Source organism: Xenopus tropicalis, chromosome 6 (assembly GCF_000004195.4).
Source record: "Xenopus tropicalis strain Nigerian chromosome 6, UCB_Xtro_10.0, whole genome shotgun sequence".
NCBI classification, from domain to species: domain Eukaryota; kingdom Metazoa; phylum Chordata; class Amphibia; order Anura; family Pipidae; genus Xenopus; species Xenopus tropicalis.
Window position 1 is genome coordinate 91,921,188 of NC_030682.2, and position 144,179 is coordinate 92,065,366.

The 144,179-nt window shown below is 41.5% G+C and overlaps 1 protein-coding gene across 6 annotated transcripts; it reads right to left on the reverse strand.

Annotated features, from left to right (window-relative positions):
* Positions 1 to 15,611: 15,611 nt before the first annotated feature.
* On the reverse strand, positions 15,612 to 66,449 carry rnf182 (ring finger protein 182). 6 transcript variants are annotated; one of them, XM_012964178.3, is made up of 3 exons: positions 35,596 to 35,693; positions 34,561 to 34,663; positions 15,612 to 22,174 (listed from the first exon to the last, which is right to left on the reverse strand). In XM_012964178.3, exon 3 carries the CDS (start codon positions 21,993 to 21,995, stop codon positions 21,255 to 21,257), a length of 741 nt encoding a protein of 246 aa, XP_012819632.1. In that variant the 5' UTR covers positions 21,996 to 22,174; positions 34,561 to 34,663; positions 35,596 to 35,693; the 3' UTR covers positions 15,612 to 21,254.
* Between the last annotated feature and the right edge of the window lie 77,730 nt (positions 66,450 to 144,179).

Here is a 144,179-nt window from a genome sequence, read left to right on the forward strand (position 1 = left end):
CAGAAAGGACCTGGATTTGTTCCATCCTTCTTTTGGGATTCATAGCTTTAGCCATTTGCATACGACAAATTAAACTTCTAAAAAGCCATTACAGGGGCTCCAAACCATACTGTGACTTTAAATGTTCAAGGATAGCTCCTAGAATCGTATACACAAGACATGGGGCTTGGCTTTGAAAAGTACTTGCACCTTCATTCAATCTTAGCTATATTAAGTGCATCTCATGTCTCTCCAGCAATGAATGTGACAAAATTTACTGGCTAAAACTTGATATCAGCATTTCTGCCAGGGTCTGACTGTGGTTCTGGGATACCATGGAATATCCTGTTGCGCCCAAGTTTCATTGGACCCTACTACCTTTCCCTAACATTCTTTATATCAGAGCTGTCCCCACAATAATTCACTAGTATGCATTGTTCATCATCACCCACTCGGCTTGCTCAGCTAATCAACATGAGAGACCACTCACAGTTAGCCATCCACTTCAGCTGTTTAATTCCTTGGGCCACTAATTTGTTTTTCAGCACAAAAGTGTATGTTACACAGCTGTAATGTGGATATCTACTGGGACATTTATAGATTAGAGTGTTTTTTAAGTAAACACTTAAAGAGCAGATTAATCAAAATGTGAAAGTAGAGCTCACTATAGAAAAATTAATTCATTCGTATAGAAGCAAAGTTATAAAATGGTGCTTCTAAAAATCCCATATAATTTAACAGAAATTGTAAAGCAATATATATATATATATATATATATAAAAGTCCACACAACAGCACCACACTCCAAAAGTTGCTACAATGTAGCTGCCCCTGAGCACGGAATACCATATAGATACCAAATCAAACACAACCAGCACCAAGGGTCTTGTGGTTCAAACAAAAATTAGTGTATTATAATTGCATGTACAACCTTTTCTTTTTTTCAGTGACTACTTTGGTTTTTTCATATACAGGGCCTGGTTCAGCCTTGCACTCTTGTCTTTGACCAGAAGATGGCAATAAATATTCATTGTTATCTGACTGATTTTGCTAGTGTGTTATCTGCCATTGACTCCTACATAATCCCAACAAGGTTTTATTGCACATTTTTACATTTGGAATTGTTGTGGTTTTGTCACATAATAAATTGTTACCAAACCCTTTTACAAGAAAATAGGGTTTTTTCTGTCTAAAAACCTGAACCGGAAAAATCAAGCATTAGTAAATTCTCCCCTTATAGTTCACCATTTGATAAATACTCTCCTAAAAAACTCCTAGGAATGAATAGAACGTGGGTGAGTTTTTATGTATTAAGCTCTAAACTCACGTTTTGATAAATCTGCCCCTAAGGGAGAAGACTCACGGAGAAGCTACTTATCATGGTGTGTTTTAGCAGACGCAATTCTCGGTATTGTCTATGGCAGGGTATTTTCTGGCATTTAGTAGCCGTGACATGTAGCTGCTACTAAGTAGCTCTGTGTGTGTCTTCACCCTACGTGTCTCTTATCCAGAAATCCTTTACCTAGAATGCTTTCACTTTGACTCCATTGTACAAAAATATTTTTTAAATTGGTTTTATTTTTCTGTAATGATGGAACCTTGTGCTTTATGGTAACTTAGCTGTAACAGACATATTGGTGTTTTTTTAATGTTTAAATGTTTTTTTAATTAGATTTAAGGTATGGTGATTAGAATTATTGAAAAATAGCTTTCTCTGGAAAGTATTTCAGATAATATATCTCATGCCTGTAATTTACTACAAGTATAGGAAGTATTTTCCCCAACCTCTTCTCATTTTTCAGCAGGATTTGGATTTGTCTGAATGGCCGAACCAAATGTGAATCCTTAAAATCAAGTGACTTTTTGTCACATAAACACATAAGTTGTTCTCTTTAGACCATCCTTGTCCTAATTTGCATATGCAAATTATGGTTCACATTCGGTTTGGTATTCGGCCAAATCCGAAAATAGTGGATTCGGTGCATCCCTAATTTAAACACATATTTTTGACTGAGATTAATTTTTCATCTGTAAGACAATACTTTGAAGTTGATGTTAAAGGACAACTACACCCCACCCCCAGGTATAAAAGGCCCTTTAACTGGCCAAGATCTGCCCCCCCTCTCTCCTAACATAGTCTATAACTTTAAAAACTGACCCTATAGAAAAACCCAACCTGAAAGGGCAGCACAGCAGTGTACCTGGTTGCCAGATTCCATTCAATAGAAAATGCTTTGGGTCTCATCGCCAACACGGGACCCTCTTTGAGCATGTGAAGTTGAAGCTGATTTCCGGCTAGCCCCAACTGCACATACTCAAGCAGGGTTCTTATCGGTGGTGAGACCCAAAGCAATTTCTATTGAATGGAAGATGGCACCCAGGTACGCTGCTGTGCTGCTCTTTTAGGTTTGGTTTTTCTATAGGGCCGTTTTTTAAAGTTATAGACTATGCGAGAAGGGGCAAGGGGGGGGGTGTTAAAGGACAATTAAGGGGGCTTTTATACCTGGGGGGGTGTAGTTCTCCTTTAAAGGTATAGGTCACTTTTAAATGAATTTTTAACATGCATTTGATCAATATTTATTTTTTGTGGTTGTTTTAGATTTCTATGCAGCTGCTCTCCATTTTAGAATTTCAGCTGATGTCTGTTTGCTAGAGCCAATTTAACCTTGTAACCAGCCAATGGTTTGAATAAAAGATTGTAGGATGAATAGGAAAGGGTCTTAATAGGAAGCTTAGTAATAACAAAAAACAATATCAATAATATCAGAACCAAAAAATTTTGGATAATCAAAATCTATTTAAAAAGTTGTACCCTTGCTCTGCCTTGTGCATTTGCCTCCAACCCTTATTCCTACCTGCCTGTGCCATTTATTTGCCAGCATTATTTTTTCTTTCCACGGTACTAATCTCAGTCCATGCCAATCTCTCTACAACCCAAGGTATCTTTGTTATACTATTTTTTTTCTCCCGGCTGTCACCCTTTGACTTTTTGCCACCACTTTTGCTTTCATGGAAGCTCATGATGTTATGTGCCAGGATTGCTGGCTTACAGGATGTCTCAGTGGCTACCCAGTATGTATGATGTTTACTCCCCCTCCAATTAAGAAACAAATGATTGTTTGAAATGATTATTTTTGGAAAATAAGGATGAAGCTTTCCAATAAACCCCACTATTCCAGCTGTCACTTTGCTCCCACGGCAACGGACCTGACTTGCATTACCAACAGGGCACACTACTTCACCGAGTTTAAGAAAAACAAAATCTGCTGCTGTGTGAGTGAAGTAACAGCCAGAATGACAGCATACCTTTAGAAAAAGGGCATGCAGGGTCAGGGGAGACTGGGATCAGCTTGTGAAGGGTGATGGGACACTGGATCTTTTGCCATGCAGGCCGAAGGGAACTTAGCTGATTTGTGTGTGACACATGGGACAAGCTCTAGAAACTGGAACTGTTCCATAGGGCAGCTATATACTTTATATACTAAACTTACGGTGCATGTCCCAAGGTTCAGCAAGCGTATACACACACCCCCAAGGTGCCCCTGCGTCAGGCCCCATGCCCATCCTAGGGACCTCTGCTGGCCACCTAACTCCCACCCCTGAGCGCACATACAAAATGTATAGCTATGAGCGCTCAGGGGAGTGCTATTAACGGCCCCAGGGAGTGTCCAGCAGGGGCTGGGGCTCACTGTGTCTTTTCCTGGTGCCCCGCCGGCCCAATCCAACCCTGAGTCTATAACATTAACAATCCATGCGTTCAAAGTTGTCTGCCATCTTTAATCCTTTGATTATCTTTTGATTCGGTCATCTTGTGAGTCTCAGTAACACTGTACATGCTCAGTCTGCTCTGGGCTGCTACTTTATGAGTCAAAACAGTACCAGAAAAATGAGGCTGCATCTGTCACAAATGCTGATGCTACAGGACTAATTGTCTGCGTCAAGTCTGATGCAGATAGCACTGGTTTCTATGGTACCATGTAATGTGAATCTGAATTAATTACTAATCAACCTTGTATTGTGAATTATATATTGTATTTAAATTTTTGTTGTGAGTCAGCCTCTAAGCTCAGGTAACTGGCCGCAGCCCAAAGCATGTACTGGGAAGCAGCAGAAAGAAGATGGGAAGATACCAAAGACATTTTTAAAACCACATATACATTTATCTCTTCTGGAATACCTATTCATTTAGCATGTCATAATATGGTACATGACTATAAGGGGGCGGGGTTAAAAAGTAGCCAAGGGGGATATAAATAATTCATTAATTAATTTAGATATTTATTTAGTTTATGTGGTCAGTAAATATCTTTGTAACAGTATGGGCTTGTACTGATGAGCATTTGGTTTTGTGCTCCTCTGCAGTGGCATTCTTCTGCATTCAATAAAAACCCTTGTTTTTAGCACTGCAGTACCAATGACTTTTTTAGTTGCCTCTACCTATAACTGTTTTTCTCAAATTAAAATTCTGAACAATTCTAAACAAGTTTTCTACCTGTATATACATTAGTTAAATATTTTCAGTGGTTTTACTTATTTAAAAGTGTAATTGCCATTAAAAGCATTATCTATCTGTTTTTTTCTGCACTGCTGGATTTGACACATAATACATAATATCAGGACTCATCTCAGGATCGGACTGGGGGGTGAAGGGCCCACCGGGGCTCCTGTCCCAGGGGCCCTGCAGGTGCCCCCAGCCAGGTGCGTCCCCTAACCCCCCTCGCAGGGCCCCCCACCCGACGTCCTCCTCCGAGCGCGTACATTTGACGCGTTGGAGGAGGAGCGGTCGGGAGGGGAAGCACCGGCAAGGGTCGGGTCTGAGTCCCTGGGTCAGGACCCTGAGTCATCTGATCAACAGACCTGGAGAAGAAATTACATCTGAAATAAGGATTAATTTTATATCTTAGTTGGGATCAAGTACATGGTCCTGTTTTATTATTACAGAGAAAAGGAAAATCATTTTAAAATTTTTTTAATTATTTGTTAAAATCTTGTCCTGTAATTCAGAGCTTCTATCTAACAGGTTTCCGCATAATGGATTTCATACCTGTACTGCCTTCAATAGCAATTACATGAAAATCTTTTTTATTGATATACAGGTATGGGACCTGTTATCCAGAATGCTTGGGACCAGGGTTTTTCCGGATGAGGGGAAATTACGGGAAGGCCATCTCCATAGATTCCATTATAAGAAAATAATATAAAAACGATATACTTTATTCTCTGTAATAATAAAATCGTACAGGTATAGGCCCCGTAATCCAGAATGCTCGGAACCAAGGGCATTCCGGATAAGGGATTTATTTTTTTTATTTATTTCATGTTTACATTTCATTTTTTTTAGAAATCCAAATTACAGAAAGATCCCTTATACAGAAAACCCCCCAGGTCCTAAACATTCTGGATGATAGTGTCTGTCACCTCCCCCTTAATTAGCTGCTCTAGAGAAACATGAGAGGATAGGTAATGTAACTTTATGCACAGTGACAGGTGGATCCATCACTGTAAACCAAATAGGATTGTTTTGCCTCCAGTAAGGATTAATTATTTCTTAGTTGGTATCAAGTACAAGACACACAGAGAAAAAGAAAATCATTTTTAAAAATGTGAATAATTTGATTACAATAGAGTTGTGGGAGATGTTTTGTAATGCTCGTAATTTGGAACTTCTTGGATAATGGGTTTCTGTAACAGATTCCATACCATCAAAACTGGACCCGCACCCACTCACCCAACCTGAAATCTACCCGACCTGGCATCTCCCCTCTATTTATAGACCCATGCCCATCCCGCTGGGGGCAATCGCCTATAAAGCCAGAAGCCGGCAGTGTAAGGTCGTGGGCAGAAGAGCTTAATCCAAACTGACCACTATTATATCTGGTGTACCATTTGAAAACAACTGAACTTTAAACAAGTGTCTGCAGGACAAACCACCCCTTTAAACCTTCCTATCTTTTTCACACTAGTAAATCAGCCAAAATCATTTTCAAGCAGAAGTGTAGTAGTGTAATAAATGTTAATGAGCCATTTAGATACAGGGTGATTGATCCTGCTTTGTCTTGTGGGGCATGGGCTCTAATCCTGAATCTAGAATTCCTTCCATGAAGCAAATCGATGTTGCTCTTGTTTGACAGAAAGTTAACAGAAATATACTTATACAGTATTTACTGAACAATAGTATTAGTGCAGGAAGTATAGGTTCATTAGAAATCCAAACACACCTGAATATGCAACAGATCAATCAATCTGAGTGCATTCTCCTGGTATAAAAGTTCCTTTAACTGATACATGATTTCCCTCTTTTAAAAGTTGCAAAAGTTTGAAAATGTACCTGCCACTGGTTTGATATTTCCCATTTCATATTGTGCTTGAAGTAATGTACGGGAGCAGCTTCATGTGCATTTTACAGAGCTTCTATAACTGCGCTTTGGTAGGCACTTTCCCCCCCATTTATTTTTTAGCGTTGACATATTCATTGCCATATAGAGATTATACAGGCACATCAATCAATGCCTCAGTGGAGCCTATGTATCTGAGAGTTTAAACAGTATTACTTAGTATTCATGGTTATAGTCAACAGTTAATTCTGTACTACATTTGCACTTCAGGTAAGGTCTCCATTTATTTAACCAGGCAGTGCAAGTGTAGTTGTTATAGCTCCTTGATGCATTCTTGTTATAAATTACATGTAATTGTTATTGCTATGGCAATAGAACCTTTGCTTTCATCCTGTGAAAAGCCCACATATAGGCATATAATAGATGGGTACCTGTTCTCTAAGGTTACTTTTTGATTGTAATTGCCATGTTCTCTAGGTCAAATGAAACCAGACATTTTTCATAATGGATAGTTAGAGAGATATCTATTCATATTAAGCCAATAAACCCTTTAAACCTATTATCTCTCCACTGCTTTGTATTAGTTTAATTGCACTAATTTTAATTAGATTAGCTGGTTGTTTATTTGAAAAGAAAAAAGTTTTTACAGAATTACAAATTTAGTGCTCACTTTCAGAAGTACTGCTATGTTTTATGCCATTTTTTTCTCACTGTGACTAACTGGCTTACAAACTCTAATTAAACTATTTTAAATGTATGCTTTAACTACAATTAACATCTTGATTTTTTTATAATCCCAGCTCTTATATTACTGTTACTATTAATGACTTGCTGGTTTGTATGAGCAAGAGGACACATAGTGGTCCTTGGAACGTAGAAGATCAACCAGTTTGTGAGTAAATCAGAGGGAGAGGGAGGGTGAGTAAGGTAAGGCAGGAAGGGATTGGCAGTGATAAGTCCAATGTACATAGCTAAGCAAATTGTCTGGCCTTTGGCAACTAGTTTTACAGTTCTCTGATACAATTGCTCAACACCAAGCATAGCTTCAGTAGGTTGAGAGAGCCTGGAAATAATGGCTCCTGGTGTGTAGATTGATAAGAAACCAGATCATCACTTATTAAAATGAATTAATGCAGCAATGATTCAATTTATCCTTTCAACACATACTGTATATATGTATTCCTGGGGGGACCATGTGTTCAAGTAATAGAGTGTTCTGGTAAGTATAGTTAGGCACCAGCAGATAATTCATGTCAAATACATTGATATATTCTCTTTCTGCAACAGTTAAATTCTCTATTCACCTGTCAGCATTTCCCATAGACCTATTTGACAATGACAGGCAGACCACCTCAGTGGTCTGTTTGTCACCACGACCATGGGATAGGGCATTTTAACTGCTGCCTCTTTTGTGCCTGAGCACAGTGAAGGTAAATTCGCTTATTTAAACCAGACACACAGAACATGCTTAAAATAAATACACACACAAGCTAAGCAGAGACATGTGAATTTTGAATAAAATATATTTAATAAAATTATGTAATTAATGTCTTGAAAAATATTGACAAAATAGAACCCCTTTAAACAAAAAAACCTTTGTATAATGTCTTATTTTGGTTCATCTTTTGTATATTTTCTACATGTTTTTTGCTTTACTGCTTGGAGAATTTAGAGAATTCTCTAAAGGCCAATTAAAGTTTATAGTTTGAGCAATTGCACATTATATTTGACTTGGTCTTTAGTGTCAACATCTGCCATAATGTTCATGAAACATTAGTATTCATACTAATGTATACTATAGTGGGACTATAGGAGTGTGATCAATTCATTCTCCGCATTTAAGATATTTAACATTCTGTCCTATATGCCATATATGACAAAGTAGAAGGGAGAACCTTTTAATTGTGTAATTCATTATTTTATCCAGTCAATAAACAAATTGATTAGTTAATTATTTGACTTTTTCACAGGGACAAGATGCATTGCGTCTAACTAGACTAGGGTCTCATCGTGGCAAAAAATGAAAGTATGGCATTTTCCTTTCTGTGATTTTTTTTAATGTTTTGTTATGACACAGAAGGAGTAAGCACTCTGAAAGTACCGCTGTTATGTATTCCCAAAGCATAAACTTTCTCTGCACTGATCAATCCCATGACATTAATTATAGATTTTTTGTTTCTATTTTGTCTCACCACAACATTATGTATATGAGATGGCCACATTTGCTAAAGGATTGTGATGCAGCTGACCTTGCAAAATGCCACAATTAAACTGGCCCATTGATAATGACATTTATTGAAAATATTTTGCCTCACAGCCAAATAACATTATTTTAGATTTCATCTCTAGTGGTTTCAAGGTTAATATGCTCTGTTATGCAATGACAGTATGGAAGCTGTTTTAACAAAATGATAGACATATGGATAACATAACACAACCTTCACAGTTTTCATGTTATATTAGAATTTTAAATCAATACTGAGTTTTTTCTTCAGCAAACTGTAACAGGCCGAAGCAGCATTCATATTCTGCTCTTTACATGCCAATTCCCTTGCCACCCTAAGGGTTTGTTGGCTTAATACACAACCTCAGAATAGGAACATAGTCTATAAGGAATGTATTGTATTTAAGGAAGGAAACATGGCAAGAAATTTGGAGCTTTATAACTGTCAATTAACCTTTTTGTGGTTGCAGAATCACAATAAAAACACCTATATGCATATTTTCCAATATACTGCAGATTGATAAACTAGTGATGTGCAGATCAGAAAAAACTCAAACTGCACCCAACCGTACCCATATGTTGCCATTGTAGTACCTGCACTCAACACATACCCTGTGTCTTCCCACTCCATAAAATACTTCTGTCTGCACCTCTGGTTCCAAGACAGGGAATCGCCAGGAGCAGAGAAAAAAATGTACTTTCCCAGTCTGACCCAGACTAAACCCTCAATGGTCACCCAAATTTCAACCTGAACCCATCTGACCCACAGATAAACCTGTGGGTTTTGGGTTAACCCACATATAACTAGGATTAGACCCATGTGAAATAGATTGCATGTGGTATTAAGGAGATAACAAAGCTATGTTAGAAAAGGAAGGGAGAGGGAGAAGGCATGGCACTTCTATTTTGGGCAATAAATAAAAACATTAAAAAAACCCCAAAAGCTAGAGCCCAGATTTGGTTCAGAATTGTTTGCCAAGAACACATGGATGTTGCACAGACTCTTATACTCTCTCTTTATCTATGTGCTAAAAAAAAGGAAAATAAACCTGGGGGGGGGGTTGCTCCATTTAAAACTAAAGTTTTAGTTTTTGTCAAGTATAACAAAATATATGGCTTCTAGATAATGACTCCTGCTTGCTGTTTGTAACAGAATTTTAACAATAGATGGAATTCCATGGAATTTGATAAGAAAGGATAAGGATTTAAGTCAGAAAAAAAACTCACCACCACCAAGATTGTGGTATATGAGATGGCCACATTTGTTAAAGGATTGTTTAAAAACAAAAATTAGGGCTGAAAAGTTTGTAAAAGATATGCAAAGCAGAGCAAGAATAATTATATATTAATCTATGCAAATTTCAACTACTCAAATACAATGGGAAATTGAAAATGAATGTAGTGACTCTTTAATAAACTGGAGGCCTGCTGTCCATTCCCCTGTGAGATGCATCATAGTGGAGTCCTGTTGTAATCTTTGTGAAATCTTATTTAATTTCTATGAAGTAAAAGGAGCACTAAGGAGGTTAATTGCTGTTAGTCCATCGCCTTTCTCTTCTTACTTCTTTGCACCACGGCAAAGTGATGTGTATCAGAAAATTACCAGGCTGCACTTGAACTCTAGGCATCTAATTTCCAACCACATTTGTTTGCTCACAGAAACCCCTAATTGCTCTTGTCATTTTCCCATCGTTTATTCTCTGGACTGCATAATGATCTAGCACTTTGCACCTGAGCCTTTTTAGAACCCTCTCTGTACATGACAGTTTACTGCCCTTGCATGGGAATAGAAGGATACATTGCAGAGAATCTGGATAATAATGGGCAGTTAGTTGGCATAGTGGATAGAGTCCATCTATTTGTATGTGTATTCCATATCACATAGCAGCTTACTTTTAAAGGATAACTAAAGCTTAACTAAAGAAGTAGGACAGAAATGTTAAACATTATGGGGGGGTCACAAAAGTGTTGATATTGAGGAAATATAAAAGTGGAGATAAATTTGTAGAATTTTCTGCCTTATTCACAAACCTCTATCTTCACTTTTGTGAATTGTCTTTTAAACAGTTTTCAGATTTTGTCCCACAAAATTGTCTACACAATACGTGTTCTCAAAACATTATTATTGCCTTATTTATTAAGATAAAACTAGTATAATGCAAATGTGAGAAAAAAACTTATATAATATATAAGATTGTATAAATTAGACTTTTTGTTTAAACTGTGTTTTACTTGATTATAATAGTGTTAATAAGGCTTTTTGTGCCTATTGTTCTAGGTTCAGTGATTACTCTACATTGTTCAATGATTACTCAACAAATCCAGTTGCTCTAGATTTATTTATACTAGATTTACAATGACCTGGAATTAAAATCTTCATAGTCCTATGGTTCTAGGGTTACACAGAAACTTGTACCCTGACAATAGGCTGCTAATCCCAATTAATATACAGTACTAATGATCTCCCAAAGGAGCCCAATACAAGAGGTGTGAAATGAAGATTGGGGGGAAACAAAGCAAAACAAAATACCTTAGAATTGAATTGAATTACATCAATCTTTACTCCATTTTGAAAATGTCAGGAAAAATGTTGTTTAAAATGTCGTTTAAATGGTGTTTAAAAGACAAATTTGCTAAAGTATCTGTAAACTGTCTTTCTTTCACCAAAAACTAAAACGTGGCGGATAGGTCAGAATTTAGGCAGATTTCTATTTGTGACTATGGAGAAAGTGTTTTATATCAGCCTACCACTTCTTTTTTACAAAAAAGGGGCTAGCTCCACTTTTGCGAATCCCCCCATGTGTTGGGCTTCTGTACCAGCCCAAGGCAACCACAGCCCTGTAGCAATGAAGATCTGTGCCTCCAAAGATGCCCCAGTAGCTCCCCATCTTCTTTCTGCTGATTCTCTGCACATGCTCTGTGCTGCTGTCAGTTAATGAGCTTAGGGACTTGGAGACCCTGGAGTTCCACCTGTATAAAAGCACCCAGTCTTCAGTCTTGGCCTCTGTGATTTATAATATCCTTATATTTTACAATAGGGGGATACATTATTTGCTATATATAAAGTACAACTGTCACAACAGAAGGCTGATTAGTAAATAATTCAGGTTATTAGTTTGTGGCAGCTATAAAACCAAAGCAGCTAGCATCAGAATTTATAATAAACAGCCATGTAGCAAAGCTGATATGACACATAAACCTCATTTCTGCTTGATAATTTGTGATGACCCCTAGGGCTAAACTCCAAAGGTGATTTTGATCAGATTTTGTGGGTCAGATTTAATCTGATCTAGTCATGTAACACCACGCAATGCTATTTAATGCCACATAACAGCATGCAACAGCACAAGATTTTGTAGGAGCTTACAAAATCTGATCTCCATAGGCTTTAATGTAATGTCAGATCAGATGAAGTCAGATGGAGCGTATTTTTCCTGCATCTCCATCCGACAATCAGTGTATTTCAATAAGAAAAATTTTATAACATTGGATAAAAAAACAGAGCATGCAGCATGTTGTACGGCCATTCTTTCATGTAGTTTACACATCAGATTTTTGTATCAGTTTCATAAAATTTTAACCCGTGCTGCTACATCCAATTTGTAGGATGTGTTCTGTTGATCTGACACTGTCCAACAAAATCTCTTGCTGAGTTTAGCCCCTTAGCTTCGCTTCTCAACAGCTGCTCTGAGCACACTGAGCATGTGAATGTCACTGATACTTAGCGCCACCTCAGGGGTCCTGACAGAGGGCTATTGCACTCTCTATACTAGAAGAGCCAAATTTCCAATTTAAAGATTCGAATTTGGCTCTTTCAGATACCAGGAGTGGCTTTTGACCACCCCTGGTAACTTGCCAGGTGCTGCTGCCATGAGGCGAGTTGAGAGGAGTTAGGAACGCTGACACTCCTAACAAAATCACAATGTCTTTTTTTAGTATCCACTTTCCTACTGTGTTCCCTAAATAACTCCCTCTCTTCTATATGTATACAGAAATGAGACCAATACTGACAGTTTTTTGTATGCCTCCCATTGAATTCTCAGAAGTTACCGGAACGATGTCTAGATTAATTGGCCAACAGCATTGCTTTTCAAACTCTAAGGCCAGCAGAATGTTTGCATATGGACTGCTGTTGGCAACTGTACCTGTGTAATTTAGCATGTTTGCTAATCAACCCCTCTGTGTTTTACACATAAAATGTAGGTAATGTAGCAATACTACCTCAGTACATTTTTCTTGGGTCCCCTTACCCAGACTGTAAATGCAGAGTTGCTCAGAGCATTTGGCAGACGCCATGTTTGTCTGACATCTGACATTCATCAGCAAGCAGGATCATGCGCACTGGTAGCTAATGCATCAGCAGGCCCAGTGAAGTGGGATAACACTTGGTGGAGAATGGTTTAGTTTCCCTTTGATGCCATGATTCCAGCCAAATAGTACCTCATTTAAGAAGGCAATACATGCACTTATTTGTTTTATAAATATTTGTTTTTTAAATAAGTTTGATTTTAACCTTACAGCCTGGCCATCTATTAACATATGAGTACCATGGAGTGGCATTTTAACAGTTGGTCTGTCAGGACAGAATATTCTGCTATGTATGTGACAATAACTGATAATGAAGTAGGGGTGGTAAAAAGGATTTTCAAATTAGCCATAGTATTTGATGGCAGTTTTATTTATAACACCAATCTTGACCTTTGTAGTGGCAACTGTAAAATAGACAAGTATAATATCTGTCCATATATATGGTCTTGATGTCAGATAGAAGGCTGCTATCCACAAAAAATAAAGTGCTTTTCTCTGATCATGGGATCCTTCTTGCTGTCTAAAGCTCTGCTTTTTTACTATCAGCACTAAAATAAATGTTTCTGTGCTTCACTATGAATACACTTTTATAACCATTCAGATTTACTGGGCATCTGTTATTTACTGGCAAAGTGTCAGCCCAGGATTTGATTTACAGTATCTTTATTTAATAGAAAATATTGATTACTTTTCCAGACCAGGGAAAATACATTGTTGTGTAAGGTTACACCTTTAATTGAGTCAAGTTAAGGATACAAAAATTCTGGATAAATATTTCAAGTCATTTTTTTTGCCTATCTTCCCTCTATGTATACGTGAAGAAGATGCTGTTGCAATGTCAAAACCTTGGACCCCTAACTATAAAATAGACTACTACATTATTATTAGATAACTAGCTTAAAGGGGATATAAACACAAAAATAAAATTGGGGTTGAAAATTAAAAGCATTTAGTGGTTTTATTGTTATTTCTAAATGTAATTGTAGTTTAGTTTTATTTTCTGACCCTGCTGCCTTGCCTCACTTTTAAAAGACTGTAGCAGTATTCAGTTTTTCTCTAACCTAAACTGCATTACCTACAAAAACTTGCAAGCTTCTTCATAGGTCTGTTAATCTGGCTTTTGCTACCTTGTTTCAATAGTCCAGTAGGGCATACAATACCCTGTTTTCCCGAAAATAGGACATCCTCCGAAAGTAAGGCACCCCCCGATTTTTCACCCCCCTCGGAAAATAAGGCACCCCCCGAAAATAAGACACCCACCTAGGGTGATGGAATAAATGTGTCCTGTATCTTCTTCATGGAAAAATAAGACATCCCCTGAAAATAAGACCTAGTGCATATTTTGGAGCTTAAAAAAATATAAGACAGTGTCTTATTTTCGGGGAAACACGGTAGCAACCATTTGTAATGAATGTATATTGTATTTCTTTATAATGGGTTTACAACCCTTTAAATAACAGTTACATTTGCTTCTGTAAACCATACACTCTGGTCCATTTGTCCAACACATTAAGGGATAGAGATTCTCCCACAGAGGCTCTATATCTGGAAGGGCCACTCTGTGATTCTAAAGATTATGGCTACTTGGAGTGCCATTGCATAGAAAAAAGTTCAGCGATACAGTTTGATGCCATAGAAAGGAACTGCCAGCTGACTTACCCTGCTGATCCCAGTTGTGACATCTTGGTATGTCTGATGTGATTTGTTACTCATTAACTAAAACAATTAGTTAATCTTTCAAGGAGGCAGTCAGGCTCATTAATAGACAGTGAGGCAGGGTGAAAAGTGTAAAAAACTGTTTCCATATTTTTCACACTTTATAACCTGGCCTGCCTTGCACATCTGTGGGTGCAGGTGGACTTGAAGTCAGGGATCACTGGTGGGTGCAGGTTGTAATAGAGCCCTGTCCTTCCCACCTGCCCCATTTCAGGAACCCATGTACAAGTCTGCATTGTGCCTGCCAAAACTGTACTCAGTACCTTGCACTGAATGTGTCCCAGATTCAAGTGCTTGTTAAATGAGCACTAAGGGGCTAGATTTTTTACCCCATTATGTTCTTGCACTTAAGTCTGGGGCTTAAGTGCTGTTAATGCACTGGCACCTGATCAGGATTAATAGGAAGTTATTATCAATCCTGAATCTCACACTCCTTAAGGTGGCCATACACGAGCAGATCCGCTCGCTTGGCGATGTCGCCAAGCGAGCGGATCTTCCCCCGATATCCCCACCTACGGGTGGGCGATATCGGGGACCATTTAGGTAAAAAAAATAATAATCCGATCGTTTGGCCCTGGGGGCCAGCGATCGGATTATGTGGGCGGGGGCAAATGGGCAGGTCGGATCGGGGACCGCATTCAACGCAGCCCGAATGCGGTCCCCGATCCGACCAGATTTTCTAAAGCCTGGCCGATCCGGAATCTGGCCAATTTTCAGCCAGGATATCGGCGGCCGAGCCGATCTGCTCTCCCCATTACAAGGGACCGCATTTTTATTCGCGCCAGCTATAGTCGGCCCGTGTATGGCCACCTTTAGGGACCAAGTGGCTGCATTTATAGCATACAGTCTAATTACAGTCCCATGAAGAAGCCAGTACTATATACAGCACTTATATACTTTGTTTTGCAGTATAATAGTCACAGAAATAATCAAGAGAAATAGACAAGAGAATAAGAATTAAAAAAAAGAACTTTATAAAAATCAGAACATTTCTGCAGCAACAACAACAAATAACCACTACATTTATGAAGACAAAACTAAGAAGAAAATACTTGAAAAAGATTTTTCTTTAATCTCTTTTTACTCTAAAACATATACAGCAGTTAATGTTTCATTGTACTTTACTTCCAAACATTTTGCTTGGAATAAACTATGGTTTTCCTGATTTGTATACATGACATGTCTCAAGTGTTATGTCTTTTCCACTTCCAAAAAATATTACGTTTTGGGGAATATTTCCCCATACATTAAGAACTGAGTATTTACTCATATCATAAACAGAATTTAAAGGTTGACAGATTTAAGCTGCTGATTCGGGCCCTTTCAGACTGATTTGGCATCTTAATTGCCCCTGTATGGGGTAAAATTGTCTGTATGTCGGACAGGTTTGATTTTCCATTGAATCGAGGACCGCATCAGCTTGTTAATGTGGTCCTTGCCCCCATGACCTGTTTCCCCATAGTGATTAGATCAACCCGATATCCCCAACCTTAGTTGGCCATATTGGAGAAAAATATGCTTGTTTGGCAAACTCTCATAGACACAGGATGACATCAAGGCTTCCTATTGTTTCCAGTTAACATAGTGTACAGAATTACCACCCTATAAGCACCAGACATGCCTGCCTGCAACATATTTCTGGATTGTCACATTTTTAACATTTCAGGTTCTTGCTAGATTCTGCTAGAATCAGTCAGTCAAAGGTATTTATTACTGCAATGATGAATGCCTTAAAAATCAGATTGATTTATTATCTAACAATTATTTGTTTTTTTTCAGGGGATTCAATCAATATCATTATTTATCAATAAGGATCAAGTCCACTGGAATAAAATGAACTTTGTCTGTAGCCTACTATGTGCTTCTGAGTTAATGATTACCCAGAAGGTTTGGACAATGTTAAATATTGATTTTAATCATACCACTCACATCATCCTATTTATTTGATCAAAGTGATAGGATAACATAATTGATTTACTCTTATTTGATTTATAATAAATCTGCACCAATTATATTTATACATTTTTTATTTAGGATTTATTTTTATGCTATTTCTGTTCCGAATTTCCAAATCTAGGTCTCAAATAACATGGGGTTTTTGGTATAAGTGATTCTTTAGCATAACTTTCACCTGTTAAATATTTAAACATACAGAAAACCCATGAGAGTTGTTAGACGCTAACACAGATTTATGTTGACTCAGTTAACATCAAGTACAAGATGCATATTATTACAGAGAAAAAGCGAATTAGTCTAATATCAAGGATTACAAATGTTTTGTTTTAATGGGGCAGTGGGAGAAATGATAACATTTTATTTTGGAGCTTTGTGGATAATAGATGATATTAGGTGTATTTGCACCACTGCCTTTATCCATAGTAATCAGTAACATATTTATGACTGGCTTACTACATAAAAAAATGAAAGCAAAGCATTGCAATAAAATCAAAGATCTGATTGATTGTTATGGGTATCTATACCAGTGCAATGTAGCACCTATATTTTCCTATATGCAGAAGTACTGTGGGTTAATCTTTAATAACTGATTGGGATTACTGAGAAGAAGTTTGTAACAAGTTTGTCAGAAGTGTACCCATTTGTCATTGCCCCGCACGGCATCAGTATCGATGCTTCTATCTTTTATGCTCTTTATAAGCAAAAATGAACCAGATTCAGTCTCCAAAAACATTTTATAATATCCCCATGGACTTCAGTCTGGACCTTAAAGTGCTTTAATTAAAAAAAAAATATTGCCTGTTTACTACTTTAGAATATAGAGAAAGGGATGAGATTGTCTTTTTTCCTGTGTGCTCTGTACACATATAAGACAGAAAGTTGGAAAGAATACATTTGTTTTTTCTCTGTACACACCACACAATATATTTGTATATGAAGTATTAGGATATACAATATTCTGCTTCACAGAGTAGACATAAAATATTCTCACTGCCTGTAGCATAAACATTGACTTATGTTGGTTTACACTATTTTAAGCTACATATACTCACATAGATTACATCTAAAAGTATTTTGCAATATATTTCAAACAGCCTATCCATAAAATATCCTTTTTAAAATACTATGAGAGCAACTTTTAAGACATTTTAGGTTTTCATTTTTTAAAACTGTTCAACACCTCAAAGGATTCTGTCATGATTTTTATAGTGTAGTTTAATTACACTGTGTACATTGCAATAATTCATTCAAATAAATGTATTTTTTTAGTTGTAATATTGTTGCAGCCATCTCAGTGCATTGCGCCCGAGTCTGAGCTTTCAGAATGAGCCAGAACTTCACAATGGAGCTGCTTTCAGATAAGCTATTGTTTCTCCTGCTCATCTTTTACTTTTGAGTGCTATTCTCATATCTACCACTGGGTTAGACATGGGAACATTTTTAGCAATGCAGGTGTCAGGTAATTTAGTTTATTGATAAAATACATTAACAAAGTAACAAATTAACACATAACAATACGCATTGGGCAGAACACAAGATTAAAACTTAGGAACAATAAAACAAAACAAATGAAACCAAAGAGTCTGCTCATTCCCTTCTATACTATCACTGGGTTTTATATTCCCCTTTCTCTAAATCATTTACGGGAATACACACAGTTCCATTACAGAGACTTTGCTGCCTTTACACTACACACACAGGAGTAAAAACATTAATCCTTTACCCACTGTATTTCCTCCTGTACTTCCCCCTGTAACCCCTGTAGTTACTTCTGCTCCCTCTGTACTTCATCCTGAGCAGTGGACACTTCCTGCTGTAAATCCCCAGACTGAAAAAGCTTCTGTCCCACTGTGGGACAAGCCTTGAGTATATTATGCCAGACTGTAGGGTATTTGGGGTGTGAGTGACCCAAGGCCATGCTCAGGTTACACTCTTTACTCACGTTGCCCTGGGCCTCGCACAGCGAACAGGTTTTAACCATACAGTCACTGGCCAAATGTTCCCTTGCTCAACACCTGCAGCACTAGTGGGGCTGCCGTAGGTAAAAACAGGAGCCTCTCTCATCCCCTATGCAGAAGGAATTTGGAAGATATTATTGTGCACCTGCAGCCACATCTATGCCTGCCACCCCTCCACCCAAAAATCTTCCTTGGAAGGAATGGGCTTGTGTTTAAAAATGACAGTGACCAGCTTAGTGTCCGGCCTGGAGATAGGAACTGCTCAGGACCCCTCACAGTCAGTCTCTCCCTTCTGATCATACAGAGCCCAGAACCTCTCCAGCCCCTGGGTCAGTTTGAAGCTGACATCATATTCAGACTGGGTGATAAAAGTAAAGACATCATGTGTGGTAAAGCCCAGGGATTGTTTAATGATGTTTCGATTTACAAATCTCCTACCTTGAACCTTGGCCCTTCCCACCTGATCCTGACCACATTCTTCAGTTTGAATACTGGGCCATCATGTGCCCCACTGTCTTGCCTCTCAATCACAAAGAACCTTTTCCTTTCCCAGAAGCTTTGGCCTCTTTGCTTTTCCTTCTGTGCATTCTCCCCAAGCACCACATGCTCACCCACCACCCCACTTTCACTCTGTGCCAGCCCATCCCCTACAACATTCCCATCAGCCACCAAAGGGCATTTTTCTTCCATCCTTTCCCCTCCACCAACTGGAACATTTGCATCATCATGGGAGACATTTTGGCTCAAGTTAATGATCTGCTCCATGGTCTCCTTGATCTCCAGCCCAATGTCCTCCAGCTTTTTGTTTAAGGCTGATGGTCCATGAAGCAAGTTAGTCGCCCATGATAGATCTCTGCTACCAAACCAAACCAATGCATAGGCCTTTCCATTGGCAACTCCTATTGTTTCTGGTGGCAAGACATTTTGGCATGGTTAGTCGCCTGCTGTAGCAGAGATCTATTGCGGGCAACTAACTCACTCCATTGGCCATCATCCTAAAGCTGCAGCCTTTCTGGTGCCCTGGGGCTTTTGAACCCCACTTGAAACAGTCACACTCTTTATCTCCTGCTTCAGTGTTGTTTTCCTGCTTTGCAGCAACTCCATACTCCTTAGTACAGAAATGTTATCAGTCACCAGCACCAGGGGCACCACTGTTTATACAGCACCCAGCAGGGCCCTCCCCCATGAGTGATGTAGAAGGCAAACCATTCCCTTTAAGAACCATGACATTAGCAGCAGTGGATGGTAAACCAAAAGCAAAAAGTAAAGCATTGCCTTTAAGGCCCATAACAGCAGCATTGGAAGGATTAGCAGTGGAAGGAAAAACATTGCCATTAAGCACCATCACAGCATTTGCAGCAGAGCCAATAGGAGAGATATTACTTTGCCCCATATTCAATACACAGGGTAAGTCATTGTCCCTGGACACCAGCACGTCAGCAGTGACATTGTCAGTCACATTCTCTGTGGGAAAAAAACACCCTTGTAGAATGCACATACACAGACATACCTGCTTTGACCACACTCTGGCGCTCCTCCTGCCACTGTCTGTGTTCCTCCAGCACTTCCTCTGCAGTATCAGCAGCCAGCAAGTCACAGTCCCAGGGAGAGGCAGAAGCCTGTCAGTAATTAGCAATACCGAATTACTATGTAACTACTAAGGAAGCACAATTTAAGTATAGAGACTGCAACCATTTAGGATGTATGAACCAGCTTTTGCAGGCAAGGCAGGGATATTATCAGTGCAATCTCTGACAAAATATACTGACTTAAAGCAGTGGGAGCCTCAAATATTTGTATCTGATAACGGTGGTCAGATTATAGTAATCAACTCATATCAGCAGCAGTTACCTACTTCCTTGTTGTTAGCCACAGTAACAAGGTGGCATTCTGAAAGTCTGCATAAACCATGGATGAAACTTTCCCTTGTGCCAGGTGGAGAATCACAATGTTTTTTCAGGATGCATTCCTCCCTTTGGGTTATGTGCTTTGTGTATAATGCTGTTCCTCTGTGAGCGTGCCAGTCATATGTGAATGCACATCATGCCCAGCAGTTGCTAGTTTCAATTTAAATGCTGTTATTGGTTGATGTTATATATAGTTGGGAGCGTTACATAGCATTCATAAATATTTGGGTTGATTTTCTCTTCCTATTTGTGCAGCATTTTTAACCTTAATAAAAAAAGATAAAAGTAGGCAGAAACCAGATAAAAACACATACAGCTATTGAGAGACTTAAAACAGTTTTTCATTATAGTGCTTTTCAGTACAATACCTGTAAACGATCACATTTTCTTTGCTAGCATTGCATTATCACATGATATCTTTTGAATTGGGCTGTAGGGCTGTAGCATAGAAGCATTCTAATGGTGACACTAATAGCTAATTACGTTGAACATCACAGCCAATGAGAAGCAAGCAATATAAGTATGTTGCTTGGCATTACACACTTCAGTAGTAATTAAAACAGCTTGTGTGCCACTGCCCAAAGCCTGAGTTACAGCCTATAAATACAATTACACCATGTAATAATTCTCATTATTTAATATTTCAGTAAATATCAGTAACAGATCCCCCACATGACTAAAACTGGGGTGGTAATGATTTTTTTACCAACATTATTAACTATAAGGCAACAGACAGGAGTCATAGTGAACACTGCAAAGAAACTTATTAACACAAATCTAATTCAGTTAAAAATACAGGTAAAATATCTTGACTATTAAAGATACAAAATTTTTCCTAGAATGGACATTTGATGGCGATACGGTTAAAGGACTAAGACGTCGACATACAGTCTAAAAATTCATGACACACACACTGACAAAAGCCATATACCATGAGAATAACAAGGCTAGATGGAACAAGGCTGACAAAGACAACCCCAAGGGTGACTTTTTTTGACACCAGCAAATAGATCCCTAAGGGTAGGGAGCTGAAGTAAAGTAACCCTAACAACCAAACAAACACACGCACTGAGGTTTGGCAGATCAGTGAAGTGCAGTTCCACACTGTCCAGTTCTGAGGTATTGAAACTGGGTCGTAACTTGAAGGCCTGTAAAACTCTACCACAGGAGTAGCATTCAAAGCAGGAGAGCTTTCCCTCTGGACCTCCATGATGGTAATGACAAGGCAGTTGGCAGAGGTGTGGGAGGGGGTGACAAGAGTTGACAGACGTTTTGGGGTCAGAAGCAGCTCTGTTGGGTTGTCTCCAACACATTTCCCCCTTCCACCACATGCCAAGTTCAGTAATATATTATTGTCATCTGGAAGGCTGCTGACTTCGTCCTCAGGCAAACGGGTCTCAAATCTGCAGAACGGGCACACAATAACACATTGTGGGGATTCTCCACAGTCCACCAGTTTGTAAAGGCATTTGGCACATACTCTGTGGCAACAGCCAAGTACCTTTGGTTTCCTCTGTCTCAGATTGTAACGGTTGTAGCAGATCTTACATTCAAGCTCATCAGGGTTCAGATTGGGAGACTCTGAATTATCTTCAGTTAGCTGACCTGTCATTATGTCTTTAGTTGAACAGTAGGAATGTTAGTGCAGAAAAACATAAAGCAGCACTCATGTACAGATCATCTAAGTCTCCAGCCTGGAAACGGGCTCATCCACCCTCACACTACGGCAGGGGAACTGTTGTTGATATGTTGCTGGGATATTCATTACTTCTCTGCATCTCCCACTGGGTTCTGAAACAGAGGATTTTACATGGTTAGATGCTTTGACAATGCAATAGCTGTGAATCCAAAAAAGGAAACTGCAACTGGATGGTGTTACTGGATGCTTCCAACTAGTAAAGCCCTAACATGATGACATTTGCATTTGCTCCATAGAAAGATTTGTCACATGCTTTAGCTAACACCTCTTCTTCTGTTTAACTACTTTAAAGAAATTCATGAAAAGAAAACCTATATTTCAGTTAAGTGGGCTAGAATTAGAACACATGTCTATCTTAATCACTGACATTTTTCTAAAGCTGCTGAGAAATATATCAATAAACAGTAAGTAACTGCATATTGAGCTAATATTAAAGGGAGAAAATTAGATTAATGTTTAAAACCTACATTTTAGAAAAAACAGAAAGAGCAAAAAAAGTGATTGTAAGACTTTTGAATTGCTGGTGAATGCAGTGAGATTCTGCAGGCACTTACAATAGTCTTGTAGAATAGTAAGGTGGACTTCCCATATAAAAAGCATGGCCATAGTCTTATTGGACCACTTTGAGAACAGGCAGTTATGGGACCAGGTTAAAGGAGAAGAAAAGGTACAATCACTGGGGGAGGCCCAACATTTTAGCACCCCGAGTGATTTCACCTTTCCTTTTGCTTTAAGGTCCCATGAAACTGTAAGGTGTAATCAAAGTCACATTTTTTATTGTACTGTAAGGCAAAAACATGTAATTGGTCTATTTATTAATGCACAAAAGAAAAACACACATGTAGACCAATGAACAACTTGAAACCCTTAGTGGGTAAAGCTCTATTCAAAAAATAATTTGGGCAGGTAGACTACAAGGCACCCCAATTTGTGTGTTAATACAGTCACTTGCTTAAAGAACCATATATAAATTGAGGTATGGGGACATTTTTTTATAGATTAGAAAAATAGAGCATCAGAACACCTTTGTGACAGAGTTTGTAGCAAATAAGTAGAATATTCCAAACTTTAGGACTTCCCTAACAAGCAGGCATTTTCAGTTGGTCCTACACAACACAACATTGCAACTTTGGAACTGCATTTTTTGGATTGAGGAAGGCTACCTTATCAAATATGATGCTTTTTAGAATATTTATTTCTCTTCTTATTATATGGATTTTTGTTTACAAGGGTTACTATTGCTCACCCCTGTTGCACTGAGCAACAGATATAGGCTTGACATTTGTACAGTGATTTTTGCTGATATGCTAATCATATAACCCTTCTGTTAATGAGACTAGGACACCGACACAAAAGGTGGCCACACACGTGGTGATTTGCGATGGTCGCACGAAAGATCGTTCAATCCGCCAATAACATTCAGGGCTGAAACGGCAGATAAGGAGGCAGAAACAATAGGATTTTTACCTCCTTCTACCAATTCAGCCCTGAAGGCAGATCTTTTAACTCCTCAATTGATGTGTAAAGCTGGCCATACACGCACCGATAATATTGTATTATCGGTGCGTGCATGGTTATTATATGATATATTATTATTATATATATTATCGGTGCATGTATGGCCAGCTTTACACATCAACTGAGGAGAATACAATGAGTTACCAACATGGTATCTTATTGTTACTGTTTATCTATATGTCTAACTGTGTTACTGTGTAATGGAGTACTTGATGACCTATGTAATGCACCACAGGGGAACTAGTGAGTTGTTTAATGTTGAGTCAGGCATGAAATATCTTTAAAGTATGCTGTTTGGTCACTGGGGATTATGTAATATGCTGGAGCAGTATCAGAGAAAGTTGCTCATTGCAGTATTGGGGAACTAGGGGCATAGGAGGTGTGACATATTTGTCAAGTTCAAACTTTTAGTGGCCCTGAGGCAAACAAAACACCAGACAATCCTTAGCCAACTGAACTACAAGGGTAAAAACTTAATTCTACCTGATGAGTGGCACTCATATATGAGACTTAAATCATTAGCTGTCAGTAAAACATACTTTATGGACACAGGAAAAAGTGGAGAGTTATTGTCAATCATTGCAGCATACATTATTTTGGGTACAAACCTAAGCTGCTGGAGTAATGCAGTTGGGGGCACAAAATTATTGTAATTAACATTTGAGAAAGTTGTTAAAGTGGACCTGTCACCCAGACATAAAAAGCTGTATAATAAAAGTCCTTTTCAAATTAAACATGAAATGCAATTGTCTATGCTGTGAAGATACAAGATGCGCAGCACTTGAAACTACGGATACTGGAAGCCTGTGCTAGCATTTCTCCTGCGGTGTTGCTATCAGTGTGTGAAGAGTGGGAGAAGAGGGTTGCATTGACAATCCAACACAATGGGCAGCACATTGAACACATTTTATAAGTGGTCAGAAACTTGTAAATAACTCATGAAAGAATAAAGTTACATTAAAAACAAGCACACCATTGTTTTTCTTGTGAAATTCTCAATAAGTTTGATGTGTCACATGACCCTCTTCCTATTGAAAAAACAAAAGTTGGATCCAAAATGGCCGACTTCAAAATGGCCACCATGGTCACCACCCATCTTGAAAAGTTTCCCCCCTCACATATACTAATGTGCCACAAACAGGAAGTTAATATCACCAACCATTCCCATTTTATTAAGGTGTATCCATATAAATGGCCCACCCTGTAGGTTAAAGAACTAGCAACTGAAGTTACAGATGGTCAAAACAAACATAAAATTAATAACTTCTTATGTACACAGTGAAAGGCCAATTGACTGGGCACCCTATGCAACCCAGCTTGGTGTCTTACTCCCCCCGTGCATATAAGCACGCGTACATGCATGTTGACAACAGCTGGGTATTAGTGGCCAGTGGGTGGTTAGGTGCATAAGGACCCGGATCTAGGGGTAGGTGACCTTTGAGCCTTAGACAAGGCCCTCTTCTGCTTACCCTTAGTTCTTGTTTCTACAGCCTAAGTTTTAGCAAGAACTTCTCTATAGCAACAATACAATTATTATGGCTGAAGAAATAGTCATCAGACCACAACTGAAAAAAAGTTTACTCCTTAACTTCTAAAGGAAAATTGCCCTTTACTCCTCAACTTAAAAAAAAGGGAGGGAGAACACACTTCTTCCTAAAAACAACCAATATCATCTTTCAGTTATAAAAAAAAAAGAAAGTTTCTTGCAAAATGTTTATAATGCATGAAACACCAGCTCTCTGCCAATTCTAAGGCAGAAACATGCTCAGTACCAAGAACAAGACCTCTTTGCAAGCCAGTGTACTTTGAAAAAGTCCCAGTGCACATAAATAAACTAAAACTCTACATCACAGCGTTCCTTTAAATGCATACAACCGTTCAGGTGAGAATGTAGAAAATGCATGCAAGATTTGCAGGTAGAGTTCAGAGAGAATCCCCCATAAAATCTTTCAAAGTGTTTCAAGTTTGGGAGAAAATCAGTTCAAACATTTTACAGTTACAAAACAAAATTACAAGCCAGCGGTGATAAGCCTTGCTCCGCCCCCACAAAAGTTTTAGGAAGATTTACTCAAAATCAGTCCTAAACTAGAAGAAACAAAATCAGAAAATCTATCTTTCAAAATCTAAACCCTTAGTTCAATTATGAAGGCTATGGAATCGGAGAATACATACATCTCAAGGCATAAAATATATTTAGTTGCACATCCTGGAACTACCATAAATACCCCAGTCTATACAATTTGCTGATAAATCTGTTACAGAACTATTTCCAAAACTTTTTTTTGTAGGATCTTCTATATAAAAAAATCCCCATAAACTGAATCTGATTCCCTTCCAATCCAAGACACTCCATGCTCCTTGCCTTAAGACAATATAATATATTACATAATACATCAGAAGGCTTGGTACCTGCACTCTACCCATTGTCTAGTTCAAATTTCATAGAAAAAAATGATGTTCCCTCCCTCCAGCATACTTAATTGTTGGCAGATTATTGTTAGACCTCTAATGGGCCATTTTAACAATGCAGGGCAACCTGAAGATCTGGCCATCAGTAAATGCCTTGTTGAACAGACAGTGTTCCTGTCAGCCTAAAGAATCTTAAAGCTTGATCCACTGGGGTATAAACCTCCATATTCAGAAGACAAGAAACTGAAGAGTTTAATTTGAATGGAGAGATTACTATTCCATCATTCTACCCCAGACCAAAAAATTACAAGGAAGTAAAGCTACTGCTCTGGGTTTCTTCATAATAAACATTGATTGCTTATTTTGCCCTTGATACTCCTCGAAGTATAGAACGGTTTATAACAATGTACATTTTTATAAGCCTTTAATCCTATTGAGTTTTAAATAAATTATGTCCAAAATGCTTCCCACAAAATAGGAGACTGAACCTAAAATGGCTGGAAACTTATTTCTGTTGAGAACACACTAAACCACGTTTATGAATAAAATGCTGATAAATACTCAGGATACATATGAAAGTGTATAAAGTGTTGATTAACATTGCAGCATGTGTGTATTTTGTGTTTGCTTCAAAGGAAAAATGTATAAATCACAAGTCCTTTCAAAAAAGAAGGAAAATTACAATCACTGGGGGGTTCCAAAATATAAGGCACCCCCAGTGATTGTAGTCGCTTACCTTACAACCCAGGTTAGTGCTCCTCTTAGGAGAAAACTGCACCAGCCTGGGTATCTGTAAGTTAGTGTCTCCTCTTCCTTCTTCTGTCTTTGTGCCACTTGCACATGCGCAGTAGAGTTACATAGTTACATAGGGTTGAAAAAAGACCACATCCAATCAAGTTCAACCCTTCCAAGTAAACCCAGCACACAAAACCTATACTTACCAATCTATACACTCACATACATAAACTATATATACAAACATTAATACTAACTGTAGATATTAGTATCACAATAGCCATAGATTTTATGCTTGTTCAAGAACTCATCCAGGCCCCTCTTAAAGGCATTTAATGAATCTGCCATTACCACATCTCTAGGAAGGGCATTCCACAACCTCACTGCCTTCACTGCGAAAAACCACCTACGCTGCTTCAAATGGAAGCTCCGTTCCTCTAAAGGGGGAGGCCTCTGGTGCACTGATTGTTTTTATGGGAAAAAAGAACATCCCCTATCTGCCTATAATCCCCTCTAATGTACTTGTACAGAGTAATCAAGTCCCCTCGCAAGCGCCTCTTTTCCAGAGAAAACAACCCCAACCTCGACAGTCTAACCTCATAGTTTAAATCTTCCATCCCCTTAACCAGTTTAGTTGCACATCTCTGCACTCTCTTCAGCTCATTAATATCCTTCTTAAGGACTGGAGCCCAAAACTGCACTGCATACTCAAGGTGAGGCAAAATTATGTTTTCATCCCTTGAGTCAATGCCCTTTTTTATACAAGACAGCACTTGTTTTATTTGTTTTAGTAGCCACCGAATGACATTGCCAGGAATCAAACTTATTATCTACAAAAAACCCCAGATCCTTCTCCATCAAGGATACCCCCAACAAACTACCATTTAGTAGATAGCTTTCTATCTATATTATTTCTACCAAAGTGCATAACTTTGCACTAGTCGAAATTGAACCTCTTTTTCCAGTTTGCTGCCCAGTTTTCACATTTTGTCAAATCGCTCTGCAAAGTGGCAGCATCCTGCATGGAACTTATAGTTTTGCATAATTTAGTGTCGTCAGCAAAAATAAAAACAGTACTCTCTATGCCCACCTCCAGGTCATTAATAAACAAGTTAAAAAGCAAAGGACCAAGGACTGATCCCTGCGGTACTCCACTAAAGGTCCCCATACACGGGCAGATCTGCTCGCTTAGCGACCTACGGGTGGGCAGGCCATCGGGAGTGCCCATACACGGGCCGATTAGCTGCCGAATCGGTCAAAGGGGCCGATATCGGCAGCTACTATCGGCCCATGTATGGGGACCTTAACAGCACTGGTCCAATTAAAAAATGTTCCATTTACCACCACTTTTTGTAATCTATCCTTCAGCCAGTTCTCTATCCAAGTACAAATATTATGTTCTAGGTCAATATTCCTCAATTTTATCACTACCTTTCTGTGAGGTACTGTATCAAACGCTTTTGCAAAGTCCAAGTAGATGACATCAACTTCCAGCATCGAGGTTCCTACTCACCTCCTCATAAAAGGCAACTAAATTAGTCTGGCAAGATCTGTTACGCATAAAACCATGCTGGCACAAACTTATAGTATTGTGAAAAGAGTGTGAAGAGTGTAAAGCTGAACTTTAAAAAATTGACTCTTTCACTCTATTGATAAACAAGAGAAGGAAGAGGAAAACACTCGCTCACAGGTACCCCGGGCTGGTGCAGTTTTCTTCTAACAGGAGCAACAGCCCAGGGTAAAAAGTAGTGATAAATGTCATGGCGGGTGTCTAACATTTGGGCACCCCCAGTGATTTTACCTTTCCTTCTCCTTTAAAAGAAACCTGCATCTTTAACCCAAATTGGCTTTTCAGGGAAAAATGCCAAGAAATGTTTTATTTTCATTACTGTAGGAAATAAGAGATCATTTCATTAAAAGTTGTGTTTCTGTAAAGCAAGAATAGAGCTAAGAGCCCGAGAGCAACAATTACACTGTCTTCTAATAATCAAAATGAATAAACACATTTTCTCATCAATCTGAACCTTTACCACTGCTGAGTCACATAATTGCCTTGGTGCTGAGAAAATTAAATATCTGTGTCTGCTCCAGCTGGAAGAATTATCAAGGACAATTAGCATCACATTTAATTAGCAAAGTGGAAGTTTTTCAACAATGCAACACATGACTAAAATGATCTTAATGGGATGCCAGAAAATAACCAACAAAATCACTAGGAAATGTTAATTCCTCCTTAGTTATTAGGTGGATTGTAAAGTTGTACTTGACTCCTTTGAACATCTAAGCATTTAGTTATTTTAATTTAGTTATTTTTTCATCCTGATATTGTAGGTAAAGTATCTTTTATGCAAAATACCTGGATCTTTTTGTTGAGAGGGGTGATTCTGTCATTTTTCCATAACTTGAAGCACCTTGCTTTAAGGCAACTAAAAAAATCTACAAATTAGCAAATGTCATAAGTGTCCTGGCATAGTTAACATCAAGTACAAAGTCTTGTTATTACAGAGAAAAAGCAAATCAGTAAAATTTAGGAATTGTATGTTTAAACAGGACTGTGTGAGAAATGGAATTCTTGTAATAACTTATTCCATACTTTATAGAAACAAAATAGTTATTGGTGCAGTAAAAAGTGGTGCCATGGAGAAGTTACCTTGAGGTTGTTAGAGCTCACTTATGAAGGTACTGCAATGTTCAAAGTGCAATTTATGGATGCAATGTCCACAATGCATCTTTTTCCCCAGAATTCCATTGTAATTGTGGAGGAGTGTTAAGTTGTGTATGACTTTCATGCACCAACACTAATGCTAAGTAGCACCTAGTTTCAGAAATCACAGAACATTCTATATTCCTGTATTTGTGTTGGAATGGCATCACTTCCAGCTCAGGACATTTGCATACAATTCATTTAGTGCAAGTCATTTGTGGTGGCTATTGACATAACCAGCTAAGTAAAGCTTGGAATTACCACCAGGTATAGGCCGGTGGTAGTTCCAGTTGCGTGCATGTGTGTGTAATTTATTAGAGCTGGCTGGACAAGCCCTTTGGTGCTCCCTAAAAATAGCCTTACATTTCTAGGAGTATGTACAGGGGCAAGTACCTTTTAAGAATGGGGCAATGAGAATTAAATATTGTGCTTAAATTTGTAAATTGTGTATGTAGAAACAAACTGACACTAAGGGGCACATTTACTAACCCACGAACGGGCCGAATGCGTCCGATTGCGTTTTTTTTGTAATGATCGGTATTTTGCGATTTTTTCGGAAAATTATCGCAACTTTTTCATTACCAATACAATTTGTGCGAAAAAACGCGAGTTTTTCGTAGCCATTCCGAAAGTTGCGCGAAATCTTGCGAATTTTCGTAGCGTTAAAACTTGCGCGAAAAGTCGGGATTTTTTCGTAGTGTTAAAACTTGCGCGAAACATCGCGCCTTTTAAGTTTTAACGCTACGGAAAAGGCGCGACTTTTCGCGAAAGTTTTACCGCTTCGAAAAAATCACAAGATTTTGCGCAACTTTCGGAATGGCTACGAAAAACTCGCGTTTTTTCGCGCAAATCGTATTGGTAACGAAAAAGTCGCGATAATTTCCGAAAAGTCGTAAAGTCGCCGAAAAAAAACGCAAAAAATACGAAAAAGTCGCAAAATGTTCGTTTTCCAATCGGAATTTTTCCAATTCGGTTGGAATTCGTGTCTTAGTAAATCAGCCCCTAAGTAAAGCCTACTAAAAAATCAATAAAGGATTAGGATTAATTATATCTTAGTTGGGATAAATTACAAGGTGCTGTTTTATTATTACATGGAAAAAGGAAATCAGTTTTAAAATTCTGAATTACAGGTATGGGACCCATTATCCAGAATGCTTGGGACCTGGGGTCTTCTGGATAAGGGGTCTTTCCGTAATTCAGATCTCCTACCTTAAGTCAGCTAATAACATTTTTTAAACAGTAATTAAACCCAATAGGATTGTTTTGGCTCCAATAAAGATTAGTAAAATCTTAGTTGGAATCAAGTACAAGGTACTGTTTTATTATTACAGAGAAAAAGGAAGTCATTTTTAAAAATGTGAATTATTTGATTAAAATAGAGTCTATGGGAGTTGGCCTTTCCGTAATTTGGAACTTTCTGGATAATGGGTTTCCAGATAAGGGGTCCAATACCTGTATTTGATTAAAATGAAGTGTATGGGAGACAGGCTTTCCGTAATTCGGAGCTTTCTGGATAATGGGTTTCTGTATAAGAGATCCCATACCTGTACTTATATTCATAGAGTGAGCAGAGGGAAAGGGGGGTAGGTAATACAGTATGGGAGAGGTGGTGGGATAGATATTATACACTTAGTTTTGTGAGGATTACATAAGCAACAGAGGGCACAATGTTTAGGGACAGAGGTATCATATGTTGAAATGATAATTCAAATAGGTGATGAGTATTTATGTTGAAAATTGTAAATTGCCCCTTGTTCTGTTCAGTGCTTGCCCCTTGATTTTTTTTCCCTATCCAATGACTAGACACCTGAGTTCATAGAATAAATAGGCTATGGCATATAGTAGGGGGATTGTGGAATGCATCCTGAAGGTGATTTTAAACATCTGAGTGTTGATAAAAATGATATATTTAACTGTGTTCATTGTTTACGCAAATTTATAAATGGAGAAAAAATACAGTATACCTAGTATCATTCTAGGATCAGTGAAGAATCACTCCATGACCCTGTGCCAGACTACTACCTTTTGGGGCAATATCTTACCAGATGGCCACTAAGTAAAAATGTAAGTATACTTATATTTCACCTTCCTCTAGAGTGCCTGACTTGGGGGAATAGACAGAACTGAATCAGAGGACCAGTGCCTGAAGCCTCAAAATCTACCAAAGCTACTGGTGAAAGTAATGGGAATATGTTTACTACAGGTATAGGACCTGCTATCCAAAATGCCTGGGACCTGGGGTTTTCCAGATAAAGGGTCTTTTGGTAATTTGGATCACTATACTTAAAAAAAAATGTAAACATTAAATAAACCCAAATGGAATGTCTTAATGGGGATTAATTGTATCTTATTTGGAATCAAGTACAAGGTACTGTTTTATTATTACATTTTACTTAATTTAATGTTCTTAAATCATATACAAAGTAAGAATTTAAAACTAAACAGCATTTTTGAAATCCTTTAAAGGTAAAGAAAATGTAATCAACTTAGATGGAATTGCTGACAGCTCAATGTAAAACCCAAAGGTGTGCATAACATGAGGAAAAAAGATTTCCAGAGGTCAGTCATAAATGAACAAAACAGTACAGATGAGCACGTATTGGCAATCTGAGTGCTTTAGGCATAATGGAACATTTTAGCAGCCATGCACCTGCACTTTAATGCATGTTTTATACTCAGAGCCTCTTCACAGAAAGCCAGGATACACAATCTTTTACGCTTCAGTAATATCTTTCACTGCTTCTTAATTGTATTCCCCCATAAAATGAATTCAGTCACGTAGGTCAATGTATTGTTTATTTCTGTTGTTATAGAAATAATCAATCAACAACAAATACCTACAAATATGTTATGTATGGTTACAGATGCATAATGCCAGTTGAAATGTTGATGCAGGTTAAGTAACCATTTAAATACCAAATGCAAGTTAAGTGAGACATATAATTAGAAAGCTACCATTGTACCATGTAATAATACACTATATGACCAGGTCATGTGGACACCTGTCTGGCCAACATCCAATTCCAAAACCAAGGGTATTAGTATTAATAGGTCCTCCCTTTGCTGTTTAGGTTTGTCCCCATAATCTTCTGAAAAGGCTTTTCGTTAGATGTTGGAAAATGGGATCTGATCCTATGCATTAGAGGTCATAACAGGTTGACTATTAAGATTTTCATTCATCCAGGTCATGATATACAGTGGGGCTCATTTACACTGGGCAAATTTGCACCTGGCCAGTAACCCAAAGCAACCAGTCAATGATAAGATTGTTTTCAGCCAACTGCAAGTAGAACAATGAAATCAAACATCTGATTGGTTGCCATGGGTAACTGCCCAGGTGCAGATATGCCCAGTGGATATAAACGAGCCCCAGTATGTAGTAGAATTATATCTAAAGCATTTGGACTTTCTAAGTTTTCCTGAAAATTTTTCATCACTTATCCAGGGCTTTTTCCGTTAAACTGAGTGGTAGGGAATTCCCTGACATTTAATCCCTTAATGGTAATACAGTCACAGGCATCCAATCACAATGGTTCCACTGAAAGTGTGATACAGTCACAGTTGTACTATGATTCTCATTAAGACAGGTGTTAATCTATCTGGATTGTGCTTTCAGACATCTGTGAGTTTTAGCCAACACCTAATTGAATAAGTCAATGGAACTGTTGTGATTGGACGTCTGTGACTTTACTACCTTTAAAGGTTTAAATGCCTGGGAATTTTCTACCACTCAAGTGAACTAAAGAAGCTGCTGGGATGAGTGGTGAAATATTTTCAAGAAATCTTAGAAAATCCAGTTGTTTTAGACTATGGGCAGATTATCAAACATGTCAGATTAGCGCTCACCACAAAAAACTCAACCACTTTCAATTTATTCCTATGGGATTTTTAGAAGCTTATTTATCAAATCACCATTGATAAATACAATTCTAAAAACCTCCTAGAAAGAAATGAAAGTGGGTGTATTTTTCTATGATAAACTGTAACAAAGGGGGTCTTACCGGCTCGGCGGGGACGCCCGCCGCGCCATCCTCCCTCTGTGCCGGCTTTCCCTAAGTGCGCGCGTGCGCTCTTCCGCATGATAAGGCGCATGCGCGCTGACGTCAGCGCGCAATGGCGCGAAATTCAAAATATTTAAAGGGATTTTTGCGATTTTTCTGTGCCCGTGATAGAATTTGATTCTGGTGCCTTTCTGAGCTTCGTGCATTGTCCCTGTTGGTAATTTTCCTGTTTTTGACCCGGCCTGTTCCTGACTATTCTGAAATCCGTAACCTGACCTCGGCTTGTACTTTTGACTCCGATTTTGCCTAAACCCTGCTGCTTGATTATCTGGTTGACCCTTGCCTGTCTGACGATCCCTGGTTTCTGCCTGCCTCGACCCAGCCTGCCTGACGACGAACTTGTTTAACCCTATTGTACCGTGATCTTCGGCCTAACTGACTTTATATACAGTCGTGCCCCTTTGCTTGCCAGAACTCCTGCCTTGTTCCTCTCGTTAAGTCCAGGTGGCATCTGAGTAGCTGAGGGCTCTTCCCGAAGCCAAAGGCGGTCACAATACTGGTGAAGCCGAGCCGAGACAAGGGAACTTGGCATCTGTTCTGGTTTAGGGTGCCGACCATGACATAAACTCTAATATCACATTTTGATCCCTCTGCCCCTTAAAGGGGTTGTTCACCTTTGAGTTAACATTAAGTATTATTTGTGTTTTTTTTTCATTATTTTACTATTTGTTCAGCGTCTCTCCAGTTTGGAATTTCAGCTGGTTGCTATGGTCCAAATTACCTTAGCAACCAGGGACTTGATAAAGTAGAGTTGCAATGAGAGAATGGAATATGAATAGGAGAGGGTCTGAATAGAAACATAAGTAATAAAAAGTAACAGTAACAAAAAAATTGTGGCTCCACATAACAATAGTTTTTTTGGCATTTGAAAGCTGGAAAGAGTCTGAAGAAGAAGGTAAATAATAAAAAAAAACGTACAACATAAATAACTAAGCAATTGAAAAGTTGATTAGAATTGGCCATTCTACAACATACTAAAAGTTAACTTTAATTCTACTAGATACTGTGTAAGAGTTTGAGAACTGATGTTAGGTAATTAGGGCTGGCTCACATGAGGTTTCCAGTTCATCCCACAGGTGTTCAGTTGGTTTCAGGTCAGTGAAGTCCTTCTGCATCTCTGCAAGCCTATTCTGTTAAGGATCTCTCTAATCGTGCTGAAACAAGAAGTTACTTTCTCCAGAATGTTGACAAAAGTAGTAGTGTCATTATATGATGCACCTACAGAAAAGCTGCACTCCTCTATCAAAAGAAACACAGGATTTCTTGTCTCCCTTTTTTTAAACATGTTCTTTGGGTATCCAGAGTCTGCGCAGTTCTCTCCCCTTTCCCTTCTCCTGCTCCCCCCTCCCTCAGAATGTGTAATCTGAGCTATAATGGCTAAGCTGCAAGCAGGAAGCTATGAAGACCAAGCTAAAATGGCAGCTGCTATCTTAAACAAACAGAGAAAGCTTTGAGGGCTCTTTACTCAGGTTATCTAAAGCTTTCTGCAGCATAAATATAGAATTCTAGGTGGCACTAATGTGGCAAATCATTTGGCAGTAAAATGCCAAAATGACTTCCCTTCTCCTTTAAGTATTCATTCTAGGGGTATAGTTTTCCTTTAAGGACACAGCAGGATAACAGTAATTGTACCACAATAAAGTCACAAAAGAATAAGTAATGTAAATTTACATAAATGGGGTATATTTGGAACATTTTCTAAAGATTAAAGTACAATTTGTCCCAAATGAAGCCTATATGTTGCCTTCCAGAACAGTCGTTTGGGGCTTTTTATTATTTAAGGTAACCTTTGGTGTAGCTAGGTAGCTTTTGGTGTTCTTAGCATAAGTTGTTTATTTAAAGCAAATAAATATGTTGCTATGCAAGTATGAAAGTGTGAACGTTGAACAATAAAGGAACCTAGAGGACCAAAGATCTGGGAGTGGAACTGGCATGAGGACTTTCTAGCATACATTATGTAGCTCAAAATAACCTTCATCAATGTTACGGACAACAATAAAATGTACATTTAGAAATAAACAAGCAAGAAATTACTGTACAGCTAAGAAAGCAAGGTCTATGCTAACCAACACTATGTTTGACTTACCTGGTTACAAACTGCACCATGTAGTGGTGAAGGCACTTTACAATTGCTGCACAAAGGACACACAAGCATTGCAGTATTGCAGTACAAATAAGTAAACATTAGGAAAGTGCATTTTGAAAGTCTATTTGAGAATATTTTGGAAGCAAACAGAAATGTTACCTTTCATTCCATTTCCACTGAATCATTAAATCAATGAAAACCCTGTAGACCTTTACAAGGCTGACTGCAAATATTTAACCTATCAAGGAGAGCCATGTATTTTAACACTGGGTTTTCACTCTGAACGAAATGTCACATAAATTATGAATCATAGGGTAACTAAACGTTAAATACAGTAGTTAGGATAAGGTGACAAACCAGCAGTTACAATATTTCACATCTGTAGAAATTTTGAGCAGGTATTCTTGCATGAATGATTGTTAAAGGAAACAAGAACAATCTGTATTTCTTTCCTATAAACACTGTTTCAAATCTGAAACAATATACAATTGTCAATATCATTAGAAACCAGTTTCCCTAATGGTATATTTTTGGCTGTTGGAGGAAACACAAATCCAGGTCTTCATTACAACTGGGCACTGGGCCATCATCCAGCCCAATACAGAATCCCCAAAAGATTGCACTTAGTCAACAGTTTATAAAGGTTAAAAACCTACCACTATGTCTAATAAAATATTACGCTCTGGATAAACCCTTTAAAGCCCACTTGAAGGTCAAATATGGTAAGCTCTAGGATAGATCTTGCTGTACAAGATACTCTAGTTTGTGCTTAATAAATCTCAAAAATGTATGTTTTGGGAACCCGAATTCCTGTTTTATGCCTAAAAAAACTGAAAGGTTGGAGGTCGTTCTTATTCCCACAGGCCTTGCCAAGTAAATTCATAAATCTGTCTACATGGCGCAATGCCAATGAAGGAAATCCTGTCACAACTTAGGTTTCCTTTGCTATGTGCCTGCAACATGCTCTGCCTTCAGCCTGTCAATCATCTGCCTTCATATCTGCCCTGACTTCTAACCCCCTCCAGTCTTCGCCTATATATTACAAACACTGCCCTTTCCAGGTCAGCCTGCAAATAAAACCATTAGTGTACAAAGATTTGCTTACAATTAAAAGGCCATCCCAATTAGGTGTATCTTCCTGCACCAGATTACATGTGTCATTCTTTCTCACTCCTCCAATTAAGTCTTCAGGCCTTTAAGGCCTCTGCATGTGATTTTTCACCTGCTAACCTTCCTCTTATCGCTTTCCCTTTAGCCCATTAAGGCCTTTCAATACAGCAGAATATACAACAAAAAAGTCATTCAGTGACAGAATTATTGATCTGTCAGTGACTCTTTTGTATTTTTTGTTCTGTTGCTTTTGCAGTTTCTGACAGAAAGGCAGACAGTAGACACACAATAAAAATGATAGTGACCAGGGCTGTATTTAGACCCGGTGGCGCCCTAGGTGCTGAACGTGATGTCTCCCTCAGCACCTCACCACCTAGCTTTGCTGGCAGATTTGCATAGGTTTCATCTGGCAGCGGTAGGGGGGTGTTTTATTTAAAAAAAACACCCCCCAACCACTGCTAGATGTTTAAAAAAAACGATATATTTGCAACTATATAGGAACCGGAGAGTGCAATAAAGCTGTGCCCAAGGCATAGGCCATCGGGTACCTATATATATACAGTCCTGATAGTGACCTAATTTCCTTCTTCCTCCGGAAAGAAAAATGTTCAGTGTGTTACAGGTCTAGGCATATAGAAACCAACTTTGTTTCCTTTATTAAATTATCCCATAAAACATTTATTCAAATAACAGACCTTACCAAATCCTTTTCTAAAGGTGGTTTTCAGCAAGCACAACTTACCAAGAGGGCAACATTTAAAGAAATTAATCTTCTAGCTACCAAATCAGAAGGAGAATTCTCACAGCTTTGTTTTTGCACTTTAGCTGTGTGATGCTGTTAATAACCCCCTGCCAAACTACACCTGGCAAATTTCACTTTTATCTGTAAAGAAACCCCATGGTTTTGATATATATATTTTTTTATTTTATATTCTGCTCAAGGACTGCTACAATTAATTGCCACCTTGGCATCCCTTTTTATAATTTTAACAGTATTGCAGTCAATGAACTACCTACCTACAGGTATAAGTACTGGATTTGGAACCAAAATGTCACACAACTATATATTTGGATTTAAAGTCTGCTACACCTGAGCATTCTGTTTCATATACTGTGGTATCCAACCATGGGGGACATGAAGCATGCAGCACGTGTGTGGATTCATTGATCATCATCATTTGGCATCCTATTGCATTCAGAATCATCCATTTTTCATTTTCTCCCCTAACTTTTTACATTCTATAGCCTCACTGACATTCCTGCACATCTTAAAAACGGTTACTGATAGAAACACAGAAATATTCCCTCTTCCATCTTGCTTGTTAGTAGCACCAGAAAGTGACCATTAATAAAAACACAAACATAATGCCTTCTGGTAATAGTTGCAGAAATGAAACTTAACTAAAGTCTTACCCCTAGGATATTAGAATAGGCATGGAAGTTTGTGTCATAAAATGCTTTATGCAAGAAAAGGAAAATATTTTAAAGAATCTAGGACTTGGAAGTTTGTTATGTGCTTGTGCTGGTTGGCAATAACATGCCAGAGGGACGAGGGGGCAAGATATTACATAGTCCCAACATAACATAGTCCCACTTCATTATTAATAAAATGGAGCAAAGTTAATTCACTGACAGGTGACAAGTGTATTCATGCAAATTATTTTAAGTAGACAATAAAATGGGTTCAGAGATGAGTTTAGTTTTCCTTTAATAGAGGAAGTGTTGTCAAGTTGGGGCTTAAAAGCCTTTTGTTTACTCATCCCTCTTTTAGTGAAGGGATCTAGTGCTAAAAAGATTATAGTTAAAACAAGTCAAAATATTGTATATATTGTTACAATTATATAGACATTCATGTGTTGGCTCATTTTATTTTAACAATTAGAAAAGTAATCTAATAGATGCTTCACTATGTAATCAATAGATGCTCACTTACTGCCTTGTAAATTATAGTACACAATGCAGTCAATGCACAGACATCAGTCAATGAATGTTGGATTCTGACTAAAAAATTCTTTATGAATCTGTAACCAAAGGAAGGCAGTCAAGGAGAAGATACTTTATTTACTCTGCTAACAGATTTAGAAAAAAGAAAATACTGCTCAGGGTTACACAAAAGACAAATATTGAATGTTAAGTCAGGTTTGTTATTGAAATTCCTCTGCCTTTCAGAATAAAAAAGCATTTTTATATTAGGAAACACAATTCTAAAACACACATATAACATGTTTCAGAACAGAACATCCTGCCCCTTGAGTTAATAATATTGCCATGCTAGTCACACTACAGATCTGATTATTGGCAGCTTTGGCATTTACAATTCAAGTGAAAATGCTGCTGGCAGGAGAGAATAAACTGACTCAAAACAGGAAATATGCTATTCTAGTTGTAGCTATAGCTATTAGGCCGGGGACAGCTGGCTTGTGGCCCTTTTTGATATTAATGGGAGTAGCAGTTTAAAGAGAGAAAATAGTACTTTACATTGGAGGTAGTGATGCTAGCCTGGGTACTGCAATTCTATGCAGAGCTGAAGTAAAATATATAACACACCTCAGTCTATAATACAATATTATTTTTAACAAAAGTACTTGAGACTTAAAGAGAGTTAAAATCCCCAAACAGTTGCTGCTGTGATTGGCCCCATGCTCATTTACAGTGGCCCACATGCTGCACTGTGCCTTGTGCCAGACTGGTGACTCGAGCATGAGCAGTGGGACACCCCACAATCATTTGGCTTTGCCTTTTAGCTTTGTGTTTGCTCTTTCACTCTTCACATACTTCACACTATGAAGGCTTCTCACTACTGCAGTCATGTAGCTGTAATCAATGCTTTCCCTGAACAGAGTAAGATTAACTGATCCAACCATGATTTTCAGCAACCTATTTAACTGATATTATATTTAGCACTCTAATCTAATGTGTAGAATCATAGCAATAATGCAAGACAAGACTGTAGGAATTCACAGAAAGTGAGTTTAACTTAGCATATCTACTGTACACTCCTACACTACTATCCTACATACATATTTAGGCAAATATTTTATATATTATATATTTTATATTTATCAGTTACTGTATTTTTCACAACAGGAAAGGGGTTTTACAGCAAAAGAACCATCACATTTCCAGAATTAAAATTTATGATCAGACCAAACCACGCCCAGATCCATTCTTTAAGGAAAGGAAACAGTAATTGGCTGCAACATAATAAAATTCCTGGCAAAATTCTAATTGTTCTAACGTTAATTTGATTATTATAATACATTATTAGGCCCTAACTAAATATGTTTAAGCAGGTTAATATTATATAATGTGGGCATCTTAAAATTTTCTGATTACCTTCCAAATCCCTTTGGTTTTGCCTCATACTTTTACTGTAGACTTTTCACTGTTTGCACTTTATCCAATTCACATGGATAAGCCATGATTAAGGTAGCTTGTACAGGCAGAACATTTTATCAAAGGCAATGAGCATGAACCAATGTAATGGAGGGAGAGATGATGTACATCACATCTAGCCTGTCCCAATTAACACAAACATCAGTGCTTTAGTTAAAAAAAAACAGATCATTAGAAAATTCAGTATAGTATATATAACCTCATATAAACTCACAATCACTTGGTGTAATACAGTAGCTGAAAGTGAAATATCCTAGCAGAGCTATGTTTCTGGACACTGGCCTAATGTGTCCACCGAACCAAGATGGCCTTCACCATCTATAAACAGACCCAAACAGTGCTTAGGTGGATGAGAATTGTAGTGTAACAGCCCCTCCTAGATACACTGTGCAGCCACAGTAAGTAAGCTGCTCCCTTCTGGTCCATGACGTGGCTGCTTGGAAATAAAGCTCTCTGGGAATCAGTTCCTCTGTGATTTCAGGTGCTTTAACTGGGAAACCTATATAATGTAATACGAGAACCTAAACAATCAAAACTGAAGGGAAGAGAAGCTGTGGCTTCTCCATTTCCTTACTGCCCATAAACAATGTTTACTGTATTGGATCATAGTATGATCTGTTAAACTGACCCCTGACTTGACATGCATGCCCAGACAGTCACACAATATGATCAAAATTGCCAATACCACATCTAGGTATGTATGCTCGTTACTATAAAATGGATGTGTGCCACTACCAGGTCTATTGTCATTCTTGTAATTTGAGCCAAATGGAGATATTTCAAAATGATAATGTTGCAAAGGTTTCTTAGCAAATGACAAAACTAAATTAAAGAAAGTTAAACCTAGAAAATATAAATGTTTTATTAGTATACACATTTATGATCATGAGGGCAATCATGAAACAAACTAAAGCAGACTGGTTACATCATACTAGATCACATGACAGTTTCACATCTCCTTAGAGGCTCACCAGCTCATTAGAAGCAGTTCACAAATAGGCAGGGGGTTCCCGGTGGAGTAAGACAGCAAGAGGAGTAGAAGGTAAAGGGAGAGAGAACATTGCATTTATTTTCTTACCCACTTTATTATTTTCCCAACTTTTTGTTTTATGATTTAGTTTTCTGTTCTTATTAAATATTAATATATCATAATAAATTACACATACACATCTATTTTCTACATTTGTACATTTCTACAAATGTCATTACATTATAATAGCATTAGCTCAGACCCCATTATGCTTCTGGCTAGTAGCATCTATCCAATGCTACACTGGCCCACTTAGATTAGCAGAAGATCAGCACACTCATTTCAGTATTCTTTCTTGCTCTTATTATGAATATCTTGTTCTACCTGAAGAAGGGTGTAGCCCCAAACGTTGTGCAATGCCTAAATAAAAGTGGCTCTATTATTTGAACCTTCCTCTTTTGTGTAGCCCAGTAGGGAAGGTTGTCTAGAATATGTTGGTGGGTCCTTGAATACAACTAGATAATTATAGGGCAATTGATTTCTACATGTCTACTGGAACTTCCTATGTTGTATTCTGGGAATGGCATCTGCTGCCCATGCATTGACTACCATCAGGGTTACAATGATGGAAATAAGAAAAAAAAGAGTGCCAATCTTTTTTTTACCATTAGCTTCAAGAAAACAATTATAAGGTAGGGGTTGTAAAAAACTTGCTGTTCTTACACAAATAGCTATTATGTAATATTCATTTAAACAAACAAACATGCATTCTTTATCAATTTAAAATGGTTATTGATGCATGGGAGGAAAGTGTAGCAGTAACTCCTATCATTAGCCAGGGGACAGTATACAAGTTTAGGGCAACAGTTCATATAAGAATATAACATTTAGAAGAGTATAAGTACAGTGAATGTCAAATCAATGAATCACTTCGCTGTTAGATACAGTTATTGACAAGACTGCTTAAATCAATAGACTTGTACTAATCATACCCTGATGGGATATCATACATGTTACTGCAGGCATACAACCCAATTGTCAAATTTTAGAATAATCAGTTCATTGCAGGTCTTCTGTGGACACTAAAGGGCTTTCACCTGCATAGTTTGCATCACTGGAAGATGTAGCCAATAATAGGAAGAAGCAATGTCCACTAAATTGGACACTTTAAAGATCAACAGGGGGTAAACACTGGGTCCCCCCTGTTAGTGACAACCTTCTAAGTCTGATGAAGCTCTTGACATGTAATAAAGAGAGGAGCACTCCAACGCAGTATGAACTGCTGAGTGATACTTCATTGAGCTCTGGACTTATCTTTCTGTTAAAATGTATGCATTGCCAGCACTAGAGACCTGGGGCATACTAATAATATCACTTTTAATTTAGAAGTTACCATGCTACAATGTGATAATCTGCATTAAGTGGCAGCTAAACGTAAAGAACATGTCAACCCAATAAATTACGTTTTGCCTAATTAAAGAAAGCATAATTCTAAGCAACTTTGTGATATACATTATTTACAAATTTGCAACATTGTTTAAAAAAATCATGAAAAGCATGAATTAAGCAAATGCTGCTTTCAACAGCAATTATATTTCCAAATAACTTTTAAAGCACTAGAAGATTTGAATACATTCATATTGGAAAGTTGTTGATCACTACACAAGCTTTCAAAGCTGTATATGGAGGGTAACCATCAGGCAGAGAACTCTACAGGACCAGTCATTACAGTACCTGAAACACACTGGCTGCTGATATGTAGTAAGTCCAATGAATCTTAGCCATCATTCTTATATGAAGCCTTAAATGGTTGGTTCTATGACCTGTTGTATTGTATTACTTGGCCTGAGAAATGTTGTGTCAAATGAGATGTCACAAGTGTCATTATTTGGTTCCCAATATGGAATGCTTGCAAGTGACTTGCAAGAATTCCTGCTGTTTTGATTGACACAACTCAGTAGAGCAAGGGGTTAAGGATACCTTTACACATTTACTATTAATATTTTATGGGATGCCTAGTTCACAGGTTCCTTGTTAGGAACTGTCAGCAGTCAGTGACATCTTTCATTGATATGGACAGGAACAGATGATCAGGGCAAAGGGCAGCTAAATTCAGATTTTCCAAAGGCTGCAAATTTTATATGGTTTAAATATATATGGCATGCATAAAGGATTTATATTTTTCACACAAAATGCATAGATTTTGGAATTTATTCTGTGTAATGCTTTCACAGTGTGCCAGCTGCACTTCCATTCAATTCACTGTCCAGAAGTAAAATAGTGAAGGGGTGGGGGATTATCACAAGGCGAGCAAGTATCCTGTTGCATGGCAGATTGACCGCTGCAATAATGACAAGCATACACATACATTAAGGCTGTTATCTGCCTGCACAGCTTTGTTACAAGAAAAGGCATAAGCCTTTGTTTCCATCACATATCCTACATGCATCTTTGTGTCTAAGGTGATCATTACTAGCAAATGTTACAGACAGACCCTGCTTTGCTCGCTGTTCAGTCTCAAAAATCTTGGATTTATTGTACCATCTATCCCTACATGGTGGCAGACAAAAAAAAAATTTAATTGCATTTATCTCTAATACCAACAATAATCCACTGCATACCTTTCCTGTATTTATTTAGTGATGTGTTGCTTTATTGGTAGCCAACACCCCAAACAAAACACACACACCAAGACTTATCTGTCTGTCTGTTTACAGATCCATTCAACTCCAAGGCTGCACTCTCTTTAGCAGAGCTGACAATACGTTTTATGCAAGTAAATACAGGGCTGGCAGGGAGTCCTCTGCCAATCATGATGAGCATAAAAACAGGAAATTTATTGTTTTTGTTTTCTTTACCTTGTGCTTTGGATGGACAATTGCACCTTGCTGAGCTGGTCCTCTTCCTCCTCCTTCCCTTGTGTTATCCCCATCAGCAGATCGCTGTATCTGAGAAGTGAAGCTGTGTTACTACTACACAGCAGCAGACTGGGTTGCTCCTTGGAGTCACTATAGCAACAGACCGCCTGAAGTCTCACTCATTCTGCGGCTCTGCCTTGGTACAGAAGCTCGGCCCCCTCCTGGGTTCATTCAAGATTTTCCATTGAGTAGGAAAGAGGGGAGGGTGCGGGAGGAAGCTGAATCCTGGATACAACTCTCATTGGTCTGCAGCTGCTTTGTATTGATGCTGCAATCGTCTCCCTGGCACCAATGTCTGGCTAATAAATACTGCTTGCAGCTTCAATGAGATTGGGGACACTGAAATTGTATTAGAGATATGATGTGATGGATTGATGGAGGGCTTTTTCTGTAACATAAATATTGTATTATCCATGTTTCTTTTTCAGGCATTTTATAAATCATGGTGAATTCTGCCATATAAGACTAAACAGCGTATTGAACAAATTGTGACATGTAAGTGATCAGAACATTGCACCTGTAATGTATACAGTGATTATTATCAGTTGCTGATAAAAGATTTCAGATAATAACAGATATTTAGCCAAAGGGAATGAGCTGTTTGCTATATGATTCCACCTTAGATTCCCTCCTAAAAGACAGGATGTACTGTATTCTTGTAACGAATATAATAGAGCCAGGGTCAAGCCCGTCACATTACCAGCTTGTAGTTTTTTTGTTGAACTACATCTCCCAGAATCCTTATGACACCTGACACCTACCTGGAGTTTATTATCATCTGCACCTCTGCTCTATATGTATTACATATTTATTACCTTCTGATAATACTACAGTTATATATATATATATATATATATATATATATATATATATATAGCAAAAGGACAAGTGGAGAGAGGGAATGTATGACTAGCTGAGGAAATTTCTCAAGCCCCATCTGTCCTATAGCCTGGAATTTCCAGGTTCTGCATTTAATTCATAGGTAATCGTAATTCATCGTATTGGAAGCAGAGACCTGGAAATGGCACAACTCAGTCTTTTTGTGTCATGTTGGCCTCCACCATAACCCTGTACAACATTATTACTGCTAGTTTGGGCTTGGGGTGGGGGTAGATGGGGATAATTGGTACTCTGGAACACTGGTTAATGGGGCAATTGAATGGTTTATTGGAAACAGGGGCTACCATTACGTCAGTACAACATCCCTTTATTTTTTTTCTATACAATATATTAATTTCTTAAACAAATCACAATGTATGCAACATCTTGGTTAATTGCTATGCACCTTGATGTGCTGATTATCATTATATTATTTTGTTTTGTGTACAGCATGGCATGGGATGTATAGATACTTATCATTATTACTGCAATCTTATATAAATGTAAGGACACATAATCCCAATTTGTGGAATATAATTATCAGTTTTACCTGTCATTATACACAATAGTGGGTCATTTTTATTAAGATCAAATTATTAGTGCTGTGGCAAAGCCTGTGCTCCACATTTACTTTCAGAAATAATTCCATGGAAATTCATGGAAATGCCTCTATTGATTAATATGATGGAATAACCTTGCTCAGCATCGGCAATCTGATTGAAATTACAATGTGCCAAGTATGATTTAGCATTAGATAATTATTTCCCACAAATATACACGGTTTTATTGAGTACTGTGTATTGTATTTCTAGTGTTGAGCCAGTGCAAATGTTAGTGCATAGTGTTATAAAATAATCCCCACTGCATAAATCCCACTGAGTGCTGTGTTCATCTAGAATATGCTGTTCAGTTTTGGTCTCCAGTGCTCAAACGGGACATTATTGAATTAGAGAGGGTCCAGAGAAGGGTAACTAAGCTGGTAAAGGGTATGGAAAGTTTTAGTTATAAAGAAAGACTGGCCAAGTTAAGTTTGTTTACACTGGAGAAGAGGCGCTTAAGAGGTAACATGATAACTATGTGTAAATATATAAGGGGATAATATAATAACCTCTCTGTTTTATTTACCAGTAGGTCCTTCCAACGGACACGAGGACACCCATTCTGTTTAGAAGAAGGGAGGTTCCGTTTAAATATTCGGAAAGGATTTTTTACTGTGAGAGCTGTGAAGTTGTGGAATTCCCTCCCCGTATTCCCCCCCCTCCCGTCGTGCTGGCTGATACATTATATAGCTTTAAGAAGGAGTTGGATGGCTTTTTAGCAAGTGAGGGAATACAGGGTTATGGGAGATAGCTCTTAGTACAAGTTGATCCAGGGACTGGTCCGATTGCCATCTTGGAGTCAGGAAGGATTTTTTTCCCCTCTGAGGCAAATTAGAGAGGCTTCAGATGGGGTTTTTTGCCTTCCTCTGGATCAACTAGAAGTTAGGCAGGTTTTATATAGGCATTATGGTTAAACGTGATGGACGTACGTCTTTTTTTAACCTAACTTACTATGTTACTTACTGTGTTACTATGTTACTCTCCCAGCATCCTTTGAGTATCTAAGGTGGCAGAGAGATACCATAACTTGCAAACAAGCCACAATAAGACACATCTGTGTATTGAATTTGTAGTCTGCTTTGTAAATGTAATAACAAAAGGGCTCATTTATAAGGTGTGGGGCAAAGTTTACCCTACCCTGTGCTTAGCGCCCATAGGCACAGGCCTTTGTGGTCCAGAACATAGAACTGCATGTGTTTGGCAGCACAGTATAGCACAAGGGCAAACTAAGGGTTGGTAAGCGCGCATCAGATGCACATATTAGGGACTATCAAGGTGGTGGAGATGTATTTAGTGTCTGCATATGATAGGTAGAAAGTGCAGGGTTGCCTTGCTCCCAACTGCACTGCACTCAGCACTAGTGCAAGATGCAGAGCATAGAATGCAGAAGCTTTTGCCCCAGAAGCAGCAGTAAGTACATGGGCTTTAAGTGGAACGTTTTTTTCACCCCTAAAAGTGGCCAAACGTGTGCTGATAAAAGCTGCAAACTTGTTCTCTACAAACCAAATCAGCAACTTATTGGCCCAAGTAGGGAGCCCGCCAATAGGGGCTCTGGCACACGGGGAGATTAGTCGCCCGCGACAAATCTCCTTGTTCGCGGTCGACTAATCTCCCCAAAATACCATCCCACCGGCGAAAATGTAAATCGCCGGTGGGATGACATACGCGGCGGCCTTAAGAGGAAACTTCCGCAATTTCACTGAATTCGCGCCGCCGCATATGCCATCCCACCAGCGATTTACATTTTCGCCGGTGGGATGGCAATTTGGGAAGATTAGTCGCTCGCGAACAGGGAGATTTGTCGCAGGTGACTAATCTCCCCATGTGCCAGAGCCCTAACCCTGTCTGATCGATATCTGGCATAACTTTTTATTAACATCACTGCTTCATGCTGTAAAATACCTCATAATATAAATCATTCTTAAAGAGCATAAGCATAAACATGTAGCTGAAATTCATGAATAAATTAACTGTACTTAGAAACATAAATTATTCAGAAGATATATTATCACAAATTCAGACTTTAGTATAACAGCACAAACACATCTTATCAGAAAGAATATCAGCTCATAAAAAAGGTTTCATTTATAGCAGGGTTTAGAGTCAAGTGGTTCATTACATTGCGATTCCTTGTATTGGCCAGCTATTCATGAAGAAGCATGTGCATGGTTCTTCAAAGAGTTCAAACAGGTTCATATAATGGGCAGTTTCAGGACTGCAACGCTGTCAGGACCAGGAGATAGCTGGCACTAGGGAACTGAATCTGAGTCACCTTGAATTTGACGGTGAGAGAGGCAAAATAATGTCACTAGGTCATGGTGATTGTAGTCTTTACAGACAGAAACTAGTTCCAAGACAATTTTGTGTGATTATGTGATTTAAGTACCATGCCAAGACTCCAATTTCCACAATGTTTTGTATGACTCTCCTTGTTTTCAGGTCTGAAATTGCTGGTATTGGCTGGGCAATCGCTCCATAAGTGCCAGCATTCTCTCTGTTCCTCTTCTCTCTAAACTGGCTTCATGTTGCAGCAGAATTGCCAGCTATGTAGAAGGTTATATCAGTCTGTAATTATTACTGCTGACTAATAATGTATCCAGTAGTCTATTGTCATAAAATCAGCATGCTATATTTATTATGAGACAAGGAAAGACACTATCCTGTTTCCTCAAGCACTTATTAATTTTGATATCAGGCCCCGTATGTAAACAACTCTTTTCATTACTATTCAAGTGGAGGCAGCATGGCTAATACTAAATTATACTTTTTTTTATTATATACCCATTGACTGATCTTTTAATATGTGTACCATGTGTCACTGCTTTGCTAAATTGCTATCCTGAGCAGTTCTGAGTTTTCAAACGACTCCATACAGCTGCCATGCAGGTTTGGTCATTGGAAAAATAGAACAAGGAGCGGAACACCGGGCAGCACATTTAGTAAAAACATGTATTTATTATCATTCCATTAAAACCTAGCCACGAAAACGCGTTAAGCTGTATGGGTGAGGACGCTTTTTTTCATGTTTTTCCATGGTTTTAATGGAATGATAATAAATACATGTTTTTACTAAATGTGCTGCCCGGTGTTCCGCTCCTTGTTCTATTTTTCTAATTGGATTTTTGCCATATCGGGGGTGTGGGGGAGCGTGGTAGCACTGTGGAGCACACTACAGCTAGCTATCCTGGTGAGTGCTCCCCTTATCTTTACTGAGGTTTGGTCATTGGGCATTTCATCCAGTCTACAGTGGTGTAATAGCACCAGTGCATTATTATCAATAAAATTGCTTAGCAAGGAGTATTGCACAGACAAATCTGTGTGTTTGTATATATTTAGTACATGATATAAATAATGACCATCATTTCTTTGCAAAAGTTTTATTACTGTAACATCTTGCCTGGAACTGAACCAGTGACCTGCAGGTTGCTCTGCGGTATTTTTTACCACTGCTCCATATGAACAGACAGCTAAGGTTGCGGTTCCCTGCTGTTACCCTTGTATATTCATGTAGGCATGGTTAGTGTCACCTGTTTGAGTGAACTCCGCCTGGACTGACCCCTTGCCTGTTTGACTTCTCTTCTGGATCCTGATTCTGTACTGCGCTACTGTTCTGGTTTTGACCTGCCTTGCCTGATTCTGATTCTACTAAGCTCCTTTAGTCCTCTTCAAACAATCTGGCTCCCTTGCTTGCTCAGAACCTTTGCCCTGGTCCTCTTACTTTAAGACCTGGTGGCACCGGAGTAGCGGAGGGCTCCACCCGAAGCGAAAGGTGGCTGTTATAGGCAGAAGTGTGATCTGTGACTGGGACCTTGGCAATTGTTCTTGGTTTTGGGTTACCGATCGTTACAATTATGACCATTGAAAATGCTGTCATGATTTAAAGATGCTCAAGGCACAAACCTTTCTGCCAATATGTGACTGTATAACAAAGTGTTCTCCTCGATCAGTTCTTTAGTATTAAAGGGGTTCTGTCATGATTTTTATGGTATACTTTTATTTCTAAATGATATTGTTTACATAGCAAATAATTCACTCTACCATTTAATATTTCATTCTTGAACAAACAAATGTATTTTTTTAGTTGTAATATTGGTGTGTAGGCAGCCATCTCAGTGCATTGTGCCTGAGTCTGAGCTTTCAGAAGGAACCAGCACTGCATTAGAACTGCTTTCAGGTAACGTATTGTTTCTCCTACTCCCATGTAACTGGAGGAGTCCCAAGCCAGACTTGGATTTCTTACTATTAAGAGCTATTCTGATATCTACAGGGAGCTGCTATCTTGCTTCCTTCCCATTGTTCTGCTGATTGGCTGCTGGGGGGGGGGGGGTGATATCACTCCAACTTGCAATTCAGCAGTAAAGTGTGACTGAAGTTTATCAGAGCACAGGTCACATGGCTGTTGCACCCTGGGAAATGAAGGATATGTCTAGCCCCATGTGAAATGTCAAAATTAAATATAAAAAAATCTGTTTGTGCTTTCAAGAAACGTATTTCAATGCAGGATTCTGCTGGAGTAGCTCTATTAACTGATGTGTTTTGAAAAAAACATGTTTTCCCCTGACAGTATTCCTTTAAGTCTTAGTATTTAGCTGTGCTTTAAATTACCTACAGTTTGTTCATTTTCTATGAAAGTCAAAATTTAAAGTTTTATTTTTCAAGGAAAATCAATTACAACTCTGCATAATGTAGAATTCATGTGATAAGTTAAGAGGTATAAATTCAAATATGTCTAAGAATCATAAAAACCTTTAGTTATATTAGTTGTAGTTTCACTAAGCGCCACTCCATGACTGGTAGCCAGTGGCAAATGTGCATGAAACCAACCCTACAGGCACTTCTATGCTATTGAGCAGTAACGTATGAATCATATAGTGGGCCTGATTGAGTTTGATGAAGTAGAATATACATTTTTATTACTGAAGTGAATCTATTCTTAAGTTGAAGCTTTTCAGCTTAATCATTTTTCGATAATTTGAATCACCATACCTTAAGTTTACAGGTATGGGATCAGTTATCCAGAAACCGCTTATCCAGAAAGTTTTGAATTACGGAGAGGTTAGCTGCCATAGACTCCGTTATAAGCACATAATTTACATTTTTGAAAATGATTTCCTTTTTCTCTGTAATTATAATTAGTTGATCCGAACTAAGATATAATTAATCATTATTAATCGGAGGCAAAACAATCCTATTGAGTTTATTTAATATTTAAATGATTTTTAGCAGACTTAAGGTATGGAGATCCAAATTATGGAAAGATCTCTTATATGGAAAACCCCAAGTCCCGCGCATTCTGAATAATAGGTTGTATACCTGTACTTAAAAAATCATTTAAAGGAGAAGGAAAGGTAAAAACTAAGTAAGCTTTATCAGAAAGGTTTATGTAAATACAGCCATAAGCACTCACAGAAACGCTGCACTGAGTCCTCTATCAAGAGAAACACAGGATTTCTTGTCTCCTTTTTGTAAAGATGTTTTTCTTAATTCCTGTGCCAGAGTCTGCACAGCTCTCTCCTCTCTCCCCTCCCATAAGAATGCTAAGTACTCCCTCCCTTAGGAATGTGTGATCTGAGCAGCGTCGGACTGGGCCAATCCCCCCCAGGGTGCTCCCATGATCCGCCGTCTCCCTCCCCTAATGCGCCACAGGTAAGTTTCTTATAGGAGTGGTCGCGGGAGGGGGTCGGAGGGTGTTGGGGACCTTGGTGGGTGGGTGAAGGCAGCGGGGATCATTGGGGGTGGAGGGGCCCCTGAGGCAGAAGCCCCGGTGGGCCCTGCACCCCCCAGTCCGACCCTGGATCTGAGCCATACAGCAGGAAGCAATCACAAAAGTGGAGTAAAGTGAAATTGGAGTAAGAAACATGATCACTATATAAAGAAATATTAACCTATTACATTAAGAGCTATTGTCACGAACCCGTAGCGGAGAATATCTTGTGGAGAAATGACTCTCCCCTACAGCTTCCACTACCCAAACTCCTGAGAATGGGAACAAGAGAGGGTTAGGAGAAAAGGCAGGGAGGCCGTAAAATGACTCGTAGTCGGGAACAGGCAAAGGTCTAGGGCAGGTAGCAGTTGTTGTAGTCGTGAAGCAGAAGAAGAAGGTCAATCCAGGAAGCATAGAGCGAAACAGGGTCAGGCAGGCAAAAGGATCAGCAACGGATAAACACAATCAGACAGGCTTAGTTTCACAGGCAAGGCTGCAGACAACTTAGCAAAGGAGGAGGTATTTGGCGTCCTTAAATACATACCATGCATGTGCAGAACCGGTCGTGCGCACCTTTGGGCACTTTGGTTTATATAGTAAAAACCACTGTGCAAAGTTGGGGACCCTGGTTTTAATAGTGTCTGAATGGCAGCAACTTAAATTTCCCCACTGAAAGTCAACAAGTGACATCTGATTGGCGTTTGGTGGCTCCACACCCTTTTTCTAACCTGGAACTGCAGTTACCCAGTGACTAACTCTGCAAAGTTTAGGGACCCTAGGATTAATAGTTACAGAACGTTAGCAGTTTAAATTTAAACCAATAAAAGTCAATGGATGAAATTTGATTGGCTGTTAGTGGCCCAACCCACTTTTCCTATTTTTGAACTGCAGTCTCCCAGTGACCAACTTTGCAAATTCTGGGGACTCAGGCATAAAAATTGTGAGACTGACAGCATTTTACACTTCACCATTGAAATGTTATTGGCTGTTGGTGGCCCCGCCCACTTTCCCCCCCCAAATTTTGAACGGCAAATACCCAGTGACTAACTCTGGAAACTTTAACAACCCTGGAATTAATATTTAAATAATGGAATCAGTTTAAATATAAACCAATGAAATCTAATGGGTGGAAATGGATTTGCTGTTGGTGGCTCCTCCCACTAATCCTGAATATGTAGTCATCCAGTGACTGACTTTGCAAAGTTTGGGAACTTTGACATAAATAGTGTGAGAAAGGCAGCATTTTAAATTTAAACAAAAAAAAAACAATAGGTGAAATCTGATTGATTGTTGTTGGCCCCGCCCACTTTTCTAAACTTGGAACGTAGTCACCCAGTGACAAACTGTGCAAAGTTTGGGGACCCTGACATTAAACATGTGAGAATGGCAGCAGTTAAAATTTCCCCACTGAAAACAATGAAAGAAATGTGATTGGCTTTTGGCGGCCCTGCCCACTTTTTCTAACCTTGAGTACAAAGTCACCCGGTGACTGACTGCAAAGTTTGGGAACCCTGGCATCAAACCAATAAAATTCAATAGGTGAAATCTGATTGGCTGTTGGTGGCCCCGCCCACTTTTCAAAACTAAAACTGCAGTCCCCTAGTGACCAAGAATGGCAGCAGATTGAATTTCCCCATTGAAAGTCAATAGGTAAACTCTGATTGGCTGTTGGTGGCTCCACCCACTTTTTCTTACCTTGAACCACAGTTACCTGGTGCCTAACTCTGCAAAGTTTGGGGACCCTGATGTTATTACTGTGAGACTGGCAGCAGGTTGGATTTACACAAGTCCATAGGTAAAATCTGATCGGTTGTTCACAGGTCCGCCCACTTTTGGGCATTCAACAATCATCATATTTTCATTCAGGCTGAGCCCATGACTGTGTGATTCAAGTTTGGGGAGTGTAGCCTCAAAGCTGTAAGATTGGCAGCAGTTTCAATTTTCCCATAAAAGTCAATGGGATTGGCTGTTGTTGGCCCCTCCCACTGTGCGGTTTTTTAAAAAAAACTTGAATGCGTAGTCACCCAGTGACTGACTGTGCAAAGTTTGGGAACTCTGGCATCAAACCAATAAAAATCAATAGGTAAAATTTGATTGGCTGTTGGTGGCTCCGCCCACTTTTCAAATCTAAAACTGCAGTCCCCTAGTGACCAAGTGTAAAAAGTTTGGGGACCCTGATGTTATTACTGTGAGACTGGCAGCAGGTTGAATTTCCGCCAAGTCAATAGGTAAAATCTGATTGGCTGTTCACAGCTCCGCCCACTTTTGGGCATCCAGCAATCATCATATTTTCATTCAGGCTGAGCCCATGACTATGTGATTCAAGTTTGGGGAGTGTAGCCTCAAAGCTGTAAGATTGGCAGCAGTTTCAATTTCCCCATTAAAGTCAATGGGTGAAATTTGATTGGCTGTTGCTGGCCCCTCCCACTTTGGGGTCATCCAACAAATGTTGCTGTTTCATTCAGGGTGACCCCATGATTATGTTATTCAAGTTTGGGGGGTGTAGCTTCAAAGCTGTAAGTGTGGCAGCAGTTTTAAAATCTTCCCTGTCAAAGTCAATAGAAAAATTGGGGTGTTCGGAGCAGCGCCACAAAAAGGCGGGGGGCCAGATTGCTTAGAAAAGCACAAGCAACCTGTTCCGCTATAGGGCGAAGATGTGTGGGGAGTTTGGGTGTTGCACCCCTAAAACTCTAGCAGGAGTAGCGTTTAGAAAATGGGGGGTGCTAAGAATAATAAGAAGAAGCGGAAGAAGAAGAAGCAGAAGAAGAAGTGGAAGAATAAGCTAAAGTCGAAGAACAGTATGTTGGGGTTTTCAACCCAACATAATTACATACTTAGTGAATTTGAACTTCTTATACTTTAAAGTTAAATTGTCACTTCAGAACGCCATGTTAGTGAAATTGGAGTAGCAAACACATTGTTTTTGTGCATTTAAAAATGCATGTTGAGTGTGCAAAACACAAATATTACATTTCTATGCACTTTTTTAAGTGCAACTTAGTGCATTTTGTGATTTACAAAGGCAAACCTCTATTAACATAATAAAATATTGAGATAATTGAACATTTTAGCTAATGAGGTGCGCTCAAACCTGCATCTTAAGGCTGATGCCACACCAGGCATAGGGCTGATTTTTTCGGCAAGCGGAAAAACGCTTGCCGAAAATTCAGCCCTACGCCTGCTACTTGTGCCTGCACCCGAATGAATGGGATACGCTCGGGTGCAGGCACATGTAGCCGATATACGCATGAAAACGCGTGAGAATGCAAAGTCTCGCGTTTTCTTGCGTATATCGGCTACATGTGCCTGCACCCGAGCGTATCCCATTCATTCGGGTGCAGGCACAAGTAGCAGGCGTAGGGCTGAATTTTCGGCAAGCGTTTTTCCGCTTGCCGAAAAAATCAGCCCTACGCCTGGTGTGGCATCAGCCTAAATGCACAAAAAAAGCCATGCAAGATGTGGATTTATTATGTGGCCAGTATTAAAGGGGTTAGGTGGCAACCCTAGCATGAGCCCTTACAATGATTTACCTGGCAGAGTCCATGCACATGCCTGTAGGCAAATATGCCTGTGTGCTCACCTGAGGTGGGGCAGAGACTGATGGGAATGATTAAAAATTTTCTTTGAAGTACAGTGTGATAGTTGCACATGATATGAGTGACAGATAATAATAAGGGATTAGTGTGCCTTGAAGACTTCATGGGAGAGAATTATTTATGTATGAGCTTTTATTTAGACATAATGAGGGGCTAGCAAATCTTAAAAAGATACCAATTTGTACAAAATGCAGTTTGTAACAAGGTCTGGGAATAAATCAGTGCAAATTACCATTGCAGTTCACTGTGATTTGCATTTAAACTGCTATTCATGGACTTTCATGAGTCTCATTCAGCAGACTTGGTTTGTAATTCTAAGCACAGCTGATCCTCTTAAATCAAGTCATCAAGCCTTATTGGGCCAATAATAGCTTTGTACTGGATTCAGAATCTTGAATGTTTGTTTTTACTATTTCAGATCCAATAACTATTACATATAGTAATAAATATAAAGGGAATTATGTGCCCCTATTCTAAAATATAGGTATAATGATACCCACACTATGAATGTTAACCAACAGATCTTATCAAACTGGAATATATATCAGTAAATATTGTCCTTTTACATCTTTTCCCTTGAGCCACCATTTTGTTAGGGTCTGTGTGCTCCCTGAGAGATCACCTGACAGGAAATAATACAGCTCTAACTGTAGCAGGAAGACTTGAGTTAGTAAAAGACAGAACTTTGTCCATTAATTTGTCCATTGATGTGACCTAACGTGTGTGGGCCCTTGGTTTGTTTGTGTGCACTGTGAATCGGATGATCCCTGGGGCAGGCCTTAGTACTTAAAAAGGCATTTTTTTATTTAGCTAGTGGCACATACAAATACATACATAGTTTTCCTTCAAAGGCATAACACTGAAAGAGGACCTGTCACCCCAAGACATAACTCCAAATTAATTTCTATATTGTTAGTTAAGCAAAATAAACGTTACTTACGCTATATAAATAATATAAATCGTGTTTCCTTCCGTCTTGGAATTACTCAATCAAAGCAAGCAGGCAGGCACCATTTTGTGGACACTGTTATGAAGGCAAACTTTTTATCAAGCTAAAATCTTGTTTATATGCCAGAATGGGGGACCAGATGCCCAGGCCCATGCACTGGCTACACAGTTAGATGAGGAGGAGGGAGGGGAAAAGTGAGATGTGCAGTGACATCTAGGAAGTGCTGAACGGAAAGCTAAAGTAATTGTCTGCCCCACCTCTATGCCTAAGGCATAGAGGCGGGGCAAGCAATATATGATTGACAGCTGGGATTTTTAAACGCCTTTATAATGGGTTTGGATGTGTTAATATAAAAATGAATTTGGGTTTCATGTTTAATTTGAAAAGGACTTTTATTATACAGCGTTTTATGTCTAGGTGACAGGTCCACTTGAAGGACGAGTGCTTTTATACAGGTTCTAAAGGGTCATTGAATTATGCAAGTGCAGTGTGCAAATTGCAATTTCAGATTCAAATCACCATAGGGTTGATTCACTAAGGTGCATTAAAACAAGCGCTATTTATAGCATGCGGTAAAAAATTTTCGTGTCATAATGCGTGATTCACTAAAAGGAGGTTTGCGTTAATTTAGACGTGATGCTGTTTGCGTTAAGTCGCGAAGACTATTTTCGTGCGGTATTTGACGCAACACGCGCGCGCTAGTTAACACACGTGCGCTACTTGTCGCGTGCACACTAATTGACGCACGCACACTAATTGACGCACGCGGTAACACATAACTAGCACCATTTTGCGCATTTGCGCTGGGAGAGCACGGAAGGTGGCGTTGCACAATTGAAAGAGCAACAGAGAAAGCGATGGAGAGCAGTGTGGGAGCCAGCAGAGGGAAAAGGGTGGCAAAAAAAAGGGAACACCTTGCAAGTGTTCCAGCTGCCTTGTCACACAGCTCCGGCAGTGACACTGACACAGAGAGGCCTGGCTTCATCGGAAGCCCAGATGTGTCGGATGTGGAGGGCACTGACAGGGATTATCGCCCAGAGGAAGCCAGTGGAGAGGAGAGTGAGGAGCTTCCACCCACCTCATCAGCAAAAAGGAAGAGACAACAGGAGAGCAGGCTCCAAAACTTAAAGTTTTCTGAGTTTGAAAATGAGGTGCTTGTGGAGAGGGTTGTGCCGGTATATCACCGCATTATTGGCAAATATGCTGGCAAGACGCCGTCGGCAGTGAAAACCAAGACCTGGAGGGACATTGCAGACCACGTAAACAGCATTGGGGTCTGTCTGCGCAGTGTCCAACACTGCAAGAAGCGCTACCAGGACATTAACAGGGTCCTGAAGAAAAAGCTGGCAGAGGACTCCAGATACAAGTAAATATCTTACATTCATCTTTCTATTTAACACTTGCTCATCTGCTTTTCTCCTCAATCGGCTTTTGCTTTTGGCTTACTGACTTTCCTTCCTTTTTGGCTTCTTTCCTACTTACTTTTACTGTAATGTATGTATGGCACGCCTATTATTATGTGCGCAACTTATGTCCTCAAAGCTGTGGAGTAGAACAACAAATTAAGGCAATAAATAGGGAGGTCATTTAATAAATATTTCCCAAAATAATTAATGCCCTGTACTCTCCTTTATCAAGGAGGATTATTGTTTAAGCATTGTTTAATACAGAATATAAGGGAAAGCCCTGGGAGTTAGTGAGGCCACTTAGCAGCAACTTGCAGCATTTTAGTAGGGTTAGTGTCAGAGCATGCCTTAGTATTGTTACACTTAGGGGGCCCATTTACTTACTCACGAACGGGCCGAATGCATCCGATTGCGTTTTTTTCGTAATGATCGGTATTTTGCGATTTTTTCGGAAAATTATCGCGACTTTTTCGTTACCAATACGATTTTTGCGGAAAAACGCGAGTTTTTCGTAGCCATTCCGAAAGCTGCGATTTTTTCGTAGCGTTAAAACTTGCGCAAAAAGTAGCGATTTTTTCGTAGTGTTAAAACTTGCGCAAAACGTCGCGCCTTTTAAGTTTTAACGCTACGAAAAAAGCGCAACTTTTTGCGCAAGTTTTAACGCTACGAAAAAAGCGCAACTTTCGGAATGGCTACGAAAAACTTGCGTTTTTTCGCGCAAATCGTATTGGTAACGAAAAAGTCGCAATAATTTCCGAAAAGTCGTAAAGGCGCCGAAAAAATTGCAAAAAATACGAAAAAGTCGCAAAATGTTAGTTTTCCAATCGGAATTTTTCCAATTTGGATTCGAAATTCGTGGGTTAGTAAATCAGCCCCTTAGTGATGGGCGTAATGTTTCGCCAGCCATGGATTTGCGGAAAAATTTGCCGCACGTCCAAAAATTCTTGCGGGCGTCAAAATAATTGCTGCGCGACAAAAGAATAGCTGCGGGCAACAAATGAATAGCCACATGACAAAAGAATAGCCGTGGGCGAAAAATTTTCGCCGTTTCGCAAATTTTTTGGCGAAGCAAAACGGGACAGATTCACTCATCATTAGTTACACTTGAAAGTAAAGGGAATTGATTGGGGCAACAATGAGTAACAAAAAGTGACTGCGTCATTATGGCTTGCTTATTGGAGACAACACAATAAAACCATTCCTATATTTTATTTAGATCTGGAACTGGAGGTGGCCCTGCTAAGAAAGTGTTTTTTACAAAATATGAGGAGCTGCTGCTGCCTTTTCTGCACACAGAGAGCGTGAGCGGTTTGCCCAGCACCTTCGATTCGGACAGGAATGTTGGCCAAGGTAGGTGTAATGACATTAATACAAGTGTATTTACTCTTGCAGAGAAGCTTAATATTAATGGAATACAATGTTTTCTACAACAGATTCATCATTACCTCCACCTGGCACAAGCAGACGCACGCAATCGTCATCTGCTCCCATTCCAGGTATTTTTGTTACCAAATTTTGTTGGACCTGTGTTTTGTGTTAGGCTTGTGCAGTGGCATAATAGTGAATTGTGTCCGTGTATATTGCAGGTGTTTCAATTACAGAAGTGCAGTGTATTAGTAATAAGATAGGTGTGTTATTGGACAAGTGTGTCTTGCTGGGTTAGGTGCAGTCAGTTCATCTTTTGGACAGTCAATCTTTTCAACTTGATTTTACCTTTTTGGCTCATTTGAAATCAATGTCCACAAATATTTTTTTGCAAAATAAACTAGGTCATGTTTTAAAACAAATGACAATCATTATTGTCTATGAAGTTTGCCTGGCATCATGAACATAATAACAAAACATTAAATAAAGTCTTTTACTTTTTTCCAAAAGGTGGACGCTCCTCGTCTCTGCTCCACTCCCCACAATGTGATCCTGAAATTGAAGGGGAAACTTTTAGTGGGGAGACAAGTGAGAGAGGGTCACACGTATGTGGCAGCGATGTGGCCTTGTTCTCAGTTGAGGAGCCGGCCAACATTCCCCAGCAGCAGCAGCAGGTCACAACCCAGGCCAGAACAGCTAATGTGGCCCGCCAGGAACCTGAGAAAGATAGGTTCCACAAATCCCTAATGAGGCATCATAAAAGCTTTTAAGGACCCCAAATGTCCGCTCAATCACAGACCGCGCTCTGACATGTGCTTCTTTAAAAGCACGCTCAGCCCGTGTACGCGGCCTGTGAATGGGTGTGATCAGCCACCTAGAGCACGAGACCCAGCATCTCCTGAAATAAAATAAGATGTAATAAGATGCTGCAAACAAATAAGCTGCTTCCAGTCTCCCTGTGTCAAAACACGGCCCTTTTGCAACAGATGTGACAGTGTGAGGCTGATAGGTGACACTACAAGTAGCTGCTTTGACTCTCCCAGTGGCAAAAGAGGCACTTTTCAAATTGCAAAACAAGCTTATGGCAGGCAGGGCCTGGTTTGACAGTGGGAGACAGAAAGCAAATGTGGGCAAGTTGTGCTAGACATGACATAAATACTTACCTAACAGCCACCCGTGAGGCAAGTGTGGACTGCCTTAGGATGTAAGCATCATGAGAGAAGCCAGGGAACCCAGACACGATGCTCAGGATGTTCATCTGTGCATCACACACCACTTGCACATTGAGGGAGTGGTAGCTCTTACGGTTTCTAAATATATGCTCCCTGTCTTGGGGGGGTTTAACGCCACATGGGTGCAATCAATTGCACCCAACACATTGGGGATGCCACTTACCCCATAAAACTGCCTTTTCACGCCAATCCACTCGTTCTGATTTTTGGGGAACAAGATAAAATTCCCGGACACCGAGCGGATGGCGTCCAGGACCTGGTAGGGTTTGACACCCCCCGTAAACCCCCCCAACCCTGGAAACTACCAGTGGCTAAAAAGTGCAGGGAGCCCAGGAGTTTCACCATTCCAGGTACAGCACGGCTTCTGCGAGTCAGTGGCTGCAGGGAAGGCTCAAGCAGCTCATACAGGCTGGATATTGCCGCTCTATTGAGCCTGTAGCGCCTGACCACTTCATCCTCGCTTAAGGCTCGGGGACTTGATGTTCCTCCTCCAAATCAAACAAAAACCCCATTGCAAACTCCATTTTAGCTTTTTCCACTCAAAAATGAAAAATGTGCTCTGCTCAATGCCTCCCCCAATTAGGCGCTAAAATACGCACACATTTGCACGCTAATTAACGCTTTAGGTGCTTTTGTGAATCATGCGTTAGTATTCTTTTCATTCACTAATTACCGCATTGCTTTAAAATTAATGCATGCGGTTGCGCGCTAATTAACGCACACGATATGCGACTTAACGCATGCGATAATACTTTATTGAATCACTCGGTTTTTTTTGCGTCAATTTTAACGCAAAAAAAGCATGATATAAGCGTTATCGCACTTTAGTGAATTAACCCTCATGTTTCTACACACAATGTGGCATTTACCCCACAACTCCAGTGCCATTGCAGCTGAGCATAGTGTTGCATTTGCCACATTTACATTCAGTACATTAAAACAAATTTAACTGATCAAGCGTTCATTCATTTATTAGGGTCAGTAGCAGGTAATTCTTTGAGCACTTTGGTTGTACCTATAGATGTACCCTGTTGTGGGAACCCTGGAATTACTGTGCTGTATAAGACTAATGCAAAGTGCATATCAGATATGTATACAGCAAACAATGTTCATAGTAATGAATATACTGGTTTAACTTTGTTCATTTGCAGAAGTTCGATTATAATTTATTATTCTCTAAATTCACATTTGTATGAGATTTACGCTACATGCAGTAGAGTAGGATTTTGTAGTTCATTTTAAATAAGCCATTTATAGAACCAGTTAAAAAGAGAGCAAACTGATCAACTGAATTAAATCAAGTGGCAGTAAGTAAGGATGCAATTATAAAGGGGAGCAATAAAAAAGCAATTAATAAATGCAGTTTTAAAATAACAGAATAGTTATATTTCTGTAAAGAAAGGCTCTAAGTAATACTTCAGTTATTTTCACATAGATAATAAAGAATACGAGTATGGCTTATTGGGAGCATCAGCATAGATCCATTGTTCAGCCCTGGCAGGGCTATTGTTATATCTGTGACTTTAGGGGAAATATATGTGAAATAACCTATGCTTATAAAAAGGCCATATTTCTGCTTCAAAAATGTAAGCTGTCGTTGCTTGTTCTTTTCATATGACCTTTCCCTCGATAAGAGATAATGTAGAACACCCCAGGGGTTTTCTGTATCTATCTAGAGCTCTGGATTACTGAGGGTTTGTGTCTAGGCAAAGAGTTATCTCTGTATACCAATGACCGTGAAATAGTCACAACACTCAGAAACATGCACTTTCTCATCACATGCATTCTTAGAGAGTGACCTTTTGGCATACATACTTTCAACAGCCACAACACATACTGACAGAGGTAAAGTGGCTTTGAGAACAATAGTGACATGGAAAATTCTTTTAGTTAAGTTCTTTCTATTACAGAAATTATATCTTCTTTCAAAGCGTTATGCACCAATGCTAAAAAACCACACCAAGGTTGCGCACAACACAAGATCTCCCCACTGGAGAGCTGGCCAAACAATGTTCAGTAAGATACAAATTAGCCATTTATGTGGATGCCAAAGGTTTCAATCTGATCTGTCCGAACAGTGGGCAAGCACTCAGATGTGAAAGTAGGAGTAGGAAGGTGCTCCCTTTTGTTACTTCCAGGTCTACCAGTGACCTTCCATACATTCTGAAGTGAGTCATTTATTCCCAGGGTTCCTGCTGTTTTGCATTCAAATGAAGAGAGGATCTCCTCAGTCCCTAGGTGCTACAAGAGGAGCAATGCACAGAGAAGACTATCAAGCAAATGCATTGCATTTTCATCTATAGCTAGTACATGTAAAGGAGCCAGGGCCACAACTAGAGGTAAGCTACTGAGGTAGCTGCCAAGGGCACAATGGGGGGGGGGTGAAACCTGCAAGGGATAAGGTAAGCAAGCTATCTACAGTGGGTACAGTATGGCAGGTTGTCATCTTTTAATATTTATGTATACAAAGGCAGGTGTTAACTTTAATGCAGATTGATATATCTCTGCATACAAGATCACCTTCTCAGGCAACAAGCTTCAGAGCCTTGTTATTCCACCAAAATAATGCAGGAATGCAGGAAGAGTCCTGAATTTAATAGTGTACTGGCTAGGAGACAGATTGCACTAACCAGTCTGTACGATGAGAGTTGAGGCTGTAGCCTTATGTAGCCTGTAGCATCAAAAACCTTGGGGATCCTCTCTAGAAAATTACTGCCTGCCATAATGCCTCATCCACCACCAAGCAGATGTTGTACCCCACTTTGGCACACTCAAATGTGAACTCAAGAAGGCTGAAATTCAATTTGGGTGAGGCACTAGTTAATGAAGTTAGACCAGAGGGTTACCACTGAAGCATAAGGTAGGACAGATAGAAGGTGGCAGGATAGGCTGAGCAGACTGCTGGGAAACTGCCAGGAAAATGTTAAGAATCCTAATTATCCCCTTGGATTCTTTGTCAGGATTCCTGCTGTTTCACAGGCCTTCGCAAAATTAGACTAGGTTCTGTACCTGCCTGTGGTTTAATGATGGTAAGGCCTAATTTTAACATTTCCTGTGGGACCCATTTAAGACAAATGAAATTTAGGTACTAACGAATTTGGATGCAATGGCAAATCATATCATTTAATTTAAGTACAACTACGTGAAAAATGCGATTTGTAAAAACAAAAATTAACAATTTTAAATGACTGCATTTATTAACATTTATTTACATCCTGCAAGCTCTATGGCGCAGATACCTCCTTTCCCCAAGTCTTTCAGTTGTGCTACTTAAGCTTTGTAACTTTACATTATGGAAGGAGTTCCCCATTACATTTTGGCTGGAATTGAACCTCAGACCCCAGACCTGCAAGGTAGCAGTGCTTTCAACTATTCAACCACTTGGGGATTAGTCGTAAACAGGGTTAAAATTTGGATGGACGGGGAAAGAACACTCTGGGGGGTTGGAACTGTGCAGGTTGGATGTTAAAGGACAAGGAAAGGCTAAGTCACTTGGGGGTGCCAAAATGTTAGGCACCCCCAAGTGACTTTAATCGCTTACCTTGTACACCGGGCTGGTGCCCCTGTTAGGAGAAAACAGCACCAGCCTGGGGTACCTGTAGCGATGCACTTCCTCCTTCCTGCTTCGTTTTGCCGGCAAATTCCCAGGACTGGCGCATGCGCAGTAGAGTGAAAAGCCAACTTCTCTGTTAAAGTTCTGCTTTTTTCACTCTACTGCGCATGCGCGGAAGCTAAGCAGGAAGGAGGAAGCGCTGCAGCTACCCCGGGCCGGTGCTGTTCTCTCCCAACAGGGGCACCAGGTAGGCGATTTAAGTCACTTGGGGGTGCCTAACATTTTGGCACCCCCAGGTGACTTTGTCTTTCCTTCTCCTTTAAACTGGGAGTTTTGGGGGTGTAACTAGAAGCACCATGGGTGTAACAATTATGGGACGTTAAATATATGGGCAATAACATTTCTAGTAAACGTTTTGTATTGGCCCTTGGTATAGCAAACAGATGGCAACCCCATAAGAACCCTGAAAAATGTTGCTGTAGGGTAGGGGTACCCAGACTTTGTCACCCTGTGATCTACTCTTGCCACCAAGCCTCCATCATGAGATCTACTTTAATAAAAATAGTTGATGTTTAATACCTAAATACACATAGCAATATATATAAATGCAGTGTCAACATAGCAGTATGGCTGCAGTCAAAGGCTCTGTTATGTTGGGGAAAAAAGAAGTGGTGGGATGTCATCCCACCTTGTGGTCTACCAAAAACATTTAAATGATAGCGATCTACCTCTTGGGAACCCCTGCTGTAGGGTGTAGTATCATTTCATCTTTCTATTATTGGGCATGTAAATAATGCTCTTTTGACCACTGATCCAATTTTTATTCTGTTGCCCTTGTTTGTTATTGTAACCCCTTTACCTCTGCTTATTATAAATACATTTATGCAGAATAGATGCTGCAGAAATCGCCGTATTATAGAAATGATGATAGATGATGATTCATATTGCATCGCTAGCAGAGAGATTAAGAACATTTCTTTTAATAAATGTATACCACAGACAGGGAGGAGCAACACAAGTATGTAAATATAGTTATCAGACAAAAGGAAAAATGAGCCAGCACACTTCTTTTCTATATTGTTCCATATGTTATTGTTATATGTCTCAGCAGCAAAACACTATTCCCCAGTGTTTTTATTTTCTCTGCTAAAGATAGTATGAAATTACAAAGACTTTTTTCTACCCATTTAATTCCATCCTGTTTCGAAGTGGTAGTTGCCTGTATGTTTGGAGACACCCCTTTTTCAAATATTTTTTTTTTTAATCTCTTTGTTATGAAAGAAAGTTTCTGGCTCAATTCCTTTGGTTTAATTAATTTATACAGTTTTTATCTATTGGCCTGTAATTCTGCTTATTTTACCCTGTAATAACTGGGACACATTCATTAAATATTTTACAAATACCCTGCTGCCATCTGCTGGATATGGTCAAGCAACAACTTCATGTATCTCAGCCACAAAGCAGGGCAGGACTGCTGCTTACAATAGGGTTTTTATGTGTTTTATTAAAAAACTTCACAAGAAAGAATTAACATAACTCAGACCGACATGCCGTGACAGAATGCTCTGTTATACAGATAGATAGAATCTCAGCCATAAAGCAGGGTAGGACTACTGGTTACAATGGGGACCAGATAGGGATTTTTATTTTAAATTACAAACATTTACAAAGCAAAACAACATCATAACATATTAGAATAATGGGCATCAGATCTGCAACACTGTGACAGAATGCCCTGTTATACAGCTAGAATCTCAGCAATAAAGCAGGGCAGATGGCTGCTTACCATGGGGATCAGATAGGATCTGAGCCACTTTTACAGAATGTTATAACAAAGTGAGATGCCCCCAGCATTTTATGACATGCACAATGAGAGTCCCTCAGCATTTCATGTCAGACACAGTAAGAGAGTCCATCAGCATCTTATGACAGCCATGATGAGAACACCCCCTAGCATTTCAGAACAGACACAGTGAGAGGTTCCCCCACCATTTTATGACAGCCACAGTTAGATGGTCCTCCAGCATTTCATGACAGACACAATGAAAGCGTTCCCCAGGATTTCATCACAGCCACAGTGAGAGAGTCCTCCGAAATTTCATGACAGACACAGTGTGAGTGTCCCCCAGCATTTCATGACAGCCACAGTGAGTGCACCCCAGAATTTCATGACACACAGTGAGAGTGTGCCCCAACATTTCATGACAGCCACAGTGATAGAGTCCCTCCAGCATTTCATGACAGACACAGTGAGAGTGCACCCCAGCATTTCATGACACCCAGTGAGAGTGCTCCCCAACATTTCATAACAAACATAGTGAGAGCGTGCCCCAGTAATTTATGACAGTGTTACACAAGCTATGATCCTGGGTGGAGGAGGGTGGCTATTTTTAAAATATCTGTTTAATTAAAATGTACAACACCAATATATACAAGTAAATATATATATATACATTCATATATGCCTAGGGGTGAGTCTGGCAATGGCCAAAGAGTTGAAAGTGACTTTTCTTAAAATGAATAGCTGTATATATCTATATTTAACACTTGAAATCTAGATAAAAGCTAAAGTGAATGTATTATTAAATCATATGTATGTTTTGCTTACAAAACCCTTGGAGAATCAGAGCTGTCAGCCTTTTTGGATTTATATATTGGGCTGGGGAGTCTCTAGGTGTGGGGTGTGGTTGGAATAAAATGGGGCATAGCGGGAAGTTCTGGGGGCATGGCCAATAACCTCCTGGAAATCACATTAAAGGCGCTGATGCTTCTGAAGAAGAGAATAAATGCATTTAAACTTGGAATTTCCAAAGTGTATGCCTCTAGAGGGAGGGGTTCGGTGCACTTGGAGTTGTTTGTTTCTCATAAAAGGCAATATCTTACAAGACAAGTAAAAATTCTCATACCTAGTTTGTTGTTGAGGGTAACCCCACCCTGTCCCAGTTGCTTACTTGTTTTTGCTGCCACTTACCCTGCAGTTTGTAATTCTCAGCTGCCCTCGTGCTGCTCCTGTACATGACCACCCCATCATTTTTGCAGGCTGGGTATAAGCAAAGGTCTGCAGTCCTTCTGATGTTAAAAAATCTAATTAAAACAGATTTAAGAATAACGGAGTCAGCTGGAGTTTGAACACAGGTTTGGCACCCATGGGTTAAATAAGTACAAGAAGCACTAGGAATAATGCTTCCACTATCGCTTCCACAATAACATTGTTTTAAGTTTAAGGTCTATTTGAGGCTTTGAGGGCTAATATTTGGCCAGGGGGCCTGTTAGTTCATGCTGTATCAACCATTTAGCTAATGTTTAAAAAATACCCCCCCCCCATCAAATACTACTCTAATTAATCATCAAGCTGAGTTTCTTGGGCATCACAGCAGGATTACTGCTAAAATGGTAGCCAGAAAAGCTGGGCATTGCACTCAGTTTTGCACTATAAGTAATAACACAGGCCCAAGGAAAGCAAGGTTCCATTCAACTTTTTATTTATTACATCTGAGAAGCTAGTCTTAACACTTATAGGGTATGTAAATCCAAATTTGAAATTTTGCCTAATGAAAAAAAAACTGGATCTCTAAGCAGGTTCAGTTTTATTATTTAAATTAAGTCACCTGCTTTGTTTTCCATAGGCAGAACATACTTTCCTATATAAAAAAGTGACTTCTGAATGTCAGAATTCAGTACTCCTGAATGTTTCCCTCCCCAACATAAGAAATTGTATTCACAAATAACTTTCCTGTACGGATTAAACACTGAAATGGATTTCAAGGTATTTGTAAATATATTTGCAAATTCAAAACAATATTTGTCCCTTGTTTGCTGATTCTGACAATTGAAGTAATTCCACCACATTTGAAAAATGCAAAGAGTGACAAAAAGAAATGATGCAATAAGCATGGCAACATTTTTGTGACCATGCCCCCTAAATAACACTCCCATTTTACAAAATTTGGCAGGTTATGTAAAGTTTGAACACATTTCTGGGGGTTTTGTTTTATGTGTTATTACAGTTTTGCTAATGAAGGTGAACTTACCCTTTAATATGCAAGTCACAATTCCCCCAAGGGACTTGTTTATCATATTAGTTACAACTGTATCTCAGTGCAAGTGCTGAATATTCTGGGCTCTCTGCCAAAAGCCTACTTAGCTCATTAGGTTTGAGAAACATTGCATCTTTTTTGGCGTTCAGTGCAGGAGATCAAAGGGAAATGAGGGACTTCAATAAGAATCCGGGACTGTGGGCTGAGCTGTTAAAATTGGGACTGCCCTGCGAAAGTCAGGACAGTTGGGAGGTATGCCTCTTCCAGCCAAGACTCTATTTCCCGCAATGCCCTGCTTGCTATTTCCCAGGTCTGTTATTTTTTTGGCTTCTTTGGCTGGCTTTTTACTTAAACACTAAACAAAATTAAACAAACAAATCCAACAGCACAACATTTAAGCAATTTCAGGGCCTTTTTCTACTTGGTGCACCCCTAGGCCTGGCTGCCCACTTCCCCCCACTTCTCTTGCAAACTGTGCACTATGCCCCTCATAGCAATATGAGTTTTGACAGCTGCTTGAATCTCCCTCCTAGTCCAGAGGGCAGTTCATTTTTACTAGGCCTTAGGCCCCAGCCTTTGTGGCCTTCTTCACAAATCCAGGCCTAGGTAACTTGAAAGTAACAGCTATATGACTGAGGGGAAATCTCACAGGTTTCAGGTAGCTTTAAGTCTACCTGATTTCCTATGTTAAAAAGCCAATTTTAGAATCCATACAGCACTTCCCCAACTATGCTAATTTAGAAAAAAAATGTAACCTAAAATTTACTTGGCAAAATGGGATTATTTTTAGCTGGCAGGGCAGATGAAGGAGATGGGGATTTTTATGAAGCTGGAGCTTTTGCTTTGTGATTCATGAAAGGAATTCCCCTCCCACACGCTGAGCTATGGTTATAGTTTCATTACGACATAGGAAATCCCTGCTGTGAGTTGACAGCAGGGCAGAAAGATATGCCATTCACGCTGGAGCTCAAGCAGAAATGCACTTTAACTGGTTTCTTAAATATTTAATTCTTGGGAACTGTAAGTATATATTAATGTATAGCCTGGCTTGTTCTGTATAGCTTGGCTTGTACTGTGTATTTTCTTCAGTTATATTCTGTTTAATGTTGATTTATACACTTACATGTGTTGTTTGACTTCACAGTGTGGTACCTGGTAGATAGCAGAGAGCTTCAAACAGTTCAGTCAAACATGACCTTGGTTTGCTATAAGGATGCCGAGTTGCTATGTGCCCTGCATGGCAACCACAAATTTATGTGCACAAACATGTCTCAGTGCCTGAGCCAACAACCACATGTGAGTACTTCATTCTGTTGCTACTGTGTGGCTGTGTTTCCTGTGTGTTTACATCCCATAATACTGATTTGCTAAACAGTATTACTGAATGGAAGACAAAGATGAATTGTATTAGGTTAATTATTTTAATTTTCTGGTTTCACAATTTACTGAATGAAAATGAAATGTTGTTTAAGTGGTGATAAAGAACTCCCACACACTTTTTAGGTAAATGGTTAAAATCTGGGATGATGGCTTCATGGCCATTTATAATATAATGAGATCCGTTATCTGGAAACCCATTATCCAGAAAGATCTGAATAATGGAGAGGCCATCTCCCATAGACTCCATTATAAGCAAATAATTTTGAGTTTTAAAAATTATTTCCTTTTTCTCTGTAATAATAAAACAGTGCCTTGTACTTGATCTCAGCTAAGATATAATTCATCCTAGTGCTGGGCGGTATACCGCCATATACCGAATACCGTTTTTTAAAAAAAAAAAACTGATATTAATTTTTTAAATACCCCCATACCGGTGGGTGTAGATAGGGGTACACCCCGTGCGTACGTAACGTCAGAACGCACGGGCACGCTCATTTATAGAGAAGCAGGGTTGGACCTGTCTAATTATCCAATCACATAAGCGCATAGCTCCCCGCCATAAACGCAACCCTGCTCCTCCCCTTTGTTATTATTACCCTCACCTCCCACTCACTTTCCACACAGTGCGCCCCATGCCCCCTTCGCACACACGTTCCCACTATCTCCCGAAGTGCCGCCATTTTCTCTCACCCCATTTTGAATCTCCCTCCAGTTTCAGTTTCTCTGCGTCGGAAAGAAGGGTCACGCACTCCCCTCTCTGGCCAACCACTTCCTCTCTTTCTGGTCATGTGAAGGGGCTGGCGTCTTCTCTGATACCGCCCTGCTGTTAGATCTCTGGCTGCTTTGCAATAGAATGAGATTCTGAACAAGTGACTCCCATTTGAGAGAGATTGTGTGGTAGATGTCCTGAAAGCTCTCCCTAATTATTTTAGTGTATAGAGGGAAAATTAGCCCTGGTCTCCAGCATTAGGAGGGCACCTGTTGGGGCTGGGATTGTAAAATGTTATTTAAGTACACAGGACACGTTTGGTTAAAAGCAGGTATAAAGTCTACCTCAGAAAGCAGAACAGTTTCTCCCCTGCTGGGGACCCCCCACAGATTATGAATAGAATTGCAAGGTATTTGCAGTGCTGCCACCTCTTACAGAGTAATGCAGTGTCACCGTATGTGTAGTGATTAAAGCTGCTGAATTGGTAGGGTGTAGAGAGTTGTAGTTCCATAACATTTAGGGGCCCTGGCCACCAATATTTATTTATATACCGTCTAATACCGTGACACCGATATAATTTTGAAAAATACCGTGATATAAATATTTGGTCATACCGCCCAGCTCTAATTCATCCTTATTGGAGGCAAAACAATCCTATTGGGTTTATTTAATATTTAAATATTTTTTAACAGAGATCCAAATTACAGAAAGACCACTTACCCGGAAAACCTCAGGTCCTGAGCAACCTGGATAATAGGTCCCATACCTGTATGTGTAGTACAGTACACAATGTAACAAAAATAAATTATTTTTAAATGGTTTACTTAAATTAAAAATTCTGAGAAAAAGAGCAACAAAGTGGAGAAACACATTAAGCAGTGCCAGAGCAATATAACAGGCAACCTTGTATGCACAATAACTGGTGTAGCACTGCAAATCCCAACATATATTTTTTCTGCATTCAGAGCTAATTGGAAAACATATACAAAAAAGCTGCTCCCAGCTCACTGCCCAGTGTCCCGCCAGAAATGACTGCACAGTTCTCAGAGTTCCTTAGCTTCTGTACTGTATCCAAAGTATTGGGCAGCAGCACAATTCTGCAATCGTTTTTTGTTATCTTTATTTTCTCTACTTTGAAAGCTGCTGTCCATTAGTTATTATGGTACAATTCAAAGCTAATGCCTACTTCCCTGGCTACAGACACAAATGGCAGATTTTAATCAATGTACATTTAAGCTGAATGCTTACATGTAATGCCAGTACGTATGAATTTACTAACAGGCAACAGGCACTTTGCTCAGTGACTGTATATGGCTAGTACACAGTAACCTAAAGATCCATCACTTATTTATTATATTCATCATACAGTCATCCATTTTAAGAAAGTATTAATCTGATTGATTGTTTGCTCTGCTCCTATTTTATCATTTTATCATATAGCCTCAGTCATTAAAATAGAAAGAAAGGGTGGAAAGATAGTATCATGTAAGCACAGGTGGTCTTGCTTATTTGCATTATTATTATGTAAACTGAGCAAAAACAGAGATTTTTAAAAATAGCATTTCACCCACAATTCACCCACATTGCTACCTTCATGGATCACTGGTTCATACCACGTTGAAGGAAGCTCACTAATACTGATTTGGTTTATAAATACGTAGGCCGAGGGCCAAAGTTAGTTGGAAATTAAATTGCGATATGTGTTTTTGTATGGAATGTTTCATTTTAGTTCACTGACTGGAAATGTTAATCTGGTATCGCTTGGGTATATCGCTCGGGCACTGCAATTCAGCAATAAAGCTAGTGGTAGCACATTTATTAAAATTACCTATAGATGTTATTATTATTTGTATTATCTTGTGTGCTATGGTTTTCACAATCAAGGATGCATGCCCTAGAAATGAGTGTGGGCTATAGTTACATCATGACTATTTTCACTTTGTCCATGACTTCTTTAATGTAGCTATTGTAACATATTATTTAGAGTTTAATATAGCTATATAAAGCTGTTTAGAATTACAGTTGGACATTGTTGGTCATCAGTTTCAACCATTCATTGTATCTCACAGCAAAGCAGTGTATCCCACAGCAAAGCATTTTGCTTTGTTTTTTAGACATACTACTGCAAAAGTAACTTTATAATCTGTAACATTGTTTTTCAGAACAATCAAAGCAGAGGAAACAATACACTAAGGGAAGTCCAGTGTGATATATGGTTCAACAACTGCACAGTCATAAACAGTGGAATACACTTGTGCTTTTTGGGGATGGCTTTTGAGGAGCACAAAAACACCACTGTCAGTGTAACGCTTACAGGTACAACATTTTAAATTCATCTCACAAAGCTACACAACAGACATGGATAAGGCTATTTTCTCAACAAGTACACAATGACAATAATGTAATAACAAACGCAGGGGTTTATGATTGTAAAACGTAATGTCAACTCCTTCCTAACACAAAGCATCACAGCACTATTTAAAGGAGAAGGAAAGGTGAAATCACCGGTGGGTGCCATGTTAGGCACATTGATTATTAGTCAATTCGCCATGCGTCCCAAAATTGTCGCCCACGTCAAAAGAATTGTCACTGGTGAAATTTGTCACGGCCACATTTTCACCGTTTCTCAAATCTTTTGAAAGATTCGCAAATTATATGGCGAAACGGGACAGATTTGCTCAACACTACTAGTGATTATGATTACTTACCTGACAACCCAGGCCAGTGCTTCTGGTCACTGAAAACTGCGACTGCCAAGGTATATCTGTAGGAGCAATACAGAGAGAATAAGCAAATGCAAAATGTTAGATTTAACTTCATTTTCATTTTACTTCATGGGGTATTTTAATTGCCATTTGTATTTTATGTTGCATAAAACAGTAAAGCAAAAGAACTTCCATTATCTTCACTGTTCCCAGGTATCCCATGCTGGCACATGTGCGGTTTAGTAAAATCTGGGCAGTTTTTAAAGAACAAGTGCAACTGGCCAGGATAGAATGTACTGTGGGAGAAGGGGGTGCCTAGTGAATTTATCAGGCACCTAAGTAGTTTTGATAGGAAAATAATTAGATTGTAAATTACAACAGCAAATCTTTATTATGATGTGCTAAACTGAGATAAAAAAGTTCTGAAAATGCATTAAATCTTTTAAAATGCTCTGCAAATGTGTCTTGAACGTTTTTGGGGGGTTACAAATATTTCCATTTTTTTTTATTCCATCCCACACACTTTTACCCTTTTTAATACCACCCACACATATTACACATTGTGCAAACCACAAAGAGGGAAGTACTGAATGTCAGTGAGCATGTGAAGCTCAAAATGCGTAGAGGCAGCCTGAAACCACCAAATAACTGTCTGCTGAGAATTTCACTGCCCCATAGTAACAGCAATAGAAAAAATGAATCAAATTAATTGCAGACCCGTTCTAAGCAGGTGTATTGTGCCCCATTGAAGCAAAATGAAAATATTATTCTGCCAAGATCTTTTCACAACTGACTTACCCTCTGATCTGTTTTCTTTTTTCCTAGATTGTTCTGAGCAACACAAGAACTCTGAGGGAATGTGTAATACTTCTGACACAGTCTTTTATTTTATTATATTTCTTTCATTGCTCATAATGTGTTTAAGTTATGTAAGTATTACTCTACATGTTGTTGTTTTATCATTTTGATTAGTTATATCTGAAATGCAATTCTTGTAAATCTCCCTCCCCAGTATGTTGTGCATCTTTTCTGTATGTTCCCTATATACTGTATAGTTTTGGCCCAAGGCCACCACAGCCCTTTAGCAGTAAAGATTTGTTCCTGTAAAGATGCCCTTGTAGCTTCTTTACTGCTCGTTCTCTGCAACTACTCTGAGCTGCTGTCACTTCCCTGACTTTAGGAACCACAGACATATATATATATATATATATACAAATATATATATACAAATATTAATATAAATGTATTACACATATGAGTAATTCTTCCTAGGCAGTGACAGAATTTCACCATCTACATAACAAGTGATGTGTTCAGACTTTACTCTCTAGTTAAGGGATAATAAATCAAATATAAAACTAGTGTTTAAATAGTTTACATTTCACATACTGGCTAGAATAAGAATTTTCTAATGACTTCTTTCAGTATATTTAATAAAGATGCAAGAAAAAACTACACTCAAATAATTTTAAATGATACACAGTTCACCAACTCACAGCAACTGTTGAAAAAAAGTTAAGAAAAATAAAGGGGGTACTGAATGGGAATCCCCAAAGAGTAAGACAATAACTAATGTTACTTTTAACTTAGTAAGGTTCTTTCCATCTTAAAATGACCTAATTTTGCATCACTGTTGCTTTCCTTCAAGGAAATTACCAGTTTCATGTTCTGCTTTTTGGAACTGTTGTTTGAAAATAAGACTTCTCCTGAACAGGGAAATTTCCAAAGAAATTACCTAACTCTTGTAAATGTCTGGATTTGATAGGTCAGATTTTTCCCCAATTACACAGTGATTCAATGCAATAGTGGAGAGAATAGGGGAACAATGCCATGCTTGATTATAATGTGTGATGTTAAATAAGTCACTCTGGAATAGAAGTAAAGGAAAAAACTGAGATGCAAAAAATCATCTCACAGCAGGTAGCTCCCAGGGGTGTAGATTTAGACTGAAAGCAACTTGAGGGCCTTGTTTAAGATCATACATTATAATCTGCATGGCTTTGTTTCCATATTAGATTGGTACCCTCAGTGTAAACTAGGGATGCACTGATTTGTTCCAAGAATCCACGCTGAATCCACGCTCCTGGCCAAACCGAAGTAAACATGGAAGTTGAACACTTTTCGCGGTTTGCGCTTCCATAACCTAATTAGCATATTCTAATTAGGATCCGGTTCGGTATTCAGCTGAATATTTTACACAGGATTCTAGGTTCGGACGAATAAAAAAAAAGTGTATTCGGTGCATCCCTAGTGTAAACATTAGTGAAAATTACATATACAGTTTACTGATTAATACAGTTTAATGATTTGTCATTTTACCATGATGATTTCCCACCTAAGCATTAACCCCACCCCCAGAGCATGGGTGCTCTGCCCCAAAAACCATCCTAACAAAGGCAACATTTCATTAGTAAAAAAACATTATAAAAGAATAAAGCTGAGGGCTCATTTACATCTGCAAACATAGTTACATAGGGTTGAAAAAAGACCAGTGTCCATCAAGTTCAACCCATCCAAGTAAACCCAGCATACCTAACCCACACCTACCAATCTATACACTCACATACATAAACTATATATACAACCACTAGTACTAACTGTAGATATTAGTATCACAATAGCCTTGGATATTCTGATTGTTCAAGAACTCATCCAGGCCCCTGGGCAGCGGGCAACTTGTGTTTTTTTGTCAGTTGCAGGTAACAATATATTCATGATGATTCATGAAGGTACTGCTTCTTGCACTTCCCTATAGTTGTGCTTGGCGCCACTCAGTCCTTCCTGCCTTCCATTCTGAAAAGGGGGCTGGGGTGCATATTGACACATCCAGGAACCCTGGAGATACCTCCTGCTCAGGAAGTGGCAGTATGTCCAGGGTTCTCATGCATCAATAGGTGCAGCACACTTGTGCCAAATGAATAGGGTACACTTGACTTGCAATAAATTGCATGTGCAGTTGCTTCCATTTTGGTGGGTCAGATGCTACTGTGGTAAGCGAAGCAAAATAGTGTCAAGAGCAAAACGCTATACTCGCCCAATGGTGTCTTTGCCATTGTACCTTCTTCTTGGAGCTCATTAATTTGCCCAAACACACTTACAATTATATACATTTTGTAAAGTTCTTTTAAACCATGTGGTAAAACATCTAGCAAGACATGGTGACTAAAACCAGCATTTCTTTTGTTTCAGCTATGCTCAAGGGCAGTCATGAATGAATCATCAAAACACAGCCACCATCTTATAAGGAAAATGTTTCCTACTGCGAGGGTACTCCAGCCAGAGAAAACTGAGGATGTCTGAGCTGCCTACAAACCCCAATAATTATTCCTTTGCTGTCATCAATCTATTACAAAGCATGGCTACAAAAATCTGCTGTTAAGAACAGAGTTCTGTTTGTAGAACAGAGGTTTCCAACCTTTAGCATCTGCTATTTGTGATGGCTGCCTGGCTCAGTGGTATTGAAGAGCTGCAATTTGCCTGAAGGCCACAGACTGGGATTGTTCTTGGATTTTACTGTCCACATTCAGTCTGTCCTGGTCATGACCAGATTTACCCCAAACTAGACCAGCAATGATGGACTGCAGGCAATACATACAACACATCAGATTGTGAGTCCACCCAGAAACCTACTAATAAAGAAAGCCGACCCATAGGATGCTGGATATGAGCTGCTCCCCAGCTTTTTTTTCATTGAAATGTTGCTCCTGGGTAAAAAAGGTTGGCAAACCCTGGCCTACATAATGTGTACTATGTCAAAGCTACTGCCTTATCATGTAATAGGCAGTGATATTGTGGATTTAGAACAACTTCATTACCATTCAGAATGTAATTTACAACTGCTGAAGAGCCCAATATCCCTGGTTCAGTGACAGCAGAAAGAAACCAGAGTCCTCATTTAGTAACATAGGCTCAGATTTGCTGCAGTGCAGTAAGCCACAGCAATCAATTAGACATTTACTAACTACAGTTTCTCGTCCATTAAAGCTAATATATTGTTGGCTGCTATGGCTTATTGTTCCTTAGTGTCTACTGGTAATGTAGGAATAATATCTGGTTTGTATTTCTGTTACATATCTTATTTGTCTAGCTTCTATAGATGTTACAAGTAAAGAGAAAATAGTAATTAAGTAACGACAAATGTTAAATGCTTGTGAGAGGACTATGGAACTTGTTCTGAGGGCTGAGCCAGCGATTAATTGAATCCAATTAAATTTTTGTCTGACCTGACAATTTGTATTTTAAAAAGTAACAAGTTAGACTGAACCTGAATTTAGCTGGCACTGTGCGAATATTTATAGTTTGCTGTACCCTAAAAACATAATATAGAAAAATCTGTATGGTGTATATGTAATTCTGAGAAGCTGTCTAATAGAACAGGATCCAAAATAGAATTCCGTTCATTGGATTGGATGAGGAAATAAAGCGCTGTGTGCAAACACAAGCATTAAACCTAAACTAATTTTCTGCTTGAGTTCTTATCACTGCAGTTTAACGTCTAAAAAGCACTGCTGTACCAGAAATGACCAATAGAGATGAATGGAGAACATAAAAATCATTATGGAAACTGCATGTTCTAATACAGTTCACTAAAATTAGCACAATTTAGATGTCTCCTGCGGAGCATTGTTTGGTTTCATCTCTGTTATCAATTACATAACAATTCCAGGATATTCTGAGGATAATTAGTTCCTGTGATGATCTAAAGGCAGACAAATCCTTCACATCTTTCAAATGACAACGCCAGTGCTGCATAGATCAGCCTATTAAAGAAGCTATTTGTTTGAGTCATCGTGGAATTTTTGTTAATTATGTTCCTGCTGTCTTGTGAAATGGTCACAGATGCAGATGTGAAGGTGGTATGATACCTATTATTGCTCAAGTGTAATGGGTTCCTATTTTAGAATAAACCATGTGTTAAACCATATGTTAGTTCAATAAAATGTATTACGCTACATCTGTCATCATTGTTCCAGTTGCCTTATGTATTCAGATTTGTACAAATGCATCTAAAGGTGTCAAGAGTCATTCTGTTATGAGTGGGAGAAGGGAAGGTGAGTCCTTCAGGCAGGGGCTGTTACAGGATGGAGGAGGCGTGGACAGGACATAGGGGGCGTAGAGAGGATGGAACAGGACAGGGTAGAACAGTACGGAGCGGGCATAGACCAAGCAGGAATAGACAGAACAGGACGGAGCGGGCGTAGACCAGACGGGACAGGACGGAGTGGGCGTAGACCAAGCAGGACTAGACAGAACAGGACAGAGCGGGCGTAGACCAGACGGGACCAGACAGGACAGGACGGAGCGGCCGTAGACCAGGCGGGACCAGACAGGACAGTACCGAGCGGGAGTAGACCAGGAGGGACCAGACAGGACAGGACGGAGCGGGCGTAGACCAGGCGGGACCAGACAGGACAGGACGGATCGGGCGTAGACCAGGCGGGACCAGACAGGACGGAGCAGGCAAGGCAGGACAAGGCAAGATCAAGAGTGAGGACTGAGGAGAGAGGAGTGAGGAGCAAGGAGCGAAAACAGGAACAAGACAAGGGGCAAGGAAGCAAGAAAACAAGGCTAAGGAGCAGAGAAGAGAAGAAACAAGACAAGAAGCCAGAACGGGAAACAAAAGCTAGGGGCAGGCCACAGTGCTTAATGTAAACCAATGTTCAGGCACTGAGTGTGAGGAGGGCTGGGCTTATATAAGGCAGAGTCAGTCCTGATTGGTCCTGGGTTCAAGCCCCAGCAGACCCTTACAAAAGGTGGCCATACACGGGCAGATTTCAGTCTTGCTCCGACCAACGTTCGGATTTCCATCGTACGTTAAAATGTAACAATCTCACATAAACAGTCAGATCAAAACAGCAGGATTATAATTGGATAAAACACAAATCGAACAATTTTCTCACAACATTTTTCTTTTGGGGGGGGGTTGTTTGCTGACCATGAGTCCAGTATTTATGAATGCAAAATACAGAGCAGCACTTGCAATAGTATTGGCATCAGTATAACAGGAGAAGAAGAAGAAGAGAAAGCGTTCATGTTGGAGTAAGCAATGGCTTTTAAAGCATGAAACTTTGTCTCATATGGCACTTCTGCAAGAGTTTAAAGCTCATAACCCTGATGATTTAAAAAATTATCCGAGGATGTCTAAATCATGCTTTAGATCCCTACTCCCGATGGTGGTCCACTTATTCAAAAACAAGATACAGTAATGAGAAAATCTATCTCAGCAGAACAAAAGCTAATAGCAACTTTAAGGTTTCTGGCAACTGGGAGGTAATTTGGAGATCTCAAATTCTCAACAGGAATTTCTGCTTAAGCTCTAAGAATTATTATTCCTGAAACGTGCAATGCCATTGTCGAAGCTCTGAAGGGGGAGTATTTAAAGGTATAGTGTTTATATAATATATATAATATTTAATAATTAATTAAAAAAGTTTTGAAATAACAATGAAGCACTATGTATCTATCTATCTATACACAGTGAATGCAACCATGCCTTTACATGCAATGTTTTTAAAGCTAGCGGAATGTATTTGCCACTGCAAGGAGTGCCTTTTTACCAGTTTATATTATCTGCATGCACTTCTGGTTTTGCCCTTAATATACTTGCCTTTAATATACCACAATATATTAGGAAGTTGATGCATATTTGGAAGTTGATGATATATACTGTATATGTGTTGTTATATTAACATATAGTCACTTTATTTTATTTTTTTTTACAGTTTCCTCAGACTTCTGAAGAGTGGCAAGCAATTGCGCAACAGTTCAATGATTATTGGAATTTCCCGCAATAGATGGGAAGCACATTCGTATAAACCCACCACCAAATTCCGGTTCCTATTTCAATTACAAAGGATTTTTTAGTATTGTATTGCTTGCTATTGTGAATGCAAATTATGAATTTATTATGGTTGTTATTGGCAAGAATGGAAGACTATCTGATGGTGGCGTTATTGAACAAACACATTTCAATCAAAACCTCAAGAGCAAACAATTGAATTTGCCAACTAATGAGGAGACCAAGGAAGGGCTAAATTTTGTATTTATTGCTGATGAGGCCTTTGGTCTACATGAAACCGTTTCCGCAGAAAGTGTTAACACCTGAAAGAAAGATCTTCAATTAGAGACTGTCACGAACTAGGCGAGTTGTTGAAAATGCGTTTGGAATCCTGGCAAATAGTTTTCATATTTTCCACACATCTATAAATTTATGCCCAGAGAAAATTGATATTGTTGTTCTTTCCTGTTGTGTTCTACATAATTTCCTGCACAAGAACAATCATGGTTCTTATGCCCCTGTTAGCATGGTGGACCAGGATATTCAAGCAGGGACCATAGTACCAGCTAAATTGGCGTAATGAGAACAATAGGCTTCTACAACTGCAAAGTTTACAAACAAGAAACACATCAAATGATGCTAAAACCGACAGAGAAAATTATATACACTACTTCAATGGTGTTGGCAAAGTCGACTGGCAATTTAGTATGATTTAAAAAGTTTTACCTGTTTGCAAATATTTCTGAAATGTGAATAAACCAGTTATTCTATACCAACTACACAATAAACAATTCGTTTGTTGAAACTTAAAAACTTTTATTGTAGTGCGTTGTTTTTATAATTTTTTTTTTTAAAAAGTGCAATCAAAAGTTCTGACAGAAATAAAAAACAAATTTAAACCATTAACATGTTATCAAGATAGAATTTAACTTAGTACAAATAAACAGCAGCCAAAAAGAAAAAAAAGTGCAGTGTAAACACAAGTGCACAGTTTAACACAATATGAGCAAGTATTATAAATTAGTGTACTTGCTCGAATCTAAATTGTTTTCCTGGAACTGTATGCTATTGTCAGGGTTTATTGGGGAAGGGCTATTGAAGAAGGGGATACTCCTGTTTGTTGGATATTAGGGTATGTATGAGGTGGGTATTGAGGGTAGTGGGTCCAATATTGATGTGGTGGTTGTGGTACCATGGGTAAAGAATTGGTGGCTATTGTAGTGCTACTGGAAAGCTCACTTTGCAGCCCTCACATTTGAGCCGCTGAGCTTCGCTCATCCTCCGCAATTTGGACGCCACGGAAAAAGGCATCCAGTTCATCATCCAGTTTTGCAAGTATAGCTACTGCTTCATTTAAAAGTTTGCTTTTGGCATCTTCCTGTTGTGCTTTTCTCTTTTTGGATTTTGTTACTGGTCTTTGACATTGTTCTGAGGCCTGTGCTGGCTCATCATGGTGATTGCTTTCAGAATGAAAACTTTGAAAGGAAACATTAAAATATGGTTATAAAACAACACATAACAACCAAAAGAACATGTAAACTTTTACAATTTCGCGGGTTATTTACCTGTGATGCTTGCTCCAGTGGTATAGGGATGTTTTCATCACAATTTGTACCCTCTACTGTTGCACCACATGCTGAATCTATGCTTTCCGACTGGCCTACAAAATTTGAAATAGAATCTCATGGGACATCCTGGTCCACTGTGAATGAAAGGAGCTCGTAGTACCACAGTCTTGGGGTGTATATCTCATCCGTCGAGGCACCCGATTTTTTTGATGACTGTACTTTGTTGAACTCCTTTTTGAAGACAGTCCTTATGTTGGAAATTTTATTCTTTACAAAGATCAATATTTGCAGAGGGATTTACCCTCTTGCATAGTTCCACAAGAACTTCATAGGCATCCTTTCGTTTTTGTCTGTTTGAATATTCCACAGACTTTACTCTCCACAAGCAAGGTTGTGCATGGTAAGCCTCTATGAACTCTTTTAAGAAATCAGGGTTCATAAATTTTTCTGCCATCCTGGGAAAAAATGCATATACTATCAAAACAATGGTCAGAAAAGCATATTCTGGTATAGGTACCATACATACTTCACAATGAAATCATGTAAGTGACAAATCACTGGCTTACTAAAGTAGTAAAGCAACAGTTTGCAACTGAAAAAAGTAGTGGGCCATTGTTAAAAACATTCTATACAGCGTATAGGAGTTCACATATTCACAGTACGCAATCAAACATCGTCCAAACGATCTTTTAAACGATGGCTATAATGCCAAAAAAGCGGTATACCATTGGGCAAATACCAGAAAATATTCTAAATAAAGTAATTGAAGGTCTGAAAACCAAATTTGGTGTGCTGCGCTCTAAAGATTAACTGCGGAAGCGCTGGTCAGATCTGAAGTTGAGGGAGGAAGAGCAGTTACAAAGTATTCATTGGACTATAAAGAAAAGTAAGTTAGAATGCTAAAATAAAAGTAATGGTCCGTCACCGTACTTTTAACGTTTGTGTGCTATCGATTGTATTGCTCTGTCCTTTTCTCTTCTACTTTCACTCACTCTCATGATACAGCTTCCCCATATCCTGTTTAAATGAATGTGTTGTGATTTCTTTGTTTCTCTGACTGTGTTTTCCTTCTCTGCAGTGCTGTCTCTGTTCCTGTAATAGCTTATCATAACTTATTTATTATATGTTATATTTTAATAACTGTGTGTTCTTGTAGAACAAATCAAGAGAGCAAGACTTCTTGCCATGAAAAGAAAAAGAGGACAACCAGCTGATGTTAACCAAAATACTCAGGATACAGCTATTGACCTTACAGAAGGCATTGAGGAGAATAACTCCACTACAGATGCAGCTTTGGATGTGAGTTTTGAATCTCAGATAACAGACAACACTGAAGAACCCCATAGCTCCTCGCAAGACACGCTGCCCATATCAGGTTTGTGCATAGATGGATGGCCTTTGGACTAGGGTTTGTTTAGTTGTATATATTTTAATGTCTGTATTTTATTTAAGGTTTGGATGATGAATCCAACAAGGAAACCAGCAAAAAAATTGTTTCCAAGTCGCAAAGAAAGCTATACAGTGTGCAGAGGAAGCCATAATATTGCTGGAACAAGAAATCGCCGAAATTATTGACGAAATTGAAAAAAATCCGAATAGTTTTCATGTTTCTCCAAATTTTTAATGTCTTCTAAATAGTTTGTGCATATCTTTTATCTGTGAAATATTCTGTGCATATCTTCTAAATAGTTTGTGCAGATCTTTTATCTTTGAAATAGTTTGTGCAGATCTTCTAAATAGTTTGTGCCGATCTTCTAAATAGTTTGTGCATATCTTTTATCTTCTAAATAGTTTGTGCTGATCTTCTAAATAATTTCTTTTTATATATTTTCATTTTTTTGTGTTTGTGAAAGAAACAAACACCATATTAGAAAATCGTACCAAAAAAAACACATTCTATTTGTTGTACCACACCAAATTTCCTTGACTTTAATTTAGTTGGTTAGCAACCCCTCATTTACTAAAGAAGACCAATTGAAAAGTTGCTAGAGAAAGTTTACTTGGTGAACCACCCCTGCAGCAGGATACCATAGTTAGCTAGTACAGGCATAGCATAAAGTACAATAAAATAGAAACAGGGGAACTTGTGTAGCATGAAATACAAGGTTGTTAAAGTTCTGCGGACGTACGTACAACAAATGTACGTACGTTTCTATGTGCACGCAATTTTGCATTACATGTCATCAGGTCAAACATACGTCATAGGTCGTCCAAGTTATCCGCACAGATTTTATCGTCATCCGACAGAAATTTTCTAACCTGACCGATCGACTAAACGACCGATCGTCACGGTACAACAATTATCGGGACGATAATTTGGAGTCCACACACAGGCCGAAAGTCTGACGAACATCGTATGAAACCACCTTCCGTACGATTATATCTGTGCGTGTATGGCTAGCTTTACCCTTTCTTGAATCCATGTAGTGTATGTGTCATTATAACCCTTTTAGAGAGTGAAGTACAAAGTGATGTAACTATAAAAACCTTACCTTATCTCCTTGCTTTTGAACTTTTGTCAGTTTTTTCCCCTCTCTTTGAGGTTCAGTATTTGATCCAGACCACCACAAGCCATTACAAGGTAACAGATGCATGATAACATTGCTGTAACATCCATTCCTGGTTCCACAAATATCTAGTATTTCAAATACTGTAAGGGGGAGATTTACTAATCCACGAACGGACCAAAAGCGTCCGAATGTGTTTTTTTCGCTTTTTGCAACTTTTTCGTCGAATAAAATAAAGGATGTTCACTTAATAATTAGCTAAAACAAAAAAGTAAAATAAAAAATAGAAAAAATATATTATATATACATGTAAAAGATCTTGCAGTGGATTATGGCTTTCTCTGACTTGACCTATATCATGTGTGATGGTTTATGTTGTTTTTAATCTTTTTAATATATTGTAAAATGTATGGTACATTTATGGGGTTAACACTTGATGTGGGTGTGGGCAGGGGTGTGTATTTAAATGTTTGGTGGTTGGGGGCACTGCTGCAGCTTCTGATGAAGTGTCGAGAAGCCATGAAACGCGTAAAGCTGGATGCTTAGGTCTCTGTGATGCTTTTACATGAATTAATAAAAGTTACTTTTTAATGAATTTGGAATCCCAGTGCTCCATCCATATTTTTGTTTGGACCATTTTTTAATCAACAATGCAAGGGTGCTATAAGCCTCTCACAGCCTGATCCAGTGTGCAAAGTCAAAATGCAATAGAACATAAGCAAACATACCCCATTGAAATGTTGGTGAGCTTACCTATTTTCTGTTGCATGTGAACCCTGGAATTACTGTGACGTTCAGGGTGTAGGAACGTCCAGGTTTCCAAACACACAATTTATCAGATGAAATACAAGGAGCATATTTTGACACATATACCTTTAATGAATAGCATCAATACTAGCAACAATTGTGTCTATTTCAGCATGACCACACTTGCAACTGTGTTTAGATATAAATCCTTATGTCTTTTGTCAGCAAAGGAAAGCCTGGTCTGCTTAGAACCTCTAAGTATTGAAGTGCTATGTTGCACATGAAAGAAAAGAAGGAAATTGGTGTTTAATGGAATATAGTGTAATTATTCATCAATGTATTTGTTAATCACATTTGCACCGTTTTTTGGTACATTTGGCAAATAAAATTATATTTTGGTCTCTTTCCCCTTATTTGCACATTTGTTGAAAGCTCCAAATGCTTTGAGGTTCTTTTCTAATCAGAGTCAGGGGAAGATGTTAATATTTTCTTTCTGCAGCAGAATCTATAATTATATATAGCGTTTTTTTGGGAAGGCTTGTTCTTTCTCCACCTGTGGTTGGATGGTAAATTATGCATAACACTAGACTGGACTATTTCTCTAGTTCAATAATGTCCAGCTGTGTCCGGTCCATGGGCTTCCAACTGAACAGCCCTGCTCTAGTCATTTGCTCTTCTCCATGTTTAGAAGGGTATTACTGAAAGAAAGGGTGACCAGGCAGTTCTCCAGAAAATAACTTCATAGCTCTTGCATAGGACTTGATGTCAAACTTTTTAATGATAAAATAAAATAAAATATGTCACTTGGGTTGCATGTCTTTACTGCCTATTCTTTTTCTCATGCTGACCTCACCACATTATGCATTTGTTAATACAGGTATGGGACCTGTTATACAGAATTCTTGGGACCTGGGGTTTTCCGGATAAGGGATCTTTCCGTAATTTGGATCTCCATAACTTAAGTCTGATAAAAGATAATTTAAATATTAAATAAACCTAATGGGCTTGTTTTGCCTCCAATAAGGATTAATTATACCTTAGTTGGGATCAAGTAAAAGGTACTGTTTTATTTTTACAGCGAAAAAGGAAATAATTTTTAAAAATTTGAATTATTTGCTTATAGTGGAGTCTATGGCAGATGGTCTTTCCGTAATTCAGAACTTTCTGGATAACGGGTTTCTGGATAAGGGATCCCATACATGCACTAGCTTTGTGCGGAAAAATACATAATTGTCTCTATATTCTGCTATTTTTATATAACACTAGATGGTGCTGTTGGTGTGCTTTAATAGTGTAATAAAATGTGAAAATGTTAAAAAAAAACAAAAAACTGGGCCAATTAGTCTTGGTTCCTGGACATGTGTTTGTCTTGTAGCATTTATGTTAACACAGATCAAGTTCACAAGTTCATACCAGACTTAAAAGTACTCTGCTTTCAATACTGACTGTTTGCCTAATAGAAAACGCCTCTCCATTAAATAAAAATAAAACAAAGGAATGACCTTAAAACCCCGGAGCTGCACTGGGAAGAAATACATTTTATTACAGTGTAGCAGTCTACTTTAATAAACTTGCAGAGTACAATTTCTAGAGTTTTAGATGCTGCATAAAAATACAACCTGTTCCATATGTTAACTTTATTACAGCTCTTACTGTGTATGTAAACCTTACTCTGTTGGCATGCATATTGCCCAGGCACAATCTTAATTCTTTAAAAGGCAGCAGAAACAATTTTCTAATAATTGGACACAGTTTGAAGGCTATGTTTATTGGTTGAACACTCTCACTAATACTAACTAACTTAGGCTGTGCGAAACAGTAAAACACTGTGCCACAAAATATTTTTTAGGATGTAGATCCATGTTTTACTCTCTCTTTTTGTGTGTAATAAGTGCTCAACGCAGGTCTGGCAAAATACAGAATTATGTGTATGCAAACTTCTTAGTGTGTTCCAGAATTTGTTACAGTTGTCCTGGTGTCATTGCTAGTTTGTGTGCATACGTAAACAGCTTAGAGGGTACATTGGCCTAGATAACATACATGACATAAAGTCCCAGAGTGGTTCTAACCACACCTCTTTCACAGGCACATTTATAAACCAAAGTGCAAGGTGCTAGCCTGCATACACAATTTGGGGCACATTTACTAAGCAGTTTTGAGAAAAAGTGGATTTTTTTTTACTTCTAGATATTTTCGAGATTTGCCAATGAGTTTTTGCCAGTACTTAATTTTTTTGATATTGTTTGAAAATTTTCTTTGAAACATAATTTTTTTTTCGAAAATATCTCCCATAATTTGTGATTTATTAATGATCGGTTAACTTTTTTTGTCAAAACAAAAATTGCCAGGTTTGATTTGTCAAGTCCTATTGAGTCCTATGGAGGTTTATTATAGTAGAGGAATAAAACAGTGACAGCCTGTCCTTGACACATTTTCAAGGAAAAATGAATCCCCTCATTGTTTTCTGTTTTTCCCAGTTTCAAGGACAAATTAATCCCTCATTGTTTTCTGTTTCAAACATTTTCAAGGGGAAGTTAATTCCATCATTGTTTTCTATTTCACTCAGTTTCAAGTAAAACTTAAATACATTATTATTTCCAAGAATAAGTACCAATACAGCTAAAATGGCAACTGGAGCAATCCCTGTTTGGAAAAAATAAAGAGGATTTATAGAAACAAATGTGACATTTTGTGAAAATTTTATAAATACAACAATGATCGTGTTTAATTCAAATTTATACCATGTCAAGTTTATATGACTTTTAAGGCCAAATTTTAGTAAATCAGCCCCGTAGTGTGTATTGACTTTATGAATTAAATGAAAGTGCAAGCATTGATAAAAAAGCAACCTGGAACTAATGGTAACGTGTAACTGGAGGTAATTCAAGATTTCCCTGTGTAGTTTCCACTGGACGCTTGTGCCTTTATTAAAGGCACACACTGTAAGTGACCCCTTTCTAACACAAAGCTTGGAAAATATTATGAATAGGCATTTTAAAGGGATTGTTCACACGCAAAGGATCTAGGGAAAGGCCCGGCATGCTCTGAAAATGCTACACTCCCCCTCAGTCCCCACTCGCATGTGCATGCCTGCTGCCTTCCCAAGTAGGTACAACGGCATCATGTAACTGACTGCGCTCTGCTTCTTAGGGTGCATTCTGTCGCTGTGTCTCCTCCATGGCCGCCTGTCAGCATCTCCAGCAGGTCCCTCCGAATGCGCTCCCTGTCTATGTCGATGCCGTCTATTGCTGTCTGCACTGCCATCTCTGTCTCCTGCCTGCTGTTATGATAAAATAGTGCCACCCCACTCAATAGTCCCCCCACTCAACCCTTTTAAACTCCTCCTCTACCCTGACTGCCTGGACTACATTCCCCACAATATCTCTGTCCCTCTATTTCTTTCCAATCTTTAAGGGCCTTCTAGATCGCAGTTGTTCTGGAAGACTGTAATACAGTTCCTTATTTGATTTGTTATTTGACTTGACAAAGATAATAAAACTCTGTGCAGGTACTGTCGAGACCGTGACAGTAGTGGGTGACTTCACTGGTGTTGAACATTAAGATGGATGCCACATTGATCCTTATAGGACCCTTGGACCTGGATGTAATGTTGGAAGGAGCCTCAAAAAGAAGGACTACTGTTAATACTCCGGATTTTGGAAGTTATGGGGGGGTGGGTTCCATTATCTGTGCAGGTACTGTGCGAGAGCGTGACTGTAGTGGGTGACTTCTCTGGGGTTGGACATGAAGATGGATGCCACATTTGCGTTGTGAAGGTCCTTTGGACCTTGACATAATATTGGAAACAGCCTCAAGAAGAAGCACTCCTCTGATGAATAATCTGGATCTTTGGAATTTCTTTGGGGGGGTGGTCTCAGTACCTTTGCAGGTAATGACAAGAGCATGACGGTAGTGGGTGACTTTTCTGGATTTGGACATGGATATGGATGCCACATTTCATCCTTAAAAGGCCCTTGGACCTGGAGGTAATGTTGGAAAGAGCCTCAAGAAGAAGTACTGCTGTTAATACTCTGGATTTTGGAAGTTATGGGGGGGTGGGTTCCATTATCTGTGCAGGTACTGTGCGAGAGCGTGACTGTAGTGGGTGACTTCTCTGGGGTTGGACATGAAGATGGATGCCACATTTGCATCGTGAAGGTCCCTTGGACCTTGACATAATATTAGAAACAGCCTCAAGAAGAAGCACTCCACATTTGATCCTTAAAGGACCCTTGGACCTGGATAAGGAGATTTTATACTCACCGTATAATCCTTTTCTCGTAGGCCCGAACTGTCAGTGCAGACATTAGGGGTTTTGTCTGTGATCACCTCTGGAGGCAGGACAGAGAAATGAACTTAGTGACTCCTGGTCCCTCCCACTGTATATAAGGCTCGTCTCCACCCTCACTCCTCAGTTCTGTTGGTAAGCTCAGTCGGTGGAGACATTACAGATAGAAGGAAGGCCAAGAGACATCAGGTAGAAAGATAGCGAGAAAGAGGTCCCGGTGCCCATACTAAATCAGCCTGGGTGGGACTTACTGCACTGACAGTTCGGGCCTACGAGAAAAGGATTTTCCGGTGAGTATAAAATCTCCTTTTCTCTAGCGGCCCTCCTGTCAGTGCAGATGTTAGGGGACGTTCCAAAGCTGTCCCTTAACTGGGTGGGTAAAACTTTAGTATGCCATGGATAGTGTTCCTGGCACTATGCCACAGCCGTTTGTAAAACTTTTCGGCCAAACACGGCCGGTTGAGAAGCGTAAACATTTAACTTATAGAACTTAATAAAGGTATTTGGTGAGACCCAAGTGGCTGCTCGGCAGATCTGGTCTGCTGTGGCCAAGTTCTGCAGTGCCCATGAGGTACTCTGTGCCCGTGTAGAGTGGGCTTTCACTGCGGTCTGGGTACGTTTCTGCGGTCGTATGCTGTATGGATAGTTTCAACTAGCCAACGGGCTATAGTTCTTTTAGATACAGCTTTACCCTTGTGTGTAGTGGCATAAGATATTAGGAGGCTTTCTGACTGTCTGTAGTCTGCCGATCTCCTTAAGTAAATCCGGAGTGCCCGGACCACGTCCAATTTATGAAGCAGTCTCTCTCTCTCGTTGGACGGTTTTGGACAGAAGGAAGGTAAAATTATGTCTTGGTTCATATGACGTTCTGTTACTACCTTTGGTAGGAATCCTGGTGCAGTCCTGAGTACTGCCTTGTCATGGTGAAGTGTGAGCCATGGTTCTTTGCTGGAGAGTGCCGCCATCTTGGACACCCGTTTTGCAGATGTAATCGCTATTAGAAAGGTCACTTTAAGTGACAACCACTTGAGCTCACACAATGCTAGAGGTTCAAATGATGGTTGTTGTAGTGCGGATAGGACCAATGGTAAGTCCCATGTTGCTAGGGGTTCTCTAAGGGGTGGACGGGTTCTAGTTACACCTCTGACAAACTGTTGGATCATAGGGTCTTCGGCCCATTTAAAATGGGTCAGTGCTGTGACTGCCGAAATTTGGGTTTTTAGAGTGCATAAGCTCAGTCCCTTCTGAAACCCATCCGTTAGAAATTCAACCACCTGGACTGTGGAAATATCTTTCCAGTGAATGTCTTTCTGTCTGCACCAGTGTAAGAGGGTTCTCCAGACCCTATGGTATGTCTTGTCGGTCGATGGCTTGCGGGCTCGCAAGATGATGTTTATGGCGTTCTGTGAAAATCCTTGTTGCTGCCACCACTCGGTTTCAAGAGCCAGGCAGTTAAGCGGAGCATCTGTAAGTTGGGATGCTTTATTGGCCCTTGAGTTAAGAGGTCGGTTCGTGGAGGTAGACGCCAGGGCCTAGCAATTGACAAGTTGATGAGATCTGAGTACCAAACTCTGTTCAGCCAGTCCGGGGCTATAAGTATTGTGACTGTGTTGGATTGTCTCAGTTTCTTGATTACCCTGGGTAGGATGGCTAGCGGTGGGAATGCATATACCATCCTGAAATCCCATGGTATGACTAGTGCGTCCACAAACGCCGCTCTCGGGTCTTTTGTTCTGGCGCAATAAAGTGGGAGCTTTGTGTTGTGTCTTGAGGCCAGTATGTCTATCTCCGGTGTCCCCCACCTGTGAATTAGTTGTTGGAAGATCTCCTCGTTGAGGGACCATTCCCTGTGGTCGATGGTTGTCCTGCTCAGATAGTCCGCTTCCCAATTCAATACTACTGGAATGAAGACTGCTGAGATGCACGGTACTGTGCGTTCTGCCCAGGTGAGTATTCTGGAGGCCTCCTGCATAGCCAGTCTGCTGTGGGTGCCCCCTTGTTTGTTGACGTAAGCTACTGCAGTTGCATTGTCGGATTGTACTCGGACTGCCTGAGCTTGTAGGACTGTTGACCAGTTCTCTAGTGCTAGAGCGATTGCTCGAAGTTCTAGCACATTGATTGGTAATTGGCTTTCCTCTCTGGACCAGGTTCCCTGAAGTGTGAGGTTTTTGTATACCGCCCCCCATCCTCTGAGGCTGGCATCGGTGGTTACAACTTCCCAGGTCGTGGTTGCCCAACTCCTTCCTTGTTGAAGGTTGTCGACCATCATCCACCAGAGAAGACTGGTTCTGGTTGTCTGAGTGATAGGTATCACTTGTTGTTGGTTCTGGTGGTTCTTGTTCCAGCACCTCAGGAAGTTGAGCTGTAGTGGTCTGAGGTGAAATTTGGCGAATGGTATTGCCTCCAGGGTTGATACCATTAATCCCAGGAGGTGTAAGCAATCCTCTGCTGAGGTCCTTTCTTTGGTCAGAAAGGATCGCGTTGTCGAGACTAATGTATCGACTTTGTCTTGGGTTAGGAAGACCCTCTGTGTCTTGGAGTTGAAAATCAGGCCCAGGAATTGTCTGGGATGGCGTCAGGGAGCTTTTGCGGTAATTTATCAACCAGCCATGTTGTGTTAGGACTTGAAGACACAGGCTGGTGTCCTTTACTGCTTGTTGTACCGTGGGTGCTTTTATTAAAAGGTCGTCCAGATATGGTATGATGTGCACTCCCAGGGTTCTCAGGTATGCCACTATTGGTGCAAGCACTTTGGTAAAAATTTGCGGTGTAGTACATAGCCCAAAGGGTAGTGCTGTGAATTGGTAGTGTGCGTTGCTGATTGCGAATCTGAGGTATTTGCGCGAAGCTGGGTAGACTGGTATAGGTAGGCAGGCGTCTTGTAGATCTATTGTTGTCATGAAGATCTCTGGTTCCATAGCGGCTACTACTGATCGTACAGATTCCATTTTGAATCTTTGGTTGAGGACCATTGGGTTTAATGGTTTCAAGTTGAGGCCAGGTCTGAAGGATCCCTCCTTCTTTCGTACCAGGAACAGATTGGAGTAGAAACCTCTGTATTTGTGGTGTTCTGGGACCCTTTCTACTACTCCTGAGAGTAGTAGGGTATTTACCGCTTGTTGAAGTAAGTGTTGTTTGTGCGGTGCAGTGGATGATGGGAGAAACCTTCCATGTGGAAGCTGTGGCGTGAAAGGGATTCTGTAGCCTTGGCTGATTATGGTTAGTACCCACTTGTCCGTAACGTGTGTTTCCCATGTCCCCAGGAATTGTTGTAATCTGCCCCCGACATGTTGTGCCCCTTGTTGCCTGGTTGAGTCAGGCTGAGTTGGGCTTGTTAGCATTTGGTTTCTTGGTATTGCTGCGGGCGTGCTGCTGCCATGTGGGTCTGCCATGTCTTGCTCCCTGATCAGCTGGGGAGTTTCTAAAGCCTGAACGAAAGGGGCGAAATGGTCTTGATTGTGAGTTCCATCCTCTCCTCCCGGAGTATCTGTTAGAGGAGTCAAATTTTTGTTTCTTGCCGGTGGGTAGAAAAGTGCTTTTCCCTCCGGTGACGTCTGATATGATTTGTTTCAAGTCAGGTCCGAATAAGGACTCTCCTGTAAATTTCAGTGATAGTAACCTCATCTTAGAAGCAGTGTCTCCTGTCCAATGCCTTAACCACAGGGCTCGGCGAGCCACCACTGCGTTGGAAGTTGCTTTGGCTGCTAATCTGGTGATTTCTAAGGCGGATTCTGCTAGAAATGACAAGGTGGTGGATAGTTTGTCCACTTCCAGCTGTAGTTGTTGTTTAGATGCTGGTGGATGGCGTGCTAACTCCAAGGCCCAATGTCTGGCTGTTCGGGCTAAGCCTGCTGATGCTACTGCGGGTCTGAGGATCGCTGCTGCTTGTGTATAAGAGCGTTTTAGAATGGATTCCATCCTGCGGTCGAATGGGTCTTTAAATGCCGCTTCCTCGGCTGGTATGGCAGTTTGCCTAGATAGCCTGGCTACTGCGGAATCAACCTTAGGTGCTCTATCCCACTTCTTTTGGTGTTCCTCTGGCACAGGGTATGTTTTGAAAAATCTTTGTGTGAGTGCGATTCGGCGCTCAGGTTGGGCCCACTCTGCCTCAATTGCCTGTGTGAGTGAATTGAATACCGGGAAGGCTAGTTTGGACTTTTTTTGAACTCCCAAAAGTTTATCAGCCCTAGATAAGGGTACCGTCTCATCCTTAATCTCTAGTGTCTGCATCATCTCCCTTAGTAACTTTTTTGAGGTTTCTGGGGAGGCAGAGGCTGTTCCCTCTTCGTCAGAGTCTGACTCTGACAGGGGTTGTGAATGTGTTGAAAAATCCGAATTCTGACTGAGTAATTCGTCTGCCTCTGAGTCTGAAGCTAGGCCCTCTTCTGATTCTGAGGAGGAAGGTAAGGTGACTGTGGCCTTGCGCTTCCTATTATCTCGGGCTTTAGTCTGCCCCCCTGAGGTTGTGGTGGTTGTACTGTGTTCATGATCCACTGCAGGAATTCCCCAAACTGGGCTGGTACTTGGTTAGTATGGGCCAGCGGATTATCATCCCAGGGCATGGGTATAGGTGCCTCTGTTATAGGTGGCTGGTCAGTGGTTGGGGCTGGAGTTGGTAATGGGGAGCTAGCCTGAGGGTGGCTCAGCTACAGAAGGAGTCTGTGAGGCAGGTTTGCAGTCAGAACAGTAGTTTCTCTCTGATTTTCTCAGGGCATGCTTACATACCTTGCATTTAGGTAGTTTATCTGGTTTCTTCTGCTTTTTTGCTGACTGTATGACCTCTCTGAGGTCCTTGAGCGAGTCTGCTTTTTCCATGTTATTTTATATGAACGCTTATAGGTGGAGTATGCACTAATATGTGCTGTAATATCAGCGTGCTCCTTAATGTGGCACAGAGGGGAGCTGCAGCTTCTTACTTATAACAGCGCTGCTGTTTGAGAGCGCTCCTGTAATGGCGTGCTGTGTCCGTGTTACAGGGGGCGCCTAGTGTGACGTCATCGCGCCGGACGTTTTGGCGCGAGTTCCCAGGCGCGCGCTCACGTACGGCGTGAATCCCCAGGGGCGCGCTCACGTACGGCGCCAATCCCCAGGGGTGCGCTCACGTACGACGCGCATTTCTAGTACCCGGAAGTGCGCTTGAGTGGCGCTCATACTGTGAGCGGGGCTTTCTCCCGCATTTGTCAGGTAGGGCTTGTTATGCCTTTATGGGTGCCTCCCCCCTTAGTAAACTTACCTCTCCGTTGGGTCTGCTCTAGAGACAGCTCTGCGTGTCCCATTGAGCTAAGTGTGGACCGGTTGTTGTGGTCCTGTGTTGAGGGTTACACTTTTGGGCAGCTCTGCGTACCCTGTGTATTCCCCATTGCATTTCTGCCAGCACTTATAGGGGTAGCTCTGCGTACCCAAGTGCAAGATTTGATATCTGGCAGCACTTGTATGGACAGCTCTGTGTGTCCCAGTGCCCATTATGTGATGTTAATCCTCACTTGTAGTGGCAGCTCTGCGTGCCCAAGTGTTCAGTCATCCCACTAGAACAGCTATGTGTCTTAGTAATTCCTTAGTATATTAGTATTAACATAAGTATAAGGTAAAAAATAAATAAATAAATAAATAAAAGAATGGATATAGGTAACTGTCCTACACCTCCGAGGCAGGACAAAGAACTGAGGAGTGAGGGTGGAGACGAGCCTTATATACAGTGGGAGGGACCAGGAGTCACTAAGTTCAATTCTCTGTCCTGCCTCCAGAGGTGATCACAGACAAAACCCCTAACGTCTGCACTGACAGGAGGGCTGCTAGAGAAATAATGTTGGAAAGAGCCTCAAAAAGAATGACTCTTCTGAAGAATAATCTGGATCATTGTGCAGGTACTGTTTAAAGTGTGGCGTTAGCGGGGTGATTTTTTTGGGGTGGGACATGGAGATGCGTTGCAGTTTTTCTCTGCAAAGGACCCAAGGACCTAGACTTAATGCTGAAAATATCCCCAATGAAACAGACTCCGCTTAGTTAAATATTGATTCTCAGGAATGTTTGTGCATTTGTATAAAATGCTATGTATTCATAATGGAGGAATAGTCAAGAGCATACAGGGGCGGTGTCAGCGGGGGGGGCCTGTGTGCCCGGCATTATTGCCTTACTCATAGGTCCCCCCTTGGTCTTGTACTTATTTCTAGGCATATACTAGATTTGAAGTACAGGAACCAGCTGACATTGTATGCTTTAATTTTGATGCTGCTCTTTTTGAAATTGAATTCACTCCTCCCATTTTAGGCTGCATATGATCTGCTCAGTTGGCCATGTAGTATAGGGATTGTCATGTCTACTTTAGTGGTTGTATGTATATATTCATGTAAGTAAAACTCTTAGATTATCTTGTAATTTGAAGTACAAGATAATCTATTGGGTGCTTCAGTTTCTATGCAGGTACTGGCGATAGGGTAATGTTTTTGGGTGACGGTTGTGTGGTTAAAGATTGAGATGCGTTGCACTTTTGTTACACAAAGGACTCTATGACCCTTTGTTTCCCCCAGTTTGCTCTTGATTTGCAGAGCAAACCTGTGCCCTGCAGATCAGGATGACAGTTATTTCTGTTGGAATGAGAAATCAGGAGGATGGATCTCTGATGCTGAGAGATTATTACACTAAAGCAGAGAGCAGCAAATACAGTGATATTAGCAAGTAGGTAAGATGATATTATGTCATTGTTCCATAGGATTTCAATCTTTTGCAGGTCAAATTTATTTAAAATCAATTCTACTTATGTGATGTGAGTCTTCCCATGGTGTGAGCACCTAACAGTCCCTGTAAGGTTTCTTGGCTTGTGAAGTTGTAATATTTCTGAGTGTAGGGTTAAAATCAACATAGTACCATAGTATTATACACCCCCTATTGCTGAGATAGTCTTGAGATGTTAAGTGATGGGCCTGTTTTAGTTCCAATAAGTCTAGGTTTGATTGCATGATGTTTAAATATTTGGGTTATTGAAATGCTTGTCTTTTTGCCTTGTATAGCCTATAATGTGTGTATGGACTAATTCATGCTCCATCGAAGATTAGCCAAGAGCATACAGGGGCGGTGTCAGCGGGGGGGCCTGTGTGGCTGGCACTATTGCCTCGCACATAGGTTCACCCCCTTGGTCTTGTACTTATTTTAGGCATATACTAGAGTTAAAGTACAGGAACAAGCTGACATTGTATGCTTTAATTTTGATGCTGCTGTTTTTGAAATTCAATTCAGTCCTCCCATTTTAGGCTAAAAATTATGGAAGCAGCTGCAGCGCCTTGTTTGACCTTGTGGACAAGGCTGCATACGTGCCGCTCCGTTGGCCATGTAGTATAGTGTTTGTCATGTCTACTTTTGTGGTTGTATGTATATATTTATATATTTCAAAGTATTAGAAGTCTGAGTTATATTCATGTTAACTTTTTTAAGGTCTATGAGGTAGTCAAACACTGCTCTGACTAAGATTATGGATCTTTGGAAGCTCTGCGGGTGGTTTGCTACCTGTGTATTTACTGGGAGTGCGTGACGGTAGTGGGGTGATTTTTAGGGGGTTGGACATGGAGAGGCGTGGCACTTTTGCTCTGCAAAAGGACACATAGACCTGAACTTAATGCTAGAAATACCCCCAATGAAATGGACTTCTTTGCATTAAGCTTTGCATTAAGGTTTAGCTTCTGAGGAATTATTCTTCATATGTATAAAATTCTATGCAGTAATAATTGACCTTTAGCCATTTAAAGTCTAGAATGTGTATGGACTGCTGCACTGTCCAAAGAAAATTAGCCAAGAGCATACAGGGGCGGTGAGGGGCGGTGTTAGCGGGGGGGCCTGTGTGCCCGGCATTATTGCCTTGCTCATAGGTCCCCCCTTGGTCTTGTACTTATTTCTAAGCATATACTAGATTTGAAGTACAGGAACCAGCTGACATTGTATGCTTTAATTTTGATGCTGCTCTTTTTTAAATTGAATTCAATCCTCCCATTTTAGGCTAAAAAATATGGGAGCAGCTGCAGCACTTTGATTGACCCTGAGGGTAGTACTACCTATGTGCTGTTAAACTGGCCATGTAGCATAGTGTTTGCCATACAGTATCTACTTTTGTGGTTGTTTGTATATATTCATAACGTTATTTAAAGTCTGTGTTATTTTCATATTAAATCTTATGAAGTCTATGGGGTAGTCCCATTAGGGGGGCTGAAGAACGACTACAAGAAGTAGGACTACTGTTAATACTCTGAATTTTGGAAGTTATGGGGGGGTGGGTTCCATTATCTGTGCAGGTACTGTGCGAGAGCGTGACGGTAGTGGGTGACTTCTCTGGGGTTGGACATGCAGATGGATGCCACATTTGCGTAGTAAAGTTCCCTTGGACCTTGACATAATATTCGAAACAGCCTCAAGAAGAAGCACTCCTCTGATGAATAATCTGGATCTTTGGAATTTCTTTGGGGGGGTGGTCTCAGTACCTGTGCAGGTAATGGGCGAGAGCGTGACGGTAGTGGGTGACTTTTCCAGATTTGGACATGGATGCCACATTTGATCCTTAAAGGACCCTTGGACCTGGATGTAATGTTGGAAGGAGCCTAAAGAAGAAGTACCACTGTTAATACTCTGGATTTTGGAAGTTATAGGGGGGGTGGGTTCCATTATCTGTGCAGGTACTGTGCGAGAGCGTGACGGTAGTGGGTGACTTCTCTGGGGTTGGACATGAAGATGGATGCCACATTTGCATCGTGAAGGTCTCTTGGACCTTGACATAATATTGGAAACAGGCTCAAGAAGAAGCATTCCTCTGATGAATAATCTGGATCTTTGGAATTTCTTTGGGGGGGTGGTCTCAGTACCTGTGCAGGTAATGGCGAGAGCGTGATGGTAGTGGGTGACTTTTCTGGATTTGGACATGGATATGGATGCCACATTTGATCCTTAAAAGACCCTTGGACCTGGATGTAATGTTGGAAAGAGCCTCAAAAAGAATGACTGTTTTGAAGAATAATCTGGATCATTGTGCAGGTACTGTTTAAAGTGTGGCGTTAGCGGGGTGATTATTTTGGGGTGGGACATGGAGATGCGTTGCAGTTTTTCTCTGCAAAAGACCCAAGGACCTAGACTTAATGCTGAAAATATCCCCAATGAAACAGACTCCTCTTAGTTAAATATCGATTCTCAGGAATGTTTGTGCATTTGTATAAAATGCTATGTATTCATAACTGACTTTTTGCCTTTTATGGCCTATAATGTGTAGGGACTGCTACACTGTCAATGGAGGATTAGCCAAGAGCATACAGGGGCGGTGAGGGGCGGTGTCAGCGGGGGGCCTGTGGGCCTGGCACTATTGCCTCGCACATAGGTTCCCCCCCTTTGGTCTTGTACTTATTTCTAGGCATATCCTAGAGGTAAAGTACAGGAACCAGCTGACATTGTATGCTTTAATTTTGATGCTGCTGTTTTTGAAATTTAATTCAGTCCTCCCATTTTAGGCTAAAAATTATGGAAGCAGCTGCAGCACCTTGTTTGACCTTGTGGACAAGGCTGCATACGTGCCGCTCCGTTGCCCATGTAGTATAGTGTTTGTCATGTCTACTTTTGTGGTTGTATGTATATATTTATATATTTCAAAGTATTAGAAGTCTGAGTTATATTCATGTTAACTTTTTTAAGGTCTATGGGGTAGTCAAACACTGCTCTGACTAAGATTATGGATCTTTGGAAACTCTGCGGGGTGGTTCGGTACCTGTGTATTTACTGGGAGTGCGTGACGGTAGTGGGGTGATTTTTGGGGGGTTGGACATGGAGATGCGTGGCACTTTTGCTCTGCAAAAGGACACATAGACCTGAACTTAATGCTAGAAATACCCCCAATGAAATGGACTTCTTTGCATTAAGGTTTAGCTTTTGAGGAAATTTTCTTCATGTGTATAAAATGCTATGCAGTAATAATTGACCTTTTGCCTTTTAAAGTCTAGAATGTGTATGAACTGCTGCACTGTCCAAAGAAAATTAGCCAAGAGCATACAGGGGCGTTGAGGGGCGGTGTCAGCGGGGGGGCCTGTGTGCCCGGCATTATTGCCTTGCTCATAGGTCCCCCCTTGGTCTTGTACTTATTTCTAGGCATATACTAGATTTGAAGTACACGAACCAGCTGACATTGTATGCTTTAATTTTGATGCTGCTGTTTTTTTTAAATTGAATTCAATCCTCCCATTTTAGGCTAAATATGATTTGCTCAGTTGGCCATGTAGTATAGTTATTGTCATGTCTACTTTAGTGGTTGTATGTATATATTCATGTAAGTAAAACTCTTAGATTATCTTGTAATTTTAAGTATAAAATAATCTATGGGGTGCTTCAGTTTCTATGCAGGTAGTGGCGAGAGGGTTATGTTTTTGGGTGATGGTTGTGTGGTTAAAGATTGAGATGCGTTGCACTATTGTTATGCAAAGGACTCTATGACCCTTTGATTCCCCCAGTTTGCTCTTGATTTGCAGAGCAAACCTGTGCCCTGCAGATCAGGATGACAGTTATTTCTGTTGGAATGAGAAATCAGGAGGATGGATCACTGGTGCTGAGAGTTTATTACAATAAAGCAGAGAGCAGCAAATACAGCGACATTAGCAAGTAGGTAAGATGATATTATATCATAGTTCCATAGGATTTCAATCTTTTGCAGGTCAAATTTATTTAAAATCAATTCTACTTACGTGATGTGAGTCTTCCCATGGTGTGAGCACCTAACAGTCCCTGTAAGGTTTCTTGGCTTGTGAAGTTGTAATATTTCTGAGAGTAGGGTTAAAATAAACATAGTACCATAGTATTATACAGCCCCTATTGCTGAGATAGTCTTGAGATGTTAAGTGATGCGCCTGTTTTAGTTCCAATAAGTCTAGTTGTGATTGCATGATGTTTAAATATTTCGGTTAATGAAATGCTTGTCTTTTTGCCTTGTATAGCCTATAATGTGTGTATGGACTAATTCATGCTCTATCGAAGAATAGCCAAGAACATACAGGGGCAGTGAGGGGCGGTGTCAGCGGGGGGCCTGTGGGCCCGGCACTATTGCCTCGCACATAGTTTTCCCCCCTTTGGTCTTATACTTATTTCTAGGCATGTCCTAGAGCTAAAGTACAGGAACCAGCTGACATTGTATGCTTTAATTTTGATGCTGCTGTTTTTGAAATTTAATTCAGTCCTCCCATTTTAGGCTAAAAATTATGGAAGCAGCTGCAGCGCCTTGTTTGACCTTGTGGACAAGGCTGCATACGTGCCGCTCCGTTGGCCATGTAGTATAGTGTTTGTCATGTCTACTTTTGTGGTTGTATGTATATATTTATATATTTCAAAGTATTAGAAGTCTGAGTTATATTCATGTTAACTTTTTTAAGGTCTATGGGGTAGTCAAACACTGCTCTGACTAAGATTATGGATCTTTGGAAGCTCTGCGGGGTGGTTTGGTACCTGTGTATTTACTGGGAGTGTGTGACGGTAGTGGGGTGATTTTTGGGGGGTTGGACATGGAGATGCGTGGCACTTTTGCTCTACAAAAGGACACATAGACCTGAACTTAATGCTAGAAATACCCCCAATGAAATGGACTTCTTTGCATTAAGGTTAAGCTTCTGAGGAAATTTTCTTCATATGTAAAAAATGCTATGCAGTAATAATTGACGTTTTGCCTTTTAAAGTCTAGACTGTGTATGGACTGCTGCACTGTCCAAAGAAAATTAGCCAAGAGCATACAGGGGCGGTGAGGGGCGGTGTCAGCGGGGGGGGCCTGTGTGCCCGGCATTATTGCCTTGCTCATAGGTCCTCCCTTGGTCTTGTACTTATTTCTAGGCACATACTAGATTTGAAGTACAGGAACCAGCTGACATTGTATGCTTTAATTTTGATGCTGCTCTTTTTTAAATTGAATTCAATCCTCCCATTTTAGGCTAAAAAATATGGGAGCAGCTGCAGCACCTTTTTTGACCCTGAGGATAGTACTACCTATGTGCTATTCAACTGGACATGTAGCATAGTGTTTGCCATACAGTATCTACTTTTGTGGTTGTTTGTATATATTCATAACGGTATTTAAAGTCTGTGTTATTTTCATATTAAATCTTATGAAGTCTATGGGGTAATCCCATTAGGGGGGCTGAAGAACGACTACAAGAAATAGGACTACTGTTAATACTCTGGATTTTGGAAGTTATGGGGGGGTGGGTTCCATTATCTGTGCAGGTACTGTGCGAGAGCGTGACGGTAGTGGGTGACTTCTCTGGGGTTGGACATGAAGATGGATGCTACATTTGCGTCGTGAAGGTCTCTTGGACCTTGACATAATATTGGAAACAGCCTCAAGAAGAAGCACTCCTCTGATGAATAATCTGGATCTTTGGAATTTCTTTGGGGGGTGGTCTCAGTACCTGTGCAGGTAATGGCGAGAGCGTGACGGTAGTGGGTGACTTTTCCGGATTTGGACATGGAAATGTATGCCACATTTGATCCTTAAAGGACCCTTGGACCTGGATGTAATGATGGAAGGAGCCTCAAGAAGAAGTACCACTGTTAATACTCTGGATTTTGGAAGTTATGGGGGGGTGGGTTCCATTATCTGTGCAGGTACTGTGCGAGAGCGTGACGGTAGTGGGTGACTTCTCTGGGGTTGGACATGCAGATGGATGCCACATTTGCGTCGTGAAGGTCTCTTGGACCTTGACATAATATTGGAAACAGCCTCAAGAAGAAGCACTCCTCTGATGAATAATCTGGATCTTTGGAATTTCTTTGGGGGGGTGGTCTCAGTACCTGTGCAGGTAATGGCGAGAGCGTGACGGTAGTGGGTGACTTTTCCGGATTTGGACATGGATGCCACATTTGATCCTGAAAGGACCCTTGGACCTGGATGTAATGTTGGAAGGAGCCTCATGATGAAGGACTACTGTTAATACTCTGGATTTTGGAAGTTATGGGGGGGTGGGTTCCATTATCTGTGCAGGTACTGTGCGAGAGCGTGACGGTAGTGGGTGACTTCTCTGGGGTTGGACATGCAGATGGATGCCACATTTGCGTCGTAAAGGTCACTTGGACCTTGACATAATATTGGAAACAGCCTCAAGAAGAAGCACTCCTCTGATGAATAATCTGGATCTTTGGAATTTCTTTGGGGGGTGGTCTCAGTACCTGTGCAGGTAATGGCGACAGCGTGACGGTAGTGGGTGACTTTTCCGGATTTGGACATGGATGCCACATTTGATCCTTAAAGGACCCTTGGACCTGGATGTAATGTTGGAAGGAGCCTCATGATGAAGGACTACTGTTAATACTCTGGATTTTGGAAGTTATGGGGGAGTGGGTTCCATTATCTGTGCAGGTACTGTGCGAGAGCGTGACGGTAGTGGGTGACTTCTCTGGGGTTGGACATGCAGATGGATGCCACATTTGCGTCGTAAAGGTCCCTTGGACCTTGACATAATATTGGAAACAGCCTCAAGAAGAAGCACTCCTCTGATGAATAATCTGGATCTTTGGAATTTCTTTGGGGGGGGTGGTCTCAGTACCTGTGCAGGTAATGGCGAGAGCGTGACGGTAGTGGGTGACTTTTCCAGATTTGGACATGTATGCCACATTTGATCCTTAAAGGACCCTTGGACCTGGATGTAATGTTGGAAGGAGCCTCAAGAAGAAGTACCACTGTTAATACTCTGGATTTTGGAAGTTATGGGGGGGTGGGTTCCATTATCTGTGCAGGTACTGTGCGAGAGCATGACGGTAGTGGGTGACTTCTCTGGGGTTGGACATGCAGATGGATGCCACATTTGCGTCGTAAAGGTCCCTTGGACCTTGACATAATATTGGAAACAGCCTCAAGAAGAAGCACTCCTCTGATGAATAATCTGGATCTTTGGAATTTCTTTGGGGGGGTGGTCTCAGTACCTGTGCAGGTAATGGCGAGAGCGTGACGGTAGTGGGTGACTTTTCCGGATTTGGACATGGATGCCACATTTGATCCTTAAAGGACCCTTGGACCTGGATGTAATGTTGGAAGGAGCCTCATGATGAAGGACTACTGTTAATACTCTGGATTTTGGAAGTTATGGGGGGGTGGGTTCCATTATCTGTGCAGGTACTGTGCGAGAGCGTGACGGCAGTGGGTGACTTCTCTGGGGTTGGACATGCAGATGGATGCCACATTTGCGTCGTAAAGGTCCCTTGGACCTTGACATAATATTGGAAACAGCCTCAAGAAGAAGCATTCCTCTGATGAATAATCTGGATCTTTGGAATTTCTTTGGGGGGGTGGTCTCAGTACCTGTGCAGGTAATGGCGAGAGCGTGACGGTAGTGGGTGACTTTTCCAGATTTGGACATGTATGCCACATTTGATCCTTAAAGGACCCTTGGACCTAGATGTAATGTTGGAAGGAGCCTCAAGAAGAAGTACCACTGTTAATACTCTGGATTTTGGAAGTTATGGGGGGGTGGGTTCCATTATCTGTGCAGGTACTGTGCGAGAGCGTGACGGTAGTGGGTGACTTCTCTGGGGTTGGACATGCAGATGGATGCCACATTTGTGTCGTAAAGGTCCCTTGGACCTTGACATAATATTGGAAACAGCCTCAAGAAGAAGCACTCCTCTGATGAATAATCTGTATCTTTGGAATTTCTTTGGGGGGTGGTCTCAGTACCTGTGCAGTTAATGGCGAGAGCGTGACGGTAGTGGGTGACTTTTCCAGATTTGGACATGTATGCCACATTTGATCCTTAAAGGACCCTTGGACCTGGATGTAATGATGGAAGGAGCCTCAAGAAGAAGTACCACTGTTAATACTATGGATTTTGGAAGTTATGGGGGGGTGGGTTCCATTATCTGTGCAGGTACTGTGCGAGAGCGTGACGGTAGTGGGTGACTTCTCTGGGGTTGGACATGCAGATGGATGCCACATTTGCGTCGTTAAGGTCCCTTGGACCTTGACATAATATTGGAAATAGCCTCAAGAAGAAGCACTCCTCTAATGAATAATCTGGATCTTTGGAATTTCTTTGGGGGGTGGTCTCAGTACCTGTGCAGGTAATGGCGAGAGCGTGACGGTGGTGGGTGACTTTTCCAGATTTGGACATGTATGCCACATTTGATCCTTAAAGGACCCTTGGACCTGGATGTAATGATGGAAGGAGCCTCAAGAAGAAGTACCACTGTTAATACTCTGGATTTTGGAAGTTATGGGGGGGTGGGTTCCATTATCTGTGCAGGTACTGTGCGAGAGCGTGACGGTAGTGGGTGACTTTTCCGGATTTGGACATGGATGCCACATTTGATCCTTAAAGGACCCTTGGACCTGGATGTAATGTTGGAAGGAGCCTCATGATGAAGGACTACTGTTAATACTCTGGATTTTGGAAGTTATGGGGGGGTGGGTTCCATTATCTGTGCAGGTACTGTGCGAGAGCGTGACGGCAGTGGGTGACTTCTCTGGGGTTGGACATGCAGATGGATGCCACATTTGCGTCGTAAAGGTCCCTTGGACCTTGACATAATATTGGAAACAGCCTCAAGAAGAAGCATTCCTCTGATGAATAATCTGGATCTTTGGAATTTCTTTGGGGGGTGGTCTCAGTACCTGTGCAGGTAATGGCGAGAGCGTGACGGTAGTGGGTGACTTTTCCAGATTTGGACATGTATGCCACATTTGATCCTTAAAGGACCCTTGGACCTAGATGTAATGTTGGAAGGAGCCTCAAGAAGAAGTACCACTGTTAATACTCTGGATTTTGGAAGTTATGGGGGGGTGGGTTCCATTATCTGTGCAGGTACTGTGCGAGAGCGTGACGGTAGTGGGTGACTTCTCTGGGGTTGGACATGCAGATGGATGCCACATTTGTGTCGTAAAGGTCCCTTGGACCTTGACATAATATTGGAAACAGCCTCAAGAAGAAGCACTCCTCTGATGAATAATCTGTATCTTTGGAATTTCTTTGGGGGGTGGTCTCAGTACCTGTGCAGTTAATGGCGAGAGCGTGACGGTAGTGGGTGACTTTTCCAGATTTGGACATGTATGCCACATTTGATCCTTAAAGGACCCTTGGACCTGGATGTAATGATGGAAGGAGCCTCAAGAAGAAGTACCACTGTTAATACTATGGATTTTGGAAGTTATGGGGGGGTGGGTTCCATTATCTGTGCAGGTACTGTGCGAGAGCGTGACGGTAGTGGGTGACTTCTCTGGGGTTGGACATGCAGATGGATGCCACATTTGCGTCGTTAAGGTCCCTTGGACCTTGACATAATATTGGAAATAGCCTCAAGAAGAAGCACTCCTCTAATGAATAATCTGGATCTTTGGAATTTCTTTGGGGGGTGGTCTCAGTACCTGTGCAGGTAATGGCGAGAGCGTGACGGTGGTGGGTGACTTTTCCAGATTTGGACATGTATGCCACATTTGATCCTTAAAGGACCCTTGGACCTGGATGTAATGATGGAAGGAGCCTCAAGAAGAAGTACCACTGTTAATACTCTGGATTTTGGAAGTTATGGGGGGGTGGGTTCCATTATCTGTGCAGGTACTGTGCGAGAGCGTGACGGTAGTGGGTGACTTCTCTGGGGTTGGACATGCAGATGGATGCCACATTTGCGTCGTAAAGGTCCCTTGGACCTTGACATAATATTGGAAATAGCCTCAAGAAGAAGCACTCCTCTGATGAATAATCTGGATCTTTGGAATTTCTTTGGGGGGTGGTCTCAGTACCTGTGCAGGTAATGGCGAGAGCGTGACGGTAGTGGGTGACTTTTCCAGATTTGGACATGTATGCCGCATTTGACCCTTAAAGGACCCTTGGACCTGGATGTAATGATGGAAGGAGCCTCAAGAAGAAGTACCACTGTTAATACTCTGGATTTTGGAAGTTATGGGGGGGTGGGTTCCATTATCTGTGCAGGTACTGTGCGAGAGCGTGACGGTAGTGGGTGACTTCTCTGGGGTTGGACATGCAGATGGATGCCACATTTGCGTCGTAAAGGTCCCTTGGACCTTGACATAATATTGGAAATAGCCTCAAGAAGAAGCACTCCTCTGATGAATAATCTGGATCTTTGGAATTTCTTTGGGGGGTGGTCTCAGTACCTGTGCAGGTAATGGCGAGAGCGTGACGGTAGTGGGTGACTTTTCCAGATTTGGACATGGATGCCCCATTTGATCCTGAAAGGACCCTTGGACCTGGATATAATGTTGGAAAGAGCCTCAAAAAGAATTACTGTTTGAAGAATAATCTGGATCATTGTGCAGGTACTGTTTAAAGTGTGGCGTTAGCGGGGTGATTCCTTTGGGGTGGGACATGGAGATGCGTTGCAGTTTTTCTCTGCAAAAGACCCAAGGACCTAGACTTAATGCTGAAAATATCCCCAATGAAACAGACTCTTCTTAGTTAAATATCGATTCTGAGGAATGTTTGTGCATTTGTATAAAATGCTATGTATTCATAACTGACTTTTTGCCTTTTATGGCCTATAATGTGTAGGGACTGCTACACTGTCAATGGAGGATTAGCCAAGAGCATACAGGGGCGGTGAGGGGCGGTGTCAGCGGGGGGCCTGTGGGCCTGGCACTATTGCCTCGCACATAGGTTCCCCCCCTTTGGTCTTGTACTTATTTCTAGGCATATCCTAGAGGTAAAGTACAGGAACCAGCTGACATTGTATGCTTTAATTTTGATGCTGCTGTTTTTGAAATTTAATTCAGTCCTCCCATTTTAGGCTAAAAATTATGGAAGCAGCTGCAGCACCTTGTTTGACCTTGTGGACAAGGCTGCATACGTGCCGCTCCGTTGGTCATGTAGTATAGTGTTTGTCATGTCTACTTTTGTGGTTGTATGTATATATTTATTTATTTCAAAGTATTAGAAGTCTGAGTTATATTCATGTTAACTTTTTTAAGGTCTATGAGGTAGTCAAACACTGCTCTGACTAAGATTATGGATATTTGGAAACTCTGCGGGGTCGTTTGCTACCTGTGTATTTACTGGGAGTGCGTGACGGTAGTGGGGTGATTTTTGGGGGGTTGGACATGGAGATGCGTGGCACTTTTGCTCTGCAAAAGGACCCATAGACCTGAACTTAATGCTAGAAATACCCCCAATGAAATGGACTTCTTTGCATGAAGGTTTAGCTTCTGAGGAAATTTTCTTCATATGTATAAAATGCTATGCAGTAATAATTGACCTTTTGCCGTTTAAAGTGTAGAATGTGTATGGACTGCTGCACTGTCCAAAGAAAATTAGCCAAGAGCATACAGGGGCGGTGAGGGGCGGTGTCAGCGGGGGGGGCCTGTGTGCCCGGCATTATTGCCTTGCTCATAGGTCCCCCCTTGGTCTTGTACTTATTTCTAGGCATATACTAGATTTGAAGTACATGAACCAGCTGACATTGTATGCTTTAATTTTGATGCTGCTCTTTTTTAAATTGAATTCAATCCTCCCATTTTAGGCAAAAAAATATGGGAGCAGCTGCAGCACCTTGTTTGACCCTGAGGATAGTACTATCTATGTGCTATTCAACTGGCCATGTAGCATAGTGTTTGCCATACAGTATCTACTTTTGTGGTTGTTTGTATATATTCATAACGGTATTTAAAGTCTGTGTTATTTTCATATTAAATCTTATGAAGTCTATGGGGTAATCCCATTAGGGGGGCTGAAGAACGACTACAAGAAGTAGGACTACTGTTAATACTCTGGATTTTGGAAGTTATGGGGGGGGGGTGGGTTCCATTATCTGTGCAGGTACTGTGCGAGAGCGTGACGGTAGTGGGTGACTTCTCTGGGGTTGGACATGAAGATGGATGCCACATTTGCGTCGTGAAGGTCCCTTGGACCTTGACATAATATTGGAAACAGCCTCAAGAAGAAGCACTCCTCTGATGAATAATCTGGATCTTTGGAATTTCTTTGGAGAGGTGGTCTCAGTACCTGTGCAGGTAATGGCGAGAGCGTGACGGTAGTGTGTGACTTTTCTGGATTTGGACATGGATATGGATGCCACATTTGATCCTTAAAGGACCCTTGGACCTGGATGTAATGATGGAAGGAGCCTCAAGAAGAAGTACCACTGTTAATACTCTGGATTTTGGAAGTTACGGGGGGGTGGGTTCCATTATCTGTGCAGGTACTGTGCGAGAGCGTGACGGTAGTGGGTGACTTCTCTTGGGTTGGACATAAAGATGGATGCCACATTTGCGTCGTGAAGGTCTCTTGGACCTTGACATAATATTGGAAACAGCCTCAAGAAGAAGCACTCCTCTGATGAATAATCTGGATCTTTGGAATTTCTTTGGGGGGGTGGCCTCAGTACCTGTGCAGGTAATGGCGAGAGCGTGACGGTAGTGGGTGACTTTTCCGGATTTGGACATGGATGCCACATTTGATCCTTAAAGGACCCTTGGACCTGGATGTAATGTTGGAAGGAGCCTCATGATGAAGGACTACTGTTAATACTCTGGATTTTGGAAGTTATGGCGGGGTGGGTTCCATTATCTGTGCAGGTACTGTGCGAGAGCGTGACGGTAGTGGGTGACTTCTCTGGGGTTGGACATGCAGATGGATGCCACATTTGCGTCGTAAAGGTCCCTTGGACCTTGACATAATATTGGAAACAGCCTCAAGAAGAAGCACTCCTCTGATGAATAATCTGGATCTTTTGAATTTCTTTGGGGGGTGGTCTCAGTACCTGTGCAGGTAATGGCGAGAGTGTGACGGTAGTGGGTGACTTTTCCAGATTTGGACATGTATGCCACATTTGATCCTTAAAGGACGCTTGGACCTGGATGTAATGTTGGAAGGAGCCTCAAGAAGAAGTACCACTGTTAATACTCTGGATTTTGGAAGTTATGGGGGGGTGGGTTCCATTATCTGTGTAGGTACTGTGCGAGAGCGTGACGGTAGTGGGTGACTTCTCTGGGGTTGGACATGCAGATGGATGCCACATTTGCATCGTAAAGGTCCCTTGGACCTTGACATAATATTGGAAACAGCCTCAAGAAGAAGCATTCCTCTGATGAATAATCTGGATCTTTGGAATTTCTTTGGGGGGGTGGTCTCAGTACCTGTGCAGGTAATGGCGAGAGCGTGACGGTAGTGGGTGACTTTTCCAGATTTGTACATGTATGCTACATTTGATCCTTAAAGCACCCTTGGACCTGGATGTAATGTTGGAAGGAGCCTCAAGAAGAAGTACCACTGTTAATAATCTGGATTTTGGAAGTTATGGGGGGGTGGGTTCCATTATCTGTGCAGGTACTGTGCGAGAGCGTGACGGTAGTGGGTGACTTCTCTGGGGTTGGACATGCAGATGGATGCCACATTTGCGTCGTAAAGGTCCCTTGGACCTTGACATAATATTGGAAACAGCCTCAAGAAGAAGCACTCCTCTGATGAATAATCTGGATCTTTGGAATTTCTTTGGGGGGGGTGGTCTCAGTACCTGTGCAGGTAATGGCGAGAGCGTGACGGTAGTGGGTGACTTTTCCAGATTTGGACATGTATGCCACATTTGATCCTTAAAGGACCCTTGGACCTGGATGTAATGTTGGAAGGAGCCTCAAGAAGAAGTACCACTGTTAATACTCTGGATTTTGGAAGTTATGGGGGGGTGGGTTCCATTATCTGTGCAGGTACTGTGCGAGAGCATGACGGTAGTGGGTGACTTCTCTGGGGTTGGACATGCAGATGGATGCCACATTTGCGTCGTAAAGGTCCCTTGGACCTTGACATAATATTGGAAACAGCCTCAAGAAGAAGCACTCCTCTGATGAATAATCTGGATCTTTGGAATTTCTTTGGGGGGGTGGTCTCAGTACCTGTGCAGGTAATGGCGAGAGCGTGACGGTAGTGGGTGACTTTTCCGGATTTGGACATGGATGCCACATTTGATCCTTAAAGGACCCTTGGACCTGGATTAATGTTGGAAGGAGCCTCATGATGAAGGACAACTGTTAGTACTCTGGATTTTGGAAGTTATGGGGGGTGGGTTCCATTATCTGTGCAGGTACTGTGCGAGAGCGTGACGGCAGTGGGTGACTTCTCTGGGGTTGGACATGCAGATGGATGCCACATTTGCGTCGTAAAGGTCCCTTGGACCTTGACATAATATTGGAAACAGCCTCAAGAAGAAGCATTCCTCTGATGAATAATCTGGGATCTTTTGGAATTTCTTTGGGGGGGTGGCCTCAGTACCTGTGCAGGTAATGGCGAGAGCGTGACGGTAGTGGGTGACTTTTCCGGATTTGGACATGGATGCCACATTTGATCCTTAAAGGACCCTTGGACCTGGATGTAATGTTGGAAGGAGCCTCATGATGAAGGACTACTGGTTTAATACTCTGGATTTTGGAAGTTATGGCGGGGTGGGTTCCATTATCTGTGCAGGTACTGTGCGAGAGCGTGACGGTAGTGGGTGACTTCTCTGGGGTTGGACATGCAGATGGATGCCACATTTGCGTCGTAAAGGTCCCTTGGACCTTGACATAATATTGGAAACAGCCTCAAGAAGAAGCACTCCCTCTGATGAATAATCTGGATCTTTTGAATTTCTTTGGGGGTGGTCTCAGTACCTGTGCAGGTAATGGCGAGAGTGTGACGGTAGTGGGTGACTTTTCCAGATTTGGACATGTATGCCACATTTGGATCCTTAAAGGACGCTTGGACCTGGATGTAATGTTGGAAGGAGCCTCAAGAAGAAGTACCACTGTTAATACTCTGGATTTTGGAAGTTATGGGGGGGTGGGTTTCCATTATCTGTGTAGGTACTGTGCGAGAGCGTGACGGTAGTGGGTGACTTCTCTGGGGTTGGACATGCAGATGGATGCCACATTTGCATCGTAAAGGTCCCTTGGACCCTTGACATAATATTGGAAACAGCCTCAAGAAGAAGCATTCCTCTGATGAATAATCTGGATCTTTGGAATTTCTTTGGGGGGGTGGTCTCAGTACCTGTGCAGGTAATGGCGAGAGCGTGACGGTAGTGGGTGACTTTTCCAGATTTGTACATGTATGCTACATTTGATCCTTAAAGCACCCTTGGACCTGGATGTAATGTTGGAAGGAGCCCTCAAGAAGAAGTACCACTGTTAATAATCTGGATTTTGGAAGTTATGGGGGGGGTGGGTTCCATTTATCTGTGCAGGTACTGTGCGAGAGCGTGACGGTAGTGGGTGACTTCTCTGGGGTTGGCATGCAGAATGGGATGCCACATTTGCGTCGTAAAGGTCCCTTGGACCTTGACATAATATTGGAAACAGCCTCAAGAAGAAGCACTCCTCTGATGAATAATCTGGATCTTTGGAATTTCTTTGGGGGGGTGGTCTCAGTACCTGTGCAGGTAATGGCGAGAGCGTGACGGTAGTGGGTGACTTTTCCAGATTTGGACATGTATGCCACATTTGATCCTTAAAGGACCCTTGGACCGGATGTAATGTTGGAAGGAGCCTCAAGAAGAAGTACCACTGTTAATACTCCTGGATTTTGGAAGTTATGGGGGGGGTGGGTTCCATTATCTGTGTAGGTACTTGTGGCGAGAGCGTGACGGTAAGTGGGTGACTTCTCTGGGGTTGGACATGCAGATGGATGCCACATTTGCATCGTAAAGGTCCCTTGGACCTTGACATAATATTTGGAAACAGCCTCAAGAAGAAGCATTCCTCTGATGAATAATCTGGATCTTTGGAATTTCTTTGGGGGGTGGTCTCAGTACCTGTGCAGGTAATGGCGAAGAGCGTGACGGTAGTGGGTGACTTTTCCAGATTTGTACATGTATGCTACATTTGATCCTTAAAGCACCCTTGGACCTGGATGTAATGTTGGAAGGAGCCTCAAGAAGAAGTACCACTGTAATAATCTGGATTTTGGAAGTTATGGGGGGGTGGGTTCCATTATCTGTGCAGGTACTGTGCGAGAGCGTGACGGTAGTGGGTGACTTCTCTGGGGTTGGACATGCAGATGGATGCCACATTTGCGTCGTAAAGGTCCCTTGGACCTTTGACATAATATTGGAAACAGCCTCAAGAAGAAGCACTCCTCTGATGAATAATCTGGATCTTTGGATTTCTTTGGGGGGGGTGGTCTCAGTACCTGTGCAGGTAATGGCGAGAGCGTGACGGTAGTGGGGTGACTTTTCCAGATTTGGACATGTATGCCACATTTGATCCTTAAAGGACCCTTGGACCTGGATGTAATGTTGGAAGGAGCCTCAAGAAGAAGTACCACTGTTAATACTCTGGATTTTGGAAGTTATGGGGGGGGTGGGTTCCCATTATCTGTGCAGGTACTGTGCGAGAGCATGACGGTAGTGGGTGACTTCTCTGGGGGTTGGACATGCAGATGGATGCCACATTTGCGTCGTAAAGGTCCCTTGGACCTTGACATAATATTGGAAACAGCCTCAAGAAGAAGCACTCCTCTGATGAATAATCTGGATCTTTGGAATTTTCTTTGGGGGGGTGGTCTCAGTACCTGTGCAGGTAATGGGCGAGAGCGTGACGGTAGTGGGTGACTTTCCGGATTTGGACATGGATGCCACATTTGATCCTTAAAGGACCCTTGGACCTGGATGTAATGTTGGAAGGAGCCTCATGATGAAGGACTACTGTTAGTACTCTGGATTTTGGAAGTTATGGGGGGTGGGTTCCATTATCTGTGCAGGTACTGTGCCGAGAGCGTGACGGCAGTGGGTGACTTCCTCTGGGGTTGGACATGCAGATGGATGCCAACATTTGCGTCGTAAAGGTCCCTTGGACCTTGACATAATATTGGAAACAGCCTCAAGAAGAAGCATTCCTCTGATGAATAATCTGGATCTTTGGAATTTCTTTGGGGGGGTGGCCTCAGTACCTGTGCAGGTAATGGCGAGAGCGTGACGGTAGTGGGTGACTTTTCCAAGATTTGGACATGGATGCCACATTTGATCCTTAAAGGACCCTTGGACCTGGATGTAATGTTGGAAGGAGCCCTCATGATGAAGGACTTACTGTTAATACTCTGGATTTTGGAAGTTATGGCGGGGTGGGTTCCCATTATCTGTGCAGGTACTGTGCGAGAGCGTGACGGTAGTGGGTGACTTCTCTGGGGTTGGACATGCAGATGGATGCCACATTTGCGTCGTAAAGGTCCCTTGGACCTTGACATAATATTGGAAACAGCCTCAAGAAGAAGCACTCCTCTGATGAATAATCTGGATCTTTTGAATTTCTTTGGGGGGTGGTCTCAGTACCTGTGCAGGTAATGGCGAGAGTGTGACGGTAGTGGTGACTTTTCCAGATTTGGACATGTATGCCACATTTGATCCTTAAAGGACGCTTGGACCTGGATGTAATGTTGGAAGGAGCCTCAAGAAGAAGTACCACTGTTAATACTCTGGATTTTGGAAGTTATGGGGGGGTGGGTTCCATTATCTGTGTAGGTACTGTGGCGAGAGCGTGACGGTAGTGGGTGACTTCTCTGGGGTTGGACATGCAGATGGATGCCACATTTGCATCGTAAAGGTCCCTTGGACCTTGACATAATATTGGAACAGCCTCAAGAAGAAGCATTCCTCTGATGAATAATCTGGATCTTTGGAATTTCTTTGGGGGGGTGGTCTCAGTACCTGTGCAGGTAATGGCGAGAGCGTGACGGTAGTGGGTGACTTTTCCAGATTTGTACATGTATGCTACATTTGATCCTTAAAGCACCCTTGGAACCTGGATGTAATGTTGGAAGGAGCCTCAAGAAGAAGTACCACTGTTAATAATCTGGATTTTGGAAGTTATGGGGGGTGGGTTCCATTATCTGTGCAGGTACTGTGCGAGAGCGTGAACGGTAGTGGGTGACTTCTCTGGGGTTGGACATGCAGATGGATGCCACATTTGCGTCGTAAAGGTCCTTGGACCTTGACATAATATTGGAAACAGCCTCAAGAAGAAGCACTCCTCTGATGAATAATCTGGATCTTTGGAATTTCTTTGGGGGGGTGGTCTCAGTACCTGTGCAGGTTAATGGCGAGAGCGTGACGGTAAGTGGGTGACTTTTCCAGATTTGGACATGTATGCCACATTTGATCCTTAAAGGACCCTTGGACTGGATGTAATGTTGGAAGGAGCCTCAAGAAGAAGTACCACTGTTAATACTCTGGATTTTGGAAGTTATGGGGGGGTGGGTTCCATTATCTGTGCAGGTACTGTGCGAGAGCATGACGGTAGTGGGTGACTTCTCTGGGGTTGGACATGCAGATGGATGCCACATTTGCGTCGTAAAGGTCCCTTGGACCTTGACATAATATTGGAAACAGCCTCAAGAAGAAGCACTCCTCTGATGAATAATCTGGATCTTTGGAATTTCTTTGGGGGGGTGGTCTCAGTACCTGTGCAGGTAATGGCGAGAGCGTGACGGTAGTGGGTGACTTTTCCGGATTTGGACATGGATGCCACATTTGATCCTTAAAGGACCCTTGGACCTGGATGTAATGTTGGAAGGAGCCTCATGATGAAGGACTACTGTTAGTACTCTGGATTTTGGAAGTTATGGGGGGGTGGGTTCCATTATCTGTGCAGGTACTGTGGCGAAGAGCGTGACGGCAGTGGGTGACTTCTCTGGGGTTGGACATGCAGATGGATGCCACATTTGCGTCGTAAAGGTCCCTTGGACCTTGACATAATATTGGAAACAGCCTCAAGAAGAAGCATTCTCTGATGATAATCCTGGATCTTTGGAATTTCTTTGGGGGGGTGGTCTCAGTACCTGTGCAGGTAATGGCGAGAGCGTGACGGTAGTGGGTGACTTTTCCAGATTTGGACATGTATGCCACATTTGATCCTTAAAGGACCCTTGGACCTAGATGTAATGTTGGAAGGAGCCTCAAGAAGAAGTACCACTGTTAATACTCTGGATTTTGGAAGTTATGGGGGGTGGGTTCCATTATCTGTGCAGGTACTGTGCGAGAGCGTGAGGTAGTGGGTGACTTCTCTGGGGTTGGACATGCAGATGGATGCCACATTTGCGTCGTAAAGGTCCCTTGGACCTTGACATAATATTGGAAATAGCCTCAAAGAAGAAGCACTCCTCTAATGAATAATCTGGATCTTTTGGAATTTCTTTGGGGGGTGGTCTCAGTACCTGTGCAGGTAATGGCGAGAGCGTGACGGTGGTGGGTGACTTTTCCAGATTGTACATGTATGCCACATTTGATCCTTAAAGGACCCTTGGACCTGGATGTAATGATGGAAGGAGCCTCAAGAAGAAGTACCACTGTTAATACTCTGGATTTTGGAAGTTATGGGGGGGGTGGGTTCCATTATCTGTGGCAGGTACTGTGCGAGAGCGTGACGGTAGTGGGTGACTTCTCTATGGTTGGACATGCAGATGGATGCCACATTGCGTCGTAAAGGTCCCTTGGACCTTGACAATAATATTGGAAATAGCCTCAAGAAGAAGCACTCCTCTGATGAATAATCTGGATCTTGGAATTTCTTTGGGGGGGTGGTCTCAGTACTGTGGCAGGTAATGGCGAGAGCGTGACGGTAGTGGGTGACTTTTCCAGATTTGGACATGTATGCCACATTTGATCCTTAAAGGACGCTTGGACCTGGATGTAATGTTGGGAAGGAGCCTCAAGAAGAAGTACCACTGTTAATACTCTGGATTTTGGAAGTTATGGGGGGGTGGGTTCCATTATCTGTGTAGGTACTGTGCGAGAGCGTGACGGTAGTGGGTGACTTCTCTTGGGTTGGACATAAAGATGGATGCCACATTTGCGTCGTAAAGGTCCCTTGGACCTTGACATAATATTGGAAACAGCCTCAAGAAGAAGCATTCCTCTGATGAATAATCTGGATCTTTGGAATTTCTTTGGGGGGGGTGGTCTCAGTACCTGTGCAGGTAATGGCGAGAGCGTGACGGTAGTGGGTGACTTTTCCAGATTTGTACATGTATGCCACATTTGATCCTTAAAGGACCCTTGGACCTGGATGTAATGATGGAAGGAGCCTCAAGAAGAAGTACCACTGTTAATACTCTGGATTTTGGAAGTTATGGGGGGGTGGGTTCCATTATCTGTGCAGGTACTGTGGCGAGAGCGTGACGGTAGTGGGTGACTTCTCTGGGGTTGGACATGCAGATGGATGCCACATTTGCGTCGTAAAGGTTCCTTGGACCTTGACATAATTATTGAAATAGCCTCAAGAAGAAGCACTCCTCTGATGAATAATCTGGATCTTTGAATTTCTTTGGGGGGTGGTCTCAGTACCTGTGCAGGTAATGGCGAGAGCGTGACGGTAGTGGGTGACTTTTCCAGATTTGGACATGTATGCCACATTTGATCCTTAAAGGACGCTTGGACCTGGGATGTAATGTTGGAAGGAGCCTCAAGAAGAAGTACCACTGTTAATACTCTGGATTTTGGAAGTTATGGGGGGGTGGGTTCCATTATCTGTGTAGGTTACTGGTGCGAGAGCGTGACGGTAGTGGGTGACTTCTCTGGGGTTGGACATGCAGATGGAATGCCACATTTGCGTCGTAAAGGTCCCTTGGACCTTGACATAATATTGGAAACAGCCTCAAGAAGAAGGCATTCCTCTGATGAATAATCTGAATCTTTGGAATTTCTTTGGGGGGGTGGTCTCAGTACCTGTGCAGGTAATGGCGAGAGCGTGACGGTAGTGGGTGACTTTTCCAGATTTGTACATGTATGCCACATTTGATCCTTAAAGGACCCTTGGACCTGGATGTAATGTTGGAAGGAGCCTCAAGAAGAAGTACCACTGTTAATAATCTGGATTTTGGAAGTTATGGGGGGGTGGGTTCCATTATCTGTGCAGGTACTGTGCGGGAGCGTGACGGTAGTGGGTGACTTCTCTGGGGTTGGACATGCAGATGGATGCCACATTTGCGTCGTAAAGGTCCTTTGGACCTTGACATAATATAGGAAACAGCCTCAAGAAGAAGCACTCCTCTGATGAATAATCTGGATCTTTGGAATTTCTTTGGGGGGGTGGTCTCAGTACCTGTGCAGGTAATGGCGAGAGCGTGACGCTAGTGGGTGACTTTTCTGGATTTGGACATGGATGCCACATTTGATCCTTAAAGGACCCTTGGACCTGGATGTAATGTTGGAAGCAGCCTCAAGAAGAAGGACTACTGTTAATACTCTGGATTTTGGAAGTCATGGGGGGGTGGGTTCCATTATCTGTGCAGGTACTGTGCGAGAGCGTGACGGTAGTGGGTGACTTCTCTGGGGTTGGACATGAAGATAGATGCCACATTTGCGTCGTGAAGGTCTCTTGGACCTTGACATAATATTGAAGACATAATAAGAAGAAGCACTCCTCTGATGAATAATATGGATCTTTGGAATTTCTTTGGGGGGGTGGTCTCAGTACCTGTGCAGGTAATGGCGAGAGTGTGATGCTAGTGGGTGCCTTTTCTGGATTTGGACATGGATGCCACATTTGATCCTTAAAGGACCCTTGGACCTGGATGTAATGTTGGAACGAGCCTCAAAAAGAATGACTCTTCTGAAGAATAATCTGGATCTTTGGATTTCCTGTGGGGTGTTTCAGTACCTGTGCAGGTACTGTTGAAAGTGGTGGCGGTAGCGGGTGATATTTTTGGGGTGGGACATGGAGATGCGTTGCCATTTTTCTCTGCAAAGGACCCCAAGGACCTAGACTTAATGCTGAAAATACCCCCAATGAAACAGACTCCTCTTAGTTAAATTTTTGATTCTCAGGAATTTTTGTGCATTTGTATAAAATGCTATGTATTTATAACTGACGTTTTACCTTTTATGGCTTTTAATGTGTAGGGACTGCTACACTGTCAATGAAGGATTAGCCAAGAGCATACAGGGGTGGTGAGGGGTGGTGTCAGCGGGGGGGCCTGTGTGCCCGGCACTATTGCCTCGCACATAGGTTCCCCCACTTTGGTCTTGTACTTATTTGTAGGCATATCCTAGAGTTAAAGTACAGGAACCAGCTGACATTGTATGCTTTAATTTTGATGCTGCTCTTTTTGAAATTTAATTCAGTCCTCCCATTTTAGGCTAAAAATTATGGAAGCAGCTGCAGCACCGTTGTTTGACCTTGTGGACAAGGCTGCATACGTGCCGCTCCGTTGCCCATGTAGTATAGTGTTTGTCATGTCTACTTTTGTGGTTGTATGTATATATTTATATATTTCAAAGTATTAGAAGTCTGAGATATATTCATGTTAACTTTTTTAAGGTCTATGGGGTAGTCAAACACTGCTCGATACCTGTATATTTACTGGGAGTGGCGTGACGGTAGTGGGGTGATTTTGGGGGGTTGGACATGGAGATGCCTGGCACTTTTACTTTGAAAAGGGACCCATAGACCTGAACTTATGCTAGAAATAACCCCAATGAAATGGACTTCTTTGCATTAAAGTTTAACTTCTGAGGACATATTCTTCATATGTATAAAATGCTATGCAGTAATAATTGAGCATACAGGGGCGGTGAGGGGCGGTGTCAGCGGGGGGCCTGTGTGCCCGGCATTATTGCCTTGCTCACAGGTCCCCCCTTGCTCTTGTACTTATTTCTAGGCATATACTAGATTTGAAGTACAGGAACCAGCTGGCATTGTATGCGCTAATTTTGATGCTGCTCTTTTTAACATTTAATTCAATCCTCCCATTTTAGGCTAAAAAATATGGGAGCAGCTGCAGCACCTTGTTTGACCCTGAGGATAGTACTACCTATGTGCTGTTAAACTGGCCATGTAGCATAGTGTTTGTCATACAGTATCTACTTTTGTGGTTGCTTGTATATATTCATAAAGGTATTTAAAGTCTGTGAAATTTGTAAATCTTATGAAGTCTATGGGGTAGTCCCATTAGGGGGGCTTGGTTCCATTATCTGTGCAGGTAATGGCAAGAATGGCGAGAGCGTGACGGTAGTGGGTGACTTTTCTGGATTTGGACATGGATATGGATGCCACATTTGATCCTTAAAGGACCCTTGGACCTGGATGTAATGTTGGAAGGAACCTCAAGAAGAAGGACTACTGTTAATACTCTGGATTTTGGAAGTTATGGGGGGTGGGTTCCATTATTTGTGCAGGTACTGTGCGAGAGCGTGACGGTAGTGGGTGACTTCTCTGGGGTTGGACATGAAGATAGATGCCACATTTGCGTTGTGAAGGTCTCTTGGACCTTGATATAATTTTGGAAACAGCCTTAAGAAGAAGCACTCCTCTGATGAATAATCTGGATCTTTGGAATTTCTTTGGGGGGTGGTCTCAGTACCTGTGCAGGTAATGGCGAGAGCGTGACGCTAGTGGGTGACTTTTCTGGATTTGGACATGGATGCCACATTTGATCCTTAAAGGACCCTTGGACCTGGATGTAATGTTGGAAGCAGCCTCAAGAAGGACTACTGTTAATACTCTGGATTTTGGAAGTTATGGGGGGGTGGGTTCCATTATCTGTGCAGGTACTGTGCGAGAGCGTGACGGTAGTGGGTGACTTCTCTGGGGTTGGACATGAAGACAGATGCCACATTTGCGTCGTGAAGGTCTCTTGGACCTTGACATAATATTGGAAAAAGCCTCAAGAAGAAGCACTCCTCTGATGAATAATCTGGATCTTTGGAATTTCTTTGGGGGGGTGGTCTCAGTACCTGTGCAGGTAATGGCGAGAGCGTGACGCTAGTGGGTGACTTTTCTGGATTTGGACATGGATGCCACATTTGATCCTTAAAGGACCCTTGGACCTGGATGTAATGTTGGAAGCAGCCTCAAGAAGAAGGACTACTGTTAATACTCTGGATTTTGGAAGTTATGGGGGGTGGGTTCCATTATCTGTGCAGGTACTGTGCGAGAGCGTGACGGTAGTGGGTGACTTCTCTGGGGTTGGACATGAAGATGGATGCCACATTTGCGTCGTGAAGGTCTTGGACCTTGACATAATATTGGAAACAGCCATAAGAAGAAGCACTCCTCTGATGAATAATCTGGATCTTTGAATTTCTTTGGGGGGGTGGTCTCAGTACCTGTGCAGGTAATGGCGAGAGCGTGACGCTAGTGGGTGACTTTTCTGGATTTGGACATGGATGCCACATTTGATCCATATAGGACCCTTGGACCTGGATGTAATGTTTGAAGCAGCCTCAAGAAGAAGGACTACTGTTAATACTCTGGATTTTGGAAGTTATGGGGGGGTGGGTTCCATTATCTGTGCAGGTACTGTGCGAGAGCGTGACGGTAGTGGGTGACTTCTCTGGGGTTGGACATGAAGACAGATGCCACATTTGCGTCGTGAAGGTCTCTTGGACCTTGACATAATATTGGAAACAGCCATAAGAAGAAGCATTCCTCTGATGAATAATCTGGATCTTTGGAATTTCTTTGGGGGGGTGGTCTCAGTACCTGTGCAGGTAATGGCGAGAGCGTGACGCTAGTGGGTGACTTTTCTGGATTTGGACATGGATGCCACATTTGATCCTTAAAGGACCCTTGGACCTGGATGTAATGTTGGAACGAGCCTCAAAAAGAATGACTCTTCTGAAGAATAATCGGGATCTTTGGCATTTCTGTGGGGTGTTTCAGTACCTGTGCAGGTACTGTTGAAAGTGTGGCGGTAGCGGGGTGATATTTTTGGGGTGGGACATGGAGATGCGTTGCCGTTTTTCTCTGCAAAGGACCCAAGGACCTAGACTTAATGCTGAAAATACCCCCAATGAAACAGACTCCTCTTAGTTAAAATTTTTTGATTCTCAGGAATTTTTGTGCATTTGTATAAATGCTATGTATTTATAAACTGACGTTTTGCCTTTTATGGCCTATAATGTGTAGGGACTGCTACACTGTCAATGAAGGATTAGCCAAGAGCATACAGGGGTGGTGAGGGGTGGTGTCAGCGGGGGGGCCTGTGTGCCCGGCACTATTGCCTCGCACATAGGTTCCCCCACTTTGGTCTTGTACTTATTTCTAGGCATATCCTAGAGTTAAAGTACAGGAACCAGCTGACATTGTATGCTTTAATTTTGATGCTGCTCTTTTTGAAATTTAATTCAGTCCTCCCATTTTAGGCTAAAAATTATGGAAGCAGCTGCAGCACCTTGTTTGACCTTGTGGACAAGGCTGCATACGTGCCGCTCCGTTGCCCATGTAGTATAGTGTTTGTCATGTCTACTTTTGTGGTTGTATGTATATATTTATATATTTCAAAGTATTAGAAGTCTGAGATATAGTCATGTTAACTTTTTTAAGGTCTATGGGGTAGTCAAACACTGCTCGGTACCTGTATATTTACTGGGAGTGCGTGACGGTAGTGGGGTGATTTTTGGGGGGTTGGACATGGAGATGCCTGGCACTTTTACTTTGAAAAGGGACCCATAGACCTGAACTTAATGCTAGAAATAACCCCAATGAAATGGACTTCTTTGCATTAAAGTTTAACTTCTGAGGACATATTCTTCATATGTATAAAATGCTATGCAGTAATAATTGAGCATACAGGGGCGGTGAGGGGCGGTGTCAGCGGGGGGCCTGTGTGCCCGGCATTATTGCCTTGCTCATAGGTCCCCCCTTGCTCTTGTACTTATTTCTAGGCATATACTAGATTTGAAGTACAGGAACCAGCTGACACTGTATGCTTTAATTTTGATGCTGCTCTTTTGAAATTGAATTCAGTCCTGCCATTTTAGGCTGCATACAGTATGTGCTGGTCAGTTGGCCATGTAGTATAGTGATTGTCATGTCTACTTTAGTGTTTGTATGTATATATTCATGTAAGTAAAACTCTTAGATTATCTTGTAATTTTAAGTACAAGATAATCTATGGGGTGCTTCAGTTTTCTATGCAGGTACTGGCAATATTTCTGAGTATAGGGTTAAAATCAAAATAGTACCATAGTATTATAAACCCCCTATTGCTGAGATAGTCTTGAGATGTGGTGCGCCTTTTTTAGTTCCAATAAGCCTAGGTTTGATTGCATGATGTTTAAATATTTGGGTTATTGAAATGCTTGTCTTTTTGCCTTGTATAGCCTATAATGTGTGTATGGACTAATTCATGCTCCATCGAAGATTAGCCAAGAGCATACAGGGGTGGTGAGGGCGGTGTCAGCGGGGGGGCCTGTGTGCCCGGCACTATTGCCTCGCACATAGGTCCCCCCTTGGTCTTGTACTTATTTCTAGGCATATCCTAGGGTTAAAGTACAGGAACCAGCTGACATTGTATGCTTTAATTTTGATGCTGCTCTTTTTGAAATTTAAGGCTAAAACTTATGGATGGCTCCGTTGCCCATGTAGTATAGTGTTTGTCATGTCTACTTTTGTGGTTGTATGTATATAATAATATATTTCAAAGTATTAGAAGTCTGAGTTATATTCATGTTAACTTTTTTAAGGTCTATGGGGTAGTCAAACTGCTCTGACTAAGATTACGGATCTTTGGAAGCTCTGCGGGGTGGTTCGGTACCTGTATATTTACTGGGAGTGCGTGACGGTAGTGGGGTGATTTTTGGGGGGTTGGACATGGAGATGCCTGGCACTTTTACTTTGAAAAGGGACCCATAGACCTGAACTTAATGCTAGAAATAACCCCAATGAAATGGACTTCTTTGTATTAAGGTTTAGCTTCTGAGGACATTTTCTTCATATGTATAAAATGCTATGCAGTAATAATTGAGCATACAGGGGCGGTGAGGGGCGGTGTCAGCGGGGGGGCCTGTGTGCCCGGCATTATTGCCTTGCTCATAGGTCCCCCCTTGCTCTTGTACTTATTTCTAGGCATATACTAGATTTGAAGTACAGGAACCAGCTGGCATTGTATGCGCTAATTTTGATGCTGCTCTTTTTAACATTTAATTCAATCCTCCCATTTTAGGCTAAAAAATATGGAGCAGCTGCAGCACCTTGTTTGACCCTGAGGGTAGTACTACCTATGTGCTGTTAAACTGGCCATGTAGCATAGTGTTTGTCATACAGTATCTACTTTTGTGGTTGCTTGTATATATTCATAAAGGTATTTAAAGTCTGTGAAATTTGTAAATCTTATGAAGTCTATGGGGTAGTCCCATTAGGGGGGCTTGGTTCCATTATCTGTGCAGGTAATGGCAAGAATGGCGAGAGCGTGACGGTAGTGGGTGACTTTTCTGGATTTGGACATGGATATGGATGCCACATTTGATCCTTAAAGGACCCTTGGACCTGGATGTAATGTTGGAAGGAACCTCAAGAAGAAGGACTACTGTTAATACTCTGGATTTTGGAAGTTATGGGGGGTGGGTTCCATTATTTGTGCAGGTACTGTGGCGAGAGCGTGACGGTAGTGGGTGACTTCTCTGGGGTTGGACATGAAGATAGATGCCACATTTGTGTTGTGAAGGTCTCTTGGACCTTGATATAATTTTGGAAACAGCCTTAAGAAGAAGCACTCCTCTGATGAATAATCTGGATCTTTGGAATTTCTTTGGGGGGGTGGTCTCAGTACCTGTGCAGGTAATGGCGAGAGCGTGACGCTAGTGGGTGACGTTTCTGGATTTGGACATGGATGCCACATTTGATCCTTAAAGGACCCTTGGACCTGCATGTAATGTTGGAAGCAGCCTCAAGAAAAAGGACTACTGTTAATACTCTGGATTTTGGAAGTTATGGGGGGGTGGGTTCCATTATCTGTGCAGGTACTGTGCGAGAGCGTGACGGTAGTGGGTGACTTCTCTGGGGTTGGACATGAAGATGGATGCCACATTTGCGTCGTGAAGGTCTCTTGGACCTTGACATAATATTGGAAAAAGCCTCAAGAAGAGGCACTCCTCTGATGAATAATCTGGATCTTTTGAATTTCTTTGGGGGGGTGGTCTCAGTACCTGTGCAGGTAATGGCGAGAGCGTGACGCTAGTGGGTGACTTTTCTGGATTTGGACATGGATGCCACATTTGATCCTTAAAGGACCCTTGGACCTGGATGTAATGTTGGAAGCAGCCTCAAGAAGAAGGACTACTGTTAATACTCTGGATTTTGGAAGTTATGGGGGGGTGGGTTCCATTATCTGTGCAGGTACTGTGCGAGAGCGTGACGGTAGTGGGTGACTTCTCTGGGGTTGGACATGAAGATGGATGCCACATTTGCGTCGTGAAGGTCTCTTGGACCTTGACATAATATTGGAAAAAGCCTCAAGAAGAGGCACTCCTCTGATGAATAATCTGGATCTTTGGAATTTCTTTGGGGGGGTGGTCTCAGTACCTGTGCAGGTAATGGCGAGAGCGTGACGCTAGTGGGTGACTTTTCTGGATTTGGACATGGATGCCACATTTGATCCTTAAAGGACCCTTGGACCTGGATGTAATGTTGGAAGCAGCCTCAAAGAAGGACTACTGTTAATACTCTGGATTTTGGAAGTTATGGGGGGGTGGGTTCCATTATCTGTGCAGGTACTGTGCGAGAGCGTGACGGTAGTGGGTGACTTCTCTGGGGTTGGACATGAAGATAGATGCCACATTTGCATTGTGAAGGTCTCTTGGACCTTGATACAATGTTTGAAACAGCCTTAAGAAGAAGCCCTCCTCTGATGAATAATCTGGATCTTTGGAATTTCTTTGGGGGGGTGGTCTCAGTACCTGTGCAGGTAATGGCGAGAGCGTGACGCTAGTGGGTGACTTTTCTGGATTTGGACATGGATGCCACATTTGATCCTTAAAGGACCCTTGGACCTGGATGTAATGTTGGAAGCAGCCTCAAGAAGAAGGACTACTGTTAATACTCTGGATCTTGGAAGTTATGGGGGGGTGGGTTCCATTATCTGTGCAGGTACTGTGCGAGAGCGTGACGGTAGTGGGTGACTTCTCTGGGGTTGGACATGAAGACAGATGCCACATTTGCGTCTTGAAGGTCTCTTGGACCTTGACATAATACTGGAAACAGCCTCAAGAAGAAGCATTCCTCTGATGAATAATCTGGATCTTTGGAATTTCTTTGGGGGGGGGGTGGTCTCAGTACCTGTGCAGGTAATGGCGAGAGCGTGACGCTAGTGGGTGACTTTTCCGAATTTGGACATGGATGCCACATTTGATCCTTAAAGGACCCTTGGACCTGGATGTAATGTTGGAAGGAGCCTCAAGAAGAAGTACCACTGTTAATACTCTGGATTTTGGAAGTTATGGGGGGGTGGGTTCCATTATCTGTGCAGGTACTGTGCGAGAGCGTGACGGTAGTGGGTGACTTCTCTGGGGTTGGACATGCAGATGGATGCCACATTTGCGTCGTAAAGGTCCCTTGGACCTTGACATAATATTGGAAACAGCCATAAGAAGAAGCACTCCTCTGATGAATAATCTGGATCTTTTGAATTTCTTTGGGGGGGTGGTCTCAGTACCTGTGCAGGTAATGGCGAGAGCGTGACGCTAGTGGGTGACTTTTCTGGATTTGGACATGGATGCCACATTTGATCCATATAGGACCCTTGGACCTGGATGTAATGTTTGAAGCAGCCTCAAGAAGAAGGACTACTGTTAATACTCTGGATTTTGGAAGTTATGGGGGGGTGGGTTCCATTATCTGTGCAGGTACTGTGCGAGAGCGTGACGGTAGTGGGTGACTTCTCTGGGGTTGGACATGAAGACAGATGCCACATTTGCGTCGTGAAGGTCTCTTGGACCTTGACATAATATTGGAAACAGCCATAAGAAGAAGCATTCCTCTGATGAATAATCTGGATCTTTGGAATTTCTTTGGGGGGGTGGTCTCAGTACCTGTGCAGGTAATGGCGAGAGCGTGACGCTAGTGGGTGACTTTTCTGGATTTGGACATGGATGCCACATTTGATCCTTAAAGGACCCTTGGACCTGGATGTAATGTTGGAACGAGCCTCAAAAAGAATGACTCTTCTGAAGAATAATCGGGATCTTTGGCATTTCTGTGGGGTGTTTCAGTACCTGTGCAGGTACTGTTGAAAGTGTGGCGGTAGCGGGGTGATATTTTTGGGGTGGGACATGGAGATGCGTTGCCGTTTTTCTCTGCAAAGGACCCAAGGACCTAGACTTAATGCTGAAAATACCCCCAATGAAACAGACTCCTCTTAGTTAAATTTTTGATTCTCAGGAATTTTTGTGCATTTGTATAAAATGCTATGTATTTATAACTGACGTTTTGCCTTTTATGGCCTATAATGTGTAGGGACTGCTACACTGTCAATGAAGGATTAGCCAAGAGCATACAGGGGTGGTGAGGGGTGGTGTCAGCGGGGGGGCCTGTGTGCCCGGCACTATTGCCTCGCACATAGGTTCCCCCACTTTGGTCTTGTACTTATTTCTAGGCATATCCTAGAGTTAAAGTACAGGAACCAGCTGACATTGTATGCTTTAATTTTGATGCTGCTCTTTTTGAAATTTAATTCAGTCCTCCCATTTTAGGCTAAAAATTATGGAAGCAGCTGCAGCACCTTGTTTGACCTTGTGGACAAGGCTGCATACGTGCCGCTCCGTTGCCCATGTAGTATAGTGTTTGTCATGTCTACTTTTGTGGTTGTATGTATATATTTATATATTTCAAAGTATTAGAAGTCTGAGATATAGTCATGTTAACTTTTTTAAGGTCTATGGGGTAGTCAAACACTGCTCGGTACCTGTATATTTACTGGGAGTGCGTGACGGTAGTGGGGTGATTTTTGGGGGGTTGGACATGGAGATGCCTGGCACTTTTACTTTGAAAAGGGACCCATAGACCTGAACTTAATGCTAGAAATAACCCCAATGAAATGGACTTCTTTGCATTAAAGTTTAACTTCTGAGGACATATTCTTCATATGTATAAAATGCTATGCAGTAATAATTGAGCATACAGGGGCGGTGAGGGGCGGTGTCAGCGGGGGGCCTGTGTGCCCGGCATTATTGCCTTGCTCATAGGTCCCCCCTTGCTCTTGTACTTATTTCTAGGCATATACTAGATTTGAAGTACAGGAACCAGCTGACACTGTATGCTTTAATTTTGATGCTGCTCTTTTTGAAATTGAATTCAGTCCTGCCATTTTAGGCTGCATACAGTATGTGCTGGTCAGTTGGCCATGTAGTATAGTGATTGTCATGTCTACTTTAGTGTTTGTATGTATATATTCATGTAAGTAAAACTCTTAGATTATCTTGTAATTTTAAGTACAAGATAATCTATGGGGTGCTTCAGTTTTCTATGCAGGTACTGGCAATATTTCTGAGTATAGGGTTAAAATCAAAATAGTACCATAGTATTATAAACCCCCTATTGCTGAGATAGTCTTGAGATGTGGTGCGCCTTTTTTAGTTCCAATAAGCCTAGGTTTGATTGCATGATGTTTAAATATTTGGGTTATTGAAATGCTTGTCTTTTTGCCTTGTATAGCCTATAATGTGTGTATGGACTAATTCATGCTCCATCGAAGATTAGCCAAGAGCATACAGGGGTGGTGAGGGGCGGTGTCAGCGGGGGGGCCTGTGTGCCCGGCACTATTGCCTCGCACATAGGTCCCCCCTTGGTCTTGTACTTATTTCTAGGCATATCCTAGGGTTAAAGTACAGGAACCAGCTGACATTGTATGCTTTAATTTTGATGCTGCTCTTTTTGAAATTTAAGGCTAAAACTTATGGATGGCTCCGTTGCCCATGTAGTATAGTGTTTGTCATGTCTACTTTTGTGGTTGTATGTATATAATAATATATTTCAAAGTATTAGAAGTCTGAGTTATATTCATGTTAACTTTTTTAAGGTCTATGGGGTAGTCAAACTGCTCTGACTAAGATTACGGATCTTTGGAAGCTCTGCGGGGTGGTTCGGTACCTGTATATTTACTGGGAGTGCGTGACGGTAGTGGGGTGATTTTTGGGGGGTTGGACATGGAGATGCCTGGCACTTTTACTTTGAAAAGGGACCCATAGACCTGAACTTAATGCTAGAAATAACCCCAATGAAATGGACTTCTTTGTATTAAGGTTTAGCTTCTGAGGACATTTTCTTCATATGTATAAAATGCTATGCAGTAATAATTGAGCATACAGGGGCGGTGAGGGGCGGTGTCAGCGGGGGGGCCTGTGTGCCCGGCATTATTGCCTTGCTCATAGGTCCCCCCTTGCTCTTGTACTTATTTCTAGGCATATACTAGATTTGAAGTACAGGAACCAGCTGGCATTGTATGCGCTAATTTTGATGCTGCTCTTTTTAACATTTAATTCAATCCTCCCATGTTAGGCTAAAAAATATGGGAGCAGCTGCAGCACCTTGTTTGACCCTGAGGATAGTACTACCTATGTGCTGTTAAACTGGCCATGTAGCATAGTGTTTGTCATACAGTATCTACTTTTGTGGTTGCTTGTATATATTCATAAAGGTATTTAAAGTCTGTGAAATTTGTAAATCTTATGAAGTCTATGGGGTAGTCCCATTAGGGGGGCTTGGTTCCATTATCTGTGCAGGTAATGGCAAGAATGGCGAGAGCGTGACGGTAGTGGGTGACTTTTCTGGATTTGGACATGGATATGGATGCCACATTTGATCCTTAAAGGACCCTTGGACCTGGATGTAATGTTGGAAGGAACCTCAAGAAGAAGGACTACTGTTAATACTCTGGATTTTGGAAGTTATGGGGGGTGGGTTCCATTATTTGTGCAGGTACTGTGCGAGAGCGTGACGGTAGTGGGTGACTTCTCTGGGGTTGGACATGAAGATGGATGCCACATTTGCGTCGTGAAGGTCTCTTGGACCTTGACATAATATTGGAAAAAGCCTCAAGAAGAGGCACTCCTCTGATGAATAATCTGGATCTTTTGAATTTCTTTGGGGGGGTGGTCTCAGTACCTGTGCAGGTAATGGCGAGAGCGTGACGCTAGTGGGTGACTTTTCTGGATTTGGACATGGATGCCACATTTGATCCTTAAAGGACCCTTGGACCTGGATGTAATGTTGGAAGCAGCCTCAAGAAGAAGGACTACTGTTAATACTCTGGATTTTGGAAGTTATGGGGGGGTGGGTTCCATTATCTGTGCAGGTACTGTGCGAGAGCGTGACGGTAGTGGGTGACTTCTCTGGGGTTGGACATGAAGATGGATGCCACATTTGCGTCGTGAAGGTCTCTTGGACCTTGACATAATATTGGAAAAAGCCTCAAGAAGAGGCACTCCTCTGATGAATAATCTGGATCTTTGGAATTTCTTTGGGGGGGTGGTCTCAGTACCTGTGCAGGTAATGGCGAGAGCGTGACGCTAGTGGGTGACTTTTCTGGATTTGGACATGGATGCCACATTTGATCCTTAAAGGACCCTTGGACCTGGATGTAATGTTGGAAGCAGCCTCAAGAAGGACTACTGTTAATACTCTGGATTTTGGAAGTTATGGGGGGGTGGGTTCCATTATCTGTGCAGGTACTGTGCGAGAGCGTGACGGTAGTGGGTGACTTCTCTGGGGTTGGACATGAAGATAGATGCCACATTTGCATTGTGAAGGTCTCTTGGACCTTGATACAATGTTTGAAACAGCCTTAAGAAGAAGCCCTCCTCTGATGAATAATCTGGATCTTTGGAATTTCTTTGGGGGGGTGGTCTCAGTACCTGTGCAGGTAATGGCGAGAGCGTGACGCTAGTGGGTGACTTTTCTGGATTTGGACATGGATGCCACATTTGATCCTTAAAGGACCCTTGGACCTGGATGTAATGTTGGAAGCAGCCTCAAGAAGAAGGACTACTGTTAATACTCTGGATCTTGGAAGTTATGGGGGGGTGGGTTCCATTATCTGTGCAGGTACTGTGCGAGAGCGTGACGGTAGTGGGTGACTTCTGTGTGGTTGGACATGAAGACAGATGCCACATTTGCGTCTTGAAGGTCTCTTGGACCTTGACATAATACTGGAAACAGCCTCAAGAAGAAGCATTCCTCTGATGAATAATCTGGATCTTTGGAATTTCTTTGGGGGGGGGGTGGTCTCAGTACCTGTGCAGGTAATGGCGAGAGCGTGACGCTAGTGGGTGACTTTTCCGAATTTGGACATGGATGCCACATTTGATCCTTAAAGGACCCTTGGACCTGGATGTAATGTTGGAAGGAGCCTCAAGAAGAAGTACCACTGTTAATACTCTGGATTTTGGAAGTTATGGGGGGGTGGGTTCCATTATCTGTGCAGGTACTGTGCGAGAGCGTGACGGTAGTGGGTGACTTCTCTGGGGTTGGACATGCAGATGGATGCCACATTTGCGTCGTAAAGGTCCCTTGGACCTTGACATAATATTGGAAACAGCCATAAGAAGAAGCACTCCTCTGATGAATAATCTGGATCTTTTGAATTTCTTTGGGGGGGTGGTCTCAGTACCTGTGCAGGTAATGGCGAGAGCGTGACGCTAGTGGGTGACTTTTCTGGATTTGGACATGGATGCCACATTTGATCCATATAGGACCCTTGGACCTGGATGTAATGTTTGAAGCAGCCTCAAGAAGAAGGACTACTGTTAATACTCTGGATTTTGGAAGTTATGGGGGGGTGGGTTCCATTATCTGTGCAGGTACTGTGCGAGAGCGTGACGGTAGTGGGTGACTTCTCTGGGGTTGGACATGAAGACAGATGCCACATTTGCGTCGTGAAGGTCTCTTGGACCTTGACATAATATTGGAAACAGCCATAAGAAGAAGCATTCCTCTGATGAATAATCTGGATCTTTGGAATTTCTTTGGGGGGGTGGTCTCAGTACCTGTGCAGGTAATGGCGAGAGCGTGACGCTAGTGGGTGACTTTTCTGGATTTGGACATGGATGCCACATTTGATCCTTAAAGGACCCTTGGACCTGGATGTAATGTTGGAACGAGCCTCAAAAAGAATGACTCTTCTGAAGAATAATCGGGATCTTTGGCATTTCTGTGGGGTGTTTCAGTACCTGTGCAGGTACTGTTGAAAGTGTGGCGGTAGCGGGGTGATATTTTTGGGGTGGGACATGGAGATGCGTTGCCGTTTTTCTCTGCAAAGGACCCAAGGACCTAGACTTAATGCTGAAAATACCCCCAATGAAACAGACTCCTCTTAGTTAAATTTTTGATTCTCAGGAATTTTTGTGCATTTGTATAAAATGCTATGTATTTATAACTGACGTTTTGCCTTTTATGGCCTATAATGTGTAGGGACTGCTACACTGTCAATGAAGGATTAGCCAAGAGCATACAGGGGTGGTGAGGGGTGGTGTCAGCGGGGGGGCCTGTGTGCCCGGCACTATTGCCTCGCACATAGGTTCCCCCACTTTGGTCTTGTACTTATTTCTAGGCATATCCTAGAGTTAAAGTACAGGAACCAGCTGACATTGTATGCTTTAATTTTGATGCTGCTCTTTTTGAAATTTAATTCAGTCCTCCCATTTTAGGCTAAAAATTATGGAAGCAGCTGCAGCACCTTGTTTGACCTTGTGGACAAGGCTGCATACGTGCCGCTCCGTTGCCCATGTAGTATAGTGTTTGTCATGTCTACTTTTGTGGTTGTATGTATATATTTATATATTTCAAAGTATTAGAAGTCTGAGATATAGTCATGTTAACTTTTTTAAGGTCTATGGGGTAGTCAAACACTGCTCGGTACCTGTATATTTACTGGGAGTGCGTGACGGTAGTGGGGTGATTTTTGGGGGGTTGGACATGGAGATGCCTGGCACTTTTACTTTGAAAAGGGACCCATAGACCTGAACTTAATGCTAGAAATAACCCCAATGAAATGGACTTCTTTGCATTAAAGTTTAACTTCTGAGGACATATTCTTCATATGTATAAAATGCTATGCAGTAATAATTGAGCATACAGGGGCGGTGAGGGGCGGTGTCAGCGGGGGGCCTGTGTGCCCGGCATTATTGCCTTGCTCATAGGTCCCCCCTTGCTCTTGTACTTATTTCTAGGCATATACTAGATTTGAAGTACAGGAACCAGCTGACACTGTATGCTTTAATTTTGATGCTGCTCTTTTTGAAATTGAATTCAGTCCTGCCATTTTAGGCTGCATACAGTATGTGCTGGTCAGTTGGCCATGTAGTATAGTGATTGTCATGTCTACTTTAGTGTTTGTATGTATATATTCATGTAAGTAAAACTCTTAGATTATCTTGTAATTTTAAGTACAAGATAATCTATGGGGTGCTTCAGTTTTCTATGCAGGTACTGGCAATATTTCTGAGTATAGGGTTAAAATCAAAATAGTACCATAGTATTATAAACCCCCTATTGCTGAGATAGTCTTGAGATGTGGTGCGCCTTTTTTAGTTCCAATAAGCCTAGGTTTGATTGCATGATGTTTAAATATTTGGGTTATTGAAATGCTTGTCTTTTTGCCTTGTATAGCCTATAATGTGTGTATGGACTAATTCATGCTCCATCGAAGATTAGCCAAGAGCATACAGGGGTGGTGAGGGGCGGTGTCAGCGGGGGGGCCTGTGTGCCCGGCACTATTGCCTCGCACATAGGTCCCCCCTTGGTCTTGTACTTATTTCTAGGCATATCCTAGGGTTAAAGTACAGGAACCAGCTGACATTGTATGCTTTAATTTTGATGCTGCTCTTTTTGAAATTTAAGGCTAAAACTTATGGATGGCTCCGTTGCCCATGTAGTATAGTGTTTGTCATGTCTACTTTTGTGGTTGTATGTATATAATAATATATTTCAAAGTATTAGAAGTCTGAGTTATATTCATGTTAACTTTTTTAAGGTCTATGGGGTAGTCAAACTGCTCTGACTAAGATTACGGATCTTTGGAAGCTCTGCGGGGTGGTTCGGTACCTGTATATTTACTGGGAGTGCGTGACGGTAGTGGGGTGATTTTTGGGGGGTTGGACATGGAGATGCCTGGCACTTTTACTTTGAAAAGGGACCCATAGACCTGAACTTAATGCTAGAAATAACCCCAATGAAATGGACTTCTTTGTATTAAGGTTTAGCTTCTGAGGACATTTTCTTCATATGTATAAAATGCTATGCAGTAATAATTGAGCATACAGGGGCGGTGAGGGGCGGTGTCAGCGGGGGGGCCTGTGTGCCCGGCATTATTGCCTTGCTCATAGGTCCCCCCTTGCTCTTGTACTTATTTCTAGGCATATACTAGATTTGAAGTACAGGAACCAGCTGGCATTGTATGCGCTAATTTTGATGCTGCTCTTTTTAACATTTAATTCAATCCTCCCATGTTAGGCTAAAAAATATGGGAGCAGCTGCAGCACCTTGTTTGACCCTGAGGATAGTACTACCTATGTGCTGTTAAACTGGCCATGTAGCATAGTGTTTGTCATACAGTATCTACTTTTGTGGTTGCTTGTATATATTCATAAAGGTATTTAAAGTCTGTGAAATTTGTAAATCTTATGAAGTCTATGGGGTAGTCCCATTAGGGGGGCTTGGTTCCATTATCTGTGCAGGTAATGGCAAGAATGGCGAGAGCGTGACGGTAGTGGGTGACTTTTCTGGATTTGGACATGGATATGGATGCCACATTTGATCCTTAAAGGACCCTTGGACCTGGATGTAATGTTGGAAGGAACCTCAAGAAGAAGGACTACTGTTAATACTCTGGATTTTGGAAGTTATGGGGGGTGGGTTCCATTATTTGTGCAGGTACTGTGCGAGAGCGTGACGGTAGTGGGTGACTTCTCTGGGGTTGGACATGAAGATGGATGCCACATTTGCGTCGTGAAGGTCTCTTGGACCTTGACATAATATTGGAAAAAGCCTCAAGAAGAGGCACTCCTCTGATGAATAATCTGGATCTTTGGAATTTCTTTGGGGGGGTGGTCTCAGTACCTGTGCAGGTAATGGCGAGAGCGTGACGCTAGTGGGTGACTTTTCTGGATTTGGACATGGATGCCACATTTGATCCTTAAAGGACCCTTGGACCTGGATGTAATGTTGGAAGCAGCCTCAAGAAGGACTACTGTTAATACTCTGGATTTTGGAAGTTATGGGGGGGTGGGTTCCATTATCTGTGCAGGTACTGTGCGAGAGCGTGACGGTAGTGGGTGACTTCTCTGGGGTTGGACATGAAGATAGATGCCACATTTGCATTGTGAAGGTCTCTTGGACCTTGATACAATGTTTGAAACAGCCTTAAGAAGAAGCCCTCCTCTGATGAATAATCTGGATCTTTGGAATTTCTTTGGGGGGGTGGTCTCAGTACCTGTGCAGGTAATGGCGAGAGCGTGACGCTAGTGGGTGACTTTTCTGGATTTGGACATGGATGCCACATTTGATCCTTAAAGGACCCTTGGACCTGGATGTAATGTTGGAAGCAGCCTCAAGAAGAAGGACTACTGTTAATACTCTGGATCTTGGAAGTTATGGGGGGGTGGGTTCCATTATCTGTGCAGGTACTGTGCGAGAGCGTGACGGTAGTGGGTGACTTCTGTGTGGTTGGACATGAAGACAGATGCCACATTTGCGTCTTGAAGGTCTCTTGGACCTTGACATAATACTGGAAACAGCCTCAAGAAGAAGCATTCCTCTGATGAATAATCTGGATCTTTGGAATTTCTTTGGGGGGGGGGTGGTCTCAGTACCTGTGCAGGTAATGGCGAGAGCGTGACGCTAGTGGGTGACTTTTCCGAATTTGGACATGGATGCCACATTTGATCCTTAAAGGACCCTTGGACCTGGATGTAATGTTGGAAGGAGCCTCAAGAAGAAGTACCACTGTTAATACTCTGGATTTTGGAAGTTATAGGGGGGTGGGTTCCATTATCTGTGCAGGTACTGTGCGAGAGCGTGACGGTAGTGGGTGACTTCTCTGGGGTTGGACATGCAGATGGATGCCACATTTGCGTCGTAAAGGTCCCTTGGACCTTGACATAATATTGGAAACAGCCATAAGAAGAAGCACTCCTCTGATGAATAATCTGGATCTTTTGAATTTCTTTGGGGGGGTGGTCTCAGTACCTGTGCAGGTAATGGCGAGAGCGTGACGCTAGTGGGTGACTTTTCTGGATTTGGACATGGATGCCACATTTGATCCATATAGGACCCTTGGACCTGGATGTAATGTTTGAAGCAGCCTCAAGAAGAAGGACTACTGTTAATACTCTGGATTTTGGAAGTTATGGGGGGGTGGGTTCCATTATCTGTGCAGGTACTGTGCGAGAGCGTGACGGTAGTGGGTGACTTCTCTGGGGTTGGACATGAAGACAGATGCCACATTTGCGTCGTGAAGGTCTCTTGGACCTTGACATAATATTGGAAACAGCCATAAGAAGAAGCATTCCTCTGATGAATAATCTGGATCTTTGGAATTTCTTTGGGGGGGTGGTCTCAGTACCTGTGCAGGTAATGGCGAGAGCGTGACGCTAGTGGGTGACTTTTCTGGATTTGGACATGGATGCCACATTTGATCCTTAAAGGACCCTTGGACCTGGATGTAATGTTGGAACGAGCCTCAAAAAGAATGACTCTTCTGAAGAATAATCGGGATCTTTGGCATTTCTGTGGGGTGTTTCAGTACCTGTGCAGGTACTGTTGAAAGTGTGGCGGTAGCGGGGTGATATTTTTGGGGTGGGACATGGAGATGCGTTGCCGTTTTTCTCTGCAAAGGACCCAAGGACCTAGACTTAATGCTGAAAATACCCCCAATGAAACAGACTCCTCTTAGTTAAATTTTTGATTCTCAGGAATTTTTGTGCATTTGTATAAAATGCTATGTATTTATAACTGACGTTTTGCCTTTTATGGCCTATAATGTGTAGGGACTGCTACACTGTCAATGAAGGATTAGCCAAGAGCATACAGGGGTGGTGAGGGGTGGTGTCAGCGGGGGGGCCTGTGTGCCCGGCACTATTGCCTCGCACATAGGTTCCCCCACTTTGGTCTTGTACTTATTTCTAGGCATATCCTAGAGTTAAAGTACAGGAACCAGCTGACATTGTATGCTTTAATTTTGATGCTGCTCTTTTTGAAATTTAATTCAGTCCTCCCATTTTAGGCTAAAAATTATGGAAGCAGCTGCAGCACCTTGTTTGACCTTGTGGACAAGGCTGCATACGTGCCGCTCCGTTGCCCATGTAGTATAGTGTTTGTCATGTCTACTTTTGTGGTTGTATGTATATATTTATATATTTCAAAGTATTAGAAGTCTGAGATATAGTCATGTTAACTTTTTTAAGGTCTATGGGGTAGTCAAACACTGCTCGGTACCTGTATATTTACTGGGAGTGCGTGACGGTAGTGGGGTGATTTTTGGGGGGTTGGACATGGAGATGCCTGGCACTTTTACTTTGAAAAGGGACCCATAGACCTGAACTTAATGCTAGAAATAACCCCAATGAAATGGACTTCTTTGCATTAAAGTTTAACTTCTGAGGACATATTCTTCATATGTATAAAATGCTATGCAGTAATAATTGAGCATACAGGGGCGGTGAGGGGCGGTGTCAGCGGGGGGCCTGTGTGCCCGGCATTATTGCCTTGCTCATAGGTCCCCCCTTGCTCTTGTACTTATTTCTAGGCATATACTAGATTTGAAGTACAGGAACCAGCTGACACTGTATGCTTTAATTTTGATGCTGCTCTTTTTGAAATTGAATTCAGTCCTGCCATTTTAGGCTGCATACAGTATGTGCTGGTCAGTTGGCCATGTAGTATAGTGATTGTCATGTCTACTTTAGTGTTTGTATGTATATATTCATGTAAGTAAAACTCTTAGATTATCTTGTAATTTTAAGTACAAGATAATCTATGGGGTGCTTCAGTTTTCTATGCAGGTACTGGCAATATTTCTGAGTATAGGGTTAAAATCAAAATAGTACCATAGTATTATAAACCCCCTATTGCTGAGATAGTCTTGAGATGTGGTGCGCCTTTTTTAGTTCCAATAAGCCTAGGTTTGATTGCATGATGTTTAAATATTTGGGTTATTGAAATGCTTGTCTTTTTGCCTTGTATAGCCTATAATGTGTGTATGGACTAATTCATGCTCCATCGAAGATTAGCCAAGAGCATACAGGGGTGGTGAGGGGCGGTGTCAGCGGGGGGGCCTGTGTGCCCGGCACTATTGCCTCGCACATAGGTCCCCCCTTGGTCTTGTACTTATTTCTAGGCATATCCTAGGGTTAAAGTACAGGAACCAGCTGACATTGTATGCTTTAATTTTGATGCTGCTCTTTTTGAAATTTAAGGCTAAAACTTATGGATGGCTCCGTTGCCCATGTAGTATAGTGTTTGTCATGTCTACTTTTGTGGTTGTATGTATATAATAATATATTTCAAAGTATTAGAAGTCTGAGTTATATTCATGTTAACTTTTTTAAGGTCTATGGGGTAGTCAAACTGCTCTGACTAAGATTACGGATCTTTGGAAGCTCTGCGGGGTGGTTCGGTACCTGTATATTTACTGGGAGTGCGTGACGGTAGTGGGGTGATTTTTGGGGGGTTGGACATGGAGATGCCTGGCACTTTTACTTTGAAAAGGGACCCATAGACCTGAACTTAATGCTAGAAATAACCCCAATGAAATGGACTTCTTTGTATTAAGGTTTAGCTTCTGAGGACATTTTCTTCATATGTATAAAATGCTATGCAGTAATAATTGAGCATACAGGGGCGGTGAGGGGCGGTGTCAGCGGGGGGGCCTGTGTGCCCGGCATTATTGCCTTGCTCATAGGTCCCCCCTTGCTCTTGTACTTATTTCTAGGCATATACTAGATTTGAAGTACAGGAACCAGCTGGCATTGTATGCGCTAATTTTGATGCTGCTCTTTTTAACATTTAATTCAATCCTCCCATGTTAGGCTAAAAAATATGGGAGCAGCTGCAGCACCTTGTTTGACCCTGAGGATAGTACTACCTATGTGCTGTTAAACTGGCCATGTAGCATAGTGTTTGTCATACAGTATCTACTTTTGTGGTTGCTTGTATATATTCATAAAGGTATTTAAAGTCTGTGAAATTTGTAAATCTTATGAAGTCTATGGGGTAGTCCCATTAGGGGGGCTTGGTTCCATTATCTGTGCAGGTAATGGCAAGAATGGCGAGAGCGTGACGGTAGTGGGTGACTTTTCTGGATTTGGACATGGATATGGATGCCACATTTGATCCTTAAAGGACCCTTGGACCTGGATGTAATGTTGGAAGGAACCTCAAGAAGAAGGACTACTGTTAATACTCTGGATTTTGGAAGTTATGGGGGGTGGGTTCCATTATTTGTGCAGGTACTGTGCGAGAGCGTGACGGTAGTGGGTGACTTCTCTGGGGTTGGACATGAAGATGGATGCCACATTTGCGTCGTGAAGGTCTCTTGGACCTTGACATAATATTGGAAAAAGCCTCAAGAAGAGGCACTCCTCTGATGAATAATCTGGATCTTTTGAATTTCTTTGGGGGGGTGGTCTCAGTACCTGTGCAGGTAATGGCGAGAGCGTGACGCTAGTGGGTGACTTTTCTGGATTTGGACATGGATGCCACATTTGATCCTTAAAGGACCCTTGGACCTGGATGTAATGTTGGAAGCAGCCTCAAGAAGAAGGACTACTGTTAATACTCTGGATTTTGGAAGTTATGGGGGGGTGGGTTCCATTATCTGTGCAGGTACTGTGCGAGAGCGTGACGGTAGTGGGTGACTTCTCTGGGGTTGGACATGAAGATGGATGCCACATTTGCGTCGTGAAGGTCTCTTGGACCTTGACATAATATTGGAAAAAGCCTCAAGAAGAGGCACTCCTCTGATGAATAATCTGGATCTTTGGAATTTCTTTGGGGGGGTGGTCTCAGTACCTGTGCAGGTAATGGCGAGAGCGTGACGCTAGTGGGTGACTTTTCTGGATTTGGACATGGATGCCACATTTGATCCTTAAAGGACCCTTGGACCTGGATGTAATGTTGGAAGCAGCCTCAAGAAGGACTACTGTTAATACTCTGGATTTTGGAAGTTATGGGGGGGTGGGTTCCATTATCTGTGCAGGTACTGTGCGAGAGCGTGACGGTAGTGGGTGACTTCTCTGGGGTTGGACATGAAGATAGATGCCACATTTGCATTGTGAAGGTCTCTTGGACCTTGATACAATGTTTGAAACAGCCTTAAGAAGAAGCCCTCCTCTGATGAATAATCTGGATCTTTGGAATTTCTTTGGGGGGGTGGTCTCAGTACCTGTGCAGGTAATGGCGAGAGCGTGACGCTAGTGGGTGACTTTTCTGGATTTGGACATGGATGCCACATTTGATCCTTAAAGGACCCTTGGACCTGGATGTAATGTTGGAAGCAGCCTCAAGAAGAAGGACTACTGTTAATACTCTGGATCTTGGAAGTTATGGGGGGGTGGGTTCCATTATCTGTGCAGGTACTGTGCGAGAGCGTGACGGTAGTGGGTGACTTCTGTGTGGTTGGACATGAAGACAGATGCCACATTTGCGTCTTGAAGGTCTCTTGGACCTTGACATAATACTGGAAACAGCCTCAAGAAGAAGCATTCCTCTGATGAATAATCTGGATCTTTGGAATTTCTTTGGGGGGGGGGGTGGTCTCAGTACCTGTGCAGGTAATGGCGAGAGCGTGACGCTAGTGGGTGACTTTTCCGAATTTGGACATGGATGCCACATTTGATCCTTAAAGGACCCTTGGACCTGGATGTAATGTTGGAAGGAGCCTCAAGAAGAAGTACCACTGTTAATACTCTGGATTTTGGAAGTTATGGGGGGTGGGTTCCATTATCTGTGCAGGTACTGTGCGAGAGCGTGACGGTAGTGGGTGACTTCTCTGGGGTTGGACATGCAGATGGATGCCACATTTGCGTCGTAAAGGTCCCTTGGACCTTGACATAATATTGGAAACAGCCATAAGAAGAAGCACTCCTCTGATGAATAATCTGGATCTTTTGAATTTCTTTGGGGGGGTGGTCTCAGTACCTGTGCAGGTAATGGCGAGAGCGTGACGCTAGTGGGTGACTTTTCTGGATTTGGACATGGATGCCACATTTGATCCATATAGGACCCTTGGACCTGGATGTAATGTTTGAAGCAGCCTCAAGAAGAAGGACTACTGTTAATACTCTGGATTTTGGAAGTTATGGGGGGGTGGGTTCCATTATCTGTGCAGGTACTGTGCGAGAGCGTGACGGTAGTGGGTGACTTCTCTGGGGTTGGACATGAAGACAGATGCCACATTTGCGTCGTGAAGGTCTCTTGGACCTTGACATAATATTGGAAACAGCCATAAGAAGAAGCATTCCTCTGATGAATAATCTGGATCTTTGGAATTTCTTTGGGGGGGTGGTCTCAGTACCTGTGCAGGTAATGGCGAGAGCGTGACGCTAGTGGGTGACTTTTCTGGATTTGGACATGGATGCCACATTTGATCCTTAAAGGACCCTTGGACCTGGATGTAATGTTGGAACGAGCCTCAAAAAGAATGACTCTTCTGAAGAATAATCGGGATCTTTGGCATTTCTGTGGGGTGTTTCAGTACCTGTGCAGGTACTGTTGAAAGTGTGGCGGTAGCGGGGTGATATTTTTGGGGTGGGACATGGAGATGCGTTGCCGTTTTTCTCTGCAAAGGACCCAAGGACCTAGACTTAATGCTGAAAATACCCCCAATGAAACAGACTCCTCTTAGTTAAATTTTTGATTCTCAGGAATTTTTGTGCATTTGTATAAAATGCTATGTATTTATAACTGACGTTTTGCCTTTTATGGCCTATAATGTGTAGGGACTGCTACACTGTCAATGAAGGATTAGCCAAGAGCATACAGGGGTGGTGAGGGGTGGTGTCAGCGGGGGGGCCTGTGTGCCCGGCACTATTGCCTCGCACATAGGTTCCCCCACTTTGGTCTTGTACTTATTTCTAGGCATATCCTAGAGTTAAAGTACAGGAACCAGCTGACATTGTATGCTTTAATTTTGATGCTGCTCTTTTTGAAATTTAATTCAGTCCTCCCATTTTAGGCTAAAAATTATGGAAGCAGCTGCAGCACCTTGTTTGACCTTGTGGACAAGGCTGCATACGTGCCGCTCCGTTGCCCATGTAGTATAGTGTTTGTCATGTCTACTTTTGTGGTTGTATGTATATATTTATATATTTCAAAGTATTAGAAGTCTGAGATATAGTCATGTTAACTTTTTTAAGGTCTATGGGGTAGTCAAACACTGCTCGGTACCTGTATATTTACTGGGAGTGCGTGACGGTAGTGGGGTGATTTTTGGGGGGTTGGACATGGAGATGCCTGGCACTTTTACTTTGAAAAGGGACCCATAGACCTGAACTTAATGCTAGAAATAACCCCAATGAAATGGACTTCTTTGCATTAAAGTTTAACTTCTGAGGACATATTCTTCATATGTATAAAATGCTATGCAGTAATAATTGAGCATACAGGGGCGGTGAGGGGCGGTGTCAGCGGGGGGCCTGTGTGCCCGGCATTATTGCCTTGCTCATAGGTCCCCCCTTGCTCTTGTACTTATTTCTAGGCATATACTAGATTTGAAGTACAGGAACCAGCTGACACTGTATGCTTTAATTTTGATGCTGCTCTTTTTGAAATTGAATTCAGTCCTGCCATTTTAGGCTGCATACAGTATGTGCTGGTCAGTTGGCCATGTAGTATAGTGATTGTCATGTCTACTTTAGTGTTTGTATGTATATATTCATGTAAGTAAAACTCTTAGATTATCTTGTAATTTTAAGTACAAGATAATCTATGGGGTGCTTCAGTTTTCTATGCAGGTACTGGCAATATTTCTGAGTATAGGGTTAAAATCAAAATAGTACCATAGTATTATAAACCCCCTATTGCTGAGATAGTCTTGAGATGTGGTGCGCCTTTTTTAGTTCCAATAAGCCTAGGTTTGATTGCATGATGTTTAAATATTTGGGTTATTGAAATGCTTGTCTTTTTGCCTTGTATAGCCTATAATGTGTGTATGGACTAATTCATGCTCCATCGAAGATTAGCCAAGAGCATACAGGGGTGGTGAGGGGCGGTGTCAGCGGGGGGGCCTGTGTGCCCGGCACTATTGCCTCGCACATAGGTCCCCCCTTGGTCTTGTACTTATTTCTAGGCATATCCTAGGGTTAAAGTACAGGAACCAGCTGACATTGTATGCTTTAATTTTGATGCTGCTCTTTTTGAAATTTAAGGCTAAAACTTATGGATGGCTCCGTTGCCCATGTAGTATAGTGTTTGTCATGTCTACTTTTGTGGTTGTATGTATATAATAATATATTTCAAAGTATTAGAAGTCTGAGTTATATTCATGTTAACTTTTTTAAGGTCTATGGGGTAGTCAAACTGCTCTGACTAAGATTACGGATCTTTGGAAGCTCTGCGGGGTGGTTCGGTACCTGTATATTTACTGGGAGTGCGTGACGGTAGTGGGGTGATTTTTGGGGGGTTGGACATGGAGATGCCTGGCACTTTTACTTTGAAAAGGGACCCATAGACCTGAACTTAATGCTAGAAATAACCCCAATGAAATGGACTTCTTTGTATTAAGGTTTAGCTTCTGAGGACATTTTCTTCATATGTATAAAATGCTATGCAGTAATAATTGAGCATACAGGGGCGGTGAGGGGCGGTGTCAGCGGGGGGGCCTGTGTGCCCGGCATTATTGCCTTGCTCATAGGTCCCCCCTTGCTCTTGTACTTATTTCTAGGCATATACTAGATTTGAAGTACAGGAACCAGCTGGCATTGTATGCGCTAATTTTGATGCTGCTCTTTTTAACATTTAATTCAATCCTCCCATGTTAGGCTAAAAAATATGGGAGCAGCTGCAGCACCTTGTTTGACCCTGAGGATAGTACTACCTATGTGCTGTTAAACTGGCCATGTAGCATAGTGTTTGTCATACAGTATCTACTTTTGTGGTTGCTTGTATATATTCATAAAGGTATTTAAAGTCTGTGAAATTTGTAAATCTTATGAAGTCTATGGGGTAGTCCCATTAGGGGGGCTTGGTTCCATTATCTGTGCAGGTAATGGCAAGAATGGCGAGAGCGTGACGGTAGTGGGTGACTTTTCTGGATTTGGACATGGATATGGATGCCACATTTGATCCTTAAAGGACCCTTGGACCTGGATGTAATGTTGGAAGGAACCTCAAGAAGAAGGACTACTGTTAATACTCTGGATTTTGGAAGTTATGGGGGGTGGGTTCCATTATTTGTGCAGGTACTGTGCGAGAGCGTGACGGTAGTGGGTGACTTCTCTGGGGTTGGACATGAAGATGGATGCCACATTTGCGTCGTGAAGGTCTCTTGGACCTTGACATAATATTGGAAAAAGCCTCAAGAAGAGGCACTCCTCTGATGAATAATCTGGATCTTTTGAATTTCTTTGGGGGGGTGGTCTCAGTACCTGTGCAGGTAATGGCGAGAGCGTGACGCTAGTGGGTGACTTTTCTGGATTTGGACATGGATGCCACATTTGATCCTTAAAGGACCCTTGGACCTGGATGTAATGTTGGAAGCAGCCTCAAGAAGAAGGACTACTGTTAATACTCTGGATTTTGGAAGTTATGGGGGGGTGGGTTCCATTATCTGTGCAGGTACTGTGCGAGAGCGTGACGGTAGTGGGTGACTTCTCTGGGGTTGGACATGAAGATGGATGCCACATTTGCGTCGTGAAGGTCTCTTGGACCTTGACATAATATTGGAAAAAGCCTCAAGAAGAGGCACTCCTCTGATGAATAATCTGGATCTTTGGAATTTCTTTGGGGGGGTGGTCTCAGTACCTGTGCAGGTAATGGCGAGAGCGTGACGCTAGTGGGTGACTTTTCTGGATTTGGACATGGATGCCACATTTCATCCTTAAAGGACCCTTGGACCTGGATGTAATGTTGGAAGCAGCCTCAAGAAGGACTACTGTTAATACTCTGGATTTTGGAAGTTATGGGGGGGTGGGTTCCATTATCTGTGCAGGTACTGTGCGAGAGCGTGACGGTAGTGGGTGACTTCTGTGTGGTTGGACATGAAGACAGATGCCACATTTGCGTCTTGAAGGTCTCTTGGACCTTGACATAATACTGGAAACAGCCTCAAGAAGAAGCATTCCTCTGATGAATAATCTGGATCTTTGGAATTTCTTTGGGGGGGGGGGTGGTCTCAGTACCTGTGCAGGTAATGGCGAGAGCGTGACGCTAGTGGGTGACTTTTCCGAATTTGGACATGGATGCCACATTTGATCCTTAAAGGACCCTTGGACCTGGATGTAATGTTGGAAGGAGCCTCAAGAAGAAGTACCACTGTTAATACTCTGGATTTTGGAAGTTATAGGGGGGTGGGTTCCATTATCTGTGCAGGTACTGTGCGAGAGCGTGACGGTAGTGGGTGACTTCTCTGGGGTTGGACATGCAGATGGATGCCACATTTGCGTCGTAAAGGTCCCTTGGACCTTGACATAATATTGGAAACAGCCATAAGAAGAAGCACTCCTCTGATGAATAATCTGGATCTTTTGAATTTCTTTGGGGGGGTGGTCTCAGTACCTGTGCAGGTAATGGCGAGAGCGTGACGCTAGTGGGTGACTTTTCTGGATTTGGACATGGATGCCACATTTGATCCATATAGGACCCTTGGACCTGGATGTAATGTTTGAAGCAGCCTCAAGAAGAAGGACTACTGTTAATACTCTGGATTTTGGAAGTTATGGGGGGGTGGGTTCCATTATCTGTGCAGGTACTGTGCGAGAGCGTGACGGTAGTGGGTGACTTCTCTGGGGTTGGACATGAAGACAGATGCCACATTTGCGTCGTGAAGGTCTCTTGGACCTTGACATAATATTGGAAACAGCCATAAGAAGAAGCATTCCTCTGATGAATAATCTGGATCTTTGGAATTTCTTTGGGGGGGTGGTCTCAGTACCTGTGCAGGTAATGGCGAGAGCGTGACGCTAGTGGGTGACTTTTCTGGATTTGGACATGGATGCCACATTTGATCCTTAAAGGACCCTTGGACCTGGATGTAATGTTGGAACGAGCCTCAAAAAGAATGACTCTTCTGAAGAATAATCGGGATCTTTGGCATTTCTGTGGGGTGTTTCAGTACCTGTGCAGGTACTGTTGAAAGTGTGGCGGTAGCGGGGTGATATTTTTGGGGTGGGACATGGAGATGCGTTGCCGTTTTTCTCTGCAAAGGACCCAAGGACCTAGACTTAATGCTGAAAATACCCCCAATGAAACAGACTCCTCTTAGTTAAATTTTTGATTCTCAGGAATTTTTGTGCATTTGTATAAAATGCTATGTATTTATAACTGACGTTTTGCCTTTTATGGCCTATAATGTGTAGGGACTGC

What these genes read in the sequence shown, in the direction of transcription:
- rnf182 (XM_031903167.1), bottom strand. Translation starts at nt 21,995, where the DNA reads ATGACAGGTCAGCTAACTGAAGATAATTCAGAGTCTCCCAATCTGAAC.